Raw genomic sequence first — 144,179 nt, forward strand, 5'->3', positions numbered from 1 at the left:
CTTAATACTTTGGGGGATCATAAGCTTGAACCAAATCCAATGTGGGATATCCTTGTCTGGAATTCAGGATGAAAAAGTAGTGATCTTTATAAGGATACTCACTTATAAATGTGAGGCATCCTTTAGAAGATCTCTCCTATAAATACAAAGCATTCGTTTCTCCATAATTCATGGCTTCTTATAGGGGAAAGAAGTTGAGTGGGATGTTTTATTTCTCCTTGCTTTGGTAATTCCTCTGAGAAGTATTCTTGTGCTTGGGTGATTTAAAAATATATTTTTTATAATGAAATATTTCAAACATGCAGACAAGTATAGAGAGTAATATAACAAAAATCCATGGACCCACAACACAACTTTATCAAATCTTAACATTGCACTTCAGATGTATGTGCATGTGTGTATGTGTGTTTTAAAGAAATAAATCTTACAGGTACAGTTGAGGACTGCTATGTATCCCTTATCGTTCTCTCTCTCCTCAAAGGGAATAGCTGTCATGAACTGATGCATATAAATGCTTTATTTTTCTTTTCACTTTTGCTTCATAGTTTTGCAATTAAAAGCAACAGATATTTTATTTTACAAGTTTTTAAATGCTTTGAAGATGTCATTATATCATATGCAACCTTTTGCATTTTGCTTGTTTCATCTGTGTTATATGTTTGGGATTTACCAATGTTGATACATGTCGATCTAAGTTGCTCATTTTAACTGTGGCATAGTATTTTGTTGCATGAATACATTTAAGTCTTAGCCATGTGTCTTTGTTCACAAGTATATTTTCTCTAGAGCACATAAAAAGATGGGGTTTCTGGGTCATCGGGCATGCACATCTTTAGCTTTATTAGACATTGCCAAATTACCAATTTATATTCCCACTGCTAGTATATCAGAATGTCTATTTCTCCAAACTTTCTGTGCTAGAATGATTAAGAATAATTTTCTTATTAAAAAAATCAGACTGAAGCTACTGTTCTCTGGCTTCTGTGTGCTCAGACTCCATACTGAAAAGAAAAGTGCAGTCAACATAATTCCAGTAAAAGTAGGAACTGCTTAATAGTTATCTCTTATCTCTGTTTCAACCTTGACTTTGGAGAATCTGACTCAAGAAATATGTGTAGTCGAGATAGCATAGAGGGATAGACTATGGCAAATCTTTTTTTTTTGTTGTCCGAAAAAAGACGTGGCTAGCTCTTTATGGTCAGCTGAAATGGATAATTTCCCACATACTTAGTTCAGACACAAAACAATATCTTGAAAAAAAATGGTTACAACAGAGCTGCCATAATACTCCCTTCAATTTAAAATTTTCACAAAGATGACCGTATCATTTCAAATTTTTTTTTAAAAAAGTTTCTTGATACATTAATATCAAATAACATTTATTGGACACTTAAGAGAATATGGAGTATGATGACAGCTATCTTCATGCTTAGATGAGCATGGGGCCCTGCAGCTAAGAATTTCTTATCGAAAAATAAATTTCAACAAAGTGAAGTAGGAAGAACTTAAACATGATTAGGAAACCATATATTACCAACCGTGGTTAATCCCAAATTTATAATGCTGGTCTTCTCAAACAGGGTGGCATAAATCCAAGTGGAAGACACAGAAAAGGGTTCAGAACTATTCCCTCAGCCTCAATGATGAAGGGTTATTCCCTAAGCAAGGGGGAATAGGGCCTGACATCAGGACTCACGCTACATTTTTTCGTATTTAGTTATATGTATGTATACATACTGTACAGAGCACTCTAAAAATTATGCATTGTCTTTATTATTTCTTATTTGCAGAATAGGCAGTGGAAATTTTCCCATATCACTTCTGCTATTTCTAGCTGGTCATGAGGCAGCCAATCAAATGTGTCTGTCTCATTGGATCACATTTCCAGTTAGGAGAGAGTGGCAATGCTGGTTATTCTCAGTTTGCCCGAGCTTCCTTCCTCCACCTATCTTTGCTGCTCTGGGGCTGCATTAAATATACTCTTGTGTCCTCCAGCTTCCTGTTAAGAGCTGGGAGGGTGAGGAGAAAGGCAGGGATATTTATTCCTTCCCCCCTTCCTTAGACCACTCACAATGGTGAAACTGTTTTAAAAATATTTTCAGACGTCATGATAGGACCATCAGACTGGTAAAAGATACCTGGAAGAAGTTAGATCTTAAATAATTGTACCTTTTTCTTTTTTTTTTTTTTACCTATTTTTTTTTATATAAAGGCAAAAGTTTTGTCCTTAGAAACCAAATTATTAATATTTTAACATATATGAGTTTCTTAGAAACATGCAAGCCTTAGTTTCTTCATCTGTAAAACGGAGGTAATATGAATACCTACCTTAAAAGGACTGCTGAGAAGATTTAATAAACTAGCGAATGGAAAGCATTTTAACATATATGAGTTTCTTAGAAACATGCAAGCCTTAGTTTCTTCATCTGTAAAACGGAGGTAATATGAATACCTACCTTAAAAGGACTGCTGAGAAGATTTAATAAACTAGCGAATGGAAAGCATTTAACACAGTATCTAGTACCTCATAGGTGTGCGATAGAGTTGAGATTATACTCATTATTTTCGTGTTTGACTGTCTACTTGCATCTGCCATGTCTTCTTAGTGACTATAAAATGATAATTTATAGTTTTAAAAGTCATGGGAAATTTTTTTTCCAGGGTACAGTTGAGACGTTATCTTAGCCAAATTCTTTGTAAGCACCTGTGGGCAGGAAAATAATTTTGAAAGATTGATTTTGTTTTCACTCTTGTATTTCCTCATTGAGCCCCTGCAGCCAGATCATCTTGGCTTCAATCTTTGACTAACAGCATGACCCTAGACTAAACTCTAGCTTTCTCATCTGTAACTTCGTAGAGCGGTAGTGGGAATCTCAGAAGTCTGATTTAAATCACTTAACTTGGCACTCAATGGAGGCAAGCGCTAATAATATATTGTGGTCATTATTATTCTGTTTAGTTGCTCTTCAGGGGGCAAGGACAGAGTGAAGACAACACAATGAACGATGGGTTCTGCCCAGTGAGCCTACACCTGGGCGTTATGCCCCCAAGGGGAATTCTATGAGTTTATTAACGTCCAGTGTGTTTGTCCACCTTAGGGATTAGCACTTCACCAGCTGGCCTTTGTCCGATTTAGGCTTTGCTTGATTTTGAGGACCTTTCCAAGACATGTTAGTTTGCAGTATTCCTTAAGATGAGGTGATGGCAGGATGCAAAAGATAAACTGAGGCACTGTGACTTCAGATGCCGAGTTGCGCAACATATAATAACTAGATGTCGTTTTTCCAGTCAATCAACTTGTGAGTAGAAAACTTTCAGAGAAGGGGAGGAGATAATGAGAAGCCTGTCCTCTCCTAGATGGCTTTTTCAACTGATACGCGGTCGTTGCGGTCCATTTCAGACTGGAGGGAATGTTAAGGGGCTGGAAGGCCAGCGATAGCACTACTAGTGGAATCACCCTGTGAAAGCACGGAGCCCTCGTCCACTGAGGGGACCCTTGGGAACAGTCTGAACTGGGAAAATATTTCCTCCCATTTTTTTTTTTCTCTACAGAAACGTGCGAACCTCTTTCTTTGACTTGAGACTAGATCTCAGAGTAACTAATGTCAAGATATTCTGTGGGCTGATTTCTGAAAAAGTTAAAGGGAGGGAAAAAAGTAGCATGCCTTAAGCTGAGACCTATGTCAGACATTCTTGACTTGACTTCAAAAACACAGACTTTGACATGTTATAGGTTAAGGTAAATAATGTGTGAACAGCTCAAACTTTTTAGCTGTTTTAGGCCAAAACACTTAAGTTTTATCAAACATATTTAGTGAAATAAGGAATATGTATATTTTCCCCACAGGGGAAATATACATTAAGAAAGTAGGACTTTAGATTCTTTCTGATAATAGTAGTTTCCAAAAAAAGGCAAGAAGAGTCAGTGAAATGTATGTGTGCATGTGGACGTAGGTGGATGAATTCTCGAATAATTTATACTACCAAAATAACATTAGCCAGAAAACAGTACAGGAGAACATATGAACTAGGATTAGATTCTTATTATTACTGCAATAATTTCAATAAGAGTGATTTTCTTTATTTTAAAGATGGTCATTTCTGATGCGAATTCTCATTCCTACCTGTTATTATATTTAAGGGTTAAAGATGTGGAATTTAATGGTAAATAAAGTTTAAAACTAATTACGTTTGCTTTTAAATGGCCCCATCAATCAGTATCTAAAATTTACCAGAACTGGACATTAATCCATCAAGTGGTTGGAAATTGCCAGGGTATTCCAGGCTACTTTAACAGTTCATATTTTATAATATTACTGTCTGCACATTACTAACATTAAGCATAATTTCGTGCAGAAGACAATTAGATTAATGAATGACTCTTGTGTTGTCAAATCCCATGAAAGCCATTTCTGCAAAACGAACTGGAAAATCTGTTCTGTATTTTAGAAGAGGTGGCAGTTTCTATACTAGACAAAGGCCAACTTTTGTATTCAGTTACTAACATATAATTCTGGCCTGGAATTCTACCCTCAGAAAATGGTCCAATAAATTCACATCCAAAAATAAGTTCAAGTCCAGTGAAGCAGTTCATTATTCATTGGGTAGGATATGAAAGAGAAGCTTAATATTTTACCGATGATTCCAAGCCCAATAAAATTTGTTATTTCTAATTCAGGTAAAAGTCAACTCTCTATTACTTGTGATATTTCTGAATTAGACATAATTTCCTGTTTGAATTGATGACCATTATAGGAATTCCAAGCCTTGATTATCTTTCTTCACTGACAAATAACGTCTTGGCCTGTTGAGAAGTTGGTTTTCCTGGTATTATCATACAATAAATGGCCTTCAGAAGCAGAAAGTTAAACCATTGAGCCTCATTCAGAATTATTTATGCCAGGAACTCTCATTATGTGGGTCATATAATTAGATTATCCCTTCTGTACTTTGGAATGTTTCTTCCAAGGCCAGATGAAATGGAAGACTCATAACCTAGCAGACAATGAAAAATGTTAGCCTTTGAATGCAGCTGAGAGTCACTATACCAACCCTTTTATCTTATAAGAAATGGCGGGTCTAGAAAACTTAAGTGTAAGGACCATGTAGTTAACAGCAGAACCAGAATTAGCATGCAGGGGTCTAATTTCTAATTTAGTGCTCTCCCTCCTACACTTAAGGTTTGTCTTTATTTCAGTAGATGATGTATTACAGAATTGTACACTTGAAACCTATGTAACTTTACTAACAATTGTCACCCCAATAAACTTTAGTTAAAAATGAAAAATCTGTCAGATATTTGCCAAAAATGCAGTGACTTAAGGTAAATGCATGACACCAATACTTTGCTGGAAGATTGGGGAAGCTAGATCTTAACGTGATGTGGGATGTGTTGCTTTGGCACCAAGTCTTCATGAGCTCTGTGGGGAGCTAAGAAGGGAGCACTGAAGAAAGGGGAATGTGGGGACACTAGCAGACAAAGCTTCCTTCTGTGATAGGCTGGGGGTGGATAGTGTCTTAAATTTGGGAAGATGATGGTTCCATAGACTGATCAGTCAGGACAGTTGGGGAGAACAAGATGGAGAAGCTTTTTCAAAATTTGAGGGAAAGGATTTTAAAGGCATACTTACAGAAGTAATAATCATAAAGAAAAAAGATAAACAGGATTAAAACAGAATGAAAGGAAAAGAGAAACCAGGAAGACATTTGCAACATAAAAAAGTAAGCAAAGAGTTAATAATCCTATTCTAGTATAGTGCTTATTAACAATTAAAAAAATAAAGTGTAAATGAAAAAAATAACAGCAGAGATGAGGAAGTTAAATAGGGAGAAATAAAAAGTTTTCAACAAACATGGAAAATGTTTATCATCACAAACAAATAAATGAAAAAATTTAAAACATCGAGAGGCCATCTTTCTCATAGCAAACTATTAAAGATTAAAAATAATGAAAACACACAAAATTGAAAACCATGAGAGATATGGGAAATAGACTATTTCTTATGCTGGTGGGACTTTAATTGGTATAACTTTTTTGGAGAGTAATGTAACAAGGTATCCTTAAAGCTTAAAGGTGTCCCTAGATTTTGACCCAGCAATTCTACTTCTAAGAATGAATTCTAAGGCAATAGTCATTAGCATAAAAGTTTAAAAATGAAAAAAAAAATCAAACAATAGAGAGATTGGTTAAATAAGTTATGTATCCATAATCATGTATAAAATACAGTTTCCTTATTTAGAAAATATACATAATAGTTTCTTTCTCATTTTTACGGAGTTTAATTGAGAAAAATGTATATAACATGTATAGTAGACAATCTGTACTTGTTCATTATTATGTATAGTGTCCTTTCAGTTTTGAAAGTGCTTTTATGTCTTGAAGAATGGTCCAGGTGGATGGAAATACCCTGAGGTGGTTTGTGCTTGGCTGGCTCGTTCACAGAGGGGCAGGTGGGCAGTGTGGCTGCAGCCCAGAGAGTGCAGGGAAGCAGCGGGAGAGATAATGATGATGATAGTTTGGAGATCACATGTGGCCTTTTAGGCCATGTTAATGACCTGACATTTTATATTTATTTGTTTACTGTCTGTCTTCTCCACAAGGATTAATCTCCACAAGGGCAAATATTTTGTTTTGTTCACTGCTGTTCCCATAGCACCTAGAACTGCACCATTCAATATGGTAGCCATTAGCCACATGTGGCTATGAGTGCGTGAAATGTGGCTGGTCTGAATTGTGATGTAAAATATCTCTTGAGTGCATGTGGAAAGGATAATACATGATATATTGGGTTAAAAAATATATTAAAATTAATTTTATTCATTATTTTTACTTTTCAAAATGTGACTATTAGAAAATGTGAAGTTACATATGTGGCTCACATTATATTTATATTAAAAGCACAAGCATAAAAGGCACATAGTTGTCATTCAGCCAATATTTGTTGAATGAATAAATGAGCACATGTTATAGTCTACCTTGATTCTGTTTGACACAACCTCTAGATTTTAAATTTGACTCAAAAACTAAGGTATCTATAGTTAGAAGATAACTTGTCTCTGATTAATATTTGTCCTAACAGCCTCTCTTAGATTTTTGTTCCCTCCCGGCTCTCTCCCAATTTGGCCCCTCCTTGAGATGGGTACGTGTGTATGTGACTGTAGATAGCTCCTGGTTGAGGCAGAAAGTCCTGTTGTCCGTATAGATGGGCACAGACTCGGATCTGACAGGATTGAAGAATAGCTCTAGTAGTTTGTGAATTTTGGATTCAATATCATAATCTTGGTGGACATTGTCGTAAGGATTTGAGGCAATGAGTATAACGTGTATTCATTTTATTGAAAAAGTCACAAGCCAACATGCATGTAAAGGTAATTATGACATAATTCCTTTTATACTAAGAGATATTATGTACAGGGTAGAATTCTGAAATACAGATGCTTATTATTATTTTTTTTAAACTGCATCTTTCTATGTATCTATAACTGTGAAGGAATAAGTTTGTATCTGCGTGTTTACCTGTAGGGAGTTCATATGCATGTGTGTTGGCCTGGTACATATTTATAGAAATCACTTTTTCCTATCTATCGAAATGTAGATAAGCAAATTTTTAGAATTTATGAGCGGCCATAGAAAGTGTTTTCTAAGTGGATGACAGACACCAGGGCTGAATCCTGCTTCAGGCAGTAGCAAGCAAGTTAAACCATCACTGATCGACTTTTATTAACTCTGATTTGTAAGACTGATAGGCTCAGGCTTGCAGATGATGGACAGATTTTTGTCACCCAGCCAGGATAGGAATCCTAGAGAAATGCCAAAGAGAAAAGACAGGGTTGTTTCCAAAAACCCGTTGTGCTTTGAACGTTTGCTACTTTGTTTTTTCTATTTTACATACCCAAGCTGAAATGTTTTTACCAATTATTTTGTCATTCTTTATAAAACTTAGTTTAATCAGATGCTGAGTCTGATCTTTGTGCTTTAGGCTACGGCTGTAAATAGCAATGAAGTGGAAATACTGTTTGTTTAAGAAGCTGGAATGCATTGCTTCAGTTAAGAGAAGGAGTGGAAGAATAAGAACACACACTCTTTCCTTAAATCCTAGTTCCCTTCAAAGAAATCTTTTTTAAAAAATTGTGTCTTTTCAGTTATCCTTGAAGAATTTTCTTACGGGCTCGTTAGTTATGAATTGAAATCCTCACATGTAACTAATATATTTCTTTCTCTCTCTTGCTAGGTTGAGCCCTAGGCAAATTTATAAAACTTGTTTTTGATAGCTCCAAGCTGCCTTTCCATCCAACCAATGTTTATTGAGCATCTACTCAACAAACCAAGTCCCTTGCTTGGTAGATGCTTTGTAAGCATTGCATTGAAACTTCACAAACATGGGGTGATGAAAAGGTTATTATTCCTATTTTCAGATGAACAAATGCATTCTCTAATAGATTTTCAAAAAAAACCCACATCCAGTAAGTAACAATATCAGTCCTCTAATTTTTATGTTCAGTGGTTTTTCTCTTCTTAGGTGCAGCTCCTCCAAGTCTTTGTGTTCCACTAATTCAAACTTGCTCTCTGAAATGATCTGATAATCTCATTCTCATGAAGACGTCATGGTACCTGGGGCTTAATGGGCTTCCAATTGCCTTTGAGATTTCTTCTTTTGACTTTTGAGTTATTTAAAAGTCTGTTGTTTATTTTAGAGATATTTGGAGATTCTCTAGATATCTTAGTGTTATTGAATTCTAATGGGAAACTGTCCTGATCGCAGACTATACTCTCTTATATTGACCCTTTGCAATTCATTAAGATTTGCTTAGTGGCTCTGCTATGGTCTGTCTCGGTGAAGGACCCCTTTGCATTTGGGAAGAATGTGTGTCTTGCTGCTATTGGATATTTTGTTCTATAAAAGCCTATCAGGCTAAGTGTTGATATTGTTGTTCAAATCTTCTATATTCTTTCTAATTTATCTACGTGTTCTATCAGTTACCAAAATAGGGATGTTATATCTTCAACTGTGGATTTGTCTATTTCTATATTTCTGTAAATTTTTGATTGATATATTTTGGGACAGTTTTTTGGTTCACACACATTTGAGATTGTTATGACTTCTTCATGAATGAAACATTATTTGTTAGTACTTTTCTTCTCAACGTTTACTTTGGGTGACTTTAATATGCCATCCTAACCATCTTATATTTAGAGTTTGTATGATATACTTTTTTCATCATTTTACTTTCAACCTGTGTCTTAATCCTTCAAGCATATTCTGGTAAACAGCATGTAGTTAAGCCTTGTTTTTGTTTTTCTGTCTGACAATTTTTACCTTCTAATTGTAGGGATTAGTCTATTTACATTCAATTTAATTATTGGTATGTTTGCATTTAGGTTTACTATCTTGATTTATTTTTTCTTTTTGTCCCATATGCTTTTTGTTCATCTATTAGGCTAGTGCAAAAGTATTGTGGTTTAAAAAAAAGGTTAAAAATAATTGCAAAAACCGCCATTACTTTTGCACCAGTCAACCTAATATTTCTCCTTTCCTGACTGCTTTTTTCTGAAATGAGTACATTTTAATATTCCATTAGATGGTCTCTATTTTTAGGTTATGCCTCTTGGTATTATTTTCTAGTGGTTGCTCTGGATATTAAAATATTCATCTTTGTAATCAGTGTAAGAACTTTAAACCTATATATTAATATTTTCAATAACTGACCGTGTCTGCCAATTGTTCTCTTGTTATGTTTTACTTTCACAGGCTATAAACCCCATAATGCATTGATATAATTTTGACTTTAAACAATCAATAGACTTTCAAAATTTGTATTTGTCTATTGTCTCTCTCTCTCTCTATCATCTATCTATCTATCTAACAAATAAAGGCATAGATATAAATATATTAGAATTTAAAAATAATTGTTTTTTTATGTAATGGGAATCATTTTATAGGATTTAAAATATTATATATATATATAAACATATATATATATATATATCCTTTATATTTATCCATATGCTTATCTTTGCTGATGTTCTTTTTTTTTTCCTCACTTCATATTTTATTGGTCTATTAATATTTTCTAAGAGAATATTTACAACCCAAACTGTCTTGATCACAAAAAGTATCAGCTACTGAGGACTAAATTTTTTTTTTTAAATTTATTGTGGTGACAATTATTAGTAAAATTGCATAGATTTCAGGTGTACAATTCTGTATTACATCATCTATAAATCCCATTGTGTGTTCACCACCCGGAGTCAGTTCTCCTTCCATCACCATATATTTGATCCCCCTTACCCTCATCTCCCACCCCCCACCCCCCTTGCTGATGTTCTTTGTTCCTTCATTCAGTACAATTTTTCTCTGGTATTTCCCTTTAGACTAAAGAGTTTCCTTTAGAATTTGTTGTGGTGCAGGTCAGCTACGGATGAATTCTTTCAGCCTTTGTCTGTCTGAAAATTATTTTTTCTTCCTTCGTAAAGGATATTTTCACTGGATATAAAATTTAGGTTGACAGTTTCTTCTTTCAGAATTTAAAAATATCGTTCCATTTTCTTTTGTTCTCCATTGTTTCTGATGAATAGTTATACTTTATTATGATGTTGTTCACGAGTGCATACAGTCTGATTTTTTTCTGAGGCTACTTTCAAGATTATATTTGGCTTTCAGCACATCGACTCCGATATGTATAGGTAATTTCTTTTTGATTATTCTGCTTGGGGTAAATACAAGGGAACTGTGCTCCTTATAACTGTGGGTGGATGTCTATCAATTTTGCAAAATTCTTAATCATTATCACTTCAAATATTTTTTTCTGCCTAATTTTCTCTCTTTTCTTTATATGGAATTTCAATTACGCATTTCATATTGTTCCACAGATATCAGATGCTGTATGTTTTTTTCATACTTTCTTTCTCTTTGCATTGTACTTTGGATAATTTCTATGAGCATGTCTTTTAGTTCACTTATTTCTTCCTTCTCTGTGCCTAGTCTGTTGATAAGAATGAATATAAAGAACTCTGATAGACTATGTTATCAGAGTGTCTTAATCCTTCTTAAGGCTTTTCTGTTTGCTCACTTGTGTCTTTCACTCATAGATTTTTAAACATTTTTATTATATTTATTTAAAAAGCCCTCTGGTTATTCTAACATCTGGGCTATATCTGGAAATGGTTCTTATGACTGTTTTTTTGTTTTGTTTTTTTTCTTAATGGTGGGTCACATTTTCTTGTTTCTTTGCATGTCTCAGTTTTTTTATTGAGTGCTGTATATCTTGTGTAAAATAACTGTAGAGACTGAAGTAAATAACCTTTGTGCCAAGAGAAGGGTTTACCTCTTCTGTCATGCTACTAGTGTGAGCCCTGAGTCAATATATTTTTAGTTGAGCTGGGTTTGACTATATCCTTGCTTTAGTTAGATTTAGTTCAGCATAGTTGTCAAATGATTTGATGGCAGGTTCAATACATTCCTTTTGGATATGAGTGCCTGGAAGATTTTCCTCAGGTCTCCTGCATTGCCTTTATTCTTTAACAGAACTCACATACCTATATATCAGATGGGAAAACTTTTTGAGCTCTCTTACCTCTCTTCAAGCCATAGGAGGCCACTGCTTGCGGCTCATTGTTAAGACTCCTAGTGCCAGGAGGATTTCTTTCATTTCTTCTATCCTGCACTTAGACTTTACCAGGCTTTGCATACCTGTGACTGGCTGTGTGTGTGTGTGTATACGTCTGTATGTGTGTCAAGGGGTTGTCCCATCAAGTGTTGAGAGAAGACTGGGGAAGTTTCTAACTATGATTATAGATTTGTCTATTTCTTCTTTCAGTTCCATAAATTTTTGCTTCATATATTTTTTAGCTCTATTATTTAGTCCTTGTATTCTATCCTCTTGTCTTGGTGGATTAACCCTTTATTGTTATATAATGTCCTTCCATGTCTGTACTACTGATTTTCTTCCCTCTGAAGTTTATCTGATATTGACATAGCCACTCCTGCTTTCTTTTAATGTTTATGAGACATATATTTTTCTATTGATTAACTTTCAACCTGCCTATAATATTATAGTTGAAGTGAATCTCTTATAGAAAGTATATTGTTCGGTAATTTTTAAAATATTATGCCAATCTCTGTATTTTAATTTTTTTTAAATTAAAGTTTATTAGGGTGACAATTGTTAGTAAAGTTACATAGATTTCAGGTGAACAATTCATTATCTATATCTCACATTGTGTGTTGACCACCCAGAGTCAGTTCTCCTTCCATCACCATATATTAGACCCCGTTTACCATCTTCTAGAGTCCCCCGCCCCCCTTACCTTCTGGTAACCCCTAAACTATTGTCTATATCTATAAGTTTTTGTTCCTTCATTTGTTTGTCTTGCTCTTTTGTTGTTTTCAGTTTTATATACCACATATCAGTGAAATCATATGGTTCTCTACTTTTTCTGTCTGACTTATTTTGCTTAGTATTATAATCTCAAGATCCATCCATGTTGTCACAAATGGTACTATTTCATCTTTTCTTACCGCCGAATAGTATTCCATTGTGTATATATACCACTTCTTTATCCATTCATGTATCGAAGGACATTTTGGTTGTTTCCATGTCTTGGCACTGTAAATAAAGCTGCAGTGAACATTGGAGCACACGTGTCTTTATGGATAAATGTTTTCAGTTTTTTTTGGTAGATACCCAGGAGAGGTAATGCTGGGTCATATGATAATTCTATTTGTGATTTTTTGAGGAACCTCCACACTGCCTTCCATAGCGGCTGCACCAGTCTGCATTCCCACCAACAGTGTATGAGGGTTCGTTTTTCTCCACAGCCTCTCCAACACTTGTTACTATTTGTCTTGTTGATGATAGCCATTCTAACTGGGGTGAGGTGATATCTCATTGTGGTTTTTATTTGCATTTCTCTGATGATTAGTGATGTTGAGCATTTTTTTGTATGTCTATTTGCTATTTGTATGTCCTCTTTGAAGAAATGTCTCTTCAGGTCCTCTGCCCATTTTTCAATTCAGTTGTTTGTTTTTTTGTTGTTGAGTTGTATGAGTTCCTTGTATATTTTGGATATTAGCCCCTTATCGGAGTCGCTGTTTGCAAAAATCTTCTCCCATTCAGTTGGTTGCCTCTTTATCTTGTCGATGGTTTCTTTTGCTGTGCAGAAGATTTTAAGTTTGATATAATCCCATTCATTTATTTTAGCTTTTACTTCCCTTCCCTTTGGAGTCAAATTCATAAAATGCTCTTTGAACACAAGGTCCATAAGTTTAGTACCTATGTTTTCTTCTATGCAGTTTATTGTTTCAGATCTTGTGCTTAAGTCTTTGATCCATTTTGAATTAATTTTAGTACATGGTGACAGCAGTCCAGATTCATTCTTTTGCACTTGGCTTTCCAATTCTCCCAGCACCATTTATTAAAGAAGCTATCTTTTCTCCATTGTATGTTTTTTGCTTCTTTGTCAAAAATTATCTGTCCATATTTATCTGGGTTTACTTCTGGGTTCTCAATTCTATGCCATTGTTTTGTGTGTCTGTTTTTTTGCCAATGCCATGCTGTTTTGATTACTATTGCCTTGTAGTACAAGCTAAACTCAGGGAGTGTGATACCTCCAGCATTGTTCTTTTTTCTTAGGGTTGCTTTGGCTATTCATGGTCTTTTGTGGTTCCATACAAATCTGATGATTTTTTATACTATTTCTTTAAAAATTGCCATTGAGATTTTGATGGTGATTGCATTAAATCTGTATATTGCTTTGGGTAATATTACCATTTTAATTATGTTGATTCTTCCAATCCATGAGCGTGGAATGTCTTCCATTTCTTTGTGTCTTCTTCAATTTCTTTTAAAAATGTCTTACAGTTTTCAGCATATAGGTCTTCACATCCTTTGGTTAAGTTTATTCCTAGGTATTTTATTCTTTTTGTTGCAATTGCAAAAGGAATTGTTTTTTTTTAAATTTCTTTATCTGAGATATCATTGTTAGTATATAGGGATGCAATGGACTCTTGTACATTGATTTTGTAGCGGGCAACTTTACTGTATTCATTTGTTATTTCTAATAGCTTTTTGGTGGAGTCTTTAGGGTTTTCTATATATAGCATCATGTCATCTGCAAAGAGTGACAGTTCAGCATTTAAATTCCTAATTTGGATGCCTTTTATTTCTTTCTCTTGCCTGATTACTCTGGCGAGGACTTCTAACACTATGTTGAAAAGCAGAGGTGATAGGGGACAGCCTGTCGTGTTCCTGAACATAGAGCAAAGGGCTTCAGTTTTTCACCATTAATTATATTAACTGAGGGTTCATCATATATGGCCTTTATTATTTTAGGGTATTTTCCTTCTATAATTATTTTATTAAGTGTTTTAATCATAAATGGATGTTGCATCTTGTCAAACGCTTTTTCTCCATCAATTGATGTAATCATGTCATTTCTGTCCTTTATTTTGTTTATGTGATGTGTCACATTGATGGATTTGTATATGTTGTACCATCCTTGTGCACATGGGATGAACCCCACTTGGTCGTGATGAATAATCTTTTTGATGCATTGTTGCATTCAATTTGCGATAATTTTGTTTAGGATTTTTGCATCTGTATTCATCAAAGATATTGGTCTGTAGTTTTCTTTTTTTGTGTTATCCTTGCCAGGTTTTGGTATGAGGGTATTGTTGGCCTCATAAAATGAGTTAGGTAGTATTGTCTCTTCTTCAGTTTTTTGGAAGAGTTTGAGTAGGACAGATATTAGATCCTCTTTGAAGGTTTGGTAGAATTCACTAGTGAAGCCATCTGGTCCCAGACTTTTGCTTTTGGGAAGGTTTTGGATGACTGATTCAACTTCCTTACTGGTGATTGGTCTATTTAGATTTTTCATGTCTTCATGATTCAGTCTAGAAAGGCTATATGTTTCCAAGAACTTGTCCTTTTCTTCTAAGTTATTGAATGTGGTGGCATATAGTCCTTTCAAAGTATTCTTGGATGATCCTTTGTATTTCTGTGGCATCTGTAATAACTTCCCCTCTTTAATTTCTGATTTTGTTTCTTAGTGTCTTTTCTCTTTTTATGTTAGTGAGTCTATCCAACAGTTTGTCTATTTTATTAATCTTTTCAAAGAACCAGCTGTCACATTAATTTTTTCTATTATCTTTTCTCTATTTCATTTAGATCTGCTCTGATTTTTATTATTTCCTTTCTTCTGCTGACCTTGGGTTTCATTTGTTTTCTTTTTCTAGTTCTTTAAGGTGTAATGTGAGGTTGTTTACCTGGGATTTTTCTTGTTTCTTGAGATATGCCTGTAATGATATAAATTTTCCTCTTAAAACTGCTTTCACTGCATCCCAAAAATTTTGGTAGGATGTATTTTCATTCTCATTTGTCTCTATGTATCTTTTGATCTTTCCTCTTATTTCTTCTTTGACCCGGTCGTTCTTTAAAAGTATGTTGTTTAATTGTCATGTATTTGTGGTTTTTCCTGCTTTCTTTTTGCAGTTGATATCCAATTTCAAAGCCTTGTGATCAGAGAATATGCTTGGTATGATTTCAATCTTCTTAAATTTGCTGAGGCTAGTTTTATGTCCTGATATATGGTCTATCCTTGAGAATGTTCCATGTACACGAGAAAAAAATGTATAGTCTGATGCTCTAGGATGAAGTACTCTATAAATGTCAATTATGTCCATAATTGTGTCATCTAATGTGTCATTTAGGGCTGTTATTTTTCTTTCTTTTTTTTATTTTCTCTTTGGATGATCTATCCATAGCTTTCAATGATATATTTAGGTCCCCTACTATAATTGTGTTTTGGTCAAATTCTCCCTTTGGTTCTATTAGTAGTTGCTTGGTATATTTCGGTGCTCCCTGATTGGGGGCATTAATATTGATGACTGTTATGTCTTCTTGTTGTACAGTACCATTTACCATTATGAAATGTCCATCTTTGTCTCTTGTTACCTTTTCCACCCTGGAGTGTTTCCTCTGATATCAGTATAGCTACACCTGATTTCCTCTGGACACCATTTGCTTGGAGTGTCAATTTTCACCCTTTCACTTTGAGTCTATGTTTGTCCTTGTAGCTGAGATGGGTCTCTTGGAGGCAGCATATGGTTGGGTTTAGTTTTTTTTGATCCAATCAAATCTGCTACTCTGACTTTGTATTGATAAGTTCAGTCCATTTACATTTAGGGTGATTATTGATATGTGATGATATTGTTCTATCTTTGGTTTTCTGGTAACACTGTGTCTCCATTGATTCTTTGCCTTTTTGTTGTTTATTATTTCTGTGTGGTTGTATTCTATGATTTTTCCCTCTGTTTCTTCTTTTATTACATTATATATTTCAGTTCTGTATTTTTTTTGAGTGGTTACCATTAAGTTTATGTAAAAAAAAGTTTGATATTTAGAGTATTCCATTTTCTTCACCATGCTTACATTTTCCATTCCCCTATCCCAGTTCAGGCCTTTACTCTCCCCCTTTTATGTTTTGGTTGTCACAAGTTATCCCTATATATGCGGTTGAATAACCTCCTTCATTATTTCTTGTAGTGCAGGTCGTGTGTTAGAAAATTCCCTCAGCTTCTGTATGTCTGGAAACTCTTTATTCCTCCTTCATATCTAAAGGATATCTTTGCTGGGTATATTGTTCTTGGCTCATAATTTATCTCTTTCAATAGTCTGAATATTTGAGTCCACTCCATCCTGGCTTATAGAGTTTCTGCTGAAAAATCTGTGATAATGTAATGTGCTTTCCTTTGTAAGTTACCGTCTTCTTTTCCCTGGCTGCCTTGAGGATTCTTTCTTTGTCGTTAATTTTTGACAGCTTCAATACAATGTGCCTGGGAGAAGGCCTGTTGGGGTTGAGGTAATTAGGTGTTCTATTTGCTTCTTGGATTCGAGGATCCAGTTCTTACCACAAGTTTGGGAAGCTCTCATAGACTATTTGTTTGAATATACCCTCTGTTCCCTTCTCTCTTTCTTCTCCTTCTGGTATGCCCATTCTCATATTGCTCTTTCTGATGGAGTCAGAAAGTTCTTGTAGAGTTCTTTCATTTCTTTTAAATCTTAAGTCTCTTTCTTCTTCCATCTGTGTCATTTCCAGGTTTCTATCTTCGATATCATTGATTCTTTCCTCCATCTGGTCAACTCTACTACCTAAGCTGGCTATTTCATTCTTCACTTCTTTTATTGAGTTCTTACTCTCCAGAAATTCTATTTGGTTCTATTTTGAAATTTCAAACTCTTTGGTAAAATGTTTATTTTGTTCTTTGATTGTGTTTCTGAGTTCATTAAACTGCCTGTCTGTGTTTTCTTGCATCTCGTTGAGTTTTTTAAGAACTGCAATCTTGAATTCTCTGACATTTAAGTCACATATTTCCATGGCTTAAAGTTAATTTTCTGGAGACTTTTCATTTTCTTCCTGAGCTGTTCTGTTACCTTGGTTATTCATGGCAATTAATTATTTATTATTTGTCTTCCTAGACATCTACAGGAGTGGGTTCTGAAACAAGTTGATAGAAAGAGGTCTTTCTTTTTTTTCCAGTAGGTTTTCGTAGAGTGTTTTATTTTCTGTCTGACTGCAGCCTTTTATTCTCTGTCACACTGTAGTGTTATATTTTCTCTGCAGTATTCTGGCTTCTCACACAATGAGGGGATTCCCTGGAAGGCAGGCTTCTCCTCTGTGAACAATTCACCTGGGTCACAGGGCACCACCTCCATGGGGGGGCTGTGGAGAGCTTCTGAAGTTCCAAAGCTCTTCCTACACCAGTTTCAGAGCCCGTGTGCTTCAGCAACTCTGTTTACTCTGGCAGAGATCTGCCCAGATAGGTGGGGACAGGGGCAGGGTGGGTTGTGGAGGTGGCCCAGAGCCAGTTCTGCTTCTATGGCTCCCTCCCCTTTTCTGGAACTAGTTGGGCTATGAGTCCATGTCTGAGGATGACAGTTCTCAGAACTGCAAATATTCTGTTATTTTGATCTGACACTGCTACTCTTCTGCTTCTAGCACTGGGCAAGTGGTGGTGGGGCAAGCTCTGGGAGAGTAGAGACCAGGAGGCTATTCTCAGTGCCTACGGCTTCCATTCTCTGCTCGGCAGTGAGTGCTTAAACCACTGTTTTCAGCCTTCTTCCCTCAGTCTTTGCTCTGAGGTCTCTGCCATGAGCATTGGGTTCAGCCATGTTATGTGCTGTCCCCTCAGCCCTATGGGCCATAAGTGGAGCCCTGGCAGTCCGAGTTCTTCCCTCTCCCGCAGCTGATGTAGTTCCAGAATGCAGCGAGCTGGGAGCACTGAGCTAGGTCTACATACTGTGCTTGCGCAGCTCTGTCTCTGCACTTCTACCTTCCCTCCTCCCCCGCTCATGCAATTTACCCATCTTTAGATGATTTCAGTAGTGCGCCTCTTAGTCCTGCCTGTCTGCTGTGCAGGGAGTCCTTTGTGGAGTGTTTGTTGTTCAGTTGTAAATTCCAGGGGAGATTTCAAGAAGCTCACCTCATGCTGCCATTTTTATGACATCATCTATTTAGCTCTGTCTTTTAATTTTCATATGTGGACCATTTATATTTAAATTTTGATATGTTACAGCTTAAGTCAGACATTTTATTTTTTATTTTATTTTATTTATTTTTTGTTTGTTTCTTTGATTTCTTTTTTCTGTGGGTTGCATGCACATTTTTTTAGAATTCTTTTTTGATATATCTATAGTATTTTAAGCATATCTCTTTGCATAGCTCTTTTAGCATTTGCTCTGGGATATATATATATATATATATATATATATATATATATATATACACACACATATATACGCACATGTATATATATGCGTATATATATATATATATATATACACACACACACAGATATATATCCCATCAGAGTCTACTTGTGTAAATATTTTACCAGCTTGAGTAACATGCAGAAACTTACTTCCCTTTCTATCTCTTTACTAATGATATCATCTTAAATATCATCTCTCTATATATTTAGAACAATATCAGATATTGTTATAATTTTTTGCTTCAACCATCAAACATAATTTGGAACTTCCTTCAAGAGAAAGAGAAAGTATTCTATTTATATATTACTCTTTTTATTGTGTTTTTTTTTTTTTTTACGTTTCATGATTCCTTTTTTATTATTTCCTTTCTCTTTACAGAACTTCTTTAGCAAATCTTTTAGGGTGGTATGCTGACGACAAATTCTTTTTTTTTTTTTTCTGAAAATGTCTTTGTTTCCTTTTACTCTTGAAAGATAATATATTCAGATATACAGGCATACCTGGGAGATATTAGGGGTTCAGTTCCAGACTATTATAATAAAATGAATATCACAACAAAACAACTCACATATTTTTTTTTGGTTTCCCAGTGCATATAAAAGTTATATTTATACTATACTGTAATCTATTAACTATGCAATAGCATATATCCAAAAAAAAAAAAAAATACTGTATTCCTAAAAGATGCTAACCACCATCTGAGCCTGTTGGAAAAAAGGCATTGGTATACTTGCTCGATGCAAGGTTGCCATAATCATTCAATTTATAAAAAATGTAATATCTGCGAAGTGCAGTAAAGCAAAGTGCAATAAAACGAGGTATACCTGTTGAATTATTGAGTGAGACTTCCTTTCATGAATGTCATGTCACTTCCTTATGGCTTTCATAGCTTCAGATAAGAAATCTGCTGCCATTTAAGTTGTTTTTTCCGGTACGTAAAATGTTTCAGTCTTGCTGTTCTCAAGAAATATTTTTCTTTTGTATTTCGTTTTCAGAAGTTTGACTATAAGTTTTCTTGGGTTATATCCTTTTTGGGGTGTGCTCAGCTTTTTGAATCTTTAGGTATATGTCTTTTGAAAAATTTGGGAAGTTTTCAGCCATTATTTCTCTGAGTGCTTTTTTAGGCTTCTGTCTTTATCCTCTTTTTCTTGTACTCCAATGATAATAATAATATACCTTTTGTGAAAGTCCCACAGGTTGCTGAGGCTCAGTTAATTTGCCTCAGTCTATTTTCACTCTATTGTTTAGATAGGGTAATATCTATTGTCTTATTTCAAGTTCACCAATTTTTTCCTCTGTCCTCTCTTCTAGTCTGCTGTTTAGTCTAGCATTGAGTTTTTAATGTGACATTTTGCATTCTTTAGTTCTAAAACTTCCATTTGGTTCTTCTATATGTTTTGTATTCTTTGCTCAGACTTTCTCTTTTTTCATTTGTTTCAAGTGTGTTTGTAGTTATTTGTTGAAGTATTTTTATGATAGCTGCTTTAAAAATCTTTGTCAAATTATTCTAACATTTCTCAATATTGGCAACTGTTGATTGTCTTTTTTATTCAAGTTGATATTTTTCTGGTTCTTAGTAAATGACTTTTTATATTAAATCTTAATACTTTGGATATTATGCTATAATATTATGAATCTGATTTACACCTTGTATTTTATCTGGCTTCTTTAATTACATTTTGGTATGGGAAGTAGGAAGTGCTGCTTTGCTTCTGGCAGATAGGAGTAGACGTTCATGTTCCCACTCAACCTCTGTTGATACCCAAGTGGAGGAGGGGCTCCTCCTCATTGTTACTGGGTAGGAATGGGATCTCCAGCTCCCCACTGGTTGTCCACTGATACCACAGGGAAGTGGCCTTGTTACAACTGTTTGGTGGTGAAAGTACTCACTCTTTACTAGGCTTCCTTTGACTCTACTCCAGCAGGAAGAAGCATAAGCACGTCTTTACTGCCAGATGGGGATGGTGTGAGTCCTGGGTCCCTGTACTCTATCCTTTTTTTGTAGCACAAAGTTTCATGTAGTTGATAAGGGTCAGAGCAGAAAGAGATTCCCCTCTTCCATTCCACAAGACACAGGCATGTGAGGCTGTAGGAAGCCTGAGGACAAGTCTGGGGAACTGAGAGAAACCTCCAGGAAATCTCTGGAGTATCTATGTATCAGCAATGAACAAGTGGAACTTGACATTTAAAACCCAATACCATTTACATTAACAGCCCCTAAAATGAAAAACCATCTAACAAAATATGTGCAAGATCTATATGAGGAAGACTACAAAATTATGATAAAAGAAATAAAAAAATTAAGTAACTGGAGAGATATTCCATGTTCGTGGACATATTGTCAAAATGTAAGTTCTTTAGAAACTTGATGTATAGCTTCAATGCAGTCCCAATCAAAATCCTAGTAAGTTATTTTGTGAGTATCAACAAAGTGATTTTAAAGTTTATATAGAGAGTCAAAAGACCCAGAAGAGCAAACAAAATATGGAAGATAAACAATGTCAGAGGACTGACGCTACTCAAATTCAAGACTTGCTATATAATACAATAATCAAGGCAGTGTGATATTGGTGAAAAAATAGATAAATAGATCAATGGAACAGGATAGTAAGCCCAGAAATAGACTCACATATGTACAATCAACTGATCTCTTACAAAATAGTAAAGGCAACAGACTGGAGCAAACATAGTCCTTTCATCAAATGGTAGTGGAACAACTGGATAGTCACATGCAAAAAAAAAAAAAAAAAAAGAATGTAAATACAGAGCTTACACCCTTCAGAAAAATTAACACAAAATGGTTCATAGACTGAAAAATAAAACGCTAAACTATAAAACTGCTAAAAGATAAAATAGGAGAAAACTTAGATGACCTTGGATATGGTGTGAATTTTAGATATAACACCAAAGACACAATACATGAAAGAAATAATTGATAAACTGGACTTCATTAAAATTAAAAATTTCTGTTCTGTGAAAGATACTGTTAAGGGAATGAGAAGAAAGGCCAAAGACTGGGAGAAAATATTTGCAAAAGATGTAGCTAATGAGGAACTATTATCTAAAATATAACAAAGAACACTTAAAACTCAACAATAAGAATATGAACGGCCTGATTTAAAAATGGGCAAAATATCTGAAAATGTACTTCACCAAAGAAGATCCACATGGAAAATACACATGAAAAGTTGCTCAACATCATATGTCATTAGGGAATTACAAATTAAAACAACAATGAGGTACCTTTACACACCTATTACAATGGCCAAAATCGAGAACACTGACAACACCAAATGCTGGTGAAGATGTGGAACAACAGGAACACTCATTCATTCCTGGTGGGAATGCAAAATGCTGCAGCTGCTTTGGAAGATAGTTTGGCAATTTCTTACAAAATTAAATATACACTCAACCATATGATCCATTAGTTGTACTTCCGAGTTTTTACGTCTACACAAAAACTTGCACAAAAATGTTTATAGCAGATTTATTCATAATTGTCCAACCTTGGAAGCAACCAAGATGTCCTTTAGTAGGTACCTGGATAAAGACAGTGATACATCCAGACAATGGAGTATTATTCAATAATAAAAAAGAAATGATATATTATCTTGAAAAGACATGGAGGAAATTTAAATGCATGTTACTAAGTGAAAGAGTAAAATCTGTAAAGGCTTCATACTACATGATACCAATGATATGACATTCTAGAAAATGACAAAACTATGGAGACAGTAAAAGCATCGGGTTGGGGTAAGGAAGAATGAGTAGGTGGAACACAGAGGATTTTTAGGGCAGTGAAACTACTCTGTATTTGGATTTTACCCAATTGTTATTTATGACATTGGCATCGTTAAAAAGTCCAGTGTCTGGAACCTAGTAGGCAAGCAGTAGATGTTGGACAAAAAGAATGCATAAATGAGTGAATGAATGTCTAATTCTAGGCAAAATAGTGAAGTGGGGAATAATGAAGTGGGGGAAAAAAAAAGAGTGTTTTTACTTAACTGGAAAAGCTCTTCTTTCTTCCTAATATTTGGGCAGCATCAATGACCTGGAAAAAGAATTTGGTGAATGTGACACGGGCTCATTACATGGATCACAGAACTGCATGTGTTTGGGATATGTGTCTTCTAGTCACAACAGGCTACAGACATTTAAATGACAAGCAACTGTTTGGTATTCATTTTATATCCAGCATAGAAGCTTGTTGGCATGCTTTTTGAATAGTAGATGGTTAATAAATATTTGTTGAATGAATGTTAAAAACTGATCCATTTACTGTCCCTGGTAACTATGGAAGAGGGTCTTAGTTTAAAGCTGGGATTTATACTCTGTCCTAAACATTTCTGTTATGGACTGAACTGTGTCCCTTCAAAATTCGTATGTTCAAATCCCAACTCACAGTACCTCAGAATGTAACACTATTTGAAGATAAGGTCTTTTAAATATGTGGTTAAGTTAAAATGAGGCCTTCAGATTTGGGCCCTAATCCAATTTAAGTGATACAAGAAGAGAGAGAAACCAGGAGCAAGCACAGAGAAAAGGCCATATAAGGATGTGGCGAGCAGGCTCCCACCTACAAACCAAGGACAGAGGCCTGAGGAAAAACCAAACCTACAAACTCCTTGATCTTGAACTTCCAGCCTCCAAAACAGTGAGAAAATAAGTCTTTTTTTTTTTTTTTTTTTTAAAAACCATCCAGTCTGTGGTATTTTGTTGTGGCAACCCTAGCAGGCTAACAGGGAAACCCCACATTGTAATTTGTGAATGTTTTATTTAACAGATATGTTGCTATTTTTCCACATGTCTTGGCAAATTGACAAATATATGTCCCTCAAATTTAAACTCATTATTCTTGTTAATATCAAGGTATATTTTTTCCATCTCTTCTTTTAGCATTAAAATTATATCCATTGTTTATTTCTTTTTAACTTGTTTACAGTGGGAAAAAAAAACACCTTGTTTTAAGAAGTAATAGAAGACAAACCATGTTCCATAATTAATTAGGTTACAGAATCAATTAATTAAAACCAAAAGAAACCAAAAGAAATATACGTACCTAAGAATTTTTACATGTCCTATTTCTTTTCCTCTAGAAAATACCATCTTTATCTTACAATCTGCTTTGGTCTGACCAGTGCTAATCGGGCATTCTTTATCCCACATGATTGAAATCTGGGGACCTCAAAGAGTGCTGATCCATGGTGCCCCACACCATGTTATTTGATATTTAGTGAACTATTTCCCTGCAGGGCCTGGGATCTACTTTATGCAAAACGTCCCCTCCATACATGTTATTTCCCCCTTCAGAACCTTCTTAGATGGCACCCTCCCAGGTTAGGACTAAGGGGGAAGCAAACACTGATGACATTTTATCAGCCGGCTGTGACCCAAGTATAATCTCAACCCCAATTTCAGGGAGTCTACTTTTTCAACACTCCTACCGGAGGCCAGGCGATAATGAAGCCAGACACAGACATTTCCTCCAACTTTGCCAGACGATGTGGCTCCTTGAAGTAGATTACAATAAAGTCTGTACAAAGTAAGAGGCATGTTAGAACCTCCCTCCCCAGAGGAAAACCGGTTTCCAGTCTGAGACTGACCCTATAAGTGGAGTCAAAATTCAATTGTTACATCATCCTTAAAGTATGCTATTTAACACAAAGGCAGCCTATGAAGTAGCAGTTAGAGAAAAAAAATCTCTGGCTTCAAGTATCATTAAATTTTTTTAAGAGGATATGGAAAGGTTTCAAAGGGCAACAAAATAAAGTTTTAAAAGGTTTTTATCTATGTCATCTAATTTTTCTTTTTCAGCCAACATCTTTATATTGGTGAGCCTTGAACTTTGTGAGTTTTACTATGACATGCAAAACATTTTTTAAATCATTATTACTGTATGTTTGTTGTATTATTCACATCTATCTGATAAAAATATGCTAATTTAGTCATAAACTTGAGAAAAGATTCAGTTTCCAAAGAGTTTCCATTTCAATTTTTTTTCTTTCTTACAGTCCTGTTTATCACCAGTTAGTTTTGTGCATGGACGTGCGTAGGTTTGGGGGGGATACAAAGGAGTAGAAGACATGGTTGAAGAGTTTACTCTGCATCCACAATGTGTTGGAGACTTTCTGGGACTCAACATACTTACCATCAAATCTTGCTAAGTGAAATTTTTCTGTTCACTAACTGATCCAAAGGTTTCTGTTACTTATTACCGTAGAATGTCTGGCAGCCCCATGCCATTTCGTGAGTTACTTGAGTTGGACGATGACTGCAGGTAGCAGTGGCAGAAATGGCTAAGATTTTCCAGGAATGTCTTCTGTGAGTTCAACAGTGGTCTGAGACTCATGGACATTAAAGGTAGTCTTTCGTGTTGTGAAGAAAGGCCTTTAGATTTCTCCCTGTCTTCAATTAATCATTTAGGCAATGAGATGGTGAAACTGATTTACCCCAAAATAACTTTGTATGTGGTAACGGGGAGGTTATTGGTAGAGAACTCATGTGAAGTAGAGGAACTGTTTTGGAGAGCAGCTACCCCAGAAGAGCAGCCACTCCACCTTTGGGAGCTGACTCTTGTGCATGGTTTCTATGCAAAATGGATGACTTTTTAATATTTCCTATCCTACATCATGTCCCCCTTACAGACTGGACATTTCTTGGTTCAGCCTGGAATCCAGAAAACCAGGTCTATATGGTAGAGAGAAGGAAATATTAGAGCCTAAGTGGAGTTTTGCAAATGATGGCATTGTTAGAGAACAGGTGGCTCAGAATCAGCCGATCAACTGATTCTCTAGTGGACCAGAAATGTGAGGAACTGATACAATTACTTAGATAAATCAAAACGATAACTAGTTTAGTTTTCTGCCATATTTTAACCATGAAATCTGGGCATTTTGGTATATAATGTTAAAAAAAATTGAAAACAGACAGTCCTTCAATTTATACAGTGTACAATCTGGAGAAGGGTGACAATGAAAACAAATAATTATGTAGTTAAAATAGTTGGCAAAGATAAAAATAATGGAAGCTAACATATGTGGGTTTTAATCAATATATTTCCTTTTGAGAACTAAGCAGTTCCTGATGGCCTGTTACCTACCCCATATGAACTTAATTAATTTGTTTGATATTCAGAAGTTTTGGGCTTTTTTAGGGGGTAGGAGGAGCAATTTTGATGCCATGCAACATTCAATATTTTGAATGGGATGAAAAATGATAATGATCCATATTCCAATGTGTACTTTTTATATAATGGAAACTTACCAAATATGAAAATTTTAATTGGACTATTCTAAGCAGTACCATTGTTATAAGCATTCTTGTCAAGATGCATCTTACATTAAAACATTTATCCCAAGCTACCACAAAGCCCAGAATCATTAAAAATTTAAGAATTGCTAAAATACAAACGACATACATCTCCATACGTTGTTTGTGTTTTGCATTTTACTCAGTTTGAGTAACAAAACTAATTGGTTGTTTTCTTTTATATTTTGCCTGTTTCTAATCAGTTTCACTTCAATTTTCCATGAGCTCACCGAGTGATGATGTTTTGGGGGTTTCATACTCCTGGCATTATCCATATTTTCAGCAAGATTTTGGTCATTGAAAGAAAATATTTCAGTGTATATGAGGGTTTGTAAAGCCTGTAGTACTCTGTTAGGGGAAACTTAATTTTGGGGTTAAGCATACTTTAACAGGAATATGAATGGAATTGTGTGGAACTAGATTTATTCTAAAAGAAGAACAGTCAGGCTTTATGAGTACATCTATATTTTCTCAGTTGCTTAATACATTTCATAATTATGCTGAATTTTGTTGATGCATTATAATATGAATGGATACGTTACAGTGTTTAATTTTTATCTGTTGAAGTTTGTTATAAATCCTGGTAACATAAGCATGGTATGTACTTAGTAAACAGCCTGGATGCAGCATATCCTTCTACTAATCATAAGGCAGGCTTGATAGGATTTTAATCTATGCCAGTTCAGTTAAACCAACAGACAATTTCAAAAGGAACAAAATATCTTTGGTTAGCAGATCATTCCACTGTGCTATTAAAGAGTAATGTAAATAAACAGTTGATATACACCTTGCTATATGTTCTGCTAAAAGACTCATAGTCAGTTAAATATTTTATGGCAAATAATCATAATTGAGTACAAGATAGCTGAATTCCATCATTTATGTCAAGCCTTTCTAATTAATCAGTATTTACCAGTAGAAGGATAGAATTGCTGCCTCTGGAGAGAGGAGAGAAGGGGAGATTAAGCTGGCATTATCAGTGGTTTATCATTCAGCTGGGGGATTACCTGTCTTGCCTCTTCTCTACTTTGGGATAGCTGCCTTGTGGCCATTCTGCGGTTCATTAGAACCCTACCAGAGCTGTGCAGGACCACGAGTCCTATCAGCCCCACTTTATTCCTTGTCAGCAATTCTGGTCAAAGCAGGAGCAGAGGACAAGATTTGAAACTAATGGCTGAAATGAGGTTTGAGAATTAGCTGTGCTGTTTTTTTTTTTAAATTAGGTTCATGTATACAAAGTAATGTAATAGGTAGACATTTACACTCCTCACAAAGTGATAACCCTGTCCCCCAATCTATTACCCCTGTGACATCATGTATAGCTGACTCTATTCCCTATACTGTATTCCACATCCTGTGACTATATGTATAATATTTAATTATAGTTAACATTCAGTATTATTCAGCTTCAGTTTCAGGTGTACAATGCAGTGGTCAGGCATCCGCACTATCCATGAAGTGGTCTCCCTAATAAGACAAGTGTCCATCAGATACCCTACAAAATCTTTACACCATTATTGATTATACCCCCCAAACTGTATTTCATATCCCCATGGCTATGTTGTGATTACTAATTTGTACTTTCTAATCCCTTTACCTTCTCCCCCATCCCACCCCCCTTTCACCTAGCAAGCCTCAGTTATTTTTTCCCCCTATATCTCTGAGTCTGTTTCTGTTTTGTTTTTCATTAGTCCTCTCCACTTGTTAAGAAGCTGAATCCAGAGCTGAGTGCAGTATTTTTTTTCTTTATTGCCCTGAATGTGCAGTGTATTTAGTTCCTGATAAAAATTCTGGCTTGCCATTTATGGCCTACCAAAACGTGGGACATGAGAAAACTGAATATACTGAAGAAGTATAACTTAGTTTTGAAAGATCGATGATGTTGCTGTGTCTTTTTCATAGAAAAGGGTGAGATGTTTTACACACACACACACATGTGCAGAAAGAGAGAGAGACCTTATAATCAAGTCCTTGCAAAGCCTCTCGTCTCCTGTGCTGTTTTCTCAGTAATTTTATTTTGGACACAAGTGACTATTTGTGCAAACATACATTAGCCCCAAGCTACCCCTATTGGTTGTTCCAAAAGAGGACACACACATTTTATACAGATTTAGTAATAAATTCATGCTGTATAACCTTCAAATTGCAAGTGTTTGATGTCATTAGATAAAAAAACCCCAGCAATTTAGTTGTAGAAATCAAGAATATACACCTACAGAAAAAAAAATAGGTTTCAGTGTTATGTAAATGGTGCTTTTGATAAAACAGTGAGTGTCAGCATCATATGTGGATTGAAATAGGGCTGAATCCCAAATGACTCAGGTGGAAATAAATGGAGAGAGCATGCTGGAAAGCTGAGTTAGATGACTGGTGATACCCAGTACACTGATGTTAAAGACACATGTGAAAATTTTCACTAAAATTCTTTTGTAAAATATGTGATTTATAGAAATAGATAAAGTAAATTATATATTTAATGTGGGGAATTTAAATATGAAAGTATAGCTAAATTAATAAATGAAATACCGTAAGTATACATTTGACAATTTCATCTAGATTTCTAAAAACTATATATATATATAACTTGGCCAAAAATGGTTGGGGACATTCTCATTAGAAATATAAAGAATGATCTTATATTCAGGGTTGGTCTTACAGAAGAGCATATATTAGTTTTCCAAAACATGGTTAAATTTTATTGTGGTAGGGATCATAACCACCTTTAATGATAGAGGTCACTATAGAATTAACCAATTACAGAAGGAAAATAACATTTGGAGAGAATTTTATAAATTCAACACAAATGTAATACACCTTAATCATACATGCCTCTAAAATAGCATGGGCCATTCTATGAAATTCTATACAATTTAAAAGCTGAATTTTTAATACTAGGAAAACTGAAGGAGGCATGCTCATTGAACTGTCAAACTCAGTTCTTGATATAACACACCTACGGACTCCTTTGCAGCTGACCTATGGGTGAATCCAAGTCACTGCCCATTTATTTGCATGTGTTAACATTTATGAAAGGACTAGAATGTGCATTTTGTAGCCTATAGCTGATGTTACTGCTAATTGTTTTTATTTTTATTTTTTTCAAATTAGGAATGCCGTAGCTAAGTATTATTTGAGGGTAAGACTGATAAAGTTTTTTGCATCAATACAGTGGCTTGAATCTTTTTTTATCATAATTTGAGTATAAGCTTTTGTTGTTTAGTACACCAAAAAAGCTATTGTGAGCCATGGAAGGTGAGTTTTACAGCAATTCATCAGGTCCAGCAAATAAGTAGAATATAGTTTATTACTATCCCTGGCTCCCTTAATCCAATGTAAACATTAATATGCTCTGAGCCTCCATCTTGGAATTGGGCTATGCAGACTACGAGAAAAATGCCGTTTCATTTAGGTGATCTGCATGTTCGTCCACAATAAGGGAGCTTCGGGGACTTGCAAGCTCCTGCAAACTGGAGACACCATACCAGACCAGATTCTAGAATCCATTGTCTAGGCCTCCCTAAGATCTTCAGTCTGAAACCAAAGCTTAGCTCAGAAAACTAGCAAATGCCAAATGCCATCTTTCCTGGGAAAGCCAGGAACTTGCTCTCTTCAGTCACATGACTCTTTAAAATATTTGAAAAGTGTCAAATTGCTGTTTTTGCACCTTAGGGAGCCGTCTGAAAATTGGCCCTGAAAGAGGTAAGTAAAGCCTGAGGGTACCCTGGAAGCTAAATTATTACTGATTATTGTTTGGTAACATTATGAATTTATACTTTATCATTAGGCAAACTCTTGGGAAGAGACCTCAGTTGAATATTACCTTAGAGTGTATTCAATGTAAGCAGTGAAAGTTAGCTACTGGTCCTTCCTGTCACCACGCCACGGATCACAAAACTGGGCTTGATGTGTATGATAAATAACAAAAACGTATTGGTTTTTTTGTTCAGGCTGCAAGGCAGTTTACAGGGAAATAACTGGCTGGAAGAATAGGAGAGCTGAACTAGTAGTGTGTGAAACCAGGTTATTTGGGAATGCAACTGCTTTGTAGGAGCAGAGTCTTCTGCTGAGGCTAACGATCTGTCTTTCATGCACAGCACTCACTGAAGCCAACTTCAAATAATGGGCACAGATTTGGGATAAGGCTCAAAAGATTCTTGCAGCCGTGACATAGCACAGATGGCTAGGAGAAGGGATACCACCAAGGCCAAGTCTTCAGTATTTGTAGAAGTGCCCATCCTGAGCCGAAGCAGGAAAGTGGAGAATGGGGAGACACTGCCCTTGAGTTGGCCATTCTGACCTGAACAAGTCCTTGTGGAGAGTGAGCCATTGGTAAGAATGAAGAATTTGGCATTATGTATCAGTCTCTTTGATTGGCCAGCTGAAGAGAGAGAACAATGGCATGAAAGAATCAATGTGGACATTATACAATTTCATAGGGTTATTATTATTACTGGTTCACATGGACAATTTCTGTTTGTGAACACTCTGAAGCTGTTAGTTAAAATTTAGATGATACCTTTGAGAAATAGCAAGCAATGAATGAAAGTTATTAGTTTCGCTTGTAATTTTACACAGGCAAATAAAGCACAGGTAGGAAACTACATCTGAAGGTACCATAATGCCTACATGTGTATAAACCTGTAATATTCCCAGGTGGGCAAGCAGGATACATTCTGGCCAATTACACTGGGTCAGGACTAGAGCCTTTCTCTCTTTGTCACTTTATAGTGACTATTTGGGAATTGTGCCTGGCTTTATTCAGTCACAATGAATCAAAACCTTATGTTGTTTGAATTTTTTGAAACAGTCCTGATGCTGGTATTAAAATAGAAGACAATATTGTTTAAATGTAGCACTACAGCATGTGTGTGACAGATAGGGTAGTGTTCGTTTGACACCGTGGGGTTTCCCCAGGTAAAATCTGAAACTGGATCCCATACATGGAAGCAAAAACCTAGAAAGAGGCAAGCCACTCCAGATCAGTAGGCGCAGTTTTAATCACCAAGCGATCTTACATATGAGACTTGTCTCGGGCAGCCACAAGATGAATAGATCTGTGCGTCAGCCTTCTTAAAGTTTATATACAGGCCTTACCTGAATTCAGTCATGTATACGATCCAGATGATCTCACTAGCATGTTACTTCCCAAAGGCTGTGTCCTTGAAAACACCTCCTACTGCAGGAACAGTAGACAAAACACACATTTCAAGAACAGCGGAGGCAGTAAGGAGCTTCTGCTCGCCCAGGTCCAGCTCATGGGTCAATTGGCAGTCATGTCCTCTCAATGACATCCTTAAACAGGTAGGAAACAGAGTTGTAGGAAAATATATAAGGAATAATGGAAATAGAAACAGCAGGTCTCCAAGAAACTGCTTAGGATTAGAGATAGTATACAGTTAATTAGTTGTACTAGTTCCCATTGCTGCTGTCACAAATCACCACATACTTGGTGGCTAAAACAACATAAATTTTTCTCGTACAGTTCTCTGGGTCAGAGATACAATACAGGTCTCACTGGGTGAAAAATCGAGGTGTTGGCAGAGCTCTCTTCCTTTCTGGAGGCTCTAGGGGAGATTATCTTGCCTTTCCCAGATTCTAAAGGCTGCCCCTTGACTCATGGCTCCCTTCCTTGACCTTCAAAGCCAGCAACGTCTCAGGTCCTTGATCCTTCTTCCATCATTATGTCTCTTTCTGATCAGAGTTGGGAGAGATTCTTTGCTTAAGGACTCAAGTGATTAGATTGGGCCTACGTGAACAATGGAAGATAATCTCTTCAGCTCAAAGTTCATAATCTTGGTCATGTCTACAAAGTTCCTTTTGCCACAGAAGGGAACAAATTCACAGCTTCTGGGGATTAGGATGTAGACACATTTGGAGAACTACTATTCTGCCTACTTCATTAATATATTCTGCTTTTCCTTCCCTCTGAATTCTCTTCCTTTTGATTTATCAGTTCAATTTCTGCTCACTGTTTTGTTTTTTCATCCATTTGTCTTTTATTTACAAATGCAACAGATATTTATTTAACATCCCTTCTCTCAGATTACCATCTAATGTCTCGGGGAAAATATCAGAAAGGCAATTTTTCTATGACTATATATGAAATGACATGCAGACATCTTCACACTTATTAAATGGGAAACACTAAGGAGGAGAGTGAACATTCTTATCAGAGTGAGCACAGGGAATGCTGCTGGCCCTGAATACTCTGCAACATTTATGGGTTAATAGTCTGAATAAAAGTAGTGTGACAGAAGCTGGTAGGTGTTCCTTTCAACCCATCTAACCTGGGGCTGACCAAAGAGATTATGTCTCAAAAGACCAGTTTCCATAAATTTACCTGTCAGGTTGACCAACTATGGTCCATGGACCAAATCTAGCTCCATGATTTTGTAAATAAAGTTTAATTGGAATACAACCACACATTTGTCTATATAACTTGTATGGTAATTTTCATGCTATAATGGTACTGTTGAGTTTTTGTGACAGAAACCCTATGGCTTGCAAAGTATTTATTATCTGGCGATTCTACAGAGAAAGCTTGTCAACCCCTGATATAAACCAACGAGGAGCTTACAGTATCTGTTAGGATACTTTCAGCATCAAGTAACATAAATTTTAATAGTGGCTTAAATAAAATGTATTATAGCATGTAAAGATAGTGTAAGGTTCATCAATTACATGGCTCCAACGAATCATCAAGGGCTTGGGGTCCTTCCATCCGTTTTGCTTTGGCAATCTCAGTATGTTGGTTTGGTGTATAGGCTCATTTATTCATGCTCCTAGAATGGCTACAACATTTCCAGGCATCACATCCTCATGCCACCTCATCAGAGGTAAAATAAATGGGAGACTTCCTTCACATGTCACTTTTCATTAGGAAGACTTTCCTTGTACACCACCAACCCAAAGCAGACTTTCTTTTTCTACTTCTGATTGGACAGAATTGCGTCACATACTCACGACTAATTCACTGGCAAGGAGAGTGAATGTCCGTGACTTCCTTAGGTTATTGCCCAAGCACATGACTGTTGAAAAAAAAAAAATTCCTATGGAAAACTGGAACTCTGCCAGGAAGAAAAAGGTAGGAAATGGTTATGTGTACAAAAATGTCTGCCCTCCTTTCCCTAGTATTTATGTGCCAAATCTAATGTCTTTAATCTCAGACCCGTCCATGGACTTGAGACATCTGCTCACCTCAGATTTTATGCTGCCTGTCATTTTCATGGGCAAATGAACCTGACTTGATTCAATCGACTTGTTTTGGGCTCCTGCCCATGTTCTTTCTGGACCAAATCTTTGCTTTCTAGCACACTGGTTAAGAGAGGAACAATGAGTTACATTAAAAGTCAGACTCACCATACTTTGAATTCCATATCTGCCAATTACTTACCCCTTGGTGCTATATTCCCACCCTGCCCCAATTTAACAGGAATTTAATTATAGAACTCACTTCACAAATTCTTATTAAGGAATGAAACAATTTAAATAAATCATTTCGTAGAGTTGCATACATGGAAATGCTCAGTGAATGTTATTTTTTACTATTATCTTTATTCCCATTTTATACAGGCAGTTCATGGTAGTATTTACCTGAGATAAGTCTGACATAGGATAATAGTCTAATAATTAATTATTGTAAATACTTACAAATTCCAATGAACTTTTTGAAAGAAAAGCAGAACCTCAGGATCTGAGATTGTCATGCTGACATCCTGAATCCTGGGCTGCAAGCTCAGAACAGGTACTCTGTGAATACATGCAAAAGGATCTAGACTAAATTATGCAAACCGTTTATTGGTAAGTTTGCTATATCTAAACCAAAGACAGGATTTTGTGTTAAAATATAGTATCTTGGGAAACACTTTGATTGAAGAACCATGCTCATAACATTTAAGATCTTACCATGCTTCACCGTCTATATCTATTCTTTTTGTTTTCTTAATCTCTTATGGGTTTTATATTTCAATTGTTTCTCAAATTTGTCTTCTTCATTTCTACTACCACAATCTTCAACATTTGACATCTGGACTACTGCAGTATTCTTCTAAAAGGTTTCCCTGCTGTTTCTCATTCACCCTCTGTAAGGGTACCAATGTAAAACACATAAGGACAAATCCAATTATATGACTCTTCTATTTAAAACCATTAAATTGGAACTTTTATTCCTGGATATGATATAAAGTGGCTGTTTTCAGACTTACCAACTCCTTCTAAAGAACAATAGACCTGGGAAAAATACATAAAATAACTGTTTCAAGTATGTGACAACACACAGCACAGAAGTCTGATCTTTGAAAGAAAGAAAACTATTTCTGCATTCACCTTACATTCCTGCTGAGGGCAACTTCTCCGATGGAAGGAGGTAAAGACCAAGCAAGTGACAATCTAACTGATGAAAAGATAGATCAAAATTTAAGAATGGTGAAATGATTGGATTTTAAAAAGAACGATATTGGAGAGGAGAAAGCTGTGTAAAGAAGGGCCCACAAGTCAACATAGGGAATCACTTGGAGTTGTTTCCCAAATGCTGGGTTGTATATTGGTAGGGTAAGACTCTCTGAGGTCTAGCAGAAATGGCCTGCTCAGGGGCTGAGAGGTGAAAAAAGTAATAAGAGGTCATGTAGGGCTGAAAGATGGTAGATTTCTAGCCCAACAAAAGTGAAAAAAAAAACCTTGCTGAGCACCTCAGTCATTGAATTAGACATGAGAAAGGCTATGCCTGAGCATTAAAGACCATACCTTAGAAAAGGAACCATATCCTAGGACTAAAGATAAAAATAAAGCAGAACAGCCTTCACTAAACATAAAATGTTTGATAGGCTCAAGAGGATCTGCTAGTAATTTGATTACCTCTGCTTAAAAAAGAAAAATGCAGCAGACAACATAATTTATACTTTTAAAAACATAAATTGAAAATTTGATATACAAAGAAGCAGGAAAATATGACCAATGGTCTAATAACAAAAGCTAGTCAATAAGAGCAGAGACTGAAATGATCCAAATGTTGGAATTAGCAGACATTGACTTTAAAACAACTTGTAAGTATGTTCAAAGATTTAAAGGAAAAGATGACAAAATGAGTGAAGAGATGGGGAATCTGAGCAGAAAAGGAAAGATGTGTTTTGTAATCTATAAAACATAACCACATACAAATTTTAGAATTCAAAAGAATAACATCTGAAGTGAAAAATCACTGTACAGATAGACTTAGCAGTAGATTGGATATTGTTTTTAAAAAGGTCAACAAAACTAAAGAGAGATTATTTGTAATTATCAAATAGAAAGTACAGAGTAAAAATAGATTGAAATGAGCAAGGCTCAATGACTTGTGGAACAATATCAAATGGTCAAAGTCATAATTGGAGTTCCACAAAAGAGAGAAAATAGGGCAAAAAAGATCTAAATGAATAGTGGCTGAGCATTTCACAATTTGATGAAAATAATCAAGCTATAGGTTTCAAAATGTAAGTAAACCCCAAGTAAAATATATATAGACAAAACCTAAGCACATCATAATTGAAATGACAAAAGTGAAAATAAAAACTATTTTAAAAGCAGTCTGAAAAAGGGACAATTACATACAGGGAAATGACAATACACAAATGATGGCTGATCTCTCATTAGAAACCATGGAGTTCAGGAGACAATTGTTAAATACTTTTACTGTACCAAAAGAAAGCAAAACAATCCAAGGTATATACAAGAAAATATTCTTCAAAAATGAAGGCAAAATAAAGGCATTTCAAATTTTAAAAAATCTGAGAAATTTCTTTGTCAGCTGACCTATAAGATATGCTTAAAAAAAATGTTTTTCAGAAGTGACACTAAATGGAAAATCAAATCTACAGGAAGAAAGGAAGAAGTGGAAATGGTGAATATATGGGTAAATATGAAAATACTATTTTTTTTCTTAAATTTTAAAAAGAGAGTGGATGATTTAATGTAAAAATAACCTTTATTGTGATGTTAGAACATATTTGGAAGTAAAATATAAGCAACAAAAACACTAATAATGAAAGATGAATAGATGAGTATTAAATATCATGTTAAAAGTTTCCTACATTTTGTTTATGTGAAATGATACAATACTAATTTTAAGTAGATTGTGATAAGTTAAGCATGTATATTTTGATCTCTAGGCTAGTATTACTACTTCTAAAAGTAGTATACAGAGGTATATAGAAAAGTTTAAGAAGGAAATGTAATGGAATAGTACAAAAAAATATTAGATTGAAACTGAAGAAGGAAGGAAGAGGAAAAGAGGAACGAAAGTCAGATGAGACAAATAGAAAATAAATAGCAAAATGGTGCATTTAAATTCAATTATATCATAACTATATTAATAGAATGGAGTAAATAATCCTATGAAATAAAAAGACTTTCTGACTATATAAAACCAGTAAGATTTAACTGTATTTAAAGAAATATACCATAATATATAGGCATGAAATGTTGAAAGTAAATGTATAGAAAATATACTATGTGAAGAGTGTGTGCAAGAAAGCTGGTATGCCTATTTCAATATGAGTCAAATAGATTTTTAAGGCCTGGGGATAGTCAGAAATAAGGGACATTTCATAATAATGAGGGAACAATTTATCAGGAAGACATAACAATCTTAGAAGTGTATGTATGTATCAAATAACAAATCCTCAAAATATTTGAAACAAAACTGACAAAACAAAAGGGAGAAACAGACAAACAATAATAGTGAGAGATTTTAATAACCTTTTCTCCGTAATAGGCAGAAAAAGTATATAAAAATTATTGAGAATATAGATTTGAAGATTTGAACAACAGATGCAACCAACCCGACCTAACAGACATCTGTGAACGCTAGATTTAACAGCCACAGAATACACACTCTTTTCAAATGAATATGACTATTCAGAGATAGACCATATAATGGCTAAAAAACAAGTATCAACACATTTTAAAAGATTGAATTCTTATAGATGATGTCCTCTGGAATTAAATTAAAAAATCAATAGCAATAACATATCTAGAAATGCTCCAAGCATTTGGACATTAAACAGAGTTTTCTAGGTAACCAATATGTTGTAGATGAAATTGTTAGGGAAATTAGGAAATATTTTGAAATCTATAATAATTGCAATTCAACATCTCAAAACGTATGTGATGCAACGTTTAGGGAGAAATTTATAGTTTTTTATTAGAAAAGATAAAAAAGGCTTAAAATAAATTATCTAAACTTCTACCTTAAGAAACAAAGTAAAGAATAGTAAATGCAAAGTAAGTAGAAGGAATGAAATAAAGATAAAAGGAAAACCAGTGAAACAGAAAGGAGAACAGTAGAGGAAATGAACAGAGCCATATGTGATTTCTTTGAAAATATTAATAAGATTAATAGATTAATAGATTCCTAGCAAGACTGTTCAAGAAAAAAATGGGTGAGAAATAGATATCATAATTGAAAAAAGAGACATCATTCTATATGCTCCAGATGTTAACAGAACAGTGAGAGAATATTATGAATAACATTATTTTGATAAAATAAAAAATTTAGATGAAATAGACAAATTTCTAAAAAAAGTGTACCAAAACTGACAAGAGGAAATAAAAATCAGAATAGGACTATATTTATTAAATAAATATGTAATAAATGTATTAAAGTCATAATAAAAGTCTCTTCCACAAAGAAAACTTTAAGTTCAGATGATTTCCATGATGAAATTTATCAAATATTTATTGAAAAAAATAGAACCAGTGTTACAGAAAATAGTGTAATATGTTCCGAAAATAGAGGCGGGAACACTTTCTAATTCATTTTGTGTGGGTAGCATACCCCTGATATCAAAATCTGATAAAGACAGTGTCCTTCTCCCCCACCTCAAAAACAAAACAAAACCAAACAAAAAACTCTAAGAAACTAAGTGTAGAAGAGAATCCCTTCAATCTGTTAACAGCATTTATTTAAAGCCTATAGCTAACATCATTCTTAATGGTGGAAGACTGAATATTTTCCCTCTAAGACTGGAGAAAGGAAAGGCTGCCTGCTTCTTCCACTTCTATTTAATATTGTACTTACAAAAAGGTGAGAAAAAGCAATTAAAGGAATAAAAACTAGGAAGGAAAAAGCAAAACAGTATTTGCATCCTATATAAAAGTGTACATATTTGCATATAAAATGCATATGTGTATATAAAATCCTAAGGAATCTGCAAAGCAACTACTAGCAATACAAGTGCAAAGTTCATAAGTCAAAGTTGTAGAATACAAGGTCAATATACAAATATCAATTGTAGTTTTACATATTTGTAGCAAACAAAAGTAAAATTTAAAAATACAATTAAAAATAGTAAAAATTAGACAAAATACTTATGAATAAATATAACAGGACGTGCAAGGACTCAGCACCAGAAAAAAATAAAACATTGCTGAGAGAACTCACAGAAGATTAAATAAATAGAGTGATTCTCATGGATTGGAGGACTCAATACTGTTAAAATGTCAGTTTTCCCCAAATCGATTTACAAATTTGATGCAATGGAAAAGCTTCTGTTTTCTAGAAATAGCTTAGTTGATTCTAAAGTATATATAAAACCACACAAGAATAGCCAATACAATCCTGAAAAAGAAGAATGCATTTGGAGAACTTACACTATGTTACTTGAAGACTTACTATAAAGCCACAGTAATGAGAACATATTATTCCTCTTTAACTTCATATTATGAAAATTTCAACATATACAAAAGTTCTAAATAGTATAATAGTGTAATGTTCATGTGCCCACCTCCCAGTTTTAACTGTTATCCCCTATGGCAAGTATTGTTTATACTCTACCTTCAGTTGATCATTTCTTCTTAATTTATTATCTTAAGACATCTAAAAAGAGAAATTTCCCCTGGTCACATATTTGGTTACTCAGAAGTACAGCTCATATAGGAAAGATAGAATCAATTCTTTGTATCCTTTATCAATTTTAAAAATAGTGAGTTGGTATCCTAGTACGCTCTAGAGATGACCAATTTTTAAGTATTATCAAAGATGCCTGGATTTAAACATATTTAATGTCTTTCGGTGGATTGCAGATATGTTTATTGATACTCAATTGTTCTATACTTGGCAAGGGAGGGCTTATTCAAATTGGTTCCTGAGACTTTGATAGCTGTCTGGCTTGTGCCAGGATAATCCTGTATTTATCCTACCTCAGATCTGAAATTAGCAGTTTCTCTTAAAGGATCTCTTTTTCCTTACTTTAGGAAATGGTTTTGAGAGAGCAAACTCTTAGTACTAGGGGTGCTCATTGCTACTGAGTTGGCTATAGGCTTTTGCGGTGAAGGAATGTGTGTGTGAGTGTGTGTTTGTTAAGAAATGCATGATCGTTCTGTATCAATTCAAATTTAAGATGGTATTATTATTGTTTTTTTTACTTAATCTCACTGATCCCATGTTGTTCTTAACATTTGTTGTTTGTCTTTCCCCCCTCTAGACTGTAAGACCAGATTTTATGGGTTTTCCTCCTTTGTGCCCAGTATGATTTTATGATTTGCTGTAAAATTTTGTTGACTGAGGAAACAGGCAAATAACTACCGAGTAAAATTTCCCAAAGAGATTACACCCTATGGAGAATGGCTATGGAAGTGGTGTGTGTGTGTGTGTGTGTGTGTGTGTGTGTGTTGTGTGTGTGTGTGTGTGTGTGTGAATATAACTGGATGGGTTGTGGTGGAATCTGTTCAAAGCGTTAAATAGACTCATAAAGGTAAATCAGGATGTGTCAGATTGGGATATGAAATTTCTATAGATTGAAATACTTTGAAACTTGGCATTAATAATAAATGAAGACATTGCCATTTTTATATACTTCTTAGGTAGAATGTCTTGGGTGGAAAGAACTTACCTGGATTGCGTAATGGACCAAAACCCAACCAATTCATGCAGTTGAGTTCCTCAGTTTTGTCTTGTACTGAGCAGTGGATCATATTATCCCGCAGATGCTCTTACCTGCTTATGCTGAAAATTCTGCACTGATTCACTGAGAATTTATTATATCGATAGTTCTTACTGCTACTTGGAAATATTTGCATGACCCACAATTTGGTGGGTGTTAGCGCTGGCAAAAGCCTTTCCGAATAGTTTTCTATAGAAAATAAATATTTCTTGATCTTGTTTAAACTACTGAACAAACATTACCTCAAGACAAATCTCACAGCTCTTCTTCCTACCACATTTCCCCTCCCCTACGAAGCTCCTATGAGGAAATTCTGTAGCTGCCGTTGTAGGGTGATAATAATTCAATGGGAAAGCAAGATGTTAAAACAACACGAGGAAAGCAGCTCTTTTATGTTCCATGGCCTATGCTAAGTACGTGAAATAAGTATGTGAAACAGCAATAATACCAATACTTGAATAGACTTACTGGACTCCAGGATTATTTTCAGTACTTTCCATATATTAACACCTCACCCCATAACTATTATTATCTCCATTATACAGATAAAGAAATTGAGAAACCAAGAGGTGAAGTAGGTTTCCTGGCTCAGGTACAATACTCTTAACCAATGCCTTACTTAGACTGCCTCTCAGAATGTTATCTAATCTTATTGGTCACTCAGGATAATCTTTTGATGTAGATATTGTTATTCCCATTTTACAGATAGTTAAGCTGAGGGTCACAGAGACAAAGTGACTTGTTTGTTTACCTCCATATTGCTTCTAAATTGGAGCTGGGATTGTTTGAGTCAAAAGCCTGTGCTCTCTCTTTTAGATAGGGTAAAAGGGATCAAACATATGGTGATGGAAGGAGAACTGACTCTGGTAATTAATGCATCATGTGATATATAGATAATGTATTACAGAATCGTATACCTGAAACCTATGTAACGCTACCAAAAATTGTCACCCCAATAAACTTTAATTAAAAAGAAAAAAGTAAACAGAATACTTATTTCCATAAACTAGCTTATCAACAATACATCATTTGTCTCCTTAGTTCGTATTTTATGTGTAACAAAATAGTGAAATATTATAAATTAGGGAACTATAAAGCACATAATCGTATATTCACTTTTATTTAGCAACTTAATTCATTAAAGAGTTAAGTAAAGGCAAGAGCTTGGATTTTGGTTGTTTGTTTTCATGCAGGTGAATGTAACCAACGTGGGACCATATCACGGTGCTTACCCTTATTTTTCTGATAAACAGATTAATAAAATGATACATTTTTCCTGCCATATCTAGTGTTTTGCTGGCAAAGTAGTTTAAAAATTTGATATATAAAAAAAATTGAAGTAGTAAAATAGTTTTTGCACAAAGAGAAAATAAAATTTCTCCTGGCATAATGACTGTCAAGAGTTAAATATCCTATAATTACCACGGTGGAAACACTTGCCCTTAGAAATAAACTCCAATGGGAAAGGTTTAGAACCAGTTGGAGTTGTGTAACCACATTAGAGACAATGGAAGTCACATCTTCAGGCATTAACTCTTCCTGGCCTTGGCTCTGCCAAATGCATCCCCAGTCAGGAGTCAGTCCTCCAAGATTTCATGACATCCTGGACTGTAAAATAATTCATTTACGGATCTCTAGTCATATGATTTGTATTACTTGATGAAATACAATGTTGGATATATTTATATTTAAAATCTGCAGTCTTTGTTTCTTGGTTTTATTGTGTTCCTTTTGTTTGTTTGTTTTCAGACTTATAGTCTTTAATAATAATGAATTAGGAGGGAAAATTATGGAACTGACTTTCTCGTTTAGCTATTTTTCATAGTAAACAACGCAGAGGTGTACTTAAAGACCAATACTGTAAAAAGTGTTACACTGTTTACAATGTCTTACAAGTATGTGTTTTAAGAACATGCTTGCTCTTTCATAAATGTCTATAAGACACACAATCTATAAAATATGAAATGATTTGAGATTTCTAATTATAGTCATACAACCTCTGAGAACAAAAGGACAAATCAGACCACAGGAAAGAGGGGATGAAGCAGTGGAGAGTGAGGGTGTGGAGAATTACAGATGACTGGGGCTAGCTCTCTGACCTTTCTTTACCCCCGTTGCTGCAGCCACTGGTCGGGAGAAGTAAAAGTGACACTAGTTGTTTATCATGCCATAAGACCAGAATGTAAAATGAAAACCATTACTACCTCTCAGGAATGTACCAGAAAGGATTAAATCAATTGAAGATGTTATCTCAATGAGAGAAGGAATTCTAATTAAATTGAAGTCTGAAAAAAAAAAAAAAGACTGCCTGTTTTAAAAGACTGATAGAGACATATATCTGATGAGTCAACTTGGTCTTTTCAAGGCCCGAACCATACCCCTCTTCTATTTATGCTTACGATTATAGGGATAAAGAGCCCATGACAGCTTGCTATCTATCAAATCCAGCCATATAGTCTTAAAAATCACTTTCTGAGTCTATAGATAATTCTTATATCAAATAAGTTGATACAAGACGCCAAGGGTTAGTAGGACTAGACTAGAGTCAAATCCACTGCATTCATTAAAAGTTTACCAGCCTGTTTCCAACTGATGTTGAGATCTAATAGATACCTAGAAATATATGGTGAAGTCACTCCCCTCAGGGAACTGAGGTTGTGGTGTGCTTACAAGAGGCAAACACAGCAAAAGAAGACAATGTCATTCATGGAAAGGCAGTGTGGGATAGTGGACTCATTCTGGGGGCAGACAGGCTTCTTTTGCTTCTCAGTGACTTTGGACTAGGACTAGTTATGTAACCAGAACTTGAGTTTTCATATCTGTAAGGGGGAAATAAGATGATCAACTTTATGTTTGAAATGATGGATATCAATATCCTAGGAGAGAACCTCATGCACACTAAGCATTCAATACGTGAGAGCAGCGATGATAATGCTAATTGTGATAAAATAATGCACCCAAGAGAGGAAGAAAATAGCTAGATTATAAGGACTACCTATATGGGCTGGAGTGTTTAAAGAATGCACCTTGGAATTCAAAGGTCAGAATCAAGTGGACCCTAACAATCCGCAAAGGTGAGAGAGGCAAAAATGTGACATGTTTAAGGATGGCTAAGGGAACCATCCTCAGACCCTCAGAGTTGCAGGCAGTTAATACTTTGGCCGTGGGGACAAGTGAGGACACTTAAATTAACACATTTGTCCACATTCTCCGAATGACTCAGCCGTGAGCCTCAGTGCTTATGATTACTGTGAAGCTGGTGCCAGCTTTGCCTCATCAAGAATGCCAGATGTAATGGAATTTTAATGACTTCCATTGTGTTTGAGGCTTCCTTGCTAAGATCCAGCATCTCATTGCACATTTAAACTGACCTGAGTATACTAATGAAGATTAATTGTTCATTGATTAAGAAAAGATGAATCACCCTATTACTGATGTGAACTTTCTGTCCTAAAGTAAAAGTGTATTGAGCTTCAAAAATACTGGCTCAGATACAGTGGGAGCCACTGTTTCGTAGTCTTCATTTTATTTCACCCTGATAATAATGGCAACAAACAATTTTTTCCTTTTGAAAAAAGAAAAAATCAAGTGGAGGTTTTATTAGTTTTCTTTATAAAAAAAAGAGAAGTTCACACACAGTGAATGAGTATAGTAGAGGGATTTTATGAACCTCTTTTAATTATCTTTTTCGTTTCAAAAACTGAATGAACTTGTGCCTATGAATCAAACTCAGATAATAATTTTGTCATTTAGGATTGCATTAAGCTGCATGTAAGCACAATCCTAAACACAGTGACTTAACCAGTGGTTAAATTTCCTCACCTAATAGGGAAACTGGAGAACTCAGGGAACCAGTTATTTTTCTCCTTCCCATTCCATTGATCTGAGTGTGTAATACTTGGATTTATGATTATAGGATGGCTACTGTACCAATGGGAACTATGTCCGTGTTCCCTTTGTCCTTCAAAGGGGAAGGACAAAGGACGAAAATGCCTGTGCTATCTGAATCAGTGCATTTTGTAAAGGAAGACAATAACTTTTTTTAGGAGTCTAATATACCATATATATATATGTGTATATATATGTATATACATATATATATATACATATATATGTATATATGTATATATGATATACTTTTGCTTATATCTCTTTGGTTGGACCTATGCTTCCACAGGCATTCATTTTTTTCTAAGAAACCTGGGAAACATTGTTTTTTTTTAAACTGGTCACATTGCCTTCCCAAATAAAATTGGAGTTTATTTACCAAGGAAGAAGAGGAAAATGGTCTATATTAATTAGCATAGCCAATGGAATAGATTTTCCATGATAGGTTTTCCTGCTTAGCTTTTCCTTGAAGAGAAGGTTCTATGAAAATGGTCTTGATGCGCATCAGAAGTCCCTGCAGAGTTACAATGAATGGGCAATGCAAGCAGGAACCATGTGACTGCCAAGCATAGAATGCGTGACTGGGGTTGGAACACTTCTGAGCTTCAAGTTTAGCTCTGTTTCTCTCTTAGGTTTCAATAGCCTTCCTGTCATCCCAGGCTGAGCTCCTGCTTTCAGAGTAGAGCCTTCTTTATTTCAACAATAGGGTCCGATGGCATATGTGGCAGAAGACGTGGAAGCTACATGGCAGTAAAGTACCATATAAAGACTAGAGTCTCTGGAGATAGAAAGCTTAGGTCCAAATTATGACTTTGCCACTAAGTCCAATCAGCTCTTTGATCCAGAGCAAGTTGCTTAACCTTGCTGGGTCCTAGTTTTCTTATCTGACACATGCTATCTATCCTTCCTGGTAAGGTTATTCTGAAGATTAAATGAGTTAATATATGTAGAGTATTTAGAATAGCACCTGCCACATAGTAAGCCCTTAGTAAGTATCAGCTATTAATTAATTCAACAATTTTTTTTTTATTTCAAATAAAAAAATGATGAGATTTCGAACTTTTTGAGAGTTCATCTATTTGGGAAGAAAGATAATATGAAAATTCTTCAGAACAATTCTAAGACAGATTTTAAGTAATTGCATGGTTTGGTAGTAACCTATCAGGTCATCTTTTGTCTCTCTGTATTATCATTTATCATGATAGATGGACATAAAACTCCTAGAGTTTGGGCACTGAATTTGTATATGGAGGGCCCAGCTTAGATAGCCTTCATATGATAGACACTCGATACATATTTATTGATAATTATTACAGGAAATTGAACCAATTAAAAGATTGTGAACTTACAGTAATAAAAAAAAGACTTCATAAATTATGAGAGCTATGATCTGGAAGAAATTTCAAGAATTCATTTACCAGAAAAGGAAAGGTCACTTTGTAGGGAGGGGTCGGACAGGGTATGATGAAATGCCACGTGAACAAAATAATGGCAGAATGTGTACAGTGTATATAGTGTATAGTGGATGACTGGCTTATTTGACCTTAGATATGATGGGGTAGTGAAGAAGCTGGTTTTACTAGTTGGTTGAAGACTTTAAATATCTGCTGAATACTTAGGGATATCAGGTTTGATCTGAGAGAGAGTAAAAAACAATTTCAGATTCTTTCGTAGGAAAGCATGAAGAATATTGTATTTTAAGAAGATTAGCTAAGCAATGGAATGCATAATTAATAAAATTTGAAAAAGAAAAACTAGAGATAAAAAGACCTACTAGGAGATGATTAAAGTCCAGAGGGGAGGACTTAGGGAGGGCAGCTTTTCTTCAAAGGCCTGAGATTAGAAGTACAGTCTCAATTTCTTTTTGAGGGTATAATGGCAGCTTCAAAAGGCATCCTAATGTCCTTCTAAATTCCCTAAGGAATTCTAAGCGTTTTTCTAAACACTCAAAATCATGTAGGAAAGAATTATTCTTTGTAAATATAGAAAAATAAATTGCAAAGTAGGAAAAAATCATTTGCTAGAGTGTATAAATTTTTTAAACCTAACTTTATTTTTAACGTATTTATTTGCAGATTTTTCTTAGTAGTATCACACTTTTGGAGTTTACTTTACAAAGTTGCATTTTTTTTTTGTTATCTGAAAATTCTTGAAAGGATTTTGTATGTGTCTTAATGCATTTTAACTTCTCAACTAATCTGTTGTCCCTTGAAGTAAGATAATTACTGTGTATTTTTTTTTCACTTTCTACACTTGATAGTGATGACTTTAATTAACACTATAGCAATTCAGTGGAATCTACCAGCACAAAATCTTCCCAACTGCTCTTATAAGGTACTGGCAAGTCAGTAAATATTTATTGATTGCCTTATATTTGCAATGCATACTGCTATTCGCTGGGTATACAGTGATGAATGAAATAGATATCATCCATTCCCTCATAGAATTGACTATCTAGATTATTAAACTGACAAAAAAGTAAATGGATAAATAGCAAGAAATGCTGAAGTATTATGAGGAAATTAAATAAAATGGTGAGAAGTGTGAGAATGTGGTAAAGTGTGAGAGGAGCTGAACCTACTTCAGTAGAATAGTCATCTCTTAAGGAAGTGATGTTTAAGTTGTGGCTGAAAAGATAAAAAGGAAGAGCTAGCCTGGTAAAGATTTGGTATAGTTAAATACAGTGATTGAAAAAGAACTATATTGAACATTTAATAACAGGATAATTTTAAAAGGCATGTGTAGAATTAAGGATAATAAACAAGAGAAGATAAAATACCCAAGTTAAATAACAGCAAAGAATTGTTACCATTCCTTGGCTTGAAGGGGCAAGAGTTGTAGGATTGTCCCTAATCCAGAATGAATGTAGTTGTAGCCATAAGAAATGACTGACCAAAAGGAACTATGGCTTTGAAAGAAGAAAAATATCACTGTCAAACTATAGCACAGAAGGAAAAGTAGCTGAGAAAGTAAACGCTGCAATCTCTATCTCTTGTAAAATATATGGATATTCAACTTAAAGGGTTTATGAAAAGTAAAACAATTATAAAAAAAACCTCGAAAGATTTACCCCATTTTATTTAAAGGCTATCTAAAGTTATAATAATCTTTATGGATAAATGTTTTCAGATCTTTTTTTGTGTAGATACCCAGGAGAAGGATTGCTGGGTCATATGGTAATTCTATTCTTAATTTTTTGAGAACCCTTCATACTGATTTCCATAGCGGCTGTACCAATTTACATTTCCACCAGTAGTGTATGAGGGTTCCTTTTTCTCCACAGCCTCTCCAACACTTGTTATTATTTGTCTTTTTTTATGATAGCCATTCTAACATGTGTGATGTGATACCTCTTTGTGGTTTTGATTTGCATTTCCCTAATAGCCAGTAGAGTTGAGCATTTTTTCATATATCTGTTGGCCTTTTGTATGTCTTCTTGGGAGAAGTGTCTGTTCAGGTCCTCTTTCCATTTTTTAATTGGATTTGTTTTTTTGCTTTTTTGTTGTTGTTGAGTTGTGCCAGTTCTTTATACATTTTGGATACTAACCCCTTATCGTAAGAAAAGATGAAATACTGCCATTTGCGACAACATGGATAGATCTAGAGATTATTATGCTGAGCAAAATAAGTCCGGCAGAAAAAGTCAAGAACCATATGACTTCACTCATATGTGGAATATAAAACTGAAAGCAATAAAGGAACAAGACAAACAAAGAAACAAAAACTCGTAGACACAGACAGCAGTTTAGTGGTTACTGGGGGTATAAAGGGAAGGGGGGATCGTAGAAGAGGGAAAAGGGGATCAAATATATGGTGATGGAAGGAGAACTGACTCTGGGTGATTTACACACAATGTGATATATAGATGATGTCTTATAGAAATGTACACTTGAAACCTGTATAATTTTATAAGTCATTGTCATCCTAATAAATTTAATTAAAAGTTATATTAAAAAGTTACATTAATCAAGACAACGTGGTGTTAATGAAAAGTATATATATAGATCAAGGAAACAAGTTAGAAAATCAAGGGAAAAACTCACATAGATTGATCACTTGATTTTTAACAATGGGGCTAAGACAATATGTGGGAATATAATAGTCCTTTTCAACAAATGACCCTGGAATGACTATATATAGTTGTTCCTAATTTATCTATGTCTGTCTATCTATCTATCTATCTGTCTATCTGTCTATCTATCATCTATCTATCTATCAAGAGAGTGGGACAGAGAGACACAGGGAGAGATCAATCTCTATTCTTATCTCTTACCGCTCATAATAAATTATTTGATGTGGATCATAGCCTTAAAGATAACTCTGATAATAAACTTCTGAAGGACATTACATGAAAATCTTTGTGTCTTGCTGACAGGTATATCTCTTTAAGCACAAAAAATAATGCTCATTTTTAAAAAGTTAAACTTCATCAACATTAAAAACTTCTGCTCATTAAAACTCATCATGAAGAAATCAAATAGCAAACCAAAGACTGGGAGAAAATATTTGAAAAACATATGACTGCTGAAAAATTTCTATCTGCAATATATACAGAAGTCATACAACTCAATAATAAAAGTGTTATCAACCCAGTTATAAACAGGCAAAAGATTTGAGTAGATCTTCCCCAAAGAAAGATATATGAAAACAAACAAAAATCCAAAACAAACAGAAAAAAGAGAAAGAAAAAGAAAAAAATAAAGATATATGAAAAACCAGTATGAGCATGAAAAAATGCTCACTATCATTAGGTATCAGGAAAGTACAAATGAAATTACAATGAGATTCCCATTATATACCCACCAAAATGGCTGAAAATAACAAGGAATAACTAACTGGGGCTCTCATACAATTGGTGGGAGTTTAAAATGGTACAACCACTTTAGAAAAATCTCTAGTAACTTAATATAAAACTAAACATGTGCTTACTCTATAACCCAGAAATTCTCCTAGATATTCACCCTAGATAAATGGATACATGCATCAATAGAAGTCTAGTACAACAATGTTTATTATAGCTTTATTCATAATAGAAAAAAATTGGAAACAGTCCAATATTCATCAACAAGAGGATGGAAAAACCAAACTGTGATATAATTATACAAAGGGAATTCTATTCAGCATTAGAATGAATGAACAACTGATGCAAGCACCAAAATGGACAAATCCTCCTTTAAAACATGATGTGTGTGTAAAGGAAGCTTTATACAAAGAGTACATATTGTGTAATTCATTTATACAAACTTTTAGAATAGACAAAACATATATATGCTGAAAATAATCAGCATAGCACATGCCTCTAGAGGTATCAGCATTAGTGGAGATAAACTGGAAGGGACATGACAAAACTTTCTGGAGTTAGGTTAATTTTCTATGTCTTGATAGGGGTTCGGGTTATCCAGATGTATGAATTTTCAAAACTTATGGAATGGTACACTGAAGATGTGTGCACTTTATGATATATAAATGTTATCTAAAAAAAAATCTTAGACATACATTAAACTCTAGTTAATGACATGCATGCTGAAATGTTTGGGGGTGGCGTACACTATGTCTGCAACTAATTTTGAGTTACATCAAAGCAAATTAATTGGTAGATAATAGAGGGATAGATTAATGAAAGATGTAATGCGTCAAAATAGGAAAATGTTAACTGTAGATTATTAGTGATGGATATATGAGTGATCACTATACAATTATTTCTCTTTTCTGTATGTTTGGAAATTTTTATAATTATATTTTGGGAAAAATTACAGAGGATATTTGGAAGGTTCTAAATGCATTCTTCCCTTCCTTTCCAACCCCACTTCCTATCCCACTTCATAATGATATATATCAAAGATGGGATTATGGGAATAGCAACCTTCCATGAGAATTTTTAATAATCATTTTGCTGAAACATGCAAATGATTGTCCCATTCTATGGTTGACTTGTCCAGTGTACTATTTTTAACCTATGGAATTGGTAATAGTACAGTGGCCTAATTGTATTTGAACTGAGTAGTAGGCACACTCTGAAATTGAGCCAAACCTGTCTTTTGTATTTAGAGCTAGGGTTATAGACTTAAACTCCTAAGATTGATCATATTAATTCTTCCAAATTAGGAGCATTTGAGGCAGAGCAACTCTTCGAATATAGTGGCATAATATGCCGCTATTGTACACATATCCACTTTTTTTGGTTTTATATTTCTCCCTGCCTGTTAGAGGTAATTGTTTTGAAGACTAGACTTTAAAGTTTACATTTAATTTATAACGAATCTAGTAGCACTTGGTATAATTTCACTGAACACCTGAAGTTTCCATATTAGGAAAAAACATTTTTAATAATAAAGTTTTATGGGATACCACATGTGTTTTAACATTCAGATTCAGGTTCGCTGAGAGTTGGTTTCCTATCCTACTCTTGACACTGTCTTAGTTGGTCTACTTGCAGTGGAAATAGACCATTTCTCAACTATTGCTTTCTGGGTATTTGCTTTTCCTTCTAAAAAAGTGGGCTTTGATATGGGGCATATCATTTTACTAAAAAAGATTATATTTGAGAGGTTATTTTGTCAAATGCTTGCATACTCTCACACCATTTTTATTAAAGCCTCTGTTCTCTTAGAAAATGGGGCAAGGGAAGTCAGAGGTCGGGGGCAGAAATATACAAAGACAAAAACAGTCCAAGAAACAGAGGAAGGTACTATCACCAATTTCATAACTCACAGCATTTTCTGGAACTTTGGAAAGTGCCCTTTCCCTCTATTTTGCAGGTGGTTCAAATCATAATTGGAGCCTACAAAAATGATGTAGCTGGAGATTAAAAGTTAAAAACACCATGAATTATTGATAGGCCTGGATTCTGACAAGAGGAACCTTTGGGTCAGTTAGATGAGTTACAAAGCACTTAACAAATAAGCAACCTAGCAGATTCTTTTTGCAGTTCTTGATGGAACTAAAGAAAGAAAAATAGAATGGACTTTATTATCTAGATATGTAAATCTTTTATTTACAAAACCATCACTGTATTATCTAAAGTATTGCCTCCTGACCAAACATTTAAAATTAAAAAAAAAAAAAATCAAAGAGTGACCACATAAAAGGAGATATAGTTATTTGAGCCAAGGGAGACATTCACATATTAAAAAACAAAAACAAAAACATATTTTTGTTCATCTCAACCTATATTCCTTTTGGCTACCGTATTGAGAGAAAGCATTTTTGTTCTTCTCAACTTGTATTTCTTTCGGCCATTGTAAACACATCTGAATTTCTCCTAAGTAGGTCACCAATAACGTATGGTGTTGCTCATTTTTATTTTAACAGGAGCACAGGAAAAGACAAGCCACGTCTTAGGGGGAGAGGCTTCTGGGTACCAGTTAGAGCAACTGGGAGAATCCAGGCATGATGAGTTCCTGCTTTCTTCGTTAGCCCCCACATGAAAAGTTCTCCGCCCCCAGCTTTGCCTCAGGCCAAAGCCATGAGGCCGTAGCCTAAAGCTCCTGATGAATCCTTGTAGACCTCTGTGGTCAGAGTTTCTCAGGCAAAATCAGCACAGAATAAATGCTTTTCACTTGATGTGTGCCTCTTGAAAGCTTAGGGCAAAGATATCTCTTTGCAAAAATAGAAAAAAAATTGAAATTATGCTTCTGTGGCCATTCTTCATTTCCTCCCATCCGTGTACGCAGTGTATACTAAATATTGTATTGCCTAGCAGGAAGTCAAGCACAAGCGCCCAATGTGTCTTAAATAAAATAAGAGGCATGTTCATTTAGAAGTTGTGAGTGATAATTCAACATGAAAATCTGGGGGCAAAGAAATGATCTTGGGAGCCCGTGGGCAATCTGTAGAACCGGCACATGGGCCGTCAGCAGCCTGGCTTAGCTTCATTACCAATGGGATGTACATTGCCTTTTTTCTCCTGTCTTTATTCATTTTTCAACAGCCTGCCACATGCAATATGCCAAATCTCATACAAAAGAAGCCCTACACACACACACACACACACACACACACACACACACACACAGGAACTGAAGAACCTTCAGCAGATCCCAGCATAGACAATAAAAACAGCCGTCTGCACTGAAGCTCAGGATTTATTCAATCACACTTGCCCAAGTTCGTTGTTTGGCTCTGCAATGTAAAGAGGTCTGTTTTATTGTTGCAACTTTTCAAGCTGACGAGTTGTTTTCCAAATGCCCTCCCACCCCACCCGCCCGCCATGCATTTGGCGTTTACCAACAGTGAGCAAGTACCAGCGAGGGAAGACAAAAATGTGTGTGCGTCAAATGGTCATCACAATCATTACCCAGGTCACTGCCAGAATCAGACTAAGATTCCTGGTATTTAATGGAGAGGTTAAAAAAAGTTTACAGGTTTAATGCCTGTGGCACACTGATCATTTTTCAAGGTTTTGAGGTTTAAAGTATATGAGATTCTTTCAAGCAAGTTTGAACAAGGGTGTTGAGAAGCATGAATGGCAGGCGGCTGATCTACAGAATGTCATCCAGGTTCAAGTTTCTGAACCTGATGTTATCAATAGCCCACTCAGGTTTCATGTGTGGGCCTGAGGATTGCTGTAATCAGGTACTGCAGAAAACTCTTCCTTTTTATTTAATGTTAGTTTTTTTTTTTTTTTAGTACTGTGTATGCTTTTCATTAAGCTACGTAATTGCTCTCATAAAGTAGTAGTATTTGTGAATGTAGCTATTGTCCCCAAATGATCATTTAACATTCATGACAAAAAAAAGTAAAATAATACGATTATTGAGGTTCTCTGTTGCAAAGCCTCTATTCTTACCTACAGCCATAATGCTGATGGGCTTTAGATCAAGATGGAAAGATTTCATGTTTTATCTCAGAATACTGTATTATATCACAATAAGTTTATTGCATGCAATCTTAAATTTAATGTACAATGTACATAAAAAATTCACAGATTTTGCAATTTTCATGACCAGAGATGAATCTAGTATTTTGGGTGCAAGCGTTGTTTGATATACACCTGCTATAAATGTTTCATACATAAACACAGATGGATATGCATGTGTATATATGTGTTTATATATCTATCTCTGTCTCTGTATCTAATTTGGAAAGTTGATCACCTTAGTAGCAGCTGGGCATATTTTATCCTGACTCTAGCATATAGTAATTATGGAAACTAGTTTTTTTCCCCCGGACATCTAGCTGCTTTTAAACATTTTAAACATCCTTTAATTTGCTCCAGTCAGAAACATTTTATCATACAAAAGAACCAAGTAGAAGACTACTTGTAAGTTCTTTAAGAAAAAAATTAAAAATTTATAAAAGATCCCTTCTTCTCTCCCTCCTGCCTTTCCTTTCTTCCATCAGTGCTTGGCTAGGATTTGAAACTAAACTACTTTTTCACGGATTCCAAAAGACAATGCAAATGGACATTTGAAAGGTATCACAAAAAAGTATATCTAAGTAAAATCCTATATGAGACACACAAACATAAAAACTAATGCTTCTAACTGTAAAATCAGGCAAAATGCCATATTGATATGAATAATCATATAATCAACTACTGACGTGTTACCCTCTTGGTGTTTGTCCTTCCTGAGACACATTCAGTGTCTCAGATTCAGATAAGAAAGGGATGCTGTACATTTCACTTATAAATTGCACCCATAGTTGACATGTTATAGATGATCTTATCTCCTTGTTTCCCCCAAAGACTAGCGAAAGAACAACTGCCTCTGTTGAGAACACTGGAGGTATTTTTTCTGGAGGAATCCTGAGAGGGTTGGTCAGTTCTGGTGTTTGGTTAGAAAGCTCACTGTGGGCTCAGATAGAGGCCTTTTCTTTTCAAGACAACAGATATCCAGGAATCTCTTTTTATTTGGGGGAAAGAAATAGGGAAAGAACCATCAGGAGCAAATCTTAGTTCAGCATGGTGTTCCTGGAGGCCTCTCTGTTTCCCATTTTCTCTATTACTTTTCCAGTATGAATCTGAAACATAGTGGGTTATGTCTTGCCTTGCAGGAGTTTCTTAAAGGAGTCTTTAGTATTAATAGGTGCCTGGAACTGAACAGCCAGAACTATCGCAGCCATGACTTTGGAGTCCTGGCAGACTGCTGCAAATATTCGGTCTCAGGACCTAGATTGAAGGGAGAATGGGATGCATACCACATCTATCGATGAATGCATTTTTTGCATTTGCTCAGCTTTGCTCTCCTATGAGTGGGACCACGACCATTGCTAATGTATATGCTTTCTGAAAATATTGTTCTGATTGGAAGGAAATGTAATTGCTTTGTGTCATAACACTACTGCCAGACACGTAATTTGCATGTGCCAGTGTAATATTTAAACCAAGAAAAACAGTGAATTAATTATATTTTAGATAAGATTTAAATCAAGGAAACTGGAGGTGAGGAAATGGCTATTTGGCATGCAGGAAGACTTTTTATTGTTGTTTAATAGGTTTGCTGTTTAATGTACACTTGAGTATCTACTTGGTAGTCCCTGATATTTATTCTCTCACTCAAAAACAATTACTAGATGTCTGCTGTGTTAGATGTTTGAATTATAATGATGAATGTACATTATAAGAGAAATGTGGAAATAAGAAGATTCCAGATGAAAAAAGAAAAAAAACAACTAAAACCAAAAGACTAGGAAATTGACCCTTCACTGTACTAATAAATGCTAAGAGACTTGAAATTATTTGACAAATAGAGCATGCTAAGGATTGGCTTCATGAATTCCACCAAGTGTTTGAAGCATGTTTATAGAAGGCACTTCATGTTTATAGACAATGGTGTGAGGCTAAGGGAGTCAAATAAGAATTGGTTGCTCATAAGAGGTTACTTGACTTTAAAGCCAGTACAGAGTTTCTAAGGGAGGATATTAATTCTCCCTCCATCGCTGAAGAAGTGAACTTTGATCTATCTTCCTTCCTTGTCTTCGATGATTTAGGCTTTATCTGCAGAGAGACAGATTGGACCAGGTGGCCCCTCTTGGTCCTTTCCAGCTTCTCTGGGTCTTTGAAACACATGTTGGAAAACACCTCTTGCCAAAAAGCAACCTGCCATTGCTTGGTTCTTTATGACCTTTTCATTTTGGTTCAGAGTGAAGTGAGGCTTAGTCAGAAAGGAAGGAGTTGAAGGTGACAATGAATTTAATTTTACAAAGGGCATACGATAGTCCCTGCAGATGAGGAGCGGAATCATCGCACCACTCTTTTTTTTTTCTTTTTTCTTTTTTGAGTTATTGGGCCACATCTCACTCAAAGATTAAGCATTTCATCTCAGGAGTAGTTTTATTTTATTGCAGCATTGCCCTTTGCAATGCCATAATTAAGGTTCTGTCACTGTTTCCCTTATAAACTCTTGTTTTATGGAATTTATATCTTAAGGCTAAGAATTCCCTTTAGGCTGAAACTTGAAAAGTACAGTCTGATCTTTTTACCTGTTGGCTTTATTTTTCTTTCTTCTTAAAAAAAAAGAAAAGAAAAGAAAAGAAAGAAAAGAAAAGAATAAGCCCAGCTGAGCTTAAAGAGGACCTGACATGAAGGAAAATTAGACTAAGGATTTCCCCTCTACTTTCAACTCAATTTTGTTTAACAAACTTCTAGCTTACAGAATTCGAGACTTTACATCTTAGATATATGTCTTAGAGGACTATTTAGAAATAAATGAGGTCTTGGGGATTATAAGTATCTCATGTTTACCATAACGACTCACCAAGTACACTGTAAAGAAAGGCTGCAGATGAATAACTAGAAATCTTTTCCTGAAATTAGTGAGTTTATATAACTAATTTCTTAGCCATTTCTGAGTTTCCATACCCTTATAGCTTTATGCCACACTTCTAGCATTCTGGTCCAAAGAGCATCTATTACTGATGGTAAACAAACAGTCCTAAAAAGTAACAAAAATAGCAACAGAGAATCAATGTACGCCTATTTCAGTTTTGATGGAAGAAACACTGAATTCATTGAATGCTGCGTTTCAAAAGCAAACAACAAATTAAACAGAAATGCTACCTTAGTCCAATTGATCTTTGGGTCCAGAAAGCAAAATTGGAATCAATTAAATTCTACTTGGTTTAAAATAAATGATTTGATGAATCTCTCAAAAATTTATTTTTTTTCCCTAGGCACACAAGTCTAGGTAGAAGAGAATTGAGTAAAATTCACAAGGCTGTGAAAACCTGAAAGGATAAACATCCAGTAATTCTTGTCTCTTGGATGTATCTGACCTCCAGACCTAAAAAAAAAAAAAAAAACAAACCCCAAAATATCAGTTCTTACACATTTGTCTTTTTTCCCCCTAGGTAGATATCCCCAGAATTAAATGTGAATCTCCTGGCTTTGGATGATTTCAATTCTTTATTTTTTACATAAAGCATAATCTTATTAAAAAGTGTATTTTATTTTTTTAAAGGCATGTTTTAATGCTAGAAGGGAGATGTTTTATGTTTCTTTTATGTTCTCTTCTTTTCACTCCACATGAATAGGCTTACCAGTTTTATTTTTTATTCTCACACCAATGCAATTTCATGTTAAGCTGGACAAATTTATTCAACTCCAGTTCAAGCACTGATTTAAAAAAAATAAATAAAGCAAGGTCAGGCTAGCTTTGGCTTTTTATATTTTCTTTTATAATAAATTCTCTCTCAAATGATGCCTATGTGTATATTTTGACATAATCATGGGTACAAACGTGCAGTGCTTGAAATCTAAAATGACACTGGAATATCTTTTCTTGCATTAGCATTATTTTAGCATTTCTACAACAGGGGATGGTTCGGAGAAATGCAGAGGTTTTCAGTTTATATATACACCTCTGATTATTATTCCAGTACCTCAAGCTACAGATCCAATCTCATATCATGATGGATGCATCTCTCAGAGTTCAAGAAAAAGTGTTGGCAAAAAGAAGGGCTTTAAATAAAGCAACCATGAGAGCCCAAGATGTGAAATTCAAAATTGAATGCCATAGCGTTAAATGATGATCTAGTTTTCCTTTCGATTTCCATTGCAATAACTGAGGTGTACTTGGGGTCTTCAAATGTAGTGTCATGTATGAACACAGTACTAGGATTCCAGAACCACAACTGCGACCATCAGATTCCATCTTACCTACTATTTCCTTTTAATTGATGACTTCAAGAGCCAAGTCCTGGGAGGGCAGAGGTGTCATAACTTTAGGGAAAATACATAAATCAGCATATGCTAAAGAAGTGGAAAATTAGGCAAAATATTTAAAGAAAGGAAGAAAATAGGCCCATTATTCCCATTTTCTTTTAGGTATTGTGACATTTGAAGCACAGTAAGAAAGTTGCTGATGAGTCAGCATCCTGGAGATTTGGGGGTAGGTGTTGGTAATTGGTTTGTAGAACAGTCTCCTTAGTGTGATTTCGTCAAAGTAACCAAAGACACTGTTAATAGCTGAGGATTTTTCTACATTAAACTTAAGGAGAAAACAAAATCGGTTGTCTTGCATATATGATGTGTTTATAATAGATATGTTTGGTATGGGACAGAAGTTAGCAGATTATTTTGGCCTCATCCCTGGTTTAAAACAAAAAGGAAAGAACAAAAGAAGGAAGGACAAAACAAGAAAGAAAGGATTCATTTTTTTTGAGCTATGATACTATGCTTTCAAGATGTCAAGTGTAAAAAGAGAATACTCTTCACTAATATAAAATGTGATGGCTTATTAACAGCGTTGTGCAAATTAAATTATTAAACATGAAGAGGTAAGGAGGGAGAAAAGAGGTACTGATGCGTTAGGTGTGGCATGAGAGTGTTGCGACTTGAAATGGGGGTTTCTCAATGGGACAAGGAACAAGACATACAATTTTGAGTAGCTACAGGCAGGAGAGAAAAGGGAATCAAAAACTGATTTTGATTTTCTTCTCTGATTTGCCTGAGGATGGGCTTGAACACAGTTCTGAAAAGCTTTAGGAAATAGTCCTTAAGATAAATGTTCCTTCTTTCAAAAATTTTGTTGATTTTCTTTGTTATTAGGTTGGTGCAAAAGTAATTGAGGTTTAAAAGGTTAAAAATAATTGCAAAAATTGCAATTATTTTTGCACCAAATAGATAAATAATAGTAGTTAGTGGACCACTGGTGGATCCGGGGACTGCAGACTAGAGCTTGGCTATCATATGAGCTGTCAACATCTTTGCACTTATTTTTATTAGTACGCGGGGGCATTTAATGGTGTCTGATGTCTTTCTATCTTACGAAATGCATTGTACCAGAGAACAAAACCTACCTGTCCACTCCCAATAACTCCAAGTTAAGTTGGACAACTCCAGGTTTATATCTCCTACTGTCACTATGCACAAATTGATAATCGTTTTGTAATACTAATTTATGGATTTCTTTTTGTCAGAATCATGAGTCAAATTAAAACCATTTGCAGAAGCTGTTTTCACCTACTGGCTCCTTTGGGATGGGTTACTAAGTTTCTTCAGCAATTTTCTTCAAAATGTGGTAGTTATAGTGTTTAGGGGAAATATGGCTAACTAGAACTGAAGGGGACTCTTTTCTTTGAAATTAAGTATTTTCATTTATAATGTGTCTGTGTAATTCTCAGGGGCAAAACTCTGGGATTAAAATCCACATGCTTTTGTAGTTATGTGTATATATATATACACATATATATACACACACACATATGTCAGTTTTCTCCCCTTATAGCTTTTGTTGTCATATACTGAAAAAATAAGTTAGAATCTAACATTTTCTTTCTCCTACATTCTCCTTGTCTCTAACTTATAGAGTTCTGGACTTGAAAATTTATTTTTCCCTTTCAAAATATTCATTAAAGCACAAATTACTTTCTCTCTTTTGATGTTGCCAGAGAAACTTGAGTGCTATGTAATTAAGCTTTTGTTTTAAAGTATTTCTCTCAACAAACACACAGGCTTTCTAGGGCTTAGACTGCATAATAGATGTTATTAACGATACATATGTATAGGAAATGTGTCTTGCAAAGCATTATATTTTCTGGATTAATTTGCTTTATTCTAAAGTCATCTCTCTACTAATGACTCATGAGTTTCCTTTCCATTATTTAAAAATAATGTAATCATAGGCTATTCATTGACATAACTTATATTCATATCTGAACCTATTAATTAGAGACAACACGTATTTATAATGTGCCTTTATTATTAAGTTAATCCTTTAATCCTATTTGTATGGCCAGATAAAAACTAACCCCTTCAAACATCTTTATAAACAAACATTTAAATTCACCTATTTTCATCTTTGTTCTCAGCACCTACACTGAAAGCTTTCATGATTGAGGTAGATAGAAGCAGTAAACAGCAATCTGGGAAGAATAATATGCAAATTGTTTTTCTTTTCAAAGAAGAGATAGTATTTACAAAAGAGTTCTCCCAGTCTACAGGGGTCTGAAGCCACAGAGAATTATTTTAAAGAGTTTAGTAATGTCCTTAGAAATTAATGATGCAGTCATTTTTAGGGATTAGGGTAGTCGTAGGGGTCCTTGACTCCTATTATGAAACTGTCTGTCTCATAAAACAAGCAGATGTCTATTTGAAGACTTTTTAGCCCAAGAGAACCAGGGCAGTACAAGGCCTTGAGGTTTCTCAGAGGGTCCTTCAGACTAGACATTTACTAACATAAAAATAACAGAGGGAAGCCATGTTGAAGGCAATTTTGGGTACTTTTTCTGACACTGTGATCTGCACACACGCTAGGTCATTGGAAATAGGAGAGGAAGCAATTGTTTTTCCCTGCTGTGAGCAATGGATTTGAACATGCTTCACACTGTTCTCATGCTGCGTTTTCTTTCCCTCTCCTTTCCCCATAACACAAGTGTAAACTGAACTCATGAAAGTCCTTTGGGCACTAGAAATAACACAGCCTATCCACAGATGAACTGATTATCTTATTTACTTCTCTAGAATTATGCAGAGTACATCGAAAAAGTAATGATAACTTTTTTAGACCATTAGGAACTGGAAAAAAAAGTAGCTGTTGTTCATTTATTTTTATATTTTTAAATAGTTTTGGGATAAAGTATAGGAAGTTTGAAAAATATTTGAAATAGTAAAATACAAAAAAAATCAATAATCCTAAAACTAAGAGATAGCCATGTTTAATATTAGTTTTATTTCCTTCCATGTTTTATATGATTTAATAACTGGGATCACATAATAGCGATAGTAGTATAACTTTTTTCATGCTACTAAACTGTCTTTGAAAGCATATTTTTAGTTAGCTTCGTGGCATCTCATCTCAAACATTTTCCGTTCTCACCTGTGAATTGCCTGCTTCCACGCCAATATCTTTCTTTTCTCTTTAGCTGAATTTGGTATTTAAGATGGTGGTTTGGGCCATTTCAGAGAGTTTTGGTTAGTTTTCCTGGATATCTCCCATATCTACATGAGGTATACATATTGATAAACTTGTTTGTTTTTCTCTTGTTAATATGTCTTTTATTACAGAGATTTTAGCCAGAGCTCAAAAGGGTAGAGGGAAACTTATTTTCCCTTCTCCCCTACAAAACTATTACCTATTAGTAAAAGATCATAGGAGAAGAAGGAAAACTTTAGGATTTCCCCATATTGATTTTTCTTGAACAAGAGAAAATGAAGCATTAAGGAAACATATTTGTAATTTCAGAGTTCATCCTTCTCCTCCAGAAAGAAGCTCAGTAGTACTGGTGGTCAAGAACTAAAATAAATGATTCAAAGATCACTGAGTGCAAAGGAAAATGCAGGGAGAGCGGTATTAAGAGCCCCCAGGAGGTTCCTACCATAAGTCTTTAGTATATGGGCCCAAATACGTAAGTATTTAATATTGCTTATTTAAAAATTCTTGAAATAGAGAGTTCTTGGCTTCACGCCTCTGAATTGAATTGGGGAGATGATTTAAAACTCAAGGATAACCTCTCAGGAGTGGGTGTGGGAGAATATATTTTAATTAAGGAGACACAGGGCATTTAACAAATTTGGAGAAGTTCAACGCAAAGCCAAGATTCATCCACAAAGTATGCAGACAATTCCAGCTAGATTCTTACATCACTGTTATCTAGTTCTTCCTTTACCATTAAATATTGGGTTGGAGTTTGGGGTTACCTGACTTTGAGGGACCACATCTGGACCTGATGGAAAAGCGTGTGCATCACCCAGGAGTCCAAGACTTTAGCTGGATGCCACACCTGTCAAATGGAAGACTGTTGCTCTCTATACCCATTTTCTCTCCTTCCAGGTACATAGCTGGACTGTGTTTCTCAGTCTTCCTTGTAGTTCAGTATGGCCATGTGACTGAGTTCTAGTCAGTGGAAAGTGGGTGGAAACGAGGTGCACTGCGTCTAGGCCTGCATCCTGAAAACCTTCTAAACATTTCTCCTCCATGCCCAGTTATCCCTGAAATCCTGTTGCTGAAGATGGCAGGACCCCTGGCAAACTGAATTGTTATTTGGATCAAACTTCTCCCATCGACCTCTCCAAACTGGAATCATCTTCAACCTTTATATGAGCAGCAAATAAACATTTTATTTTGTTTGAGCTATTATTTATTTTTGGATCTATTTATTATAGCACTTAGCCCACTCTAAATAATATAGAAAGGGTCTTGATAAATAGCCGAGAGGATAGGATGACCAATATCTCTAGGCTTCTTTAGGTATTAATTGCTCACGATCTCAGGTGAGAAGAGAGTCCTTCTCTCATTAGTCTTAAATATCATGGGGGGAAGCTGTTGCTTTTTTTGACTTTTATGTTCATTCTTGAGGCATGGAAGAAGGCAAGGCTAGCTCCCCACTTCCCTCCAAAACCACATGGGACTGGTTGTCCATTGGGAAAAGCAAGTGTTGTTATCAGGAAGGACAAAGAATATTGATAAGCTGAAACAACTTTTGTATACTCTGAATGTACCAATATAGATAATTCTCTAGTATGTATAGTATGATCCCTTCAGGGTAAACATTTTTTAAAAGTTGTGTGTGTGAGCATTGTATGTCAACTTGTTTCCTGCTTCATAATTTTAAGTATGAAAATTAATATTAAAAATTGTGAAACAAGTAATATTGAACAATTTTCCTCACCTAAAATAGTGAATATTTTTTTTTGCTTCCCCAATACTTTCCTATATTGCTGATATAATCTGAAGTAAAAGGCTCAGATTACTTTAAAATTATTATTAATAAATTACTATTTCTGGTATTATATATGAACTCTTTCAATATTATCTATTGTATATTTAATTTTTGTTTAATGTATTTAAATCTAATTCTAACTTAATGACATTAATAATTATTTTTATCCTTTATACTCTGACTTTGATTTACTGTATGATTACCAGGAGTATTTTTTTGAGTAAGTTTTTCTGGAATATAGTAATATATTTTCTGAGCCTTCCATTTGAGAACATTTTTTCATTGCCTTTGTACATGAAAAAATACCTTGGCAGACCATGGAATTTTTGGATCTCATCCTCTCCTACTCAAAACTTCCAAGATTAATCCAATGTCTTCTGGCACTCAGTATTGTAAAGGAAGCTAAAATTGGTCTAATTTTTGTTTCTTTGTAATTTGTTTCTTTTCTGGATGATGAGAGAATTTTATATTTACCATTGAAATTCAAAAATGCTGCCAAGATATTTCTAGGTATTGGCTATTTTTCATATACAGTATCTCATCAATTGTAAGATGCATATTTTAAACTGATTTCAATCAGTGATTAGAAAGAATTATGTCATAGTGTATTTGGCAGCATTTTTTTCTTTCCTAGTGCACCTGAAAAAAATATGCTTTAGAATCAGTGGACTCTCAGGTTTCATGAACTGTAAATTATAGTTTCTAGCCACATATTTTGTTTGTATCTGTCCCTTCCATGCCACTGCCCTGACTAAGAGACAAAATGTAACATTGAGCATATCTGCTACTGTCCTTTGTCATGTTTGATCTATTCCTTTGCCCTTTCCTACCCCATATATGAATGTTAACTTGATCATTAATAGCTTAATTTCACTGGATATATTTTTATGTAACCCAATTGTTTTTATTTACATAAGTTAAAAATTAATATTTTCATAAAATTTTGGTTAACTTTTTTTAAACATGAAAATAATACTTACACATGATACAAACTTTCATATAGTAGTAAAGGTTATTATATTAACCTAATGTAGCCTTGACATACATAAATCAGCTACATTCTTTTAAATTACTAATTCATAGTCATTTATTATACTTTATTTAGCCATTCCCTCAGAATGTGTCCTTGGATGTGGTCTAGCCTTTTGCTATTATAAACAATGCTTCAATAAACATCCTCTACATAGTTTTTGTTTTGCCATTTCCACAGGTCATAACTATAAAATGATATCTACAAGTGAATTGATAGGTCAAAAGTTAATGTGTATTTTGAATTTATATAGGTGTTACCAATTTCCCTGCAATGAGTTTATGACAATTTTTAATTTTGCAATGGTCTTTGAACAAACCTTTATCCCTATTACTTGCCAGAATTCTACATTATCAAAATTATTCTCTTGTCCAAAATTTAATTTGGAAAACAGTATCTAATTATAATATGTATATACTTAACTATAAGGGGGAGAGTTTGAGAGATTTTCATAAATTTCTAATCCATTGTTTTTTGTTCCTGTTCACTATGTTCACATCTTTTCTATTAATTTGTAAAAGCTTATTGAACATTTTTTATTAAACAAAAGGCAGTGATTTGTTATGTTTTGGAAGTTTTTTGACTTGTTTAAAGCAGCCTTCCTCCAATATTATTTTTTTAAATAGATATGTTGTTCTGGTACTGTTACAGTTCCATTTTTTACTAATATAACTGAACTCCATTTGAAATTTATTTTAGTATAAAGACTTAGATATAGATTTAGCTTTATGTTTTTTTATAATGACAAACTGGACATTCCAACATTATTTTATTAAATAATCTTTCTCCCCCCACTGTCCTGATTTAAAATGTGATATCAATTATAAACTAACATCAAATAATATATTTATTCTTATATCTAAACCCTCTGTTCTCTTCAGTTGATATGCTATATATTTCTGAATAAATATCAGTTTTAATTTCTGTAGCTTTAAAATATGTTTTATTATTTTGTATGAATGGGCTACTTGGATTCTCCACCCCTACCCCCAGAATTTTCATGACTGCTGTCAAGTACCCCCTTTCCCTCCAATGATCATGTTATTTATATTGAAGTTACATTTGATTTCTAGATTAATTTATGGAGAATTTCATCCATAAGGTGTTCATTTATTTAAAAACAGGTTTTATCTTTCTGGTTTCCCACCTCTTTTAGGTCCTTTAATAGTTTAAATCATTCTTTTTCCAAATAAATCATACATATCTCTTGTTATGTTTCTCTAGTTATTTTGGCTTCTTTGTTACTTCTTAAAACATGATATTTTCTTTCCTTATATTTTCTAACTCATTCATGTATGGGAAAGCTATTAATTTTTGGACATACCGCCTTGGTGAATTGTTATTATGTTTTACTTGGTTTTTTAGTTGATTCTCTTGGAGTCTCCATGTGAATAATAACACTATTGGTATATAGAAATAATTTTGTCCCCTCTTTTCTAGTACGTATATCTCATTTCCTTTGGTGCTGATTGGTTGGTATATAAGCCATATAGTTTAAAAAAATATTTTGCACATCACTCCCCTCTTATCGAACAGATTTCTATTCTTCATCAGAGTTGAGGGTATATGTGGTTTATAGTGAAACCTTATACTTTTAATGCAGTTTATGTCATGATTTAGCATATATTTTTTTCATTTTCATTAGCTGGTTCCAAGTTGATTGCTCTTTTACCTTGGTATTCTCTCTACCTGCTTCCTCTAAAGATGGCTCACATGAAAGCTTTCCCCTTAGCTTTGCTTCACCTCATGATTCATGGTGTGAAAAAGCATCGTTCGGACCAACTTGTATATTGCCTGCAACATCAGATCTAAGTGTTCTAACTGTGAGATAGCTAGTTGGGTCTTTCACTGATTTGGCAGCGAGAACCTTCAAGAAACACTGCATCCTGCAAGAGGACTGTAGCATTTTGTGCATGCTCTTAGAGCCCTTATTCGATTTCATCCTAAATTCAATGTATTTAGAAGCCATATTTTATAACCTGAGGCCTGGAGTTGTGACTGTGTCCTGGTTTCATAAGGATGGAGATTATGGTTTTCATCTTTTTATTATTGTTTTTTAATGTGACTGATAGAAGTGAAGGAAAACTGAATTGATGCCACAATCTTCATTCCTAATACAGCTGGTTTGCTTTATAGTTTATCTTTCCATAAACTGCTCTTTCATCTTATCTTGTTTGATAAAGTATATGTTTTCTTGTATTTTATAGAGAACACAAAGTAATGCATTCTAAAATAGATTCATTCTTAATTTTTCCTATATTTTTTTAAAAATAATTTTTAAATAAAATAATTTTTATAAGTTTCATATCCTCCATCTCATTAGACCAATTTTTCCTTCCTTTTATGGTATAGATTAAAAAATACGTATAACCCTTATCTAGTTTGTTGTTTGCTTTGCTTATACATGAAAGTGGAGAGAATTTGCCAGGTCTTGCCAAACAACAGACTGTGTATAATCTCTTTGATTTTTTTTTATGGTTAATGTGGGGATGGGGTGGAGTGTTAGAATACACTGTTCAGGTTTTTGCTGGAGAATAACAGGATATTCATAGCCCCCAGCTAAACGTGTAATCTAGCAGGCATTCGTCTAATACAGTGTGGCTGGTTTGAGGTGAGATTAATTTTATTGTTGAGAGGTATATGCCTTTTCCTTTACTAGATGGTTCTATAGTTATTTACATATCAAAAATCTATAGCAATTTTTAATTTTCAATTTTCAGAGGCAGGCCTTGGACTCTTGCTAGGGTTATTGTTGCAGAGAGTGGTGTAGCCTCAAGTAAGCCAACTCACCGTTTAACATCTATATCGTAAAAGATCTTTATGGTTCATTGTAGTCCAAACAAAGTAAGGCCACTGACTACAAAATAACCGCCAATATCTTTTTGTGGTTGATTTTGGTATAAATGGTTAGCCTTAAAAAGGAATCCTGCTGCTTTATAAATTATTTTAATCCTGCATTTATAGAATTATTAAAGGTTTTGAAAGGCTTACTGTACTTTATTAAATTTCATGAGGGAAATTATAGGCCAGCTTGCTGTTAAATAATGTGACTATTTAAAGATTTGGATATTTTTTTTCTCCTGTGGATCATGATTTTTCCTTAAAAACTTCTTAAAGAATTTCTATTTATTCAGAAATGAATTATCTGGTTTATTTCTTGGCGCAGTTTTCTGCCTCTTGACTTGGTTAATATTCCTCTAACTATTTTACTATTCTGTAATTTGAATGTACATCTGGGTTGAGCAAAGGAAGCAAGAAGAGAGGAATTTGTAGTCATTGCTTTCACATGTTGATTTATGATCTTGCATCAGTCTCACCAACACTTTGAAATGTTTGGACCTATTTCTCTACTACTAAAGTTAATAAAAGAATCCTCTTATGTTTGCTAGTGATATTTCTATTTCTCAGCAATTATAATACTTTCATCTGGGCTTTGAGATGTTAAAATAATTTACAGAAGTGTCAGAGCTGGCACACAAATATATTCAACGCAACTCTCCTTTTAAATGGAAATTTTCATAACAGTTGAGTTGGTGCCTAATTTGATTCTCTGTCAAATGTCTGTGGTTTGGGTAATCCATGCCAGGCTTTTACCTCTATTTTTATAAGTAATCAAAAATTGTTTGAATGTGCAAGTTAGTCTAATTCTATATTCATTCACTGAACTGTAATGTCATTCTGAGAAACTCTAATGTAAACAGTGCCCTGCCAGTGCTTCCCTACCTCTGGGAATTGAATCTGAATGCGACATTCAACCTCTGTCCACACAGGCAAAATGAGGTGCAGAACTGAATTAATTAGCCAGATATTTTGAATAAAAGTAGTCCACTATTGAGGAGAAAGTAAGAGTTTGAGGCTAGAATTTTTTTTTTTTTTCAAATTGGTTAAATTCAGCAGATAACTAACTGCTCAATTTACCAGATAATTGGCAGCTCCCCTTTGCGGATGTAGGTGTCTAGTCTTAGTCTTTCAAATACTCAGATTTTTGGAATAAAATTATGTTAGAACTAGAGTTATTCTTTTAAAACTCTATTCACTAAATTTAAACTTTTCCCCGCCCGACAGGTCAATCCATTTTCCTTTCAGTATTACCTTATACAGGAAGAAGGGCTAAGTTGATATTTAAAGCCACTCTTCCTAAAATGTCTCTCATAATAAAATAAAATTTAAAAAGAAAAAGGAAAAGGGGAATTCTTTTTCATTTTAAAGCCCACCTCTTCATTTTTTTGTAGGGAGGTAATGCCAACATCTATGAACTTCATCATTGGTAAGGTTTTTGGAGGAAAATCATTCCCTTTTCTAAATAAACCAGACTAATTAAATTCTTCTTGGGATTAAAAATGATCAAGTGGACACTTTAAAACATGCCTGCAGTTAGCCACTGAGAATGTAAAGAAAATATAATGGTGGTTGATAATGAATGGACGTCCCATGTTTTCAAAGTATTTACCATTTAATGAGATTCAAGCCCAAATGGCGTAAAACCCAAGAATGTTCCCATGAATACCATATTTGCCAGCCTCATTTGGGAAAGAACACCTGGAAAATGGGTGAAATTAATCAGATCTTATGGAGAAGGTAGAAAGCCTTTGGTATTGGTATTTAAAATTGTAGCTTACCTGACAAAAGAAGTGATTCTTTGTAACCAGGAGTGTCAAGTATAAAATTTCAGAAAGGAAGAGGGCAGCCAGGCTACACATTCACAAAAATAGTCTGAAATAGTTTCACCTCTAGGAAAATAAAGGGATAAGACAAAGGGGTCAGGAGGAGATGCTGACCTTGCTCTGACATTCAGACTGTTTCCTAGTGAAATGTTTCCATGCACATTTCCAAGGTATCCACTGAGCAACACAGCCTTGCCACTTCCACGATGCTGACATGACTAGAACAGCAGGTGCTAAAGTAAAATTTACACTGATCTGGTCATAAATGACTAAATGACAATTCCTTGGGGTTCATGTTTTCTTCCTCTCTTGGGTCAACTTGAAACTAAGACACTCTATTTTAATTTCTTTATGGTGTAAAGCCATCCAGAAATGAATATCTTGGGACCTTTTTTAAGCCAATAGCCAACAGAGCAGCAAATCTGTTCAAAGATACATTTCCTATGTGATGCCTGCTTAGCATAAAATACCCTGAGAAGGACCATGAAAATCAGTGTAGCTCTTGAGAGGAAATGATCTGCTAACAATTTGTATATATGGTATTCAAAAGAGGAAAACTTAATTTTCTGTAATAGAAGCTATAAAACAAGTAACAAGAAAACATATCCATTTATTTTAATATACAAATACAAACCAAAATGGCATGGCATATTTGAACAGTAGCAAAGTTATTTTTTTTTGACAAAATAAAAACACACTGCTATATCCATAGAGGATCCAAAGCTTAGTAAGGAGTTCTGTGTAAATCATTGTACTTTTAGGTTTGCAATTCCATAAATGCTGAAGGAAATTGGCTCTATTCATTTATTCCATATGCAGCTACTATGTTTACAATGCCAGGAGGAAACCAAGAGGAATCATATACAAATCCTGCTCTCAGGAGATTACATACTAGTAGACAAGTGAAGGCGAAAATAACTAGGGGGTTATTAAGTGCTACAAGAAAGTACCTGGGATTGAGGATTATAATATGTAAGAGACAATGATTTCTTTCAGCTGGATAGATTCCAGGCAAAATAATGAAGAAAGTGAAACTTGACCTGTACCTTGACTATGTAGCTTTTAAACAAACAAATGGAATAGGAATCACCTTCCTGGCTGAGGGAACAAGTATGGTCTATGGGCTTCTCTCCTATTTACCATCACAAGTACAGTGCTTAGCACATAGTAGATGTTTAATAAATATGTGTAGACTGACTCAATTAAGTAAATAGTTTACATAGCAAGAGCATAAAGTAAAGAGAAAGGAGATGAAAAACATAAGGTAGGAAATTCAGGTCTACCATGATATCCCAACATTGATATTTGGATTTTATTCTTCAGGCAATAGAGAGCTATTCAAGATTTTAATTTTTTAATTATGTTGTTTAAGCAAAAAGAGATGAATAACTGTGGCTTTAAAACTGTCTGCTTTACTTGGTGGGAGTATATGTATAGATAGATACAGGGGGAAAAATTGACGGTAAGGGGAAGAAGATTTCTCTCTGATGGATAAACTATAAAATAATCATGCAAAGGATTATATCCAATCAATCATTTTCTATAGAGAGGAAGTCTTGGACAGTAGATATTATAAATATTCCTCTTCCGTGGGCAAGCATTTTCCTATTACAGAGCCTTACTTGATGTAATGTCTTTGAACAATCACAGTATAGACTTTCAACTATAACCTATACCATTATTAAATCTGTGTTTATATGTCTGTGTCTGCCTAGGAGACTACATATTTCTTGAGGTCAGGGAATACATCTTAGTTGGGTTGGTATCTTGTATATCTTTACATGCTTGATATTCAAAGTCTATGGAACAATGAAATGAATAAGAGACTCCCCATATTCCAATTTTCTGAAGCCCTGTGTACCGAGCAACGGAGAGATGATAAGTTAGCTAAAGGATTAGTCATGCCACCAAGAAAAGAAGTTGGTTCTATCTAGTATGTGTTAGTCTCAGTGAACTTCATTGATTACATCTTCCCATGACTAGTAATTCGGTTCTCCCCTTGCTGACAAAATCAGGTTTCTGAGCCTGTACAAGTATGAGGACCAGACAATGTATTACAACAAGTTTGCAAAATAAATGCCATCTTATATGAGAAAGTAGTCTTTCTCCAATGACATCCTGACTCATCATACCTGACCTCCCAAAGGGTTCAAATTAGAAATAGTGATTATTTTTCTTATGTTAAATGAGAACAGTATAAACAAAGTTCCAGAAGGAACAACTACAGCCAGATGGAAAGAACTTTCCAACAATTGTCGTGCACTTTTACGACATTTACGACATTGAAACTTTTACGAGTTTCATTTTTTTGAGATGTTAAGACACTGTCCTTGGGCCTATAAAGATTTGAATAACCCAGATGACCTGGGGAGGCATGATCCAGGCTTGCTCTTTAATCCATGATACAGTAATTTTTTTCCACCTAATTTGTTTTTTATGCTTTACGAAATAGTGAAGGCAAGTTTTCAAATGCATTAATGGCAAAACAGATGACAACTTCTGTATAGGCCCCATTAGCCATGTCAGTATAAGCTCGTATCATGAGAAATGAGAATATTTTATTCAATATCACCTGAAGACAGCAGAATAGAAAACAGCAGGAAAGAAAAATGGTCACTGAAAAATTTAGTGCTGAGGAACACATACTATATTTTTCACCATTTGCCATATTTCCTGAAAAATCAATGTCAGATCTCCCGTAGTGTGACTGTGATGTGACAAACTCTTATTATATGTTAACGTTCTATTACACCAGTTCATTTGTATAAAACTTTCTGCTGGATGGTAAATATTAGTAGCATTGTCAAATAGGAAACAAAAGCTAGGGTCTTATAAGGATGAGAGGGAAAGTGACGTCTCTGAGAATGGTGATACTTAATTATTGGTTTTATTTTGTATAAATATTGCACTCAACAAGAAAATTAAAATGAGTTAACAAAATACACACAATCCTACAAGACAGAATCAACATATCAACATTTAAAATAGATAAAGAAATGGCGTGAAGAACAAGAATATTAGAAAGATGATAAGAAATTGGATTTGAGAGTAGTGTATGCATCCGATGTTGGGAGTTTTATATTCGTGAGTGAATTGGTCCATGGATGTGGCTCTGAAGTTTTGAGCAGCCAACTTAAAGGAGACCTGATCAGTTTTATGATTTACAATGTTTAATGAGATAAAAAACAAACCAGGTCATTGCTCATGAATATTCTAATTTTTCCCCCATTCTATGCCCGGAGATTAATGTCTCTTGTGGATTCTCAGAGAGAGCACTGAAACATGGGAGACAATATTCTTACAGTACTTTCCCAATGAGCTTACTTATAATTTTCTAATACGTAGCTTGATAGAATTATACCCCGAAGCAACAGAGTAATAAATCTTTGGGGAACTAATAGAATGTGCTTGAGGGTTGATGCTTCCTGCTGGAATGGCGTAATAAAAGACAGATTTTAAAGTATACTACGGACTGGATAGGCTCTGCATCCTCTTGAGCCGATTTCCTCTCTTTTTCTCCCTCGCCCTCTCCCTCTCTCTCTTTTGCTTTTTTCTTGTTCATTTGAGATCGAGATTTTTAAATACCTGGTGTAGGTAACTGGTTAGCCTGGCTGAGCCATACGCTTGCATCGTTAGTCCTACTAGGAGTAGGATTAACATGCTTTTACGAAAATTGAGGAGTGACAAGAACACGTACATGAATAGGCCATTCTGCCTCCCCAAAGAGATGACCCCAGGATGTGCCAACATTTTCCTCAATAAGAACAGTCTCTTTAAGGAGATGGAGAAACATCTCGGCCATGATGTTCAGAGAGAACCAAAATAATTTGGCAGCTTCATGTCAGGGAGTAAATAAAAACTGATTTATGGTTTAATAAAATTTTCAGTGTGAATGGACAAAGTAAATCAAATAGAAATAACTTCAATCTCTGAAATTTGAGTCTGAAAACTGATAGCACTCACTTATCTAAGAGATGTAGAATTTCAGAAATTAAGAACCATGAAAATGAAGACATCAGGGAAAGAAAACACATTCAAGCCTCCATCACCATCTGCTTGTTCTTCCTTTGTGTACCTGAAACACACACTTGGAATCTTCAGATTTGTCTGCCTCAGCATACCCACCACTGATCTGGGGCCCTGTGATGGAATGATTTGATTTGATTTATGTTTTTACAGCAATTAGTATCAATTTTGCTTGTGTGTTTTGGTAAGCAAGTCAATGTTGATTGAATGACTTAATGTTGCCAGTTTTGTTAGCCCCATTTACATAAGTGAAAAAACACTTTGCTAGTTTAGGAATAACCAAAACTTTTATCCGTCTATTGGTTGACTAATGAAATCTATTGGCATTATAAATTTAAGATCTGGGATGAGGAAGGAAGAAAAATCGGGGGCATATTTGACTTGAGTAAAGAAAGAGCCTAAAATTTGACAGGAACAAAAAAAACACAACCTAACAACACATTTTTCTATTTTTGCTCATCATTTTTCATATATTTGAAACAAAACAAAACAACTCAAACCTCTGAGTCACACTCTTTTGCAATATTGGTTCAACAAATGCCATCTAACATTTAATTCTTGTCCAGTGAGGACAAGAATTTTGAATTTTTAGGCTGGTCCAGGGTTGTCAGTGCTAATGCAGTTTCCAGGTGAGAAACAGAGCTGCGTGGAGTGGAGTGAAGATTTAGGCTCAATAGGTGACTTCTGGGTGGGGGCAGAACTACCTTGGGAATTAGGTGCATTTGCCCTGATTCTCAGCCGGTAAATGGGTATCCTTCCGACAGTTTTCAAAGTGGTTCTGGTCGTGTTTAACTTCTTTCCCTGTGGGGGGCTAATCTCATAAAGATTTCAGCCACACAAGCAACAGTGTCTGGGGTGTAATGATTGCTTTGAAGTTTGTTTGCTCGCCAGTGCATTTAAAGCGTTTAAATGTTCCAGGAATAGGATTAGATGCCCCAGTGAATTCATTTCATTTACCCCCAGCAGTGGTTTCCCGACGCTAGGAGAGGTTTACATGGCATCAATTTAGAGGCATGCTGCTTTTGAAGATTTTCCCCTTCGCCCTCTCAATTTTCTACCTCTCTCAAGGTCTTGCCTAGAAAAATATTAGGGGTCAGGGCTCAGTAGAAAGGGGCATTATTGTTATGCCTTTAGGGCATGCTAAAGATAATTTTCTGAATCATCTTGTAAAGTGTTGTTAGCTCAGTGAGGGGGAAGAAGAAAATGAGAACAAAATTAAGGCTACTTTAAACGTGTGCAAAGATTAAACATGAACGTTGAATCACTACACAGTTGGCAACCTCTGGGTCACTCATGCCTTTTAAAAGTGGAGAATTTTGAAACCAGACGGTTGCACTAGCTATGCAGCCAGTTCCTTTCACATCACCTTCTGAGGCATTCCCCTTAGGAAAGACAGTGAATGTCTATCTCCTTCCAACATAAGTCAAACACTGTATTTGGAAATAAATTGTTGACTTGTAGTGACCCTCAATGCCTAGCAGTTCTTTTAGGCTGAATTGTGACATACTGCTTCACTGTACAAGATAATAGATTCGGCCCCTCTATCTATGTGTATGGAAGGAAAAAAGTTCTCCTGAGCTACTGAGTCCACTGAAAATGATTTCTGAGATAAGCAGGAATTAACGTGGAACATATTTAATATTCTAAATGTGAGAAATTTCCGTGAACATGAACAAAACCGTCATCGTATAAGAATATATTATTATTTTTCAACATCCACACTCTGCTAAGTAGCTCAAATGATATATTTTCATGAAAATATGATATGATTTCATGAAAATTCTTGGGACATTGGCCGATACACACTTATCAAATAGATTTAACTGTGTTTCTGTTCTCCATAGAGGATGGATATATTTCAGACATTTTGGTGGTGGTTATATTTTCTTAAAAACAAATTAGAAGTAATACACACTCGCTTTAGAAAACTTAGGGCGTAAAAAACAAAGTTTATAAGAGAAAAATAAAAAGTACAGATTAACTTCCACAATGCTGATATAACTACTGTTAAAACACTGAGATATTTCGTTTTTCTTTTTTTCTACATATATTTTTCTATAATTATTATCCTGCTATAGATAAGTGCTTACTTCACACAGGTTATTATATCATGAGCATTAGATCATGTCATTAAAATTGTTACTCAATGTAATTTTAATATCTGAAGAATATTAAATGAATATACGATAGTTATTTCAGTATTCCTTTTTGTTCAACATTTAGAATTTTCCAACCTCTTGGTGTACAGTTTCTATGTAGTTAAAAATAATTCTCATTAATTTTTTAAGGAAGCATTTCTACAACTGGAATTAAATGGGCCAAAAGTTCTGAACATTTTAAGGATTCTGATATATATTGTCAAATTGTTTTTCAGAAATGATCTATAAAATTATGAGAGGCTGTTTTAACGAATGCTTATTAGCTTAAGCCTTTTTTCCCCCATATTCTTTGCTTATAACTTTGTCATTTGCCCATTTTTCTTTGAGGATACGTGTGTTACTCATAGTGATTTTTTTAAAGCTCATCATATTGGGGATACTACTTTTTTCTGATTTGTTACAAATATCTTCCCCCAGGCTGAGAATTATTATTTCCTTGTACCTCCCATCTCTTATCTTACTGCTATAGTTTCACAATAAATTTGTTTAAATGACCTATTTTGAACTATACACACCATTATAATAAAAACAATGTTGTACTCAGACATTAAGAGTAATTACTTTAGTATTATGAAGGACTGATCACAAAACTGCTAAAGTTCTGATAAAAAATCTTCTGAGGGAACCAGATACATTTCAACTAATTTAGTCTTCACTGGATGATCACACTTCTTCCATTTTCTCTGTATATATTCCCCTCACCCCCATTACTACCTTCTCTTTGTTTTTCCCTGAAGGAGCAAACTTTTCTTTTTTGAAAGTAGAGTGAGCAATCAATTGATCTTCTCTTCCCACTGTCTGGTTAGGTTACCAAGGGACCTGCAGCAGATCTCTTAGAGTATGGTTTGCTTACCACACACAAAAGGCTCTGCATGCAGAAAATGCTAATATCACTCTGCTTGAGCCTATTTTAAGGGACTTGCTCATCCCATACTTAGTGTTACGATGCATAATCAGCTAGGCAATGTGGCTTGATACTCCTTATTTTGATCACACTTTTGTTTAATTTGCCAGCAGTAAATTGGCATGATCTCTCATTGCAGTTATTTGATAGTTATGATGTGCTTAAATTATATTCCAGGCACTGACCAATTTTTAAATTTTCTGGATGGCCCAGGAGAAATAGGACCTGCCTCTGGCCTTGGGTTAAGAATTTCTCTTACCCATAGTCAGCACCAATTCTGGATTAAGATATATTTTATCCTCACTTGAAAGCTGGACTTGAAGTTTTGCTAGGCATTTATGGAGAATTAAACAGGCTAGAAGATATGCTCAGATACCAAGCAATTAGAAATCGTTTCCAGTCCTGTGGTTATTAATTTTGAATTCTTTTAAAAAACCATTATTGTAGTATGCTCATTTGCACAAGTATAGAAGTACTTATATTTTAGGGTAAAAAGGCTTGCTCTGTGGCCTAACCTATGGGAGAGATTATGGAGATCTTCAACTGGCCATGCTGAGGGAACAAACACCACTTAAGCTAGGCTCTGCTTCCTAAACAAGTATTTAATCTCCTCATTAAAGATATATGAAACTAAAAATCAATGAGCTCCGGTGGTTAGAGCTTTTTAGCGGGACTAATGGATACACCTTGTCTAACATTAGAAACTTCACTTGTGGTTTACAGCTGTACATGAGGAGAAAACATGAATCTAGAAATAAGGTTTCAGGCTAGGGTCATAATTGGGCTGTGAGTTCTGGATAAGCAGGCCTCATAAATATCTAATGTATGGAATAATGTATTGCCAATTCACGTTCTCTCACATTAAATAGATATAGTGAACTCTTGCTATAAAGCTCAAGATTAAAGTCGGAAGAATTCTGCTTGGATACGTGCCCTATTGAGCCCCATTACAAAGCCTCTTAAGTGTGTAAATTTAAACTTCTGACATGCTGACATCATGAACTATTTAAACTGAAAAATATTTTACAAGACTTGTTTAGAGATATAAAAAGCAGACTTCATTTCACCAGGCAAATACAAGTAAAAGAATGGTATATTTCAGGTAAATCATATCCTGGCCATTTGGACAAACACCCAGAACCTGAAATGAATCTCAGATAAACCATTTTATCAATGATACTACAGCATCTCTGAGAAAAATCTTAGGGCATTCATTGCCTACTCATTTTGCTGCTAGATTTTAAAGTTTCTGTTTGTTTGTTTTGTTTTGTTTTGTTTGGTCTACACATTTTCTTTCTGAACAATACAAGAAAATATGATGATTACATAAGATAGATCATATGTTCCATGGAGCCAGAAGCCATGTCTGTCTTTTTCAAAACTTAATGTGTGTCTTGCTGTATAGTAGACACTCACAGTTTAGTTAAATCAATGAATGAAGCATGGTAATATATGTGAGCTAATGTCGCAGTCCACTTTGGGTCATTAGAAGTCAACAAGTCACTATTGTACCTAACCCCAACTCTGAATCACTGACAAATCTTTACTTCGTTAATTGTTGTGTAGATGCATCTCTAGGCATTCTATTCATGCTATTGTAGCTCTTGTTTAGTCAGGAATGAAACAGCTAAATGCAAAACTCTATAAAAGTTGCAATCAGACCTAAGGGACTTGCTCTTAATTCTAAGCATACAGCCAGGTGGCCAGTAAGAATTATAAAGTAAATGTCTCTTGGGAAATGAAAAAGAGCATTCCACTAAAAGAGCATTTTAATCCAGGAGATGTCTTTTTTTTCCCCCTCGGAACACTAAAGAAACTTCTACCACAACAGGTGCAGAAAGCAGTAACAGAAAATTTTCAAAGGACATGTTTAAGAAGTCCAAGAGAAAGAATTGAAGTTTTAGCAGTTTCAGTGCTGTAGAAAATATACAAGCATACAACAGAAGAATTAAGAATAAGGAAGAAGCGACTCCAAACAATCACAGGACAGCTGTGTGACCCTTGGCCATCCCAGTGAAGGCTTACACCAAAACCTAGTGCAGAGATCAGTCAAATGTTTCACTGTAGTTACCCATCTGTACTTGTCCATAATCACTTCTTGCTTTTTCTCCTTTGAATAAATATTTAGTAATCTGTATATGGTCATTTCCATAATGTAGGTTCAATCCTTTTAAATGAACCCTTTTGTTGTTTTTTGCAAAATCCCCACTTAAAAGAAACCTCTTTGGCCAAGAGGACAGAACTGGTAGATGCAAATGATAGCTTTGTCATTTTCTTGCTTTCCCCATGGGGCCGGGGGGGGGGGGGGGGATACAGGTTAACACACCCATACAATGAGCTCACATAAAACTGCATGAACACTATTCAGAATGATGCATTAAAGGAAAGCTATTCTGAGGATAACTAGCTATCTGGGCACAGCTGCCTGAATTTCTTCAGAAAGTCACCATAAATGGCGAACATATCCTTGGGTTATTTTTTCAGTTTCAGTGGGCAAAATTAGAGTCAAAAAGTCAGAACTAGATGTTGACTCTGCATGAGAGGAATCTTGTGTCTCAAAACCAGGAGCAAGAAAACTTAGCTGAGGTCTGGCTCAATAGAAATATCTAGGCATGGAGAAGGAGCTCTGCTTTATGATGGACAACAATTGACCAAACATTTCTAAATGAGATGTCAAGTTCCTCCTATATAACTTTCATTTCATGGAGTCTAAGGAGAGCAGAAAGCAGCATCTTCTTGTCAAGAACATAGGATCCCTACTAAAAAAAAAATACCTATCTTCTCCCAATCTTAATGAATTCTGTCTGCAAGGTAACCTTTAGAAAAAGAATGAAACCTGTTTTTTTGGCTCCAAGATTAATGGTTGTATTTTTTTAAATGATTTTATGTGATTTTATGCTGGTGTTTTTAAATCATTATGCTTACTAATGACTGTTCTTGTTTTATGTATTATAACCTATTTAACTCTATGAGTTTTATTGACAACTCACCCTAAGGCAATTCAAAACCAAATATATAAACCAAATATATAAAGTAAATATCATTATGAGAGCATGCTTTTTGGCACTAAAGAAGACACTGTTTAGTATGATAAATGATAGCCACATGGGGTGGAAAGAGAAAATAATTTTCTATAATTTTTAAGACAGGAGTCATAGAAAGGAGTGGGAATAGACACAGCTCACCATGAGGTATTAATATGTGGGGAGAAAAGTAGCCTTTCAAGTTACTCAGAGACTATAAACTTTTAGACTATATGCTTAGAATTAAGAGTTTCTTGTAAAAACACATACAGTTGTCTCTTCTTTTCTAATTCCACTTTAGCAGAAAAGTTTCTTGCTGTTCCATGAGCCTTTGCATCTATAAGTCTCCAAACTGATACCCTGCATTTAGGTCTCAGCTCAAATGTTATCAGATGAGAGGGTGCTTCCTGGTGACTTTAAGTAAACAGCCAGATCCTTCCTACTTTGTGTGCCTTCATCGTGCTTCTTCCTTTATTTCTCCTCATAGCACTTAAATGTCAGTTATAATAAACTATATACTGTAGTGTCTGTCACCTCTCACTATAAGTTGTGTGAGAAAAAGGACCTTGATTTCTTTTCTGTAAATTTTTAGGTATATAAAACTTTGCCTCATGCATAGCAGATACTCCAAACATTTTATTGAATGAATGAAATTATGGACAGATGACAACGAAGCATTCTTAAATAAAAACTTATTGTTTAGGAAAGAAATGTACACTTTATAATGCATTCACAATAAGCAAAGTCCCTGTCTATTCATATGTTTTGTTGATGGCTTAACATACAACTGTCAATAATAATTCATGTCGTGCAAAATAAAGTGTGTGTGCTCACAATACTTTGGAGTTTTTTGTATTAGTAAAAATTAGGCATTTTTTTTTCTGAAAAAGGAAGGGGATCACAACATTAAAGTTATCAGATAAAGATAAATACAGAGTGAAAATGTCTAAGAGTTGAATACCATTAAAAAGTGACATGCCTCTTTGCCAAAATATAATTATATAAATGTATTTTTATTAGGGCACTATATATAATAGAAATTTTAGAAAATATTGGAAGCATTAATAAAATGTAAATTGCATTTTATTTAATCATCAGAGGTAATTAATATTAATTTAATATATAGCTTCGATGTGTTTTACATAAGCTTTACAAAGAATTGGTATTATATTTTATGAGTATTTTTAAACTTGTTTCTTTTTTCTATTTAATAATATATCACAATATCCTCCTATATTGTTAAATGTTATGCTACATGACATTTTAATAGCTTAATAGTATAATATTTTACTTTATCGATGAAAATTATTAGTCAGTTCCCTATTGTTAAACATTTACATTGTTTATGATTTTTCACTGGTACAAACAATATTTAAAAAAACAGAGTAAACTTTTATTCCTACCCAGGATTATCATTTTAGGATGAAATTCTGTAAGTGGAAATTCTAGGTCACAGAAATTCCACATTTTTCATTGACTTTCTACTTACCTCCAAACTATTCTCCAGAAAGATTATGGCAAATTATTCTTCCTACATCAGTATACAGAATGTAAGTATATTAATTTTATATAATGAGGAAAAATGTTAATATTTTGACAACTAACATCAAAGTTTGTTCTAAAGTATATATTTTTTGTTTGGAAAATTACTTTAATACATTCTTATTATAGAAGGTAAGTTCCCTGATGACTTAGAAGTCAATAAATTCTTTGTATGAAGCAAGGGGAGAAAAATTTTTTTTTTCATGTTGAATTGGGTGAGGTGGTGACAGTCCTGGACTAGTTAAATGGGCAGTAAAACCCCCATGGAAGTCAAGAGTTTCAATGGTATGTGAGTATCATTATTTAAAAAACAACCCAAAAAACATTACTATAAAGTTGTTTACATTGCTGTTATAGGAATTCACCTAAAGTAAATTTAACTTTACTCATGAGAAGCTTGTGTCTATGGAATTTTTAGAAGAAGTTGAAGGGAGGTTGAGTATTACTTTGTGGTCATGGTGAGGCAGTATTTGAGTTCATAAATAGGGAGATAGATGCCTAGGGAAAGAGTGGGTCATAAAAGTCAAGTCCTGAGGAACATGCTGAAATCTTGGCAAGGAACTTGTATTTCCTATTTCAGTTGGGCAGAGGAGAGATGGCAATCATTGAGTCAAGTTCATAAATTTCCTAGAGGCATAGAGGCTCCTACCTGGCATCTGGCTTACATATTAGCAAACTATAGATATCATTTTTGAAGATCTTTGTGCATGGATATTAAAGTTGTCACAGGAGACAGTAGTCAAAGCCAGTAATGTTATCATTGCCATTGGATCAAGAACAGTGAGGAGAATAGCACCTCTCAATTCATGTTTCCTATTGGTCATGATGAGACAGATAAAAGTATATAGTGACTGGAAAGACAGATCATTCTGGAAAAGCTTACGTTTGGGTAGGGTTGCCAGATTTTTAAAAATATTGCGTATTTTTACAAAAAAATTGTTCGTTGTTTCTCTGGAATTTAAATTTAACTGGTATCCTGTATTTTATCTGGAACACTTAAGCCTGGATTTCTTATGAGGATGAAGTGACCATTTGGGGATGCCTAAAATAAAAACAGTGTGAAATATATTTTAAAAATACAGAACATCCTAAATCAAAGTGATGGATTCAAAAACTAGGAAATGACATTTCTATGAGATTAGGGTTCAGTGTAGCAGTTGTCTTTACTAACTAGTTACCTCATGAGCCAAGCAAACTTTATGTAAACTGGGACTTATAACACTATTGTCCCATGGCTAGTTCAGTACAGGTGTCCAAAATCCTGAGGTTAAGTGATATAGTTACTTTAAATGTAGACCTACAAAACTTCGGTTGTGTTGATCTCTTGAAACATAAAATGGTGAACACTCATTGTCTCATTGAATCTGCTTGTTTTAAGGAGAGATGAAAACCTTAGAAATTTCTCTAGTATGATTGGTATCAGCACCCAAGACAATCTCCCTGATTTTGCTCAATATTTAGATATTTTGTCCTTTCTAATATTGAAGACAGTTATTGACATGAATTATCATTATTATTTAAACTGAGTTGTCTTGATACACCAATTGCCAAACAGAAATTTTTCAAAATATAATCTACTAATCTCTATTTTTATTATTTCAATGTGGTATCTCCTAGAAATTTAGTGTATTACATTACTTTTGAAGTTAAAGAGACATGGGCTTGAGACCCTAGTCTGCCATTTCATCTATTAAAGACCCAATAATTCCACCCTTAGTATACACCCAAGAAAAATGCATCTCTGTGTTCCAAAAGACATGTATAAGAATGTTTATAGCAACAACATGGACTGTTCTTCACAAAATTATAAAGTTTAGTGAGTGAAAAACTAGAAATAATTAAAATATCACTCAATAATGAATACATATCAACAAAAATCAACAAACCAGAGCTATGTGCAACAACATGGAGAAATCTCACAAAAACAATGTTGAGTGATAGAGCACAGGCATAAAAGAAGAGATACTGCATAATTCCATTTATATCAAGTTTAAAAAAAACAGGCAAAAATAAGCAATAGGCTTTAGGGATGCATGCTTAGGTATAAAGATACAAGAAAAGCAATTGCCATAAAAATCAGCATAATGACTATGAAAAGTATAAAGAAAAGGAAGGGGTAGTGTTTGGGAAGGGAAGTGAGGGTCCACGTGTGGGGTGCCGGCAATGAATGTCCAATTCTTGTAGTACACAGGTGTTTGTTTTATGAAAAATCATTGAGCTGTACATCTCTGCCTTATATAGCATTTTTGTATGAATATTTCACAATAAAAGGATTTAAAAAATTAGAATAAAAGCAAACTTCAGCCCAGTTTCAATGAAATATTATGCTCCTTTAATTTATTAAGGCATGAATTAATGGCATTTTCTCACATTCGTTTTGTGACTGTAAAAGTGGCCTTAATTGTCTCTTTAGTATTAAAAAAGTGATATGTTCGGTCACTAAAACAGCATCTTTAGGAGGCTATCTAATATCTTTTAAATAAAAGTAAGAAAACGAGAGGTATCATTGCAGATATTATTAATTACATTCATACTTGATTTTTTTTTTTAAACATCTCCTCAAGATACTGCTTGGAATTCTTCCAGAATAATAAAACAGTATTTTGCATAAAGTTCTTCTTTAGCAATTGAGTTTTATAAAGGCACCCCGACCTAGATTGTTATTCAATATTGTTAGCAGTATATAAACCTATGTTCTGTCGAACAAAATGTACTACATGATTTCTGGCAGTAAGCTGTTAATTTTAGAAGATATGCTTAGAACTTAAAATTATAAATCCTGTTCCCTCTGTCTGATAAGGTTAGTCAAACAGATGAAAAGCATCCCAAAATCAATGAACTAGATTCGAACTCTTGTACAAGCACATATGTGTTTAAGGCTTTGTTTTTTTTTCCCCCCTCCCCTCCAATCCTTGTGACCAGAAAAATGCCACCCACAGATTGTCTCAGGCCTTTGGCACGAACTCCATTGCTGAGATAATGGTAGGGCCCAATCCAAGTACTTAGACTGAGAGTGAAAGGTGGGAGGAACTGAAACCAAATACAGGCTATCACCAGAAAAAGAGGAAATAGATGTAGAAGAGTCAAAGAAACACGCAACATGCTCAACACACATTTATGAATCTCTCTTCTCTTCTTTTTTTTTTTTTTTGATATGCCTTCTTTAGAGTGACAAAGGCTATAGGTCTCCTCCAGGTCAGAATACTCTACTTCTCCACTTTTCAAATTATATATAAGTATATTCATGCACTAACAATGCCATCTCCTTGTCTACTTCCTCTCTGTGTAAACAGTCCGGAAACTGAGGAATTATCATTAACCCACTTGTACTGATGTCCAAGCTGCTGCACATTGACAAAGGAGGACACAGTAATACATTAGTGGCTACACGAGACTAAGCCCCTGACTCAGCCAGCTAGGTCAGTTCTAAGTGCAGAAGGAATGAATAAATCCTGAATCCTTATTCCTATTTAGTGCAATATGAACAGGCGATAGACTACACATTTGTTCCCAGACTCACCAGACAGGACAATACTACTACCACTGATTTCTACAATTTTTCTTGAATTCTCAGCCTCGCTCTATTGTATTTGAGAGATATGAATGACAGTGCAAAGGTCAGAAAGACACTCTAGTTCCAGTACATCAGACAGCAAGGACACAAACAAAGCTTTTACTGGCTTCCATTGACGCATGAAGAAACCCATTATTGGGCCATTTGTATGTTTTCTTTAAAATGGCAACCCTTGGCGATGATGTCTTGGTAATGATATGTTCCAGTGTCCTGCAAAGAGCTCGTACAGGAAAAGGCTGTGGAAGTGCTGTCTCTCTCCTGTTACAGAGAAAGGTCAAACTCAAGTCGCTCTTGCTGACATGGCATGAGCACTAATCTTTGCGCTTCGTAGTCAACCAGAAACGAATCAGAAATGAAGTGGACACATTAGACAGCTTGCTTAGGGTTCCTGACTGCACTAACTGTAAATTAGGTCAGTGCTACACGTGCACAAGCAAAAATCCCAGTTCAGACTTTCTTGCCTGAAGTACCATAATGATAGTCCTAACACCTGTCATTACTTCTGAAATTATAGTCCAATGGCTCTGATTTGGCAGCTACCAGAGGATAAAGACTCTTGTTGGGGCATTTTGGTCAGATCATTCTGCATTGTTGGGATGTTGATGACCACCTTAGAAAGAAAAGAGGACAGATAAGGGAAAACTGATTGTAAATGTTTTCAGAGCTTCTAAGCTGTTGAGCAATTTACCGCTATTGACTCAATGCAAGAATAACTATGGGCATATCTTAACTTAGGTTCACCTGCATATGATGAATTTTTCTTTGATTTTAATTTGAGAATTCTTGTAAGAATGATGTCATGGAGAACTGAAGATGCTGCATTGTCCTGGAAGAATTTTACTCTATAGATAGGATCACAACTTTAGACAAATGAATGATAATTCTACTCTAAAATACACTATCGGTATATTGTGTTTCATTTTGCTATTTTTTTATTCCAAAATATTCATAGTAAGATATTTATGTGTATTTATGATGCTTCAGGGTTTTGTTTTGCTTTGTTTTGTTTTTGTCTTTTTCTACTTTGTAACAGAAACAACCAGCATTTTCCCTTTCTTACATTTTGGTCAATTTTATTACACATATTGTCTCTAAAGAAATCATAAATAGTTTTGGGTGGAATGTGTTTCTATATGGGTATCCGTTTTTGCAGTTTTAAAGTTATTTCATTCCTCATAATATTTAATGTTTTATTCTTTCATATTTTGGGGGAGAATTATTAATATAGCAATACAACAGGATTTTCTTTTCTACTTTGCTTTTCTCTTAATTTATTCATTTGTATCCAAAACTTATTATTGACTTCATATTATATCGCTTTGGAAATTTGTGTCATGACTTCCCTTGGTAACATATTTCAAAGCTCCACCACAAATTGAAAGGAAATTGAAAGGAAAAATTTTGCAGTTTCCATTATTATTATATATGTATCACACAATGTTGAATCCTTATTTCAAAGCTTGTTTTAACATCCATAAATAAAATTAAACCTTAAAGTTTCCCAGGAAAATAGAATATTAAGGGATCAAAAGAGAGAGAGGAGAGGCTAGGATTAGGTCCATGGTGAAAAACGATGATGGAGTATTTACTTAAAATTTATATCAACTCCCATGTGAGATGTGGAAAAGGAGTAATTTAGTTCTTGGCCATTGTTACTGAGTCCTGTGACCTAACAAATTTAGGTATTTTTCAGTGATTAGTATAGCCTTAAAAGAGTAACAATTAAATCACAAGAAAAATGCTTTTGAGGAAACAGAGAGAAAGGGAGAGAGAGAGAGAGAGAGAGAGAGAGAGAGAGAGAGAGAGAGAGAGAGAGAGAGAGAGAGAGAGAGAGAGGGAGAGAGAGAGAGAGAGAGAGAAGAAAGAAAGGAAAGAGAGGTAGGAACATATTCAATCTACTGTTTCTCTTTTTCGTGTCATTTTTGTGGTTCTTACTTGGTTTTATGATACTTGATGGTGGCCAGCTTTTTCCTATCTGTGAAACACTAAAAAGAAATCTTTATCATGCTTTAAGCCATTTCAGAAACTCGCGCTCTGTTACATTCAATCTGGGAGGTACTTGGAGGAAGCTATGAGTATTTTGCTTTTTGCCCTCTGCCTTTAGGGGCAGGGTAATAAAATGGCTATAATAATAGGGAAAGGAAATGGGGAAGAAATCATGTGACCAAATGACTTATGGAGAAACATGTTTCCCTAGTGTTCCTATTCATTTATCTCTACTGTATAATGCATTTTTCTTGTTTTACTGGGTAATTAAACCTTCAACACTCCCAAGTTTGTGAAGAATCTGAATCCCATTATGGGGAGATGCCTGAGTTTGGTTCCCTTGTATTATTATCAGGAGTTGGCCTCGTTCAAAGGGAATGCTTTTGATAATATTTGGAGAGGTCTCTAAGGAGAGTCCCTACTCTGGGCAAGTTAAGCACTGTCACATGTCTTGGCAAGGTTTACTGAACTTTTAGGTTAATTCCTACAGCTGTTTCTCCCCCTCCCACCTAAAATAAGTTTTAAACTTATTGCCTTGTCTGTTTCTTAATAGGACAGGATCGTTTTTCAGAGGTAGAGCTATTCTTTTCTTTCAAGTTACATTTTTATGAAAAGGAAAAAAGAAGAATCCACATCAAAGCCCTTATGGGAGAGACCACAGGTTTTCTGCATGTGTCTCTTCTAGTATAACAGTAGTCTGATACCAATCCTGGAAGATGAATTACTTAAAAGTTACACTTTCCATTCTGACCCTTTGGATTTAAAGCCTACTCTTGTGTCATGTGTCTTTAATCTGAAATGCACAGCAAGGATCATGATTTACATTTACTTGTTTTCAGAAGTAGGAAAGAGAAAGCTACAAACTTTTGTTTGGAACGTTGCCTCTGTTTTGGATATTTAGATCATGAATTTTGTTCAACTTTATTTTGATTACAAGTAAGCGAACTAAAGTGGTCCCAAATTTTTTTCTTTTTTTTTTGGTAAAATCATTGGAGTAATCAACTGTATGTCTCACCTGCCTAAGAATTTTTTCTTTTTGAAAATTAGAAGACTAGACAATTTCACAGTGTGACAGTTCAGGACAAGAACTGTGTAATATCTAGATGCACCCAGAAATAGATGATGTAATTTGAAAGATCAGATATTATTTTTTCATCTTTAAAGAAAAATCAGGAGAAATTATATTCTAAAACTTCAGCAACTAAATGAAATAATGGATTAACAAATGAAGGAAGATTTTTAAATCTTGAAGTAAGTTGTTTTCTTAAAATTTATTTACCAAGCTACCCGAGTTTTCGAAAATCAACTGGGCTTGAAAAATGCCAAATATTTTGGCTGAAAGAAATAATGAGGCATTGTCATCTTATGGAATTTTAGAGCCAAATGGGATTTTTATTAGTGATTAATGATTTTCTAGGTAATAAAAATGGAACGAGAAGTAAAATTTATTTTTCTTACGTTTTCAGTGAAAATTCTTTGCGCAGCATTTTAATTTTCAGTCTTTTTCTCTTTGGAAAAAAAATTAAGACAATATTAAATTGTAAAGAAAACATACGTTACCTTAACAGCAGGTTTTATGATGAAATGGAAAACAATTTAACTCTTTGGGAGACCTGAATTATGGCGGTGGCATTGTCATGAACTGTGATTGTGGATCAGACACTGAACTTCAATGAGTCCCAGTATTCTTATCTGTTATATGTCACTTTAGGCTTTAATGGTCTATAATTCTATAAATATATTTTTTCTGAATATATACAGGGGGTGCCAAAAAAGTGTACACACATTTTAAGAAAGGAAAGAAACACAGGCTTGAAATTGTAATACTCAATATATACCGATAACAAAAGATCAATACAAGTCACATTTGACTTCTGCAGTTACAAGACGCACTCAAAGTGATTACCATCAGCATAATTTTAATACAGTTTTTTTCCATTCTTAAAATGTGTATACATTTTTTTGGCACCCTCTGTGTGTGCCACCAGAACCAGGCTGACTTATTTCATACCGTGGTTGTAATCCTGATTCCAGGTTTAGCCCCTTAAATAAGCCTGGGGCTTGAACAGCATATTTTAACACAAAGAATAATTTTACTCCACCCTCCCCCCCCAAATAGACATTTTCTTCCAGAGCATTAAAAGCTCAGAAACCAGATATTGTTTGTGTAGGTATTCATTATGAATTTGCTGCAAATTGTAATTATAGAGACAGCCAAACCCAAAGGCACACTTTATAGCAAAGTAATAGGGACAGAGATTTAAGTGATTCTGAAAGGAAAAGACTTCTTAAGAAATCTTTAAATGTCTTAATGATTTCAGCTTGGCAGAATGGTAACATAAATTAGGAAGAATTCTCCTTATCCTTTACCCTCAAGGACTTTTTCTGTCCAGTTTCTTGAGCCTCTGGTCAGGGTGAAAGGCTCACTTCATGCCCAGGGGCACAATCCATCATGTGGTGATAGCAACCCTCTGATTCCAAATGAGCTCAGTTTGAATCTGGGCTGTGCCATTTGCCAAAAATTTAACTTTGGAAAATTTAAACTTTCTGAGCCTCTTTTCCTCATTCAGTTATAAGTGGGGATAACAATACCTACCAGGTAGGTCGTTGTTAGAACTGGAGCTAATCTTCACCTTATACAAGTTATGTGCTCATTAATCCAGAGATGTTAGGGATATTAGCTGACTACGTGTGTCCTTTCAGGGGTAATTGAAAAGCCCTCCAGGTTGTTGATCAGGATAGCATCAAAAGGGGTTCGCACAGGAGGCACGATCAATGTTAGGCATGGGTGAGGAGAACACTCTAGCAGCGAACTTGAAGGAAAGCTTAACCAGTGAAAGGAGAGATGTATAAAGTCTAAATAACTTCACTGTTTTATTGATGGCTGGCTCCAGGAGGCTGCCTGCCTTGTGCCAGTGGGGAGCTGCTTTATGTCCTTCAGATCCAGATGGTATTGCAAGACAAACGTATACATTTTAACATAGTACATTTTGTTTTTCTAATATTACAAGTATCCTATGTGTTTACAGTGGGTGTTTGTTTGTTTATTTATTTTTCTGCCAGAATTCTTTCCATCTCTTCTTGGAGCAGCCCCTTAATCTTCTTTACAAAATAAATGGCCCTCCTTCCTAGTCTCAGCTAAGTGGTTTGCATGAGATTGATGCCACACTTAACTTCCAAGAATGACCTTGAATAGTGTAAGCCAATCAGTACATTAAATGACATCTTTTAACAGGGAATGGGTTTGGAGTGGGCACTTGAAAACATGTAAGTCTTGTGGGAGTCTTAAGACTTTTGCTTGGAATGCCAGGGCATGGACTCTGTTTCCCTTCTGGACTTGAAGAAAGAAGCGTAGAAACTTGGGACTTGCCAGAGCCATGTTGGGATTGCCAGGGTAGAAAATGCCTGAGAAAAGAATCAGTAGTACAAAAGAAGAGCATCGAAAGGTAAAGGTAAAACATATACATTACTTTCGATATGAGTTAGTCAATTAATCAAGCACACTGAAACATTTCACTCTTGCTCATGATATTATTTCATTGTATAAGTACAAAACCACTCCATTTATGAGATGGGAACTTGCCTGGAAAGAGCCTTATCTGGCTTTTCAGTTGTCTGATCCCCCAAGTGTATTTTCTTTGGATAAGCTAGTTTTTTTTGGGTTTGCTGAAACTATAAAGATACTAATGATACACCTATTAATAGTAAAAATTTAGAAATGATCAAAGATAGGAAAATACTTTCAATTTATAATCCCAACACCTATATACCATCATATATTTATGGAATATACATGTACAGTTATCTATTTCTGTGTGTGTGTGTGTATATATGTATATATATATATGCATATATATATATACACATATATACACACACACACATATACACTGAAATATTTAAAAACACGTTTATTATGATCTTTTTGCTAAAATTATAGGCGTGACTTTTTTGTATATAATTGTTAAACTACAATCCCATTTTAATGGTTTCCTAATCTGTTGTATGGATATACCATAATTTAACTAATTTTCTACACTGGACAATTAAGTTATAACTATATTTTCACTATTATAAGCAATGTTGTAATGAACAACCTTGTAGATAAGGTCTGATATATATATTCTTAAATATTCTCAATAGGAAAAATGCTGAAAAGTGGATCTGATAATCAATGTGTTTGCATCTTTTTAAGATATTGATATATGTATGTACCTTCCTGAACATGTATACCAATTTATACTTCTAATAGTGACTAAAAGTTGTTACACTCACAAAAACATCATTGTTCCTGGTAGAACTTTGTCAATATGATAGATATAAAATACTAGCTATAAGATACATCCCACATAGAGATGCATAAACACGATATAGAGTTTTCATAGATGCTAGCGAGCATAAAGGATTTTTTCTCTTAAAGCTGCAAGAATTTTGAACTACAGGAATATTTATATGGAGCTACAAGATTAACTAAATTGGCAGTCCATTTTAGTTGAACAAATGGTTTTACGTATTTTTACTGATTTATTGCTTATGTATATTAACGATTTTTGAAGGTAGAGCTCTAAACTTGTTGAGAACATATAATCAAGGTGAAAAATATATTTAAATTACTCTATACAGTAGCAGCTGATGGTTTATAACTGAGTTTGATATGGTGTACCTTGTGAAAATATAAGGTACGTAGGTATTTTTATGAATGTGTGGTTCTGTGTAGCAGGCAACAGAGGTATGTCACTGGAACTGTTTTCCACTATTGTAATTGCTATTCACCTAAAGGTGTTTTTAAAGGTGATTTTCAAAAAACTACCCTAGTTACCTGAAATGCTTCATTTTCTAGGGCCAGAGTAGAAATACTTTTAAAGATTCTCAGCAAAGGAATGGAAAGAAATACAGAGGGAGGTAGGGAACATAAGGAAAAGCAGGTTCAAAGCAGCACTGAATGATTTGATGCAGTTGTGCCCTTGAGTCCCTTTGTTTGGTCAAAGAAAGTATGCAGGTCCTTGCTTTCACGCTACCAAACTTCCCTGTCTTGAAGACTGAGTGATTGGAGTCACCAGAATATAACACTTCAAAGTACTCATCTGGTTTGGTTGAAATATCCTCTTAGCAACTCACTGATTCTTTCAGGTCAGGGTTAAGGTACATATGACAGCACTGTTACTGACCAGAGAATTATCAGACCCCAAAAGATGTAATCGCTGGCAACGTGAGGGGCTGCAGAAGGTAGAGATGATTTTTTTTTTAAATCCCATTTCAAAAATGGCTATACCTTTCTCACATTGACAGGGAAAGTAGATCTTCTTGAAATGCTTCAACTAGCTTCTTTGTCTGGGTGACTATGAACACTTAAAGACAAAAACCTTCCTGATCCCTACAGCTATTTCCGTTAACTCCTTGAAAACCAAATAATGTGTGCGCTCAGCTGCTGAACTGTTTTAATGAGGTGCCACTGATTTTAATGGGGCAAAAAGATGGATGATTTACACCAGATGTCCATAAGGGCCATTCGGGGATTGCTTTGCTGGACACATAGTACATCATGTTGCTCATTGAATTCTTAAGGGGTTAACTTGACCTTTCCCTTTAACACAGCACTAAAAATAATGTAATTTCCATTCTCAGTGTCTCTTTTATTTATATAGAAAAGCTTCATGACAAACCCACCAGGCCTCTGAGAGCAAGTTTCTCATTTATGTCTTTGCCATCCATAAACCCTAGTGGGTGATTTTGAAAGTGAGAATAGACACTGGTGGACGCTTCACTCATGAGCATGAACCAGGCTTTTATTCTCAACACTTCTAGCCTTGAATCATTTCAGGATGATAGGTATTATTTTCTGTAATTCTGAAGATTTTTGATCAGGATTGTATACCTCATTTCTAAGAAAGTTTATTTCAGCTCAAGTAATTAATACGCTTGCCTCTTGGGATATGAAAATAAAATTTAAAATTAAAGAAAACAAAGCATAAATCTTCTCTTAAACGTAATACCTCAAGTATTATATTACATTATTATTCCTTATTTTCTAGATTTTGGTGAAATGTGCTGCACCATTTATTAAAAGTTATCAAATTGTAAGATATCACAGAATATATAAGACGGAAACAACTGACATTTATCAGGATTCTTAATTCAGAACATTTCCTCAGTTTAACAGAGGACCAAATGTCTGAGTTAACATTTTGCCTCTTGCTTGGGCCCAACACCTGGATTTAACATTCTACTGAGATCCTTATGCACTTACTTCAATTCCATATAGAAATTAAAGAACTTATTTATTAGGTGGTTGTAATGACCTTTGCAGCAAGTGAAGCTTCATCTTTTGCTATATATGTCCTTTGAAAACCAGATATTATAATAGATTGAAAAGAAATCCAGAAACTCAAAGGCTTATAATCATCAACAAGGAAGGCACAGTGTTGTAGACAAATGATAATCCGTTATTTCTTTCTTGTTTCTCCTGCTGTGTTATTAGGGTTTACCAAACATTTTGGACTCTGGATGAGGAATTCATTTTGCCTTGGAAGTAGCATAGCAATAACCACATAATCAAAAAATAAATAAATAAATAAATCCCCATGTTTTTCTTATTGCAAATTTGAATTTTGCATGTTGAGATATTTTATATTTATGTATTCTTTTGTGATGCCTAAGTATTTTTTGAAATATGTAATAATTTGTAAATTAGAATGTCTTCTTTGAAAGAAATATGGTACTTGTGCAAACAAACAAAAAAGAAGAAGAAAAAAAAGAAAAATACCCCACAGAGAACCAGATATCCCTCCCCTCATCTTTCTCTGATGTTGTAGATCATAGGTTTTTGTTTAGAGGATAATGGAAGTGTGATATCTTTTTCTAGTCTTAATATGACATGTACTTTCAGTGTGAATTTGCCAGTTAATCAAGTACACTGAAATATTTCACTCTTGCTCACCATATTATTTCACTGTTTAGGTACAAAAACCTTTCATTACGTGTTAGATAGCACTTCTTATCTCACCAATTACTTGTTCTGACTCAGATGAAAAGGATGTGAGCTTTGCCACCAATTATCTTTAGTGACCTTAATCTGGTTTTCCTATCTTTGATATCTCATATATCTTATGTGTCTGACTTTACAATGCTGTGATAATTTAAGCTAGTTTTGCAAAATTTTGCTTTATCGGTATAAACCTTCCTCCAATTCTTCTCTTGTAAAATTTTGATCTAAGTATGTGGCATGAATAAGTACAAAAATGACCCCAAATATCCACCTGTCCCTGTATGTGAACTCATCAAGGTCCTTTGAATCTGGACCAGCCTTGTTAAGTTGTGTTTTCTACTGAACAATAGGGTGCAATAGAACTGATAATGAGCTAATTCTACGTCTAGGCCTCTTGAGGTTTTATAGTACATACAGAGGGTGCCAAAAAAATGTATACACAGTCTAAGAAAGGAAAAAACTGTTTTAAAATTGTAATAATATTTACTGATAACAAAAGATGAATACGCATCATGTTTGACTTCTGCAATTACAAGAGGTGCTCAAAGTAGTTACCATCAGCATGCAGACACTTCTGATTACGGCAAACTACTACTTGAGCAACATTGACCAGTGTCCGCTTGTATACAGTTTTTTGGCACCCTTGGTATTTGCTCTTCCTCTTATTCCTCTGCTTTCACCAAGAAAATATACCTGGAGTAACCTGCTGCATGATGTGATACACATGGTCCAGTCACTGACATAGTCTCGCCAGACATTTTAATGACTCTAGTCAAGACCAGAAGAACCACCTGGTGGAGTCCAGCCTAATTCTTAACCCACAATATCACGATCCAAGCAGATGACTATTTTTAATGCATATTTACAGTATATTTTGCTATACAGCAATGGCTTTAGATTCAAATAGATTTAGCTGTAAATAGATTTGGACTCAGATTCAAAGGAAAAGATTGGACACTATTATAGTCAACATTGAACTACTATGTGCTGTATGGAGCTTTGCATCCAGTTGAGTCTGTTGTCTTTTACTCTACAATTCTCTTTTTTGGTCTTACAATTTATCTGTTAAATTCTCTCTTTTAAGTGACTGTATCATTTTCTCTTCTTCAGAGTCAGCTATTAATACCCAAAAAGGGTTGCTAAGAACAAGGAAGAAACAATTTCCTTCCAAATCCTTTGTCATAGTCTTCAATTTAAGTAGCAATTCCCAATATTTTATAATTAAAATAGATTGTCTTGCTTTTTGGTTTTGCTGTGTTCTTTATTTTCTTCATAGATGGCTGTGTGGTATCCTTCTTTTATAAAACCACGTGGAACTAAGGTAACTTTATATTCTGGAAACATACTGAGAGCACTCAGACTTTTATTATTATTATTATTATTATTATTATTATTATTATTATTATTTATATCAAGGAGGAAACTTGCTAGTTTCGTTAAGTTATTTTAGGGAATTACTATTTTGAAGGCTGATCTCAATGTTACTGGAGCAAACAACACAAAAAATCCAGTTAATTAAGCAAAAAGTAAATTATAACAATCCTCATATCATTAATTTATTTCTGCAAGATTTCAAATTCCTATATAAGGACACTTCTGACTGGCTGAAAAAAGGAATATCTACCTGTTTTGCACTTTTATAATATGCTTTCACTCCCATCTATTTGGCATATAAGAAGGATTTTTAAATTATAAGCAGCCAAGACACAATTGTCTTTTCCCATCTCTTTCACTATCTAATATCCGCATGTATCATTTACCCCCCAAATATTCTTACATTAAAAATGAAAGTTTCAGTAGCAATGACATCATTTCTGTGCAGTCAAAAATGTATTTATTTTCTCCCTAAAGGAATAGTAAATAAAATCTTATAATTGACTATATCAAGCCTCAAGTCTAAGTTTAAGAGTATTAGTCATATATATTTTTTCACCATCTGATCTTAATATTCTACAATTTGCGGACTAAAATATGTTTAATAATCAACATACCTTACATTTAATTATGAAGGAAAAAGAAAAAAAAGAAGTATTTAGTTTAAATAACTATGTACATGAATAGCAAGCAAAGAAATTTATGTAGGTGCTACAGATCTTATTTCTAGAGTTATTAATGAGACCTTAAGTATTCTTTGTGACTTTCTTCCACTTTTCATGTTTTCTTTGCTTTCAGCCAATACCTCATCTAATTTGTATTCTTATCCAGTGGGGTGTCCCAAATCTTTGTTCCTGAGGAACAAGGGCCCTTAACAATACTGTCTCTATGTAGTGCTATCCAATAGAACTTTCTGTGATGAGGGAATTGTTCCACATTTACAACTGAAAATAATACCAATTCAAAAGTTGTTCTCTACTTCTATCACACTAAATCTATTCCCGCACATACTCTCAAATATCAAATATCTACAAATAAACTTTCTCATATGGTAACTGCTAGTCACATGTAGATATTGAACACTTGAAATGAGGATAATGAGACAGAGAAACTGAATTTTAAATATATTTTATGTTAATTAAGTGCTAAATAGACACTTATTAGAAAACGCAGCTAAATGGCTTCAGTAATCTTTCCTGTACTTTTACCCCCAGACATAGAAATACTTGGAGGCACCCCAAGGGATCACCTGAATTCCTTTTATAGTCCTTATTGTTTCTTTGAGAGTCTTTTAGATCTTCTTGGAGGATATAATTAGTTTATTGGAAGGTGTGTGACGCATGATAAATTTTCTTCACTATATCTCCCTGGTTCTTTGGGTTTCATCTTTTCTTTTAAACCAAGAGACTTATGGCATTTCATCTTAATTTAGAGTGGATCTTTATTTGAGAATTCAGCCATACTGTCAAGTAGTCAATTAATCCGTCTCCAATTGCTCAAATAAGCAAATTTATTCCAAAAATAGTATCAATTCAAAAGTTGTTCTGTCATTTTATTATTCTGAATTGATTCACACACGTTTTCAAATATCTCCAAATAAAGTAGCAATGCTCCAAAATTCAATTGGAGTACAAATCTTTTTATAAGTTGTCTATGAGAATTACTGAATTTTGAATTAATTTATCATTTGCGAGATGGTAAAGGAGGAGTGTATGTATGTGAAGGATGGGGGAGTAGTGCATGAGAAAAACTGATTTCTTACCTTGGTAACTGCCTCAGGTGAGGAGTAATAGAGTCTCCGAGGAATACTCGACTTTAACAGTGTTTAAATTTTAACTGGGCCCAATAACTCATCTAAGATTCTCTATTTCTTTAAGACACTCTTATCTGTATCCCATTCTCTGTTATTCATTTTGTTAGAAATCAAGATTTTATTTGCAAACAACAAAACCTGGCCCAGATTAAATTAGTCAAGAAAAGACTTTCTAGATATCAGAATCAACAGAATGCCTGCAGTGATCGTTAAGGGAAGCTTCCGCCAAGGTCCCATGATGAGCTGCTAGTTCCAACATCCTTGAACATTTGATGCTATCACTGCAGCCACTGGGCACTCATGGCCATGATACCGAATGCCCTTTTTAAATGAATAAATAAACATTTTATTTTAAAATGATTTTATTTTGGGGAGACACAAACATTTGGTCCATAATAGTGTCTATGTTCAGATTTTTGTATATAGATGTCCTGTTGTTCCAGCACCATTTCTTGTAAAAACTATCCTTTCTCTACTGAATTTTCTTTTCTCGTTTGTCAAAGATCAAATGACTGTGTTTGTGAGGGCCATTTGTGGGCAATTCTTTTCTATCTATCTATGTGTCTATTTTTTCATCAGTATCATGCTCTTTTGATTACTGGAGATTTACGGTAATATCAAAGTCCTATAATGTCAGTCCTCCAACTTTATTCTTCTTCAGTATTATACTGTCCATTCTTGGTGTTTTGCTTTCCATATAAACTTTGTAGAGTCAGATTGTTGATATCCACAAGATAGCTTGCTGGAATATTGATTGGGGTTGCATTAAATCTGTAGATCAAGTTTGGAAGATGAATATCTTCACAATTTAGAATCTTTCAATGTGAACATGGAATATCTCTCCATTTATTTAGATTTAAACAATTTATTTCTTCAGTGTTTTGTATTCTGTGTATATATACCATGTTTCCCCGAAAATAAGACCGAGCCGGACCATCAGTTCTAATGCATCTTTGGAGCAAAAATTAATATAAGACCAGATCTTATACTATGTAAGACCTGGTCTTATACTACATTATATAAGACCGGGTCTCATATTATATTATATTATATTATATTATATTATATTATATTATATTATATTATATTATATTATATTATAAGACAGGGTCTTATATTATATTAAAATAAGACTGGGTCTTATATTAATTTTCGCTCCAAATGACGCATTACAGTTGATGGTCCAGCTAGGGCTCATTTTTGGAGAAACACGGTACATGGTCTGGCAATTAAGTTCGCCAGCTTGCCACCGTGTGCTTACATTGGCAGCGTTGTACAAACAGCTCAGTAAGGTTTCATAACCTTGGTATATCAGTGTCTCACGGCTGTGTTTGTGTCAATGTGTGGCGGTGTCTTGCTGAGTGGCATTCATTATTGTTGTGTGTTTTTGTGTGCCGTCGTGAGAATGTCTGAGCTTGAATTAGAGCAATAAACACACACTAAAATTATTGTTAAACGTGGCAAGAGTGGAAGTGAAGTCAGGGACATGTTAGTCCATGTTTATGGGGATAATGCTATGAAGAAAATGGCAGTGTACAAATGGATTAAATGTTTTTCTGATGAGAGAGAGCTCATCACATATAAAGAGAGGTCAGGGTGGCCAGTAATGAGCAGAACTGACGAAAACATTGCAAAAAATTGTCAAATTTTGCATCAAAATCATCGGCTGACTGTAAGAAGCATAGCAGACCAAGTAAACATCAATAGAGAACCAGGAAAATCTTAAGTGAAAATCTTGGCATGAGAAAGGTGTGTGCAAAAATGGTCCCAAAGAAGCTCACCAATGAACAAAAGCAAAGGAGAGTTGACATTTGCCAAGACCTTTTGGAGAGGCAAGATGATGTTTTGGGCCATGTTAACACTGGTGATAAAACATGGGTGTACCAATATGACCCTGAAACAAAGTGTCAAAGTGCACAATGGAAGTCAGCCAATTCTCCAAGACCAACAAAGTTCTGTCAGTCCAAATCAAGAGTCAAAATGATGTTGCTAACCTTTTTTGATATGAGAGGGATTATTCATTATGGATTTGTACCAACTGGACAAACAGTTAACCAAGTTTACTATTTGGAAGTGCTATAAAGTCTGTGTATAAAAGTTAGACAAAAGCAACCTGAACTTTTTGCCAACAATTCATGGCTCTTGCATCACGACAGTGCACCAGCTCACAGGGCACTGTCTGTGAGGGAGTTTTTAGCCAGTACACAAATAACTGTATTGGAACACCCTCCCTACCTACCTGATCTGGCTCCTAATAACATCTTTCTTTACCAGAAAATAAAGGAAATATTGAAAGGAAGACATTTTGATGACATTCAGGACATCAACGGTAATACAATGACAATTCTGATGGCCATTCCAGAAAACGAGTTCCAAAATTGCTTTGAAGGTGGACTAGGTGCTGGCATTGGTGCATAGCTTCCCAAGGGGAGTACTTTGAAGGTGACTGTAATGATATTCAGCAATGAGGTCTGTAGCACTTTTTCTAGGGTGAGTTTGTGAACTTAATTGTTCGAACTTAAATGTGTATACACACACAAACACAACTGAGGACTTCAGTTTTTTGGTGCTATTGTAAATTACATTTTTTTTAAATTTTCAAAATTTAATTGTTTATTGCTGTTACATAGGAAAGTAATTAACTTTTGCATATAGAAGTCTACTGTAATTGTTAACCTTGTTTCTCTAGGTAAGGTGTTTCTTCCTGCTAGCCCGCAACTTTTTTCAGAATTTTCTTTGTCTTTGGTTTTAAGTAACTCGGATATTTGTGTGTATGTTTGGTATATTTCCTGCTTGGTGGGTCTGTGGTTTTGTGTCTGTCATTAATTTTGGAAAGTTCTTAGCCATGATTACTTCAAAATATTTCTTCTGATTTATTCTCTCTTTTATTTTTTCTTTCTTGTATTCCAATTGTGCATATGTTACATCTTTTGAAGTTGTTTCACAATTCTTGGATGTCTGTTCTTTTTTTCCCTCCTTCTTTTTTCTCTTTGCATTTTAGTTTGGGAAATTTCTATTGATCTATATTCATGTTCTTTGATTCTTTCCTTGGCTCTGTAAAAGTGTACTGATGAACCTCTTGAAGGCTTTCTTTATTTTCATTATACTGTGTTTATTTTTTAAATTTCCTTTTGATTATTTCTTAGAGTTTCCATATCTCTGTTTACATTGCTCATCTGTTTCTTACGTTGTCTACATTTTCCATTAGAGCCTTATATATTAATTATTTTAAATTCTGTCTGATAATTCCAGAATCAATGTCGTTGTCTCATTCTGATACTTGCTTTTTCTCTTTAGACTGTCTTCTCTTACCTTTGGACATACCGATTAATTTTGTTGAAAGAATGATATGTTGAATCAGGCAATAAAAACTGAGGTAAATAAGCTTTTAGTGTAGGATTTATGTTAATTTGACAAAAACTCAGTTGTTAATGTTTGCTATAGGAGCCAGTGGCTTCAGATTCCTTTTGTGTCCTTATTTATATCTTCCCTCTTGACTTAGGGCATCCCAAAGTACTCCTTCTCAGAGAGAATATGTGTCTTACAGCTTTTTCAGCTGTAATCTGCTATTATTTTATTGCTGTCATTGTGAATGGTAGGGGAGAGACAGCATTCTACATTTTTTCAATTATCTATCAATCTTTTAGTGGGCATGTTTCCCAAGACTATGACCTTCACAGATGTCTCTCCAATAGTATAGCTTTTAGCGCCTGTACCCTACTCTCTTCCCTGGCTACAGTATGGCCAATCTATTTCCTTGAAGGCCTGACCATTGTTGACTATCGTTTTCCCCTCCCTTTTAAGTGAAACAGGAAGTCTGGAGGGAGCTATAGTGCGAGGAATTCCCTTCTTCCATCTGAGAAACAGGGTCTAGCAAAGTGTTTTCTTCTGGAAAGTAGGTGTTTGTTATGGAGAAGGTTTATGGAGAAGGCTCTGGAAATATTTTATAATATTTAGTTTTCTCCTCTCCCTGCCAGAGTCAAGAGGGAATATTTCTCAGATCTTTACCATGACAACCTGGTAGCATTCCTGGAGGTAAAGCCAACAAAAGTGTGGGAGCTCCCTTATAAATATGGTCCCACACAAATTTCTCACTTTCATAGTATACTCAAACTCAGCTTCAGCAATTGGTAAAAATTACCATTTAAGAGTTTGTGTCAGTTTATGGCACAAGCAGCTTCAGCTCCAGGTGCACAGATCCTGGCTGTGATTGTCTGGGTGTGCCTTCAGATTTTGGTATGGCATTTTGCCCCAACACCTCAATTCTCTGAGGCATCTGAGAAATAACACTGATTTTCATTTGTCCAGCATTATTTTGTTGTTGTGAGGATAGCATGAAAATTTCCAATCTTTTTTTTTTTTTTCATGCCAAAACTGAAACTATAAGTACCTCACTTAACAATTGGGTCCATTGAAATAATTTCTGTAATGCTAAGCGAAATAAGTCAGACAGAAAATGCAGAGAACCATATAATTTCATTGATATGTGGTATATAAAACTGAAAACAACAGAAGATCAAGACAAACAAATGAAGAAACAAAAACTCATAGACACAGACGACAGTTTAGAGGTTACCAGAGGGTAAGCGGGGAGGGAGGTTCTAGAAGATGGTAAACGGGGTCAAATATATGGTTATGGAAGGAGAACTGGCTCTGGGTGGTGAACACACAATGGAGATATAGATGATATATTACAGAATTATACACCTGAAATCTGTGTAACTTTAGTAACAATTGTCACACCAATAAACTTTAATTAAAAAAAAGAAAGAAAGAATTTCTAACACTTTTTGAATGTTTGTGTCACTTCCTTAATATTCATAGCCCTTCTTTCACAGCAGACTTCTCTAACGAGAGACTGAGCTCTGCTTTTCACATATAAGATTCCTCTGAAAGTGCAAGAGTACCTTGATTCTATACAGTTAAATAGAAAACTATCAAATGCTTGATGGCAAAATTTGAAGCATGTTTTTCCCAACTGAGTATGCACCATTATATTTATGTACTTAGAATTCTTCATATCTTATAAATATGGAATGATCCTTCAGAATTTTTAGACTATGTCATACTCCGACGTATATAATCATAATTTGCTTGTCATTTTTTTTTTTTAGGACATGAACCAAAACCCTTAATATGGTAAATGAGTTATTCCATGATCTTGTCCTACTTCCTGCTACAGTCTCATTTTATGCCACTGTTCCCCTCATTCAATATCTTGATGCACATTGGTCTCCTTCAGTTCCTTAGACATTCTTTCCTACTTCATGGCCTTCATACGTGCAGTTACCTATGACTTTAATTATCTTCCTCTCCCTAGGTAACTTTAGCTCCTACTTAAACTTTCAGTTTGCCAGTTTTTCAGAGAAGTCTTCTCTGGTCCTTAGATTAGGCTAAGTCTCCCTAATATGTATTTTCACAGAGCCTTGTATATTTTGGGGAAGTATCGCAACTGTAATAAATGATTTAGATTATTATCTAATTCTTTGTTTAATATCTCTTTCTCATATTGAATATTAACTCTAGGAGGGCAAGGACTGCCTACTAGTTCATTATTATATTCTTTGCACCAACAGAATCATGAACAACTTTTTGTATTCATGAATTATGAATAAATAAAAATGTAACCTTCATTTTCATTTTATGGCAAGCCAAATTCTTAATTTGGGGTTAGGGACACAGAAGAATAGAGAAGCAGAAATGACACAGCTAGAGATTCTCAAAGACAAAACCAGAAGCACAAATTCAGTTTGAGTAATGATATAAAATTTCTCCCCTAGGGAAACCCAGAACTATTTCTAAGGAGGCTAGATTTCTTACAGTTATACAGATGTGGGGATGACTTAATTCCTTTAGTTACCAAAGAGAAGGATGAACCCGGAATGTTTAACAATTCAGGGGTACTCAGATTACAGCAGCAGTTTTTACTGATTATCATCATTATGATATTCAAATATTATCAAATATGATTATCATGTATGATCAACTAGCTAATCTTTTCTATTCAAGTTTCTCAATGATTAGAATGAGACATGAGAAAATGCACCGAAACCACTGATGACAGAATGATTCCCTGGGTGAGTTTTGTGATGATCTTGAGTCTCCTGAAGTCATCTGAAGATGTCAGGTTCGAAGATGTACTTCAGTGACTGCTTCTGAATGAATGTCACATTTTACTTAATTGTGGGGTGAGCTTGTAGACATGCAACTGGAGTTCTTAATAACACATAACATAAAGGGTTTATAGACAGAGATTTTAAATCCATCCAACTGACCAAGTAATTACATTGTACAAGGTATGTTCTCGTATACAATCACATTACATTTTCAAAAGAACTGCATTGGGTAGGCATAATTATTTCCACTTTTTACAAATAACAAAACAGGTTTAGGATGATTGAATAACTTAGCCATGATCATGTAGTTAATTTAGTGCCATGGAGAAGATATGAACCTTAGTTTTCTAATACCCTTGACATTGCAAGCCTCATTTTGTAGACAGCTTTATAGTCATTATCTGTATCTATGGCATTTTTGGAATTCTTTTCATTTTTTGGTACCGACTTTCACACTTAAAACATTGATAACATGAAGCCTGCACATTCATTGAGCAGCTACACAGATTAATACTACCTTTTTGTGCCAAATTTTATGATATTTATCGTCCCAACCTCAATCCAAAGAAACAATTCCCTACCCTCAAAACCAAAATTCTCAAAAAATGTGCATTTAAACAAGAAAAACATGGAAATGTGTAGGATATCAAGGTTCTTAAAGCAGCTGTTGTTGCAGAGAAAGTGAGCACACTTTATGGCAGTTTTTAGTATCTGTTCCAGCTGCAAATGTGTAATATAATCTGAAAATTATACAGAGTAGTATTCATTTAAATGTGTAAACTTTATTGACAAGAAGACAGCTTCAAAAGAAATAGCAGAGCCCATTTTTTCAATTTTGTTTGGAGGGATTTCTTGGTAAATAAGGACAGAACGGAGCATGATAACTTACATGACACTTTAAATTGCATTTCAGGGCATCCAGCCAATTTCGCAACTTGCATAGCATGAATAAGAAAGCAATTTTGTCTAATTAGAATACAAGACAATCTTGATAAATGTGTTATGTATTGATATTCATATGTATACTATAGATGTGTATCATTATACATGTTACACAGATACACCCACACAGTTTGTTTTTGTTATAAGAAAAATGAAGTGAGAATGAGGTGACTCTAGGAAAACCGTTGCTGAAACAATTTTGTGGGATTGTTCAGTGTATTGAGGGGGATCCATTATCTCTGGCTTATGCCTACTAAATGGCGATTATTGTGGCAAACAAAAATACACTCGTAAATTTCCAAAATGCCACTTCAGGAAATGCATGACTCTTGTTGAAAACAGCTGCTCTGAGAAGTGGCATAGAGCTCCAACTAGAGCTCCAACTAGGTCAATTGGAGTCCTTCCCCAGGGATTTTCAAACTGGTGTTGTCTGAGCCGTGAGAATGACTGTGGAAAGTGTCAGTAGGCATATCCTTAGCTACCTGGAATAGTTGGTATGTAATAGAGACCAAAGCTGACGCACAGAGAGGAGAGGCAACAGATAGAGCCAAACTGTACAAATGTTTCCCTGCCCTCCTCTCTTTTTTTTATTGTAGTGAGTTGTGGTTGGGTTCCTGTTGTTTACTACTAAAAGAGTTCTAAAGTGATACAGGTACTTACTTGAACATTATTATTTTACATCAGGTATAATCAGTAATCATCATTCCTTTAGTGTGTTGGAAGGACCTGAATAAAGGAGATATTCAATAAGGCCAAAAAAAAAAAAAAAAGAGAATAACAGCAGAGAGTTATATAAGGTTATGATGGATTAGCCAATACAAGTAAATTCCCAGGAATATTTACTGGGTGAATCAAAACTTTGTGTATGTATTTTTTTTTTTTATGAAAATAGATGGATTGAGTAAAGAAAGTGTGTGGTAATTTTAAATATCGAGGAAGAAAACATTATATCTGTTCCATGTGAATTCCTTTCTTGAAATGGAAAGCTAGGGCACTAATCTTTACTAGGTGTTACTAAGTGTTCTCTGGCAAGGCAAATGTTTTCATTGGAAATGGGTACCTTATTAATATAGTAGATGTTTTCATGATACCAGAATCTATCACAATTTTTTCTTTGGTCCAGCTTAGGTAAGGAGTTCTTTGGAAAATCTGGAGAAGAGATTTCCATGTCAATAAATGTTTAGCTACCTAGAGATCAGCTATAAAATGTATGCTAGGATATCGAATGAAGAAAAGGTTTAAAACAATGTGATGTTAAAGCATGATAAATATCATAAATTATGTCTTGTGGTTTTTCTTCTGTAGAGTATGAAGCACATACTATTTGACTGATAACTATAGTTAGAGATGAAGGGTGTGGATATTACTTTTTAAAGGGAGAATCATTTAAGGGAAACTTTAATGGATAAATTCATATATAATATTCCCAATTTATGTTTTTTTAAAATATCTGGTATTTGGACACATGCAAATATTGATTTGTGGTAACTCAAAAGTAAATAAATAAGTAAATAAAGACTATCATGTTTATTTTTGGTAAATTTTCATTTATCCTTGCTCCTTTTATTGAAATTGCTCTTCATTGTTAGGAGAACCACCAATCTCCCAGCTCTTCCCTGTTCTCCTGATCCATGACGATTTTCCTGATTTCATTTGCTGATCCACTCAGCTGGAACACTTAGGTCAAAGCTGTTAAAATGGACACACCTGGAGCAAAAGAAAAATCACATAAATGATATGTGTTAACATGGGGACTCAAAATCAAGTGTTCCTGCCAAACTCATGGTAACAGCTGCTATTACTTCCATTTCCTTCCTTAAAACTACAGTGTATTATAGGCTCTTCAAAGATAAAAGACAAAAGTTCATTTTTGTTCTTTCTCATAGGGCAGAACAAAACTTCTGATATCTGATGGGAAACTATATACCTGGGGTGACACCTGGGGTGCCAAAAAAATGTATACAAGTGGACACTTTGGTCAACGTTGCCTAAGCAGTAATTCGCCATAATCAGAAGTGTCTGGATGCTGATGGTAACCGCTTTGAGCCCCTCTTGTAATTGCAAAAGTCAAATGTGACTTGTATTCATATTTTGTTTTTGTTATATATTGAATATTACAATTTTAATACAGTTTTCCTTTCTTAAAATGTGTATACATTTTTTTGCCACTGTGTGTGTGTGTGTTTGTGTGTATTAAAAAAAATTATTGCAGTATAAGACACATTGCCATTTAATCCCCCTCAAAATACTCCCCCTTGCTTCGAACACACTTATCCCGTCATTCTTGCCACTTTCTAAAGCAGTTCCGGAAGTCCTTTTTCGTGAGTACCTTTAGTTGCGCTGTCGTGGCTGCCTCAGTGTCCCAAATCTATTCAAAATGTTTCTTTCATGGTCATTTTGACTTTGGGAAAGGCCAGAAGTCGCCGGTGCCAGATCCAGTGAATAAGGTGGATGATGACACACTGTTTTTATTTGACAGAAATCGCTGTATACCAGAAGCAACATGTGACATGGAGCATTGTCATGATTAAGGATGAAGTAAGACACACAAAACGGGGGTGCCAAAAAAATGTATACTAGTGAACCTTGGTCAACGTTGCTCAAGCCATAGTTCGCCATAATCAGAAATGTCTGGACGCTGATGGTAACCACTTTGAGCACCTCTTGTTACTGCAGAAGTCAAATGTGACATGTATTCATCTTTTGTTATCGGTATATATTGAGTGTTACAATTTTAATACAGGTTTTCTTTCTTAATATGTATATATATGTGTGTGTATATATATATATATATATATACATATGTGTATGTATATATATATATATATATATAGGCACCCTCTGTGTGTGTGTGTGTGTGTGTGTGTGTGTGTGTGTGTGTGTGTATATATATATATATATATAGTGTAAGGAAATGATATTGTCTATCTATGTTCTGTTTTAAAGGCACACCATTAAAATTTTTTGATGTTCATTAATAAAGTTGTGATTACATACATACACACATTCATTTTATCCACCTGAAAATTTATTAATGAAATGAAATGAAAACATTGGATGATAGAAAATATATTTTTATGTAGCAATTGATTATGAGAGTTGGAAAGAATAACAATCTTAGTAAAAGCTCATATGTAAGCTTTTAAAAATATCAATTAAACAAGAAGGAAAACAGGAATATCATTAAGACCAGTACAGTTCAAAAATAGTAAAATAGCTGGATATTATCAAATTTGAGGATTGGAAAACTAAGCAAAAATATTCAGTTTGAAATTATTTGATTTGATGAAAGGTTCTATTCTCTTTATCCTTCATCAACTTGTTTACCTCTCTTATTTGATCCACTGAATTCAACTAACCTTTTCTACATTGTTTCAAGTCTTGAAATAAATTTGAAATTCTTGAATATAAGCTGTAAGTTATGGTCTAATTTTTAAATAAACAGCATTAAGTTCCATTATGTATTTCATTGTTTTGTTCATTGATTTTTATAACTTTACTGATGTTATTAAGGGTAGTACACAATTATTTGTAATATTTCATTATAACTCTATTTACTATTAATAGTAGGAAATGACATGGATTGATAAAAACTATGTTTTTTGCATGATTACATTATTTAAAATATAATAAGTTAAGAAAAATCATAACAGTAATATATATTTGGTGACAACTATTTTTTCAAGAGTTGGAAACTCTACTGTCTAGGTCATGTAAAATTAGACTAGAAAAAAGCTTTAAGTAATAAATGTTATGGAAAATTAAAGTGTCTGAATACAATGCAAAATGACCAACCTAACTCTTTCCATCTAAATTTTATGTGATCTTTTAATGGATTAATATATCTTATTTATAATAGTTTTTAACTAGCTTGGTTTTATTTACGCTGCTATTTAACTTTCAATATTATATATGGAAACATAATTAGAACACTAGAAACACCTTTAGCAAAGATCCTGTTTTTATAAAAATATTTCATATCACATTACATATATGTCAATAACATGAAATACGTAGTTGAAAATCTATCTGAAATATGTGACTAATATTGACCAATAATCTAAATCTTTAAATCCCAAGACTTTAATCATATTTTTCCATTCAAACAGTATTTACTTCTGGAATCATCTATATAATCATCTTAACCCTCTACTTTGTTTAAGTAAGTTAAGAACATAATATATTCACTGGTATTATTTTTATGTTTTATCAAAGAGAAAGCTTCTCACATATATCATTAGAAAAAATATTTATCCCTTTTAAATATTCTTATTTGTTTCCTTTTACTCTGGGAAAATAATGAGATAGAATTACATTTCAATGGTATTTCTTTTGAAAAGTTGGTCATAGCTATGGGAAAAAAGCGTCAAAAAGACTCCAAAAATCTTACCTTTTCATCACCAAAACTACTTAACTTTACATCTAATCCAAATTTTCCACATCGGTTTCTTCTGTGCCTCTATTACACCCCCTTATGTTTGCATATTCACACTCTCTATCTGCTTTATGTATGTTTTATGTACATGTATTTTCTTGCTTATTGACTATCATCTCCATTAGACTTTAAGTGTCGTGAGGACATGGATCTCTTTTTATCTTACTCAGAGCTGTGAGTCAAGGATTTTTGTCTGTTTTACCTGTGACTATATCCCTAGCATGTAGAACAGTGAATGACAAAAATGGATGAATGAATGAATGAATGAATAGATAAATAATTTTGACATAATGAATGACATGATAAAATAAATGTACATATTTTGTTGGATTGATTAATGTAGTAGGCCTTGTATATTCTTTTACGAATATATTAAGTTATTCCTGTAATTCAATATTTTATTTCTGAACTGCATTTTTAGGTATAGTTTGCATCTGGATTTTGGTTGTCCAGATAGTAGCAATATGCTAGTTTTGCAAAGAAACTTGTGCTCTGCAAAGTTGCATTCAAAATTCAGAAGTTCTCTATTTGTTTCAGATATTTAAATTATACTCTATAGAGTTAGAAGACTTTTCTAGAAAAAACTTCTTTCTAGAAGAAAGATGCACATTTTGGGGAACACCTTGTCTGTGGCCCTTAATTCATTAACTAAAGTTAAGAAGACTAACTATATCCAACATACTTTGCTTACTAATAAAAGAAACAGTTCATATGGCCTTCTCTATTGTCCAATATCCTTGAGAGAATCTGAGGGAGTGGATGGAGAAAAAGAGTCAACAGATCTTTCCATCCCTACAGTTTCTGTGTAGTTAGCTGGTATTTTCTGTATTCCCAGAAAGGTTATCAGCTGATAATGGTGGGCATAATTATGACAATTCTCCTATTTAACAATTAGAATTTTCTGTGAGAAGAAACTTCAATTATTTGGTGATGATAGAAGATTTCCTAAGAATGCACTCACCTATTTATAGTTCTATTTTGTATTCATGCCAGGGAATAGATTAAAAACCTCACCATCATAATGTTAAAAGTAGTCAGTTATTAAAAATATGCCCACATTATCCACAATTATTGCTTATTTTTGTCAATAATGATGTGGCTTAAAATAGTAATCTGACCTAAAAAATACACTTCTGCCCTCTTGTCTCCCCTGGCCGCTACACATTTGAACTCTGAAATATCCCCCACATTCCGTTTCTCTATTTGCAACTTTAATGATTCTTTTTTGCTGGCATCATTGTTCTGAAGAGAGGGTGAATGGTTGGAAATGGATATAGGGAAACTGAATGAGAAAGGAGGAAAAAACAAAATGAATTTCTTTCCTAAAAAAAAAAAAAAAGGAAAATAAATTAGATTCTTTCAATAAAATATGGGGCTCTTGCCTCCTTAATCCTACCTTCCCTTAGATCCCAAATGCACTCACACTTACGAACACTTTATGAAAATGAGAGAAAAACACATGCTAAGTATACTCCAAGTCAAGTTATGTTGATGTTTTCCTTTTTTCACTTCTGTAACTGATTTTGGCACCTTAATACAATGATGATAGCATGCAAATCTTTATACAATAACCTAGTTAGGATTCCTACAATAAATAACTCCCATATCCATCACTTTTAAAGCATCATTACAAAGACTAGAGTACAGCAATGTGCCCTTATGTTTCTTATTTTCCAGATCAATCTGTTTTTCTTAATTTTAATTTATAATCAGCACAACTGAAGCTTCCTAATCATATCAGACATGCCAATCCTTTCAGAAGCAAATCTCATTTAACATCAAGGAGCCTGGCTTGTGTTCATGGAGGAGGAGTTTTTCTCCCACTGCTCCCCAGAAGTTTTTTGGCTGGGATTTAACACATTTATGCAGCTGAGATTCAAACCAGTTTCCCAATACTTGGTGGACAAAAATCTCTCTCAACGGAGCCAAGTAACCTATCTGTTGAACACAGTAGAGTGTGTGTCCAGGCAGGTGACACTGAAGTTTCTTGTTTGTAGTTTGAGAGGAAAGGAAGAGAAATAAAAATACACACAAAAGGAAATTGCATTTGAAAAAAGTCTGGAATAAAATACAAGCGGCTGCTTTGAAGGTGACATGCTCATCCGAAACTTGTAAAGAGGTGTGTGGAGAGGGATAGAATATAGGCTTATCCTATTTTCTTTTGCATCTCAGAATAGTTTAACCGAACAGACGAGTACCACCAATCCTATCTTAAGGGATACATAATTTTCCAAGAAGGCACTTGGTGGGTATTTTTGGCCTACAAAACAGATAGCGGATGAGTTTTCCTTGCTAGCTGCAAACTGGAGTTGTGTCAGGCTTCACTAGGCACACAAGGCTCTGATTTTGTATCATTAAAGACTCATTATCTCTTTTAACTTCTGTTGAAAGCATTCATCCATAGCTCTAGCTACACTGAAACAATAGAGGCTCCTAGCTTAGTAATAATGTGTGTTTTTTCTTTTCTTTTCTTTCTTTCTTTCTCCCCCCCCTCCACCCCCCACACCCCCAGCTTAAAGAGCCTTTAAAGGATGGATTGGCTTTCACAATGCAGAAACAGAAAGCTACTGCTCAGGAAAATATGAAAGGTTATTTCTATGAGTAACTTCAGTTTTAAAGAGCAGAGGAAAATCATCTACTATGAGTTCCTCAGAGCTGGAAGTCTGCATATACCTGAGTGCTAAATTCCTATTGGGGAAATATTACATTTTTCCAAAGGAGAATGGCATGACTTACTTATGCTTAGCCTCAAAGAGAGAAATACTTTAATAAGAATGAAACAGGCTTGGTGTATTGATCTTGCCAATTTGTTTGGTATTAATATATATTTGGAAGGGAGCTAAACTCTCCATTGAATTCAACAGTGGATTATATGAACAGTAATTTCTACATTTACCGGCTTTGTTTACACTTTCATTATACCTCTACTGCATTATCTGAAGCCTTCATATAGTTTTCAATCTTATAGCCACTTTAATCTCCTCCTGCGCTCAACATATCTGAGTGAGTTTGTTGGCATAAGGGAATTTTGAAGGTTATATTACAGTACATGAATCAACAGAAAATGAAATGCACTGGAGACACGATCAGCCAGTTTTAATTCATTGCAGAAAGTTATAGATACCAAAATGCATTTAATGTAATCTGATCTCTTTATTCAGTCCTGAATTTACGAGCAATTCACCAGGAGTCAAATGACAACTTTGTTTTAAAAATACTAGTCTATATTGAATGCCATTTTAATATATCTCTGACATATTTACATTTAAAGAGTAGGGAAAAGTCGAATCTTTGAACATAAATTTCTCTTTTCATAGAAAAGAAAAGCCTGAGAAAGATGATACTTTTGTTCATTGAAACATTATCTGTCATTGGAACATAGGTCAGGTTGGTGATAACAGTTGAATAAACCCGGTTCATCAGTACAACTAGTAAACAGATTAGAATCCCCCTAGATTACTAAGTATTTCATTTGAAGGAAGACGCAAATAGCGTCATTGTGCTCAGTGCTATAAAAAAACATCTTATGTCAGTAAGCCTGCTCTTTACCTAGAATGATCAAATGTTCTTGGTTCAGGCTGGTCCACAAGAAGATGGACAGTGGCTTCCCAGACAGTTTCCCTAACAGCAACAGACATCGATGTTAAACATTAGTTATTGTTTGGTTATAAGATGTGATCCTCCATTCAGAAGTCCCAGTTGCCTTTGGTAAGGTTGACTCCATTAAAATAACTCATGTTACCTGGAAAAAGATAAGGTAACCCCTTCTTACTCATATTTGAGAAATCTCCTTTGCTCACACACCATAGCACTGAAATGTAGGTTGAAGAGCAAATGTGGAAACACTATTTGTTATTTTTATTTCAGCATACAAAATCTGTAATCCATTCCAAAGCAAACAAAATTTCCTTTTTGTGTCTCTGGAAATTTCTTATTGTTTATGTAAAAAAGCTATGTAATTTTATTAAGCCCAAGGAAATAACATGTTTGTTGGAACTTGACATTGATAGCATATTAAATGTGGAAATTATTATTATAAAAATAATATACAGTGTTTATAGAGAGCATAAACGTATTTCATATATTATGCTTACATTAGTTTTAAATCATTATATAAGTAATATACTTTAAGTATGTGAAATAAAATTTTAGGTTTCACCACAAACTTTATGTAATAACAATAGCATTTGGATGGAGATCATTCGAGTGATTGGTTTAATAGATAATTTTGTAACTAGAACTAAATTCTAAATTCTATATTACTTTGGAATTACAGCGTTTGTGGTAAACATTTTCCTAACAACAGTGAAATGGCTAGTTCTTACTTAATAGATGTAAATTTCCATTCCAAAAATATTCCAAACCCAAAACGGACCATTTCCAAATACTTTTATTTATTCGTTTCATTTTACTTTGGCAAAATAATGAAATAATACTATATTTCTTTTATATTTCTTTTAAAAGCAGATCATAAAGATGGGAGAAGAGAAAAAAAAAGAGTTGACATATTGAAGGGAGAAGAATTAACTTTTAGAATCAATGACCAGGTCCCTTAAAAATTTTTGTTCACAAAAATCAGGAGTAAAAATATTTATTAGAATCATCCACCAACAGTCTGTCCAAATAGACCTATACCCCCAGAAGGAAAGCTTGATCCAATCCAATTTAAATGAGATAAGAAAAAGGGTTTCCACAATTTCCTTTGATAAGGTGATTTTTCCAGAGTCCAACAAACATGAGTGTCAGAAACTACTTCTTAATACACAGCCTAAGTATTTCCTTGCTTGATTTTTATCCAATTGCTCTATTTCTTTGGTGTTTCTTTCAAAAATTCTTTGATGAGTCATACCCTCCCTCAGTTTCTACCCATTCAAGCTACATTTAGTACTTTATGTTTTCATTATGGTTCAGTTCCTCTAATCATTAATCAAAGGCATTTATAATTCTCATTTTTACCTTTTTTTTTGGGGGGGGGATATAAATCTATGACACAATAGTGTTTTAACTATACTCTTACAAGTAGTATGAAGAAAGGGGTTTTTCTAGTTTGTAAACATTGCACTCTCTAATAATGTAGCCCAATTTGTGATGCCCATGAAAATCATATACTGAGAGCATTTTAATATTACCAATTTCTTGCATCTCTTCCTTTTGAACATCCATATACTATTTCAGGGTAAATATCAAGGGATCTTTACTCCCTCTACCTGTGCAACTTTTTTTTGGTTATGCCAAGTTTGCTAAGCAGAATGGCAATTATATATTGCTTACCTTTCTTCCTCTGAGTGAACTTTCACAATATTGATAACTATTTCAACTATATGTAAATTACAAAAGTGAGCACAGCAAAAACATAATACACTTAAAAAATGGAAGCATTAACACCATCTTGGGTACATAGTCCTAAAATAAAAATAATAAATGAGTTAAACTGTCATTAATTTGTGTTAATAGAACCTTGGGATAAATGCCAAAAAATGGTATTTGACATCAAAGTTGATTTTCTTTTACATGTAGGCTAGAATGGTGGTTCTGCTGGAATAGAGTGATTGAAAACAGGTGTGGTTTGTGTTGAAGAACCATGAGAACAGAATCTTAAATAGAAGTTTGGAGGAAGACATACTCTTCACTTAGGAGTGAGGGCTTAGAACATTGAAATTAGTATTTGTGGAGGACAAGTCCCTGTAGTCCACCTACATTATCCCCCATTCTTTCTCCATCTTTCTGCATTCTTTCCTTCATCTCAGCAGCTCCTTCTCCATACCTATCTTTGGGAGTTGGCTTTTAAGGGATTAAGATTTTATCCCTTTTAGGAAAGTTACAATTTTAACAAGATTTTGCAGATAAAAAGACTTCAAGATTTTAGGTCTGCAGAAGACTTTTAAATAAGATACTATTTGCATAAATAATTCCAAGATTCTTGGGGGTAGAGTCAATATACTTAATCCATCCAAATTACAATTGTCTTCCAAATATTCCAAATCATCTAAATATAATAGTAAAAATATTTTGTAATTGTCAGAAATGTGATAGAATTGATCAAGTATATAAAAATCAGTTGTGCAAGTGGGCAAGTATAAGTAAGGATTCTTTCGTTCCCCTTCAGGGTTAACATTGAAACTTTTTCATTTTGGTAGAAACTAGTAGCAAGGAAAAAACTATGAGGATCAACTTTTATGAAAGAACATTCATTATACTGTCCTGATAACCTGTGTCTCTCCAACAGTTTTTGTTTGTTACTCCTCCGCAATATGCTTTCTATGACACTCTTTAAATTAGCCACAGGTTCAGTCATTTATGTTTCTTCTTGAGAACCATGGGTCTGCTCTTGAGAAGGAATGTTAAGAACAATTATGTTCTTGATGGGAACAAATGAAGCAGTGGTTAATTGATGACACTCATAAAAGCATAAACATTGCAATATGACTAATGTGAATACAGCCTGTGGTCTTCACACTACACTTTGAAGTTTGGTTTTGCCACTGGTCAGTAATTGAATACAATCAAACAGTGTTCCATTACATGTATAGTAATCTGAATATTTATAACTTACTTCATTTGAAAATTTGCTAACTATATTGCCAGTGCTATCCCAGAGTGCAAAAAGAAAAGAAAGCACTGATAGAGAAGTCAAAATTGAAAGTAAAAATTCTGAGTGTAGTTGAGGCTGAAGGTTAGGAGCTATGGTGTAGAAAGGAAAGCTGGGATACAAAACGAATCCTGTTAATTCATACAGCAACTGCGTTCATCCATTTGAAGTAATGCAAATGCATGATAAAAGTGAAATGACCAAATCCAATTATATGCATCAATTCTATCTTCTTGAGCAATTATCATTCTTTTGTAAACTGTAATTTTGGCCATTTCAGTGTACCAACCCTTAATTGTCAGTAATTCTCTTGTTTTCTAGCATTTTGTAATGAGATATTTTAGCATACAACACTACTGCTGCCAGCTATTTGCATTGTAGAACTGAATTGCCAAATAGACATACAAAAATCATGGGAGGCAGCCACTTGCGACAGTCGTAAATATTTTGCTTTTTTACTTGATATTTAAATACAGCAAATTATTGACTGAATTAGTGGTAATCTTAAAGGTCCCAGGCCATGACTGCTATTTTCCTTTCCCTGTTACCCTCTCATTAGGAATTATAGAAAGCTTTTTCCTGTATCAAATGGTACCATGTACACAAGGAGAATCAATACTGTTGCTGCTGGTTTTTTAGCTATTATTAAAACTCTATTTTGCTCAGAAACAAGATTTTTAATAAACACCAGGAATAGAAATTGGTCATAATGTATGAACCAGTTTTTCAAAAAATGTGTGTACTTCCTAAAGGACTGTAGACTTGAATGAAGTTTTCCATATAATCAAGTCAGCAGGCTGGTGGCATTGTTTAGGAATTCCAAATGTCATGGGGAATTCAGGGTCGGAACAGTTGGGAAGACTCCCTAGATTTCTTCACTCTTTCTTTAAAAAGGAAGCTACTGGGAACCTCAAATGCATGTTACTAAGTGAAACAAGACAGTCTCAAAAGGGTACATATGCGTTGTGATCAAACAACAGTGAATGTTTAAATAAAAAATTTGTTACAGTAAAAGACACATTGCTATTAATACTCCTCAAAATACTCCCCGTTGCTTTGAATACACTTATCCCATCGTTCTTATCTTTTTCTGAAACAGTTCTAGAAATCCATCTTTGTGTCTTTATTTGCGCTGTCACGGATGCCTCGATGTCCTGAAATCAATTCAAAACATTTAACTTTCATGGTCATCTTGACTTTGGGGAAGAGCCAGGAGTCACACAGTGCCAGATCCATGAATAAGGTGGATGAGGACACACCATAATGTTTTTATTTGACAGAAATTGCTGTACCAGAAGCGATATGTGACACGGAGCCTTTCAGTTGTCATTACAAAATATGGTGAATGCTGCTCCAAGTGCCATCCAATGGTAAGGCAGGGATCTTCACTATGGGAAACTGAACATTGAACCTTAGGAACAATGTGTGACAAGTTTCAATTTGTTTGGTGCTGTCAGTTGGGTGTGAGCTACGGTTGAAAGAAGGTATGTTTTAGAGTGTACCATAAATCATCTTCCATCACGATAATGGTCTGTGTCACACGTTGCTTCTGGTATACGGCAATTTCTGTCAAATAAAAACATTACGGTGTGTCCTCATCCACCTTATTCACTGGATCTGGCACTGTGGTACTTCTGTCTCTTTCCCAAAATCAAAATGATTCAGGGCATCGAGGCAGCCATGACAGTGCAACTAAAGACACACATGAAAGAGGACTTCCAGAACTGCTTCATAAAGTGGCAAGAACAATGGGATAAGTGTGTTCAAAGTGAGAGGGAGTATTTTGAGGCGGATTAATGGCAATGTGATTTTTACTATAATATTTTTTTATTTAAACATTCACTGTATTGTTTAATCACACATCATATGATTCCAACTATATGACATTATGGAAAAGGCAAAACTATGGAGACAATAGAAAGATCTGTGGTTGCAGAGGTGGGGTATGGGAAGAGATGAATAGGCAGAGCATGGAGAATTTTTAGGGCAGTGAAAATACTCTTTATGGTATTATAATGATAGACATGTGTCATTATACTTTTGTTCATACCTACAGAATGTACAACACCAAGACTGAACCCTAAGATAAACTATGGATTTGGAGTAATTATGATGTACCAATGAAGATTTAGCCATGGTAAAAAAATGTCCCACTCTGGTGAGTGGATGTTGATAATGGGGCATGTGTGCTGGCAGGGGGATCATGGGAAATCTCAGTTCCTTCAGTTTAATTTTGTTGTAATCCTAAAACTACTCCAAAAAAAAAGATGAAGTCTTAAAACTGAAAAGAAGCTGTTGTATTGGTTCCTGTCAAAGATGCCTCATGAGTTTTTAAGAGCAGCCTTTATTGATACTTTAATTTGGTTAGTAGAGGTGATGCTGATGGCTAGTGGAAAAGAGCTGGCCCTGGACCCAAGATACATGTGTCTGGATTCGCCAGAGCCTCTGTTCCTCACTAGTTATGTGATCGATGTATATAGCCTGGATGTGAGCTCTTCTTTTATCCAGTGGAAACATTGAATTAGATTGATATAATACCTTCAAATCTCAAGTTTGTTAGTTTTTTTAACAGCCAGTGAACTATAAGTTGTATATTTTCCCCAGAATTTCCTTGCTCATGGTTATTTGAAGCTATTTTTATATTGTTACTAATTTTTGATTACAGTTCTTGTGTTTGTTGCCTTTTTAAATGACTTTTTAAAAAGACTGAATATGAGCTATTTTGGAATTAATAGTTTCTTCTCTTATTTATTTTATTATTTGACCCATCTTTTTTCTCCTATTATATTTGGACTGCTAAATTGTATATACATTTTTTGTTTTAATTCTCCTCTTTTCTAATCTCTTCCTTTTTGGAATGCCTTACTTTTGAATTTGTTTGCCCTTTCTCATAATATTTCTTTCAGTCCATGGATCCCTTTCTGAAGGTTTTTCAGAAATCAGTGGGTAGAAATCAGTATTCTACCCACCTTATTCTTTTTGTGTTTTCTTCATTGCATATTCATCAAAGCCTCAATTCTCCATTCAAACTTGGAATCTCTTTCAACTTATAATTCTTATTTATTTTTTAGTTTTAATTAACATTCCATTTAGTCCATTTCCATCTGGATATCTATCGTCTTATGTCCAAAACTAAATGCATTACTTCCCCAGTCCCAACACGTTCCTGTGCCCTCTTTCTTCTCTTAGAGAGTGTTGTCATTACCTATGAAGTCTCCACAGCTAGAAACTTTCAAGGCATCCTCAGCCTCTCCTTCTTTCTTATTTCTCATCCAATAGGTCACCACCCTCATTGCCACAGCCTCACCTTACGCATCCGTATTCCATGTACCATCACTTCTGGAGATACAGCTTTGTAATGTAAAGCTATGTGAGGAGAATTCCAAAAGATCGAGGATGCTAGCATCTCATTTCTCAGTTGGTCATTTGGTGTGGCAGATGATTTGTTCATTTGCCCTGCATCTACTTGGGAAGGACAAAAGAAATTAGAGAGAAAGAGATGGCAGCACGGAGCAAGAGAACAGAAGCCAGGTAACCTTGGTCACACACAAAGGTATGTGAGTTTCCTACAGCTCAGTGGGAATCACAGAGGCCTGGGGGCTAGGTCAAAAGACTCAAAAACAGGTTGTGTGGTATTTTAATAGGGGCAGAAGTAGAAGATTTGGAAGAGATTGAGCTGGAGCTGTTCAATTCCTTGATGAAGGAATACATGCATGAACAAATCAGTGTTCAAAGCGGTATGCAAAGGCAGATGTGAGGTACTCAAAAAGAGTAGAATTAGGCCAGAATAATATCTACATTCCTAAAATAACCAGTGCTATTTAAGTACTGAAACATGTATTTTCATCATTAAAAATGAAATTCATAACCAATCTGCCTGTTTGTACTTCATCCTACTTCCCTTTCCATCTTGGCCTCTCTTTCTTTTAATCTAAATTCTTTCACCCCCATAAAAGACATATGATTGTTATTGTGCCTTAAAATGCCTATTGTATTTCTTGCTCATAGTCTATTGACTGGCTAGTTCTGTATAACAACTACTATTTAGTTACTGTGAAGATAATTATGCAAGACCATCATTTTTTTTTTCTGGGTTATCTTTTTCCCTCTCCACATTTCATAATTCAATACTCTTTCTTCATTTGACACAATTGTTTTTTAACAGGTTTTAAAATGGCAAAAAGATTTTTCAGGTTTTATACCCATGCCCATGTGATGCTCTTTCAGAAAATTGAATCTATGCTACTTTTCTTTTAAAAAAAATAATACTTACCATTGCTTTCTGCTTTAGAGCTGCAAACCAATACTGCCATCCACTGTTCCTTTGGATAATCTTTTCCCCACAGTTCTTGCCAAGATGTTTTGAAGAAAAAAAAAAAAAAAACATGACAACAAAATTAAGTTCTTTGAAAGGATAGAGTCTATTACTCTCAAGCAAGTACTGTATTGAAGATCATAAAGGAATCAAACATCATGGCTTATCTTCTTTTTCCAAATGCCTTCGTGGAGAAAACACACTCTCAAAGTGTGACCAAGTAAATGAACAATCTATAGAGTCAATTTCTTTCTGGACATTACAGAAGGGAAAAATCACCTAGTTCCTCTTTGATCACTGTTTAACTTTGCTTCATGCCACTCGCCAGACTCCGGGCTATTTCTCATTCCAGTCATTCTAATGTTTTAGGGCAAAAGCTAGTCTTCTCCTCAGCCAGCAAGCAGGGTATCTCTGTTTGTCTTTTACTACTGTCAGAGAAGCCCTCCAACTCTTTGAGAGAGGAGCATGTCCTCCTAATGTCTAACACTTCTGATTCTATGCCTTTTTTTTTTGTTCCACATATACCCCATCTTTATTGTGTATCTCATTTTAGTATTAGTCTTTCTATCTTCAGTTCAGTTTCCAACTAATAAAATTATAATTGAGATTATGAGGAATTTCTCATTTTTCTCCCACAGGAAATAGAATTGACCCTTCAGGTAATACAGGTAAAATCAAGGGACCAATGACAGATAATGTCATTGTTGGAAGGCCTGGAGGTGACCTGGTCCAATTCACTGACTCTACGAGTGAAGAAAGTGAGACCACAGAGGAGAAGTAAAACCCACAGAGCCATAGAGTCAGTAAATGGAAGAACCATCAGCAGAACCCAGGTCTCTCAAACCCTGGTCAAAGCCTTTTTCCTGCAAAATGCTCCTCCAGAAGCACAGTCTACCTTTCTGCCTCTGGGTTACAAGACATCGTAAATCACTTTAAAAAAAATAACGTAAGTATCTTTGTCCCTCCATGATTCTCATACTCTTCTCTTGACTCCCACCTCCCGAAAAAGTAGCAAGATGTCTTGGTGGAGAAAGAGCTCACAATAAAATCCTTTTCCCAATTCACTTAGGAGAGGAGAAAGTATGTGAGCATGATATCCTGGGAAGGGGAGCAGAGCGGACTGTCTGTCTTTTAATCCTGTTTTATTAAGAGGACGATTGAGTGTTATTTTACTTATGTAGATTTATAGCTTCTACATTAGAAGACCTCAATTCCTTCATTCATTCGGGCACCATTTATGTCTGAACTATTCTTTGAATTTATGCACGTCATATCTCCTTATTATCTCTTGAAATAGCCCTAGAGCAGGCCACATAATATTGGAAAGCTGAGTAGCTCTCTCACTGTTTGTTCAATGCTGTTCATTCAGCAACAACAACCAGCTTGGAAAAAAAGAAAAAAACAAACAAAAACAAAACCAAACATCCCCACCAATATGTGGTTGCTGTTCCCATCAGATTCCAATCCAATGGGGTGCTTTCATGTCTTAAGTAATGGATGGACATTGTGTGGGTTTGACTTTGAGCTGTATAGAGTATTACTGCAGATGAAGATGGTGCTGGAATGCTTTAAGGAAAAATTATTCCTTTCTCTAACAACAGGATATTTTTCTAAATAAATGATTATCAAAGACAAAAATATTTCAGGGAAGTTATTGGATGCTGATAGGTATAAAGTACACTGAGAAAAGGACCATAGTGGGCAGAAAAGGGCACAAATTGATTTGGTTATAAGGTAAAAGATAGTAGGAAAATGACTATTTCTTAAAATCGTATTATGTAGCAGGCATTGTGTTAGGGATTTTGAATATGTTATCTCATTCCTCATAAAGCCCTGGAAGTAATTATGATTATACCTACTTTTCAGGTGAATAAACTAAGACTGGGAAAACCAGGGACTTCCCTGAGATCACTTAGTAGATAAAAGCCAACATGAAGAGTGAGTCCAGCTGTGTCTGAATAGAAAGCTTATAGAAGCAAGTTAGCCTAAGGAGCACATTGGCAACAGGACATCGATTTACTTGTCTGAAGTAGAAAATTCTGACATTGATACAATCCGCTGATCTTATTCAAATTTCTCCAGGTTTAATCATATTCCATGAATTGAGAAAATATTACTTATTCTATAGTCCTTGTACACTGTTACTATGTTCAGTTCATCAATTTCTGTCATAAATCCTCACCATTTCCCAGCTCACCACGAGGAGAGTCTAAGAACCTTGTTAAATGTACCTGGACCAGCCCTTCCTTCCCTCAGGTCCCAAACTAACAGCTCTGAACTATGTTTAAATTTTCCTTTTTGTGGTTAAAAACCTGCCTATGCTTTCCTTCATTGGGCTTTCATCCATCCTGAAAATTCTTAGGAATTTTTTAGGTACTTTTCTTTTACATTAAGTTAGACAGAGTCCATTAGTGTACTAGAAAGGTCTTCATTCTTAGAAAGCTGGTTATTCTGCTGCCCTCAGCGTTCATGTTCTTCTCTAACTTGCATGAATCTGTCTACTTGAAGACCACCAAGCAGAACGTCCCAGCCCCACAGATGTTATTTCTGACTCAACATGAGCAGTGTGAGTTGGGATGGTGTTCTTAACCTCTTTGCACCTCAATATTCTTGTCCATTCCACTTCAAGATGTCATGATGCTGTGGGAAGCTGACCCTACGTTTTCTGCCCTTTTCACCCTTGTTTTGTACCTGCTTTTTAAAACTCTTAGGCTGTCAGGGCTTTTGTTTTGCCTGCTGATGATATCCCCTAAAACCTTCTCTTATGAGAGGACCTGAAGACTTTTTGCACAGTGTACATGGTTTGTGCAGCTAATGAGGAGGAACAAATGTGTGGACACCAGCCAGTGCTTGGGGGATGGCGTTTGGAGAAATCCAGGTTTGCCTTTTATGGGAAGTAGCATAATGTTAACAGCAGTAGACATTGAAGGAAGACTGCCTGGATGTGAACCCAGGCGCTGCCACTAATTGGTTATATGATCTTGGGAAATCACTTACCTTCTTGGAGCCTCAGTTTCTTCATTTGTAATATGTGAATAGTAACAGGATGTTCTTCACAGCATTGGTTTCTAATACAGCTGAAGCACATAGCATAGTACTTGGCACACAATAAGTATTCAACTATTAGTGTTATAATTTAAAAAGTCATAGATGTGAATGGCATATGGCATTCATGTAGCACCTATAGATTTCCTGATGACTACATTATTTTTTAAACTGCCTTTTCTTATTTCCCGAATCTCTTCTTGGCTCCCTCATAGTTGCTGTATTTGACATACTTAGTATGTCAAAATTTCTAAAAAGTATGAATTTTGTATCTAAAGAGTAATAAAACACACTTTTAATCATGGCTTTCTTTTAATTATGTCATGTTACAAAGATCTCTGAGTGTGTTTTTGGAAAAGGGGAAGAGGAGGTGTAATTGAACATCAATGTGTAGTCTGATGCTACCACTTTGAATCTGTTAACTCAAATAATCTTTAACATAACCCTTTGGAGGAGGTATCAAATTCTACATTATTTAGAAAGGACACTAAGACTCAAAAAGATGAAATAAATTGTCCAAAGTCATAGGTCTAATCCCTGGAAGGTCAAAAGTAGAACACAGTGATCTTTACACTATAATTCTGTGTATTCTGTGTATTCTTGGAGAAGCTATAGTAAAACTAAATGATGGGTTAATGAATATCTTAATACAATAAGCAAATTCACTAATTTAGTGACCATTCTATGGGAAAATAGTTTTTAAAGGCCCATTTTGAAGTGAGACTTCCAAGCCTCCATTTCCATTGCCAGTTCGAGAAAAAGCTCTACTAAGAGCATTAAAATAAAAACTTTTAAAAACAGTCTTTTTAATTTCTTTAAGGTTGAATTAAAGCAAGCTTAACAACTCAATGAAAGGGTTTCTCTCTTCCATGTCTTTGTGTTTCATGCTTTGCATCTTGTATCTATGTAACAGTCACAAAATACTTTAATATTTTGAGAAAGAAACTGAAAACCTAGAACCAATGATCATGATTTGGTGGTGTCTAAGACTGCCAAAATGTGTCTAAGACTTTACAAAATGTTGATTCTCACCATGTCTATCCCCCTTCCTTTACTACACCCTTCTAAAAATCTCTGCTAGCAATCAGGGTATCTAAGGTTAAGAAGATTACCAGATGCAGTAAATGCTACTCAAAAACCAAAAACTGAATTAATAGCTAGGCAAAATGCCCTCTGAATAAATGCTTGTCAAGGTCAGAGGGTTTCTCAGTTCTGGGAAGGAAACAGTCCTTTGAGGAAAGGAAGGGTAGAGCCAGCATTCTTTGAATTCATACTTCAAAAGGCCCTACCTCAGCTTTCAGTCACAGTCAAATACAATTTACCTACCTGTTGTCCAAGTCTTTCCTAATTCTGGAAGTTTTGGCAATGTTTTCACAATTATTGATGCCTAGTCCCTAGGTTTTGATACATAGTATCTTTCCTTTGATTATTTAATCATGATTTTTCCTGTATGGCTTCTGGTTTTGTTTGTTTTATAAGGGACAGAAAACCAAAGCAAATTCAATTATGTAAAAAGAGGAGTTTATTGGATCATGGACTCCAAGAAAAAGTTGATCAACAATTAAATTTTAAATTTAGTTTAGGATCCATTTGGCTTCAACAGTAATATTTGTATTATTCACTAAATCTTAAATGTCCAACATGCAGCCTTCGTAGTTTGCCTAAGAGTTTTAGTAAAATAAATATATAACATTATTCTTGTTTGTTTAGCAGGCCAGACGTGATATTATCGTAAATTCTAATCACCTGCCAGATACCACCATCATGTCATCAACCAGGTTTCTTGCCACATGATTTGGATCTCAAAATTTTTGCCACTGAGTTTGTATGTAATCTATTCAAACTTAGTTTAACTAAAATTATAATATGAAATTATAAAAGAATTTTGAAAAAAATTAAGAACCAAAGCTTCACATACACTTTAACTAAGTTGAGCTGCAGCTAGTGTTTTTAAAATAATAATAAATTTATTTGGTTTACATCTAGACTTCTGATTATATATCCAATTCTGAAAAATGCCTGTGTAATCATTCAGTGATTACTTAAGAATGCCAAGTCCACCAGACCCTACAGCCTAGTTTATAATTTAAAAAGCTCAATTGCCAACATATATCTAGACTATAAGAAATGATTATTTCCACAAAACAATCATTTACTTCTACAAATAATTTTGTTGCAATTGTATAAGTGGGCAATAAAAAGAGGATTTCAAAATTGAGATATTGGCTTCATTAAATTCATGTTTACTATTCCTTCAAGTTTGAAACACTCTTTTGCATTTAAAAAAATAATTTTGCTCTCAGTGTATATTCCACGTCAATAATTTATTTTCATATAGGTTGGTGTTATCTGCCAAATTATCAAATAAAATTGTATATTTTAATAAATAGATCTTTTAATCTCATCAAAACATTATTGTATGGACTTTCATATGAGAGTAAGATGGAATAGTTATTGACCTACCAAAGCTCCCATTAAAAACAACTAGAAAAGATTAATTAAAAGATCATCTGTTTAACAGCATCAGAGAGATGTTGAAGCAAGAGGAATAGGGATGCTACTGAGAATATGGAGAGGGGGAATATCAGGGAGGAGGAGCTAATGTTTTGAGTTTCTTTTACTCAGATTATATTTGCAAACTCTGGGGATGAGCAAGAAACTGAGTTCCTGGGCTTTATCCAGGCAGAGGGTAGTTGCTGCCAGACTTAGAAGTCCACAGAGTATCTGACAGTCTTACTGGACTGCTTTAACAAAATTAGAAACTTGAGAGACCTCAAATTCAGGGTCAGTTTTCTTCTTAAGACATTTTGCTGAGTTCTGAAATTTTGGGTGTGGAAAGATAAATTGCTAAGCAGAACATAGAAAAGCAGAACAGAGTTTTCTTCAATCTTATAGTAAGGAGATAAGGACCTCATGTTCTGCCAGGGAGAGGGGCTCTGGTAACACACTGGGCTCTCAATGAAAGCCCAAGTTCTCTATACCACATAAAGAAGTGAACCAAAAATAGTCTGAATTCAGTTCACTCCCTAATTGGGCCATGTTGATAATTGCCTAGCTGAGGAAAGGGTTAAATAACTTTCAAGGATGAGCTAATCCATGGCCTCTACAATGTCTACATGCAAACTTATGGTATTAAATCTAAACTTATTAGGCCTGTCAAAAGATGGGACCATGATACTGAAACTCAAGAGAATAATCAGAATATAAAAATAGAAAAAAACAGACCCAAAGGTAATCCATATATCGGTGTTAGTTAGCAGACATGAACTTTAGAGTTGACGGGGATGCATAGTTTCAAGGACAAGATGAAAGATGAAGAAATGTAGGTGAAAAGATGGAGAATTTTACCAGATAGTTTAAAATCTATAAAATGAAAGAAATGGATGTCTAAATCTGCAGTCACAATATCTGAAATTAACTCAATTGCTACCTATATCCACATATTCAACACAGCAGAAGACAGAATTTGAAAATACCCAAATTGAAGTATTGAAAAATTATTGAGAATATAGAAAAGAGCATAACAGACATGTAGAACATTTTCCAAAGCTCCATCATACATTTAATTGGAATACCTTAAAGAAAGGAGAGAAGGAATGAGTTAGAGATATAGTTGAAGAGCGAATGGTAGAGAATTTTCCAAAACATATGAAAGATAATGACTCACCAATTCAAGAAGCTCAATGAACTAAAAGCAAAAATCTACAAAGCAAAAAAGAGTAGGGATCTTATCATTAGACTGTTAAAAATCAAGAAAAAGAGAAAAAAGTCTTACAAGTATCCAGAGAAAAAAGGCACTACATGTAAATAACATGCTTACAATTGACTTCTCAGTACAAACTATGGAAGCTGATAAAAATGGAAAGTGCTGAAAGAAAACAATCAATAGTAAAAGCAAAATGATTAAAATGAAGTAGAATCCACTATCCATCAATAAGTTAAATAGTGAAAATTAAATTAAAAAAGAACTGATCATTAGTGAAAATGTTTTCTCAGGAAAACAGAAGCAGAGAGATTTTGTCAACAGCAAACCTTTACTAAAAGAAACACTAAAGGAATTTCTTCAACCAGAAGAAATATTCCAGAGATAAACATAAAAATGCAAAATAGGGAGATAAATGAAGTTAAAGTATTCCAAAGTTCTAGAAAGTAATAATTTGTAGTAGTCTGCCCAATGTGAAGAATATATATTGCAATCTCCAACATCACAGAAAGGATAATAAAAGAATTAATAACTAAGAAATTAATAGGGTGGGATAATTTTTTTTATTAATCCCAAGGAAGACAAGAAAAAAAATAAACAAAAAACAGGTAGGTTAAGTAGAAAACAAAAGCAGGATGGTAGGAGTAAATTTAAATGTGTGACTACATCACATTCAAAGAATAACTATAACTCTCTCAGAAAGGGAAGGCAATCCAGTAGAGAAATGGGCAAATTATTTGACTAGGTGCTTCACAAAAGAGGATTACTGAATGATCAGTAGACATGAGAAGCAATCAATTGTATTAGTTTTCACAGAAAAGTAAATCCCATTGAGATACCAGTGCCCATACTCCAGAATGGCTAACATTAAAGGAAAACAGGTAATATTACGGATTGGTGGCAGTGGAGAAATTCCAATTGCAATTCACTGCTGGTGGGAATGTAAATTGGCAAAAGAATTTGAAAACCTGTTTGACGTTTTTTTTTGTTGTTTTTTTTTGTAAAACTAAACCTACTGAATTACATTGCACTCATATAATGAATATGAATATAATAATTCAGCAATTCCTCTCTTATGTTTATACTCAGCAGAAATGTATACAGAAGTTCATCCAAAGATATGCTTAATAATCGTCAAAGTAGTGCTGTTCGTAACAACCCACATACGATAGAATGGATAAATGTGTGTTAATGTGCCCTTGAGCTGGCTCCGACTCCTGGCGACCCTATAAATGAGTGATGTCCACAATGCCCTGTCCTCAACAGTTCTGCTCAGCTCTTGTAGACTCATGCTTATGGCTTCTGTTATGGAGTCAATCCATCTCATATCTGGTCTTCCTCTTTTCCTGTGGCCTTCTATCTATCCCAGCATTATTGTCTTTTCCAAAGAACCCCACCTTCTCATGATGTGCCCAACTTAGGACAGCTCCAGTTTTGTCATTTTTGCCTCCAGCCATGTTTCAGGCTAAATTTGCTCTAGGACCCACTTGTCTGTCTTTCTGGTGGTCCAGGGTACCCATACAGCTCTCCTCCAACACCACATTTCAAATGAATCAAATTGTAATATATTCATCAAGGAGAATAATATATAGTATTATAAATGAAAAAGAAAAAGAAAAAGAAAACAGCAGCTATGTCCAGTGGTGTGCATTTATCTCTTAAACATAACTGAGTGAAAGAAGCCAGCCATGAAAGAGTACATATTGTATGACTTCATTTATGTAAAGTCTAAAAACAGACAAGATGAATCAATGCTCTAAGAAGTCAGGATGCTGGTTATACTTGATAGGGGTGATGGGTATGGAATGAAGGTGCACAAGAGGGGCTTTTGGGGTGCTGATGTTTTGTTGCCTGATCTGGAAACGTTCACTTTGTGACCATCCTTTGGGCTGTGCATTGGAAGAAGTAATTTCATGTTTCTGTATGTATGTCATCTTGCAATAAAGAGTTTACTTATAAGTTATTAAGAACCTAGTGAGAGCATGGGACTGAGCTATGTGAGTCTCCCTTATAAATTGCTTTTATTATAAGTTCTTTGCTGGTAAATGCTCACTATTACATGTCCTGAAAAACTGTAGAATGGCAAGATAATAATGGTGGTGATACATTGATTGTTGTTTATTATGTGTCACTTACCTTGGCATGAAAATTTACATACATTTCTCCTAACCTCACAACAATCCTGCTTTTAACAATACTACGTAAAAAGCAGTTTGTTTCTTTGGAGAATTAATGGAAATTTTAAAAAGATAAAATAAAACAAACATTGCATAATAAAATAATAAACCATGCCACCAAAACTGGTGTGATTATTCAAAAAGTGGAATTCTGCTAAACCAAGTAGCCCAGCCTCTAAAAATGTGTGAATTGCATCTATCAGTTCAGCAGTTAAACAAGTCAATTAGTATTTGTTGAAAACTTGCTATGTGCCTAGCAGTGCTAGATACTGTAGAAGTTACAAAAGAACCAATATCATGGTTCCAGCCCTTAAGAACCAAATAATCTATTCAGAGCTACAAGAGTTAAACCTGCAAAGCAATAAAAAGAACAACACAGACAGTGTAAACTAGTAAATTATGTCAGGAGTTCCGTGGGTAGTCTAAAAATGAAAGATGAATGTAGGATGGAGTGACGGGAAGGCTTATTGGAGCAGGTGAGGCTGGAGCTGGGCTTTAGGAAGATGATTGACTAGCAAAGTTTCTTGGAGATCTAATTAACACATGTTGTGCTAGACAGTTGACGATTACCTGTTTTATAATAGTATAAATTGATATCATAAATGGTTCTGATGCCATTACGATGTATCATTTGTGAATAATTCATGCATAGACTAATGGAGCCATACAATGGAACTGCAGGGGTGTTACAAATTAGAATTTATGTGCATTGACATAACAGTGGGTAGATGCTGGTATAGTGTTTGCCCCATTCCCTATTCACTATGCCTCACTCTTACCAGCGTGTGTGTGTGTGTATGTGTGTGTGTATACGCACGCGCATGTGTGCGCACATGTTTGATCATTAGGGATACAAAATCCAGCTATGCATTAAATTCATAAACATCTTTCTCAAAATTTGTACAAAGAGTCTCACAGTGTATAACCAGAAGAAAAATGGAGGAAAGGGGTAAAGTCACTTGCAGTGGAGTTTTACAATGGGCCTGATCTCCTGAACATTGTTTTTTAACTTTTCTTCAGTTAGAATTTTAGTTGAGAATATAATTTGGTTATCTTGAAATGCTAAATATTATTGGAAAATTTACAAGATAAGCCCACCCTTCATTTCATATTGCTTTTGGAGTTTTCTCTTTGCCTCTGAAATTATCAAAGCTAATATTTAACTCATATCAACTAGCTACTCTGTAACTAGTATATATGAAATTAAGGTGTTTTGTGTTTTAGTTTCATTACCACAGGCAGAGCAAATCACACTGTAGAAGCCATGCCTTACTCATGGTGTACTGTATTACTGCTTGTATATAAATGAAGTGATTTAGATAATAAATTCACATGACAGAGCATTTTGAAGGTAATTTTTACCTTTGTTAGATCACTACTATGTGCCTGGAAGACTGACGCCAAGTCACACTTTGGTGTCACATTCACTCAGAGGTTCCACGTCTGAGAATCGGAGGGAACTTCAAAGGTTCAGTAAGTCCCACATGATGATCAAAGCAATCACGATAATCTATGTTAGGGGTTTTGCCATTCTGTACAAAAGTGAGAAAAAGAAAACCCATGTCATCTCTTTATTTAGCTAAGTCAATTTTAATCTGATGAAGTTAGGAACCATCCTTTTAAAAATTTTTGTTTATGTTTGCATATTCCCTTTAATTTTAATAGTATGTCTTCTTATGTTTTTATTTAAAATATAATAGCTTATTTAAATTATAATAAACATAAAAAAAGTTTATTTTGTGAAATGATGCTGGTCGTTATTTTTGGTTTGAAGGTCCTTACTTAGCATTGTAAAACATTAGTAAGAATTTTTTCAGTTTCCCACTTAAAAAAATTATATTCCTGATCCATGAAATTTGTCTGGGAGCCATCGAGCTAATCAAATGACCCATCTGATTCTTGAATTCCCTCCACAATATGCCCACCATACTATATCATTCAACATCTTTAAAAAGGAGAAATTCCGCCACTTTTAAGATAAGCCTTTCCATCTTCAGACAATTTTCTTAGAAAACTCTTTTTAAAAAAAATTCAAGGGAGATTTTTCTTTAAAATGTCTGTTTTTGGTTTTTACTTCTGAAATCATATGCAGGAAATGTACTCTCTGTCCTATCTGCAGACCTTCAAATATATAAAGTGTTATTTTCCTCCTGATTCTCCTCTTCTCTTGATTAAACAATCCCATTTTCTTTGTTTCTCACAACATGATTGCAAGTCACTCACCTTTAACTCTTCCAAATCTGTTTTAGTTTGTCAGTGATACTCAAACTTTTGTCACTTAGGACTGAATTTAAGAGTAACCAGATACAAATACCTAGTCGAGAGGGGCTATCACTTCCCAGTCTCTAGATCCTATGTTTTTGTACCATTTACTGTTTTATTAGCCACTTTGTGATTTGCAACTCATCTCGAGTTTTCAGTTGAGTGAGTCCTTCCCATTTTTTCTGCCTCTGGTTTACTGTTTTCACCTAGAAAACTAGAAGGCATCATATTAAAAAAAACAGCAACTCAAAATTCACTTGTAGGCAATTAACATCTGGCAAATTATACAACTTTCTTTAAGAGAAAAACGAAAAACACTTTCCTCAGTGTTCAGGTCTCCTGGATGGCCATCTCCCTGTTAAAATGAGCTCTTGGTAAAGAAAATAAAATTGCCTTGTAGTTAAACAAAACTCTTCCATGGGTCCGTTCATTTTAGCCAAGTTCAGAGCCATAAACTAAAGCAAGGGTCAGAGCACACTATACCCAGCCCAGAGACCAAATCCACCTTGTTTGCCTGTTTTTGCAAATAAAGTTTTATTGGAACACAGCCGCACTCCTTCATTTTATGTTGTCTATGGCTGCTTTTGCACTACAGTGGCAAAATTGAGTAGTTGCTACAGAGGTTATATTAGCCACAAAGCCTAAAATAGTTATTATCCGGTCTTTTAAAGAACAATTTTATTGATCCCTAAACGATAACAGCATTCCTACCATGGAACATTTGGACTAATACACAGGTCAGAATTGTTGAAGAGAAGAATTTGAAAAAAGGAGATAAGCTTTCATGAATACCTAGAATTAGAGCTAATTCTCAAGCTGCCGAGCAAGAGATCAGTAGGGATTGGGAGAAGTGAATAGCACTGACCTAATTGTCATAGGTTTGCCATTTGCTTGAGAAGAGATTCGTTCTGTATGGTAAAGCTGAAGAATTGTATGCCACAGTGCTGAGCTGCTGTAGAGGAGGCCAGACTGTGTAGGGGTAGTTTATGTAACCGCTGTTTATAACATGAGTTGCATTAAAGCTCTTTTTGTCATAATGCTCAGGCTCCTTTAAATTTGAAAAGACGATGAGCCAAACAATCCTATGCTTTACTATGTAGCATTCACCAAAAAAGGAGATTTTTAAGAGCTGACTAAACAGATCCGAAAGAAATCAAATAAACATTCATATATACTGTACCACTTTGGGGGGAATAGAACTAGGATCTGAAGAGACACCACCATTTGTAGTGAAATCAAGTTTCTGTTTTATCTATTACAGAGCAATGGAGGCTGATTCAGCAGATATAATGCATATCTGGGTGGTGCTTTTAAAAAGGTCCTTTTATAATATGAGTGCTTTTTTTTCCAACATGGAAAAAAAAAAGAGAGAAGCCAATTTATTTTTAATGTATGTCTATGAAATACACCCCAGACACCACAAAGGAAAGAAAGACAAAGACAAAAATTTGAAATGATGTTAAAAATGCCTGTGTAGGAATTTTTAATTTATGAAATAACAGATAGACAAATGAAAAAACACCTCTGCAGTGCAAGGAATTAGCGTGGAAGACCGTAAGCAAAACTACCACCTAGGTGAAATTGTTTTCCTCACTCATCTTCTCCCTCAATTTTTGGTGCTACCCTTCTTCCTCTCTCTAGGAATTTAATATAGTTGTGCTGCCCAGCATGGTTCAGGGTGTCTACAGCTCTGCTGATTAGGCTGGATCTGCTGAGTTGTTCTGGATATTTTCCTTTCATTAGAACTTGTCCTGTACAAAGGTGTGACAATTAAGTTTGCGAATTTGTTGCACCATCACCTTTTTTTGATATCAGAGGGATTATTCATTATGAATTTGTACCAACTGGACAAACAGTTAACCTTAAGTTTACTATTTGAAAGTGCTGAAAGACTGCATGAAAAAGTTAGACCACCTAAACTTTTTGCCAACAATTTATGGCTCTGGCATCACAACAATGCACCAACTCACGCGGCACTGTCTGAGAGGGAATTTTTAGCCAGTAAACAAATAACTGTATTGGAACACCATCCCTACTCAGCTGATCTGGCCTCCAATGACATCTTTCTTTACCCAAAGATAAAGGAAATATTGAAAGGAAGACATTTTGATGACATTCAGGACATCAAGAGTAATACAATGACAACTCTGATGGCCATTCCAGAAAAAGAGTTCCAAAATTGCTTTAAAGGCTGGACTAGGCACTGGCATCAGTGCATAGCTTCCCAAGAGGAGTACTTCGAAGGTGACTGTAGTGATATTCAGAAATGATATATGTAGCACTTTTTCTAGGATGAGTTCATGAACTTAATTGTCATACCTCATATATGCCATTCTCTCATGGCCTCTGGATGCTGTCAAGGATCCTGCTTAAGAGACTCCAGAAGTAAATCCCCACCTGGGGCACCAGCTTTAGGAGAGAACTTGAAACTCCAGTCCCTACAATGTAAGAAATACCTATAAAATAAAAGATACCTATATCAGATGTTGTCCTTTGACTTCGGAAGTTACTGACCCTCAATGCCTTGCTGACCCATGTTGGAGTCTGTGGATAAAGGAAAAATATGTGCTCCTATACATGTATGAAAATATCTTTCCACAATTTTAACTAAGTGTAAAAGTTAATAAAAACTCTATAGTGAAAAAAAAAGGACTATGTGTAGAACCTTGGATTGCCCAATCTCTGTACACTGTTAATACTTACAAATCTGCTTATAAATCCTTATAATCCTGTTAAATCCTTATAAAGAGAAGCATGATCACTGTGGGGACCAGGAACCCAACTGATTGGAAATAACTGTTTACTTTGCACAATAATGCAAGATTATAAAACAAACAACTACTACCATCTTTATGTAAAATTTTGATATTTTGCTTACCATTGATGTTTGCCCATTTTTATTTTAAAATATTGTATTAAAAATATTTATTCTGATTACTGACTTTTTGTCTCTGAATTTTGACCCTAAGAGGAGTACCTCACTTGCATCACCCTAATCCTGGCCTTGTTAGTCTGTTATTCAGAGGTTGTCTACGATGTTAAGTTGCTCTTTAAGAAGCGAAATATTCTTGGTCATCTCCAGTATATGCTTCTTGTCTAGTGTTTTTCAAATGTCCTAGGAACACCAGAGTTCCAGAGATATTATTAGTTGTTCCATTCCAACAAAACGAAACAAAAAGCAAAGCAAAGCAACACAACACAACAAAATAAAAACAAAAAGGCATTTTATTGGTGATGAAACTTGGGATATTGCAACTATGTCTGTTTCTGTCTCTGTCTCTCTGTCCCTCTCTCTGGAAATAAGTTACATTAGTATATTAAAATTCTAAGAAGTCCCAAAGCAAAGATAGTGTTAAACATGTTTAACCACACTTATTTGACCTTTTGTTTCTCAGAGCTCTATCGTCATCTAAGTAGACATATGTATCATTTAACTATTGCTGCATAACAAATGGCCCCAAAGCTTAGTGGTTTAAAATGACAATACACATTTATTATTCTCACAGTTTCTGTGGGTCAGGGTTTTAGAGGTAGTTTAGCTGAGTGATGCTAGTACGGGGTCTCTCGGGAGGTTTAGTCATGGAGTCCACCAGGACTGCCGCCATCTGAAAGCTTGATGGGACTGCCAGGTCAGAGTCCCAGGTGGCTTCCAAGGTGGTTGGCAAGGTTGGTGGTGGCTACTGGCAGAGGCCTCCATTCAGAAAGGTTCACACATGGATCTTTCCACAGGATGCCTGAGTTCTCATGACATGGAAGCTGACTTCCCCCAGAGCAAATGATCCAAGAGAGACAGCCATGCAAAAGCTATCCTTTTTAATGACTTAGCCTCAGAAGTCAAGTATCATTACTTTCATGATTTCACAAATTTCTTTATTAAAAGCGAGTCATGAAGTCCAGCCTATATTCAAGAAGAAGGCATTAGGCTCCACCTTTTGAAGGGACATGTGTTAAAAAATTTGTGAAACTATTTTCAAAATTATCACAGAATGCAATGTGGGAAATTTTGTTACAATCTTTTCTTCTGTTTTCTACCCAGATATTTTTACTCACTGAGGGAAGATATCCAAGCTTAAGACTAGACCCACAGCTGGTTCGCTGTCTTCTCTAATAAATAACAATACGCTTGGGTGATCGTAACAGACATCTGTTGCTTTTGCTCACCTTCTTCTCTGGTTGCAGCAATTCACTTTTCTTTTGGTTAACCACTTCTCCACTACCCCATGTGGGCTTGGTAAGGATGCCAGTCATGATGCCACCAGCACCACTGTCGTGTCAGAAGTGGGCACAGGACCAGGTGGCAATCAGAGACCACCAGTCCCCTGCTCCAATGATTGCATTAGTGATAGGCATATGGCCCAAAACATTCCCTAATATTTGATATTTATTGCTAGACGAGTAGCAGATACAGTGTTGGAAGGAGGAAACCATCTGTAGTAGAAGAAAAGAGGAGACAGCAGTGAGAAACAGAACTAAGGAGTCCAGATGAGTCACTTGAGCCCCTGGATCCAGTTATGCATGATGCCATTTTAGCTACATGCACCATTCTCTTATTTTTAAATTTGGTTTGAATTGTATTTTTTTTTTGCAACTGAAGGAGACCTCGCAATTCAGATACAATGACCCAGGATACGTAACACAAGTAATTTTTTAATAGTATCTTTCAAGCGTCAGGCAAAGATAAGAACTAAATTACCACAAATTTATGGAACAAACTGGTCTGTTAGCGATAAAATTATTTAAAATGCTTTATTTTCTTTTTCTGTGTCATTCAGGATTATGTTTATTCATTTTTTTCCACCCTGAGTTATCTTTTGTAGGTCTTCTAGCTTTTCTAGTCACTCTCAGCTATTAATAAATATTCATATTTTTTAGCTAAAAGAAAGTATAGTCCAGCCTAATATTAAATACCTAAACTCTCATGCGAATTAAGATTTTTTTACCTCCCTGCCTCCCCAGTTAAGGCAAGACATGATTCAGCTTTTAATTCTTCCCCTGCTCACCTTTCCACACTTTGTTCCCTGGCACTTTGTTCCCTGTGGTTCCTCTGGCTTCATGTTTTAAATATGGGGACAGAGAGTGGTCGGAGACTGAAAGTGTCTTGCTTGACTGGTATGATTGGTAAACTGACATTGGTTCCCTTTGGGTTTCATCGAATGTTCAGATTTTTATCTTCTTTCATAAACCTTTCGTGGGTCTTTTTGGAAATTCACACACACACACAAACACACACACATGCATACCTACGCACACACTTTCACAAATTTCCCTAGATTTCTCACCTGGTTTTCCAAGCCTACATCCTGTATCCTTTGGCAGGCTGCTTATGACTTGATACCCGACTTCTGGAAGTCCCTCACATTTTATTTGTGGAGTTCCATTTGTCCTGCTGATTACCAGAGTCCAGGACAACCCAAGCCCAATGTCACATCTTAACACAGGAATCATTCATAGTCTTGCTGCACCAAGCTCTGGAAGGATAGACTTTTCCTTAGGTGGCTGATACCTAGGAGTTACCAGGCCAGCTTTCTCTATTTATCAGTGCAAGCAAAGGCCCATCATATCATTTTAGATGTGGGAGTACTTAGATTTTTTGACGCTTGGGTTTTAGCCAAAACTGGATAACAGTCAAGTTCTCATTTCAATGTTCTTCACAACAATGTAACTAGTTTTTAGAATAGGTTTTGGGCACGGAATTTTGCCACCATTTTCTCCCAATACTATTTTTATTAACCTAACAGCATCTGCTTGTTACAAGTTCTGGTGGTGACCTGTACACACTAATCTATGAGTCAAGAGAGTGGGAAATGCTCTGTGGAAAATTGAAAAACAAAACAGCAGTTCTTATCCTTGATCTGTTTGTTGTTAAGTGGTTATGGTAGAACTATCACAAATGGGCTCCCGGGCACATGACAGCTATACATATAACCACCTGTAGCTCACCTCTAAAACATGTTCTTTAGTTGAATAGGGGAAATGCAGGATCACAGAGAGTCAAAGTTTGAGAAGGTCTAAAAGACTTCTTGAATATAAATAGAGTAAGTCCTCACTTAACATCATTGATAGGTTCTACAACTTTAAGTGAAATGCTCTATAAGAAAAAATCAGTTTTATAATAGGCTTGTTGCTATAAACAAGCGTTCAGCTCCTATGGCATCTGATGTTATTCAGTGACATGCTGTATATCCAACTCCAAATAGACTTTGTACAAGGAATATGGTATTAAATTTTGTGATTTATGTAAAACAGAGATACTTCCCTTAAGGAGTTTACAATTTGATAGAAGATAGAAGATATGTAGTTAATACGAGTATAATGAAAAGATACTATAATTTTCACATTAATTTAGATATGACTTTTTAAACATAGCTTGCTTCTTTAAAAAAATTAGCTAGAGCAGATAGGCACTTGATTTTAGACTCTGAGTTGGTAGTTATTTGGCTCTTTTAAAATGGAGATTGAACCACATTCTTTACCTGTTGGGACAGAGGTTTCCAACCTTTGAACTGAATCAAATGGTTTTATCTAAAGTTCCTGAAAGCTACTTGGTGCAAAGTGTTCTTTTATTGATTTTTAGAAAGCTTTAATCAATAGTGTAAATCATTCATATCTAATTTTAGGTGCTCCCTTTATAACTGCTTTCTTTTTTTCTTTTCCACTTCTCCCAAAATTTACCTCTAGTGTATCTATTTTTAACTTTGGTGGTAGTTTTGGTTTCTCCCATGCAAGTTATTCAACAGTATAACTTTAGTGCAGTGAACTCAACAAATGTTACACTGAGATACAGGTACCGTTCTATTATTTTAAGGTTGTTATATATAAACATCTAGTTCTAGCAGATAGCAGGTAAGATTAAGTCAGTGAATTTCCAAATTTCTACTGTATAAATTGCTCTGTTTTATTTTTTTAATTAAGATTTATTTATTTATTTTTTTGGTCTGGCTTTATGATGTAGGTACAAACTTAAAGTTCCAGAAATTTTTTGGAATAATGTTCAGAATCTTTAATGTGGCCTAATAGGTAGTCCATAAAAAAACATAGTTTTTTTGGGGGTAGCAAGAGAAAGTCAATGGTAAAGAGACTCAAAAATAATCCTAGACGAGCAGTCCCTTTCTTGCCTGAGCCTTCAGTAAGGTAGAGTGCAGGGAATCTTAAGAAAATGCTAATGAGAGCTGAAAGTGTATAGTAGGAGGGCAATGGGGTAGGGTTGAAGATAATGAAAGCTAAGTTGGGGTCAGATTGTGTCAGAGTTTAAAGAAATTGTGTGAATGTTTGGTCTTTATCCTGTAGGCAGTAAAATACCTTGAAAGACTTCTGAGTGATAATATGGCATGATCAAATCTGGGTCTGACTGCAATGTGGGAAAAAGATTCAAAAAATGAAAGTTAAAAAGAAGCAAAGCAGGTAGTTCAGAGGCTGTTATAATGATCTCAGTCATGAATGACACTATTTAATAGAATGGTACCCTGAATATTATCATTGGTAATTAGCCTAGAGTTATACAAAAGTGTATCAGAAAGTATCAGTGGTAATTAAGTCACATGTATTTAGGGGCATCAGAGAAGTTTTGTTACTGGCCGTGAGCTTATGGCCAATGGTAATCCAGACGTGAGTCAAAGATTCCAATGATAAATCTGAAAATATTGCTTCCAGCCAACCTCTCCTGGAGTCCTGCCCTTGGCCTCCAAATTGCACAGTCAAAAGAAGTCTAGGCAATGAGGAAGTGGGAGTTAGGAAATTTTAGTGTTTAAAACATTATAGCTGTTGGTGTTTCACCTAAAAGCTGGTAAATTTCACAGCAAGCATTTCTCCTTCTAAAGAATATTTAGGGTTTCAAAATTAGGGGTAAGAAAACTCTGAAAACCTGGATGATGTGAATTGACCAAGTTATTGATAGATGCACACAGTGTGTAAGTGGTTAAAAGAAGGTCTATTGGGGCATATATTCCTTTCTACTTCGATTATTTAGTGATTAATGATCTACTTTTATTCAGTTTCATGCAATGATCACCCAAAAGAGTATTAAGAGAAACATGCTTTAGAGAATGATAAAACAACGTGTTGGAACAGACAGTGGATATGGCTTTGATATCGTAAAGATTATGGATCTAGATAAGGCACTTAAATAATAATTAAGGCTTTAGATTCTCATGTTGAATGATTCAGTTAAGCACTATAAAATCCCAGGATATTCTGGTTCTTGCCACTTGAAGTTAGTAGAAATAAAATTAGGAAGATCCAGGCTTTGCATTTATAGTTAAAATCATTGAAATTCTATCTTCCAAGAATAAAGAGATTTATATTCAAGTATTTAGAAGGGCTAAGATGTACATGTGTGTGTGAAGTATTAGCTTTTAGTTGGCAAAGTACTGATCTTTGATGAGGGAAACCAAAATTGTTTCAGATTATATGTCACAGATCTCAATTGCTCTGCACAACTATTTTCCAGTTTGGTGAGTTGTTTTATTCCTTGATTTCTGTTTATACTTTTCAAGTCCAGCTTGGGAAAATGAAATGGATCCTGGTCAGCCAGAATTCTCTCCTTAAGTCTTGTGAACTCTGGCTTGTTAACAGTGCACCAGCACAAAACAAACCAGTCTTTCTGTTGGAAAATTTCTAAGCAGGCTTCCTCTCAACTCTGTTCTATTGAGGGCACCCATAGTGTTTTCAAGGAGCATGGATTTTATGACTGCAGCTTGAATGCAGCTGTGTCTTTTCCAATCTAGGGCCAAGAGACAAAATGCAACATGAGATTTTTAAACATTCCAAGGCCCATCTGCCATGTAACCCACTTATCTTTGTGGCTGCAAGTTCTTTATTGATCCAAAATGGTAAAGAAAAAAAAAAAAGGCAACAAAGGGGGAAAATGTAGGGGGAGAGAAAAGCCATAAATCCATTCTTTTGTTGTTCTTCCAGCAGCATCTGTGAGCAATTGTCACAATTACTAGTCAAACTGTATTTGACTTGTTGCCAACATGAATTTTCCAAAAACCCAATGTAAACAAACTCTGCAAGTACTTCCTCATTTGCCAAGCCAGTAATTATTTACTTTGTTTGGGCCTAGCATTAATGTCAGTTCAGCTTTACAGCCTGTAATGTGTTTGTTAATGAAACCGTGAGGTCTAAAGCTACATATTAACCTTGCCACCCTTCAATTTTGAGCTCAATAAAATTGCACCATGGTTTTGTAAACTAGTGTTGGGGGACAGGCAAATGATTAATTATATTTTTCCCTTTTCCTTTATCCAAGCAAATTGTTAATCTTTAAACCTGCCTCTCATTTTAAAGTTAACAAACCAAAATCCAGCTGCCGGGAGATATGATATCATTTAGACAAGTCATCGTGGCTGTTTTGATGCCATATTTGGAAGTTGTCGGCTATGGTGCTTGCATTCATGTTTAGTAACCTTGCGGGCACTGTGTGCTTCTTGAAAGGAAGGGAAATTCCTCAGGGAATCAGGGAATATCAATTTGGTAGGGAAGTGATGGAATGCATGATTGGGACCTAGTATTCATTTTGTGGAGACTAAATGAGAGTCAGGTGGTTTGAAGATGTCTGAGCAATTCAGCTGGTAACAGACAAAAAAATCCTGATTTGGGTGAGGAAGTGAAGAGGTTGAGGAGAAGGAAACTTAGGAGACTAAGAATATGATATTTTTCTCCCAGACACAACAGAATCTGCTTCTGTCTCTGGTCTATTAAACATATATTGTGCACTGACAGTGACCTACAATATGACAGAGGACACGTACAACAAGCCCTGTTCTCATAAAACTTACATTCCAGTGGGAAATGGGGAGGCTAGAGAATAAACAAGGAAATAAATAGGCAAATTAGTTTCAGATCTTGATGAATAGTGTAGATTCAATGAAACAAAGGGATGAGACATGAATTCCCTTGTCAAGTCACTTTGATGGGTGGTCAGAGAAGGCCTCTCTGGGAGGCGGACATCTGAGCTGAGACTTGAACAATGTGACAAAACCCGTATTAGAATGTATGGGGACAAAACTTTTTAGGAAGAGGGAACAACACAAGTGTCAAATTTGATGTGTACCAAGAAGGGAAGGAAAGGCAATGTGGGTGTGTCCAGAGAGGGGAGTGGGCGGAGTCAACTTGGATATTGTTCCCCAAAGCAACTTTGGATGTGAAAGGAAAGAAGTGATAGGATTTTAGGAGCAAACCTGCTAAAAAGAGGAATTCTTCTGGAGATTAATTTGTCAGTCTCGATTTGTTTGGAGGAGGGACAAACAGGAAGGGGAACACATGTGGCTAATACTCGATAAAAATTCCTTGGAAAAAAAATATCACTTTCATAAGCTCCTTCATGGCTACCTCTTTCTCTGAGTATTTGAAGGTTTAAAAGCCTCAGGAACTGTCTAGAAATTTGACTTATAGAAGAAATTTAGTTCTTTACCGTGGAGCTATGACTATTTGATTTACCTGACATGGAAATTGACTCCAGATAGAGGTGTCTATTTTACCTAATGTAAAGCTATAATGTTTCAGGAAGTTAGATGATTATTTTCCCCTTTATCTCCAGAGAAGGTGTGAATAAATCCCCCCAAAGGGATAATTTTGTTTAGCATCAGAAACTGATGGTTGTGTTTGATTATGTAGTTCTGAGCTCGGAATAGGCATTTTATGCAAAAATCAATATGAATTATGGAAAGAATCTAGCATTTTAGTTACACAGTGTAAGGATTTTATATTTAGCTACAGTGAAGAAGGAAACTACAGAAGGCAATTTCAAGAATCTTTTAGGAATCCTTTTTCTGGGGAAACACTTTACCCTTAACAGTATAAGGTGATGAAAAGTGAACAAATAGGACATTTTCAAAATATATGATGAGAGAGAATGTAAAGCATTTTATTAATAATGTCAATACCTTATGAAAAATCACATTTTATCTTTCTTGTATGCCAAAAGTCCTTGCATTCATATCTTATGGATTTTGTTTAGCATGTTTATTTGGAGGTAATCTTGGCTTATGAGCTGAAATTTTCGCCTTGTCGTATCCCAAATATTTTTAAAACAACAACCCTCCAACCCTAGAATACATAAATCAGGAACAGAACCTAAATTTGTGGATAATTGGATTGAGCTCTGAGCTTAAAGATGAAGGAGACAAAAGCCTGTCCCAAAGCAGCATTTGATGGTCTTAGTCTTATCTGTGGATGTTTTACACCAGGCGTGGAGGTAGTATTTGTTTTCAGTGATTTGTGCTATTTGTAGTGACATTCTATTTGAGCTGGTATCTTGTATCCAAGCCAAACCATCCATGTATAAGGGCTTGTTTTGCTCTCTCCCTTTGGTTCAAGTGTGATACTCAAGCAACATCACCTCTCTTGATGGCCTGGTTGGCAAGGAGAGGAGGTGGTTTGTGATACAGGCACACAGCCTGTAGAGCAAGAATGATAACAGAAGACAATGACATGTCACGGGGCTTTGTGACAGCTGGAGGTTTTACAGGGACAGAAACAGCACTGCCAGCAACCTTTGCAGATACAATGTACAGAATTCAATACACTTAAACTCACTGGATTTGGGAGTAATCGCAAATTGACTTATAGCTTATACTTCCCAAGTATAATCTTGAAAATCCCCAGTGATATCTGAGTTTTTAAAAAAACATCATGTTTTTGTGATAATGATCACTGAAAGACATACAAAAAGGCTCTTCCATACAATTTGCGGCCGGAATCTTAAAGAGCCACTGCTTTCTTGTTAATGAGCCTATGAGCCACACATGTTTTCATGCATATAATTGAGTCATGCTAGACAGATGGGCACTGAGTAATGCTCAAGGCATTTTCCACTTTTTTCTTGTTCACAGTCCTTCATATCTTTTTGTCCTGCCTTCTCCTCACTCCTAGCCATTGTTTCTGGAAAGTTCTTTTCTAAGCCAGTGATGACAACCAAGTTGAGACTAACGTAAGCTAAATGGTCAATGAATTGGTGTTTTTTGTTTTTTAAATTAATTTATATTAATGATAGTAAATACATTTTAAAATTTGTTTTTACAAATATATTTTAAAAAATTTGTGACCGTCTCTGCAAAGTTAGAAGTATGAAAAAGAGATAAAGGTTCAAGAATGTGGAAAAGGGAAACCATGGTGAACAATAAAATCTTATAAACAGAAGTGCTTGCTTGTTTTCAGAATGTACCTGTGGAAACCAATGATGGTACCCATAATTAAAATACATTAAGAGTCACCCCAGAATTATAACTGACTGAAAGGCAAAGCCTGGCTTTAATCATTGTTGCAAACTTAAAGAAACTCCTGGAAGCAACGAATATTTCAGATTGGTCATATCTCTCTCTCTCTCTCTCTCTCTCTCTCTCTCTCTCTCTCTCTCTCTCTCTCTCACACATCCTCTCTCTCTCTTCCTTCCTCTACCTATGGCTTTTACTGAGATACCCACATGTTGTTGAATTCATGTTTATTTGAATATAAAAGTGATGGAGTGCTATATCTTATTTACCACACACACCAGTTGTATATTCTCCTTTCATCTGTCCATTTGCCAATCGATTGGTCCACTTTTAATAAGTGCCTACTATGAGAAAAGTACTGAGGATATAAAGAAAAATAAGGCCTAACATTTGCCCTCAGGGATCTGATGACAGGCACATTTGCCTGCACTTATACACATGTGTGCTCCCCCACACACTTGCAAACATGTATGTATTGCCAAAGTGTGTTATCTGCCAAATTACAACCTTACTTGTCTACTTCTAATCTGGTGGTCAAAGTGTGAAGAAAAACTTATTCTTAGCCTTAGGCCCAGAAAGTAACTGAGATTTCTCTGATCAGATATGAAAGAGACATGAGAATTAGAGAAAGACTTCCCTTTTTCCTTTAGAACAAACAGTATTGAACCCACTGAGTTGAAAAAAAAATCTTAGGTTCATGTAACTTAAACTATTTAGATCTCAAAATACTCTTTCATTGTAGATGTTAAATAGGTTGTAATGTCTCACTCTAAATACAGACATGGCAGATATAATTCCTCCAAATTATGCCTCTCTAAAACATTAGGAAGCTGAAGGAGGCAAGTATCTAAAATTCTACAAATATTCACATCAGTATTTGTGATTTTTCAGTCTTTCTATATATGTATCTTCTGGATTGCAATTTTGAACGAAAATCCTAGCTGTTCTTAGTACTGGTGACCTAATATCCTGGATAAAAACTTCTTTTGCTCTTTTAGGAGATAAATTTATTTATGCTAAAATGTTTGAGAAGTGCATTTGCTTATACCTTGGATTCTTCTAAGTATTGAAGAAGGTGGGCTAAGTATAGTCTTTCACTCACATTATGTCTGTGGCTATTTATATAGATACAATGGCTTCTCTGTGTATGTGTGTGAGGGTTCATTTGATTTTAAAAGCTTAAGCATCAGCTCATGTCTGTAAGATGAAACCCTGTAATCATGCGTCTTATACTGCATTACGACTTTGTTTTTAACATAAACATGACAGTGAGCCCACTGAGGACAAAGAGTGTCTATTCATCTCTACTGCTCCAGTATCTAACTCTGTGTTGAAACATAGGAAAAAGCCTTGAATAAATTAGATCTAAAACCAAAACATGGAAGGGTCAGTCATGAAGGTGGCAACAAAGTGTGATTTCCAATGTAAAACATGTTTTTGAAATGTAAGCTCTTAGTTTTTGAATTGCCGCCTGTGTGCCAAGTGTTTTATATACATTATCTCATTTAATTCTCTCAACAGAAGAGATAGGTAAAAACAATTCCACTACAACAAAAAAGATTTAATAGCTGAATACAAACTCAGTGTTAGCAAGGATGCTTTCTGTTTCTTCCTCTGTTTTGTATCTTTGGTAACTAGAAAGGTGCCTGGCCCCACTGGTGAATTTACCACAAACATAAAGACTGCTTGGGGCTTGAAGGGAATCTAAATATTTAAGAGAAGGTCTGTACCATGGAGGCCGGGAAAGAGCTTTTTGAAGGTATTTGGCATTTAGAAGAGCATTTGTAAACTTGGTGACAAAAGGTGCTTCAGAATATTTGGGACTAAAGCCAGACTGTGACGGGCTGAGAGTGAATACAAGCTGTAGAAGTCAGCAAAATGTATGGTACATTCTTCCAAGAGGTTCGATGAAAAGAACAAGAGAGAGGGGAATAATGTGAGGGGAATCAGGTTTGAAAGAAGGTTTTCTTCTATTGGTTTTCTCAGTGAAGAAATTGAATCCGTCATTGCTAAACAGAGAGCAGAGAAATGGCGGAGAGGAATATAATAAAAATACAAGGAGAGTGGAAGCCAGGTACAGGAAGAAGCAAAAAGAGGTGAGAACAAGATCACTGATTTACAATTCTATCTAAATCTTTTTGAAAATTTAAATAAATCTTTTTTATATGTCTATTTATACCCTATGTGATATCCAGTGGAAGGCTTTGCCTAGGCTTCTAATCCAACTCTCATTAAGCTAAATATGTATTATGATTCCAATCACTTATCCAACACAGTTAATATACTTTAAGTAATATATTATTAAAAATAACAATTGCTGTTAAAAGCAATGCATTTTTTGTAGAAAATTTGGAAAATGCAAATGAGCCAAATAATTTTGTATTTTAAGTTCTTCTAAATATATTCATTATCCTCCCATCAGTACGAATTACAATGATCATATCTCTACTGATTCAATCTCTCTCTACCGGTTACCTATGTTTTGAAAAGTTTTATTCCTTTTTCTTAAACAAAAATGGGACCATATAGCAAACACTATTCTAAAATCTGCTTTTTTAGGCAATATTTTTTAGCAACTTTTCATGTCATTCCACATCATCCTGTCTCATTATTTTACTGGCTGAAGAAAATTAAATTTTATGAATTTATTATAATTTATTGAGTAATCTCTTATTGTTCGATACTCTAGTGCTTTTAGATTTTTATAGTATAAACAACTACCCTTAGAATATTAGGAATGAATTGCTGAGTGAGAAGATGCATCATTTTATAGCTTTTGTGAAGTGTCTCCTTGTTGACCTCCAGAGAGGTTGCACCAATTTACACCCTCACCAAAAAAATACGAGAGTGGTTGTTACCACACCCTTGCTTATTCTAGGAATTAGCTTTAAAAAATCCTTTCCAATATCAAATTTTACATGATACATACTTCCTTATGGTCCAACTTTGCACTTTTACTATAATAAGGTTGAACTTATTTCTATTGGCTCTTTGTGATTTCTTACTCATTTGCTTGTGTGGTTATTTGATACATTTTACATTAGGGTAGAATTTCTTTCTCAGTGCATTGCAAACACTTTTAAAATGTTACATATTAAAATATGAACCAGTCATAGACATTTATATTTTGTAAATATTTCCTCTTTGTCATTTGCAGTTTACTTTATGATTTAGGTCACGCATAAGTTTCAAAAATGTGATGTATTAAGCCTTTTCCTTTATGGTTTCTACGTTTCCTGTGAGGCTAAAAACTGTATAAATATTCACCTAGTATGTTTACATTTCACTTTTATATTTGAATCTTTAAACCATTGGGAATTA

The sequence above is a fragment of the Rhinolophus ferrumequinum genome, chromosome 6 (assembly GCF_004115265.2).
Source record: "Rhinolophus ferrumequinum isolate MPI-CBG mRhiFer1 chromosome 6, mRhiFer1_v1.p, whole genome shotgun sequence".
NCBI lineage: Eukaryota > Metazoa > Chordata > Mammalia > Chiroptera > Rhinolophidae > Rhinolophus > Rhinolophus ferrumequinum.